This window comes from Microchirus variegatus (assembly GCF_963457635.1).
Source record: "Microchirus variegatus genome assembly, chromosome: 16".
Classification (NCBI taxonomy): Eukaryota; Metazoa; Chordata; class Actinopteri; order Pleuronectiformes; family Soleidae; genus Microchirus; species Microchirus variegatus.
The window spans coordinates 14,955,722-15,099,900 of record NC_139817.1 but is presented as its reverse complement, the minus strand read 5'-3'; the positions used below and the strand labels follow the sequence as shown (position 1 = coordinate 15,099,900).

The following is a 144,179-nucleotide window of genomic DNA, read 5'->3' as shown; positions in this document are numbered from 1 at the left end:
GGCTCTGTGGTGTACAAGAGAGTATGTGTGCATCACTCAGACTATCATTTGTTTATGCGTGACGTGTGTGTGTGTGTGTTTTTGGATTAAAGCTTCACGGGGCTGGGCGCCATTGGTGGACAAGGGTGTGTGTATGTGTGTGTGGATGTGTGTGTTTGTAAGATGTTGGCTCAGGCAGACACTCCTCTGTTGGCGCTGTGATGGACTAACAAAAGTCTGCTGGATTCCTGCAGGGTTTTGTATTCTGGCACAGTGTGTGTGTGTGTGTGTGTGTGTGTGTGTGCGTGTGCATATGTCAAGTGTGTGTGTGTTTGTACTCCTTAAAAATTTAGATTCTCATTTATCCAGGTCATCGTTATCTAAAACACATTGAGTCGGTACCAGTTGCTACCGACTCAATGTGTTCTGAATGCTTCTTAAACACATTCATCTGGCATAAATACTGACCTTGTCAGGACCAGGAGTCCTCATGGAGACCAAAACCCGGTCCTTAAGATGCAGAACCACAGAACTAGTGTAAGTTTAGGGCTTTGATTGATTTGATTTGTGTTTAGGTTTAGGGTTAGGCATTAACTGGTTATATTTAAGGGTAAGGGTTTAGGGTTAGGGTTAGTCTGGGTTAGGGTTAGGGTTAATTTTGGGATGAAGTCCCATCCCAAAACCCATCGTTATGAGGATACTTTGGCTTTAAAGGGCTTTTTCAGGGTTAGGTGTTGGTGTTAGGGTTGGGATAATAATTGGATTTAGGTTAATGGTTAGGTTTAGGCATTTAGTAGTGATGGTAAAGGTAAAGCTACGGAATGTGTTATGTCAATCAGTGTCCTCACTAAGAATACTGTGTGTGTGTGTGTGTGGCCAGCTAGATTTACCAGGACATGTGGTTCCAAAACAGGCAACAGTAGGAGGACAGCGATGGCTCCCGAGTTAAAGCATGCCTTGGTGGAGTCGTAGGATCAGCTTACCAACCTCAGATCTAATTATCTTAACCATTAAGACAAAGAGTCATTGGCGTCTCAAGATCATCCATCTGTCGACTTGTGTTTTTCCCCCTTTTTCTTTCAACTTAACTACCACCCTGTTTCCAAAAAAAAGTTAGCTTCAAGGAAAGTGACAGAAGCTGGAATAAAGCAGACAAAAACAGTGTGTGTGGGGGGGGAAAGATCCAAAACAACAACACGTGACTTTTTTTTTATTTAGAGAAAGTGAATTCCACGAGGAGGCGTCTTTCCAGCAGTTCAAAGCCAAAACAGTAAACAGAGGAGGGGTAACATTATGTGATTAAGTGTAGTTATTTCTCAGACACCTCTAAGTCTCAGCTTTGCGTGTTGGAGGACGGGCAGACTGAGTCACACACAATCACACACAGTAATAAACAGTTAGCCGAGAAACCCGTAGTCATGGTTTTTTGATTCACAAAAAAGTGCAGCTGTGTGTGTTTGTTTATTTTCTGTCAACAAAAACATGATCAGACCACACTGGGATTTTCAACAGCAGTGAGGGTTGAATTCCAATAAGTATGCACAATGGACTAGAGTTGCAACTAACGATTGTTTTCATTATCAATTAATCTGTCGATTATATTCACGATTAATCACTTGATGCTTAAAATGCTAAAAAATGTTGATCAAACCTGGAAGTGACGATGTTCTCGAACATCTTGTTTTGTCCACAAACCAAAATGATTCAGTTTGAATGATTTCTTTGTTATGTGGAGCAAAGAAACCAGAACATATTCACATTTAAGAAGCTAAAACTAAATCAGAAATCTTGTTTTAATCATGAAAAAAGCTTCAAACCGATTAATCGATTATCAAAATAGTTGATAATTAATAATCGATCCATCGATTAATTGTTTCAGCTCTACAATGGACCAAATTTGTTTGATCATAAACAGACTCCCCTATCTGATTATAGTATCTATTAATAATTTCTCAGTTGATTAATAGTGTAGTACTTAATGTGTTCATGTTGCCCAATGTCAACCATGTCCTTGTGTCTCCTCTGCAGGTCACCATGCCTCCCACAACTCCATACGCAGGCAAGTTCAGCACATGCGTGCCCTACAGCAACAACAACCATCCTCAGCCCCACAGTCCGTATCGCAGCGGCACCGCCCCCAAACCCTCCAAGGAGAACCATGTCTACAGCGGCGGCTACTCGGCCGCCGAAAACCCCTACGACATCCCGCAGCCCCACTGCTCGTACCGCAGCTCCTCCGTCTCCTCGGTGGCGACGAAGGAGCACCACCACCACCACTACAACAACAACAACACCACCAGCTGTTCGGAGAACCCCTACTCCTCCTCCTCGCCGCAGCCGCGCAGCCCTCAGCAGCACAGCAGCTCGTGTCCGGGCCGCGCGCACCGCCACACTTCCTCCACCACCACCACGGCCAGCAGCAGCAGCGGCGGCAGCAGCAGCGAGCAGTCCTGTCGGAACAACTCCGCCCCGGGCAAAACGCGGTTTTACGGACATGGCATCACGGCAAGCTATGGGGAGATGTGTTACCATGACAACAGTTTGGTTTCCGCGTCCCTTGAGGCTCTGATCCAGCACCTAGTTCCTACAGTGGACTACTACCCCGATGTAAGTTCATCAGAACACTGGGCAAACGTGTAAACAGGAAGTAGTTTGCTTAGTTTTAGTGCTGAAAAAAAAAATCAAATAATTGATTATTAATCGATAAATCGTCAACTATTTTGATAAACGATTAATTGGTTTGAAGCTTTTTTCATGATTAACATAACAAAGAAATCGTTAAAAACTGAATAATTTTGGTTTGTGGACAAAACAAGACATTCGAGAAAATCGTAATTTCCAGGTTTGACAAACACTGATCAACATTTTTTAACAGTTTCTGACATTTTATGGATTAATCGAAATGATAAAATAATCGACAGATTAATCGATTATGAAAATCATTGTTAGTTACAGCTCTGCGAGGAACTGGAAATGTTTAGGGAGCTTTTTCATCAGAGCTCATAGTCAAAAACAACCCAGACAGGAAGTGAATGCGGGTAACTGCGTCGTCGTCTCCATAGGCCTTTTGTTTTTGTCTGACCAAACCAAAGTTGGACAAAAAAAGTCCAGGGTGGCATTTCGAGGGTGGTTTTTTTCCCCTCTGGGCAAAAATAGCTTTTTTTAGGGCTTCCAAAATGCCAGATCCATGTGAGTAAATATCCAATTTGCCCTTAAATGCAGCCTGGAGTTTATAAACTAAGACAGTCAGAGTCAGCAGCAGCATTTTTTAAACTTGTCTGTTTTTGTGGCTATAAAACGTGCGGGTAACGTGGACGGCACACGTATCCGAAGCCAATTTAAAGTGTTTTTAAGTGAAAATGGAAAAGTGTAAATCACATTCCGTGGTCCTGAGTTGTTTTCTAACCGCTTCTTTGTGTCCTCATCTTTAGAGGTCGTATGTTTTCACCTTCCTGCTGAGCTCACGCCTCTTCCTGCACCCGTACGAGCTCATGACGAGGGTTTGTCACCTGTGTGTGGAGCAGCAGCGGTCCGGAGACGCCCTGCTGGATAAGGTGGGAGGATTACACAGACACACACGCACACATGCACTCACGCAGAGTTATAATTATTTTTCTCTCTCTCTCTTGCCCACACAAACTCACACCCACTGTATCTAAGTAACGGTGTCACTCTCTCACCCACAGAACAGAAGCACACGCACACGCAGGCTTCTGTTATTCTGTTGTGGGACAAAATATTTATGGACATTTGAATCAGCAAAGACAATCTGGACACAGGGACGGGAGTCAAAGTGACACCGGGGGAAATTAAAGTGAAAGGAGCACATTTAATAACGACAATAAAGCAAGCAAATGACAAAATTATCCCAGGATTTTGTCCTGAAAGACGCGCAGGGGTCAGCAGGTTTCAGGATTTCAGATTACATTCGTAAATTTCGTCAAATGATTTGACGTACGCTTCACTGACACTTGTAATGCTTTTTTTTAGATCCGTTTCCGCGAGGTGGCGCCCAAGCTGGTTCAGCTGCTGACCGAATGGACGGAGACGTTTCCGTATGACTTCAGGGACGAGAGGATGATGCGCTGCCTCAAGGACATGACGCACCACGTGGCCCGAGGCGACGAGGTGAGTGTCGGGACATCGTCCGCTGCAGCTACACTCACACGAAAAGTGTTTATACAAGAAAATCATGGGCTAATATATAGCTAAAGAGGCTTTTTCTCACAATATAGTGATAAAAAAACAACAAATTTTTGGCCCTTTGGTGACACCAGACGCTGGATTATTTTGGGGATTAACACAACACCCATGGCTTTGCTGCATTCAAATACCACTCAGAGTGGATTATATAATAACTGTGTTGAGATCTGCAGAGTAAATGACATTCTCATAAGTCTTAGTTGAAATAGATTAGCGATAAATAGCAAATGGTTTCAGATTTTTCTGATCACCAATCAACAAAATCTCCTTTTGTGAAACAATGCAATTAGCAAATTTGTGAAACCCTCCAACGTAGTCGTCTAGTTTTTGGTTGTTCTATGTTGTATACCATTTAAAAATATTAAAATAAAATTGCTATGTATACATGTATATTATATTGATCGCAACTAGATATAGAGTTCTGTTCTATATTACTGTACAGCAAAAGTACATGGTATTCATCTGATAATAATTGTAATAGGGAAGTAATATTATAGTATATCTATTGTAATCAACAAGTAATAGCTATTATAGATAGATATTAACATTAGGAAGATAAATATCAAATTTATAAAAAGCTAATAAGCACATTTGATGTTATTACACTGAGTGTAGCCTTTAGTAAATGCTAGTACCTAGATATAACTTTAAAAAATAACATGGTTTTAGTGTGAATTATAACAGATCTTATTACTACACAATTACATTTTCATTACGAAGCTGCAAATTGCATTAGAGAAAAATGACTTGACGCAGTATTACGCGCCACATTTTAAGTTTTGTTACGTTCGTTTCCAGTACTCGTGGCGAGCCATGCAGCAGATGACCCAACGCCTGATCAAGCGCCTGTCGGCGCTCGGCCAGTACGAGGAGGCCGTGTCGGCGCTGAACGCCGTGGCCGCCGAGCGTCCCGCCGCCCTGAAGAGCAAACAGGCGTCGGGCCAGCGGAGCGACATACTGAGCGTGTGCGACGACCCCTTCGTCCTCGCTCAGCAGCTCACGCACATCGAACTGGTGAGGAGTGAACAGAAGTTGGATTTAAAAGACACACTTTTATGTACATTAATACATTTCCTGGTCTTCTTAATCCTCTTTGTCTTATTTATGACTTTTTAATGTTTTTATCTCTCTCTTCTCTGCCTTCAGGACAGACTGAGTTTCATCGGCCCTGAAGAGTTCATCCAAACGTTTGCCATGAAGGATCCTCTAGAGAACCATAAGGTACTTATGTACTTAATTTACTCTCCCTCAGCTTCTTCTTCTTCTCACACTATTTCACTTTCTTCACAAGCCTGTCACAGTTTGACTTTTTATTGTTTTGGTTTTGTTTGCGTTTTCTCTGGCTGGTTAAAGGTAATTTCATTCTAGTTCTAATTTGAGTCTAATTTGAGTCAAAATCAGCAGCACACATATTTTTTTATGCGCAAAGACAGTGACGGAGTGAGGTCTGTTTAGGATTATGTGCAGCAAAGGAATAACACAGGCTCTCGTCTGTATTATTTTGATATAGTGTCTTCATATTCTCTCCTGCTTTGAGCGTCGCTGGAACTTAATTTACCACATAAAAGATCTCTCCGGCAGATAAACAAAAAAGTGAATTTCTTTCTGGTGTTTTCATTAAAACACAACAAAAAACAGTCATCTACGCACATCTTAGTGTATCTGAAGGGCACTTTCCCCTCCTGAGAACAGTTCTCTCTCAGCTGGTGCTTGTGACCGCCGCTTCATCTCCGTTCCACTGGTGGTTTTTTGCGCACCGGTTACATAAGCCCCACTTTGTATAGAAGAGCGGTTGAGTCAGCGTAAGGGGTTCTGGAGTGTTGAAGGGAGGTTTTGAAGTGGAGTGGGCTGCCGAGTTGTTGTGTAAGCGTATAAGCAGAGCTGTGAATCTCCGGGATTACATCACCACGGCCAAGTCAAGTTTATTTATGGTGTTTGTTGAGTTAAAAAGAGAGGAAAAACAAGAGCCTCGGGCAGAACAGGTTGACCACAGAGAAAGAAACATGTAAATGAGGTGAAAATAACAATGGACGCGTCACAGGCTCCGGCGTCCAGGTCCAAACGTTGTGTGGGTGTGTGACGCCTGTCAAAGATCCGCTCGCAGAGGAAATTACACAACAGCAGCTGCCTGTTAATCACATTGTTACTTTTAATAACGTTATTTATTATTACAGCGCTGTTAGGAAAATCACAATTCAGATATTCTCATCACTATTAAACGACAATGTGTCCAAAAAAACCACAGAATTAAGTGTGTGATTAACTGGCAAATGTTCTATTGATTTCCTCAGTGATGTTTTGTGTTGTCGTGCGTCAGGACATTTTCTTAGTACTGTGATAAAAACAGCATTTTCTGAGGACAGAGGAAAACTGTGAGATGTCGTTGAAAGCTCTGGGAAAAACCTGCAAAGTTGAATGTTTTCAAATCTCGACGTGTCAGCACTCTCTGTCGAAACCATAATCCCACATCATTGTGGTTTTTTTATGCTTGGTTCATTCTATGTGCGATGCACAACATTGATATGGCTATTTCATTTTATATATGTTTTATACTACATTAATTATATTATAATTGTCATTATTTAGACATTAACATTATCAATAGCACCATGTACACACAAATCATAGTATATAGTGTAATACTCATAGTATTTGTAATACTATGAGTATTACACTATCACTGTCACAGCTTTGTTGTAGTAATTGTTTACTTTACTACATATTTTACTGTTGTATGGAGCTTAACTATAAAACTAAAGATCAAAAACTTTATTTATATAGTTGTAGCTGTAGTACCACCATGGCCCACCGGGGGGCTATGACCTCTTAAGCAATGAGAGACTGAATCTTACAAGAACCCCAAATAGAAAGACAGATGAATAAAAAAAAAAAACTTAACTTACTTTTGTGTATTTACACGTTTGTTTTTGTTGTTTTTTTCAGGGTTTCTTCCGGAAGCGTAAAACCAGTAACCTGGAGGCTTACGTCAACTGGTTCAACAGACTCAGTTTCCTGGTGGCCACTGAGATCTGCATGGTACGTCACACATTTAAAGTTAACATGCAGAAATCAGATTTAGTTTTTTTTTTTGTTACATAACAACTTTGACTGACTTCCTGTCACGTTCTCTCGTTTTAGCCCGTGAAGAAGAAACACAGGGCGCGCATCATCGAGTTCTTCATCGACGTGGCTCAGGAGTGTTTCAACATCGGCAACTTCAACTCCCTCATGGCCATCATCAGTGAGTGCTCGACAAGAACACACATAATTAAAAGCAGACAAAACACACACACACACACTGTCTGAATGACAGGTAGTTTGTGGGTAATGTAGTACAGATGGAGTTATGTGCTCAAATTTTCCTCAAAAAGTGCAGATTATCACATAAAGCACATGGAGATTAATGTCACAAACCACTTCTACACAGATTGGTGTTTAATATAAGTCACTATGATTAAACTGTGGCTCATATATGTTAAATAACCAAAAATATAATATTAAAAATCATCAAAAAAGTGTTGCAAACTAATTTTTTTTTCATCTTTCTTTGTCTCTCAGCTGGGATGAACATGAGTCCAATCGCCAGACTGAAGAAAACCTGGAGTAAAGTCAACACGGACAAATTTGAAATCCTGGAGGTGAGAAAAGCAGCACTGGTACAAACCTATATTTGTTATTACAGGTATGTTTAGCTCGTGTTTACTCAACGTCTCCTCTCTATCTTTACCTGGTCTCATGATGCAGCATCAGATGGACCCGTCCAGCAACTTCAGCAACTACCGCACGGCTCTCCGCGGCGCCACCCAGAGGTCTGAGACGGCTCACAGCAGCCAGGAGAAGGTGAGCGAACGCCGAGGATTCTTCCTTGAAGTAAAACAAATGCATTTTAATGTAAAATGTGAATCTAAATCTATTTTATGTTCCCTTTTTCTCCAGATTGTGATTCCTTTCTTCAGCCTCCTGATTAAAGACATTTACTTCCTGAATGAAGGCTGTTCTAGCAGACTGGCAAACGGACACATCAACTTTGAGGTCAGTTCATTATTATGACGTGGTATTGTTGTTGTACAGTAAGGTTAACTCAGTCCCTGCTGAATGTGATGTGTTGTCGCCCCCTTGTGGCTAAAGATGCTATTACTTTTCCCTCTTAGTAAAATTTCCTTTTAGATGACATAAGATTTCCATGTCATACATTACAACTATGATGTTTTATTCTGGCGTCAATTGAAGTGTGTCGTATTTTGTGTTTTAACAGAAACTTTGGGAGCTGGCAAAGCAGGTGAGCGAGTTCCTGGTGTGGCGTCAGGTGGTTTGTCCGTTCGACAGAGACCGGCGGATCCTCCAGTACCTCGTCACCACGCCGGTCTACACTGAAGACGGTCAGTAGACAAGCTCCTCCTCTCCATTATTCAGTCTCCTCCCATTACACTACCGTTTGGGGTCACACTTTTATTCATCAAAAGAGTTGAAAAATGAATAGAAAATATAGTCAAGACATTGACAAGATTAGAAATAATGATTTTTATTCAAAATAATCATTTCGCTTTCTTCAAAGAACCAGCTAAAGTGTTTTCAAGGGTTTTCTAATCATCCAATAGCCTTCTAATGCAATTAGCAAACACAATGTACCATTAGAACACTGGAAATGGGCCTCTACACACTTATGTACATATTTCATTAAAAAACCAGACGTTTGCAGCTACAATAGTCGTTTACCACATTAACAATGTATAGAGTGCATTTCTGATTCATTTAATGTTATATTCATTAAAAAAAAGAGCTTTTCCTTAAAAAATAAGGACATTTCTAAGTGACCCCAAACGTTTGAATGGTAGTGTATGTACAAATACGTCTCGAAATGAGTCAAAAACTCACCAGACCTTGTCTTGTTTTTTGTCGCTGCAGAGCTGCACCTGGCCTCGTATGAGAGCGAAGGGCCAGAGAACAACATGGAGAAAGACAGTCGCAGGTCTCTCAGGTGGGTGTGGAAACAAAGTGAAATGAACCGCCACTGTTTTAACACAGATGAATCAATAAATGAACAGTATTATAGTACAGTATAGTAGTAACGCTGCCTGTTTTCGTTCTGTTTTTCAGATCTTCGCTTCTGCATCGCGAGAATCGGTCGTAAGAGGAAACACTATAGACTTGTAAACGAGTGTTTATGAAACTACAAAAATTCCTTCAAGCTACAACATTTTACATTCACACGACGTGCAGCTGGGCCGGCAGATTAACAGGAGACGATAATCTGGGCTTGTGCTTGATGAAAGAGAGCCTGGGAGCTTGTGTCTTATCACAACCAACGTTTGTGTGCATCCTCATGGCCTGAAAACATTTTTGAATTTGACGATTCCCATGAGGAGCTTCAGATCTCTGGTGTGGATTACAAACTGCGTGCTTCTTCTTCCTCCTCCTCCTCCTCATCTGCTCAATCTGAGGCACTTAACTCGACATTAGAAGACTCCAGAGGGCGCTCAGATGTGTATGGATTTTGTCCGACCTCCATCATGGCCGAAGGATGGAGGAGATGGAGCTCTTTTCCTTTTAACCCTCATTGGTTTAACTGAACAACGTTAGCACTGCTTTGTTTGTGTTTTTCCTGGCAGTCAGAAACCAGAGAGCGAGGCGAGGCGAGCTCCAACACTGACTCTGTATCATAAATAACAGGCCCACAGCTGCTTTAGACACGTCGTTGCTGCTTGGTCGTCAAATTATTTTTTTTGCTATTTCTCTTGCAACTCTACTCATCGATTACATCAGCCTCATATTCTCTCAGTTTTGGTTGTTAACGACACTCTTACTGGCGAATTTGTGACGCTACTTTTCGTGATGATCATGCAACAGAAATCAAATGCACTTGAGTGAGTGTGACGTGCGTGTGTGTGTTGTATCATAGGTTTTTATTGACTCCTATTTTAAGGCGTCGCTCTTTACAGTATTAAGTTGTATTTTGTATCAGAAGGCTTAAAAAGACAAAAAGTGTTTTCTTTTTCTTTTACGTGCTTTTTCCGATGTGTCACCGTGAGCTTGTTGCTGGTTGGCTGGCTCTGTGTTGGTAAGCTATTTTTCGTTAACGCACCAGTTGATGTATGAAGTGAAATGAAATGAAAAAGTGTTTGGGTTTTGATTTAAGACACACACTGATGTCATTTAAAATCTACGTATGAGTGGAAGTGATGCTACATTTCTATGTTTTTTAAGTGTTCATGTATTTTATATTTGTATTTCTCGCGTATGCTTTTATTTTCAATCGTTTTTTTTTTTATCGTGTATCATTTGTGTCGTCGCCGGTCAGGGTACTTGTACTGACGGTCTTTGTGAAAAAAAGAGAATTATATATTTTTCTTTCAAATAAACAAAATTACTGCACATGCTGGTGTGACTTGGTTTTTAAGTAAAAAAAAAAAGACATTTATTTACAATATACATTCCAACATTGATCTCTGTGTGTGTACACGTCAAGTCATCTGTGTCCAAAAACAGGCATAAAATGAAAAGTGTTGATCCTCGTGTAAGAACATCAGTGACTTTGAACTCGAGTGAAGTTAATGCAGCGGCCCTGAAAAAAAAAAAAAAAAAGAAATCACATTAGATGAAACAGCACATGTGCTGCATGTCATGTTTTCATTTATCAGAATGGAATTGGAATCCAATATCTGGCGACAAGTCAACATAATTTCTCATGAAAGAAAAACACAGCAAAAACAAGGACTGAAGGAACAGTTGTTTCTCTTTTTACGCCTGAATCAGGAATGCTTTGCACACAAGTGGACAAAACATGAAGCCAAATCTTCTACAATGGATCAGTCAATATTTAAAGAATTAAACAATCCTGTAAGAGTGGAGTCTGTTTGGTGACGCCCTATGCAAGCACAGACTGTGAATATTAACAATAGAGCTGATGCAATAATTGGCTGCGTAATAACAGATAATAAGAGACAGGAAACTGGGCTTTGTTATTTTGTTCTTATCTAATCGAGTCACTGGGAAGTCAAGAGAAGAGGGTGGAACCACTTTCTAATGAGCTCATAAAAATCAATTTCTTAATGGTGTTGATCTTCATTTGAAAGATGCAATACTGATTCAGAAAATCCACCTTTTATCAATCTTTTAGTTTATGCCATTTCCTGTATCATCTGCGCAAATCTCTCGAGACTATCAAGGTCACGTGAGACTTGAGTGCAATAGCCTTGCGTGACTATGAGTGTGAGGATTTAGAACCAAAAATACTAATAGGTTTTTAAGGTTTAAATTAAAATTGTCACCTTACGGCTGAACTGTACAGTTGCACTGTGAGGTAATTTTAAATTAAAAGCGCATTTGCAGCATTTGTTCTGTGGAAAATATATTTCATAATCAAGCAAAACGATGTATGGAAAAGTAAATCAATATCACAATCCAATCAGAGCCTTGTGAAGCAAATTTTAATAAATTCAAGAAATTAGAAGAGATTCCCAAGCGTTATTTCTTACCTTATCCTGATGTGTCGGCCTCATGATTGCCACTCTGTCGTACTGTCTTCTCAGCAAAGCCAACAACGCATCAAAACGCCCCTAAAGGTCAAACAATGTCAAATCATATTCTGTATTTTCTTTTACAATTCCCAGCATAACTTAATGTGAAGGGCTTTTAATTTGAAAAGCACTGACGAGGTCTCACCTTGATGGGAGTGTACCATTTGGACTGTGGTTGCGGGCTGTACACTGGAGGAGGTCTTGGTGGGGGTCGGGGTATAATGGGCTCCTCCACTTCCTCTGGCACAGTCACCACAGCGTTTTTGGCTTTCTCCAGCCGTGACCCCTCCTCTGTGGAGCCTTTCTGCCCCCAGCGAACCTAAAGTAAATACAAACGGCAGATACAGTATCAAATGTGTGTGTCAATTTACTTTTTATCTGTGTGTTTATTTTACCTCCATGCGTTTGATTCCTCCAGGTCCTCTGCCTCCGTAGTATGAAGCATCCACTGTGGGCCACCTGTGTTTGGGTGTGAGATCCTCCTCCAGCTCCTTAAAAACAACCACACAAATATGATTATAACTTTATTTTGATTTGCCACTGGAGGCTGAGAATATCAAAGCTTTTAAAAACCAAAACATATAAAAAAAAAAAATTAAAAATAAAATGTTCGCTCACAATGACAGGAGGTGGAGGAGGAGGCGGTCGAGATGGTGGTGGGTCTCTGATCACCTGTAAGAAATGAGGGACTGTTACTATAGAAACTCTGGCTACTTCCATAAAAAAAAAAAATAGTAGTAAATTGTGGTTCATTCTTCTGAATTACACACAAAGCGTGGACTCACCACTGTGCAGCAAAGAGGCCAGAACCACCAGAGCAACACGAGAGCCAGCAACAGCAACAGAGCCAAGAGCAACCAGAGAACCCAGGTCCCATTAGACTGTAGTCAACACACACAAGATAAATATAATATATAGTGGCTTATATGAAAACCACACCCAGAAGAATATACACTAATTAAAATGAAACACACTTTAAAATGTTTGACATTTTAACGTACAAAAAACCCAAAAAAATAATACTTTATACAATATTTGAACATATACAGTCCTCTATGAACGAAACTCACACATGTTGTGGCATGGATGGTGATGGGAGTGGAGATGAAAGATTGTCCGTTGTTCAGACTCACCAGCACCTCAACTGATCTGTGAATTATCACACAACACAATCACTTACAAAAAACCACAGCAACAAATGAAGAAACGATTGCTACACAAACGTCTGTATCGCAGCCTCGAAGACAAGTTTAAAGCTGTATGTACCTTTTAAATAAAAGCAAATACCTATTATATTCAAAACATCGTCAAATAACTTCACACTCTCCTGATTAAGACTAATCAGATTGATATATACAATATTTATAAAAAATAAATACATAAATGGTTTCCTTGCTGAAGCCAACCAAGGAACAATATACTGAACAGCCACTAGGTGGCGACTCGCCTGGTGGCAAAAAGAAACCTGTTTAAATTGAAGTCTTTGTGAAAATGGTTTTACTTCTCACTTCATTTTCAACATCTCTTAACATTTCCCAACATAAGTTAATGGTCTAAATGTGTCTAAATCTAAACTAGTGTGAGGTCCCCATTAATAGAGTAAAATGTCAATTTTGTGTCCATTTAGAAAAAAAAAAATAGAGTGTAATATACATATGGGTGGACACTAGTGTGATTGATAGCTGGTATCATAAAATAGGAGCCTCCAGTTGCTTCCAGTTGTACATTGCTGGTCAAATCTTGATTCTGGAGGTTTTGTGGTATATGTATGTGTGTGTGTGTGTGTGTGTGGCAGGTGTGCTGTGGGGGCGTGGCTAATCCCCTGCACACCTGAGATTCATTCAAAATCAACCACAGCTCCATATATACCCAGTGCTTCCAATCAGTTTTTCCAGCCAGTTTGTGTGTTGACCTCAGTGATGTTCTTGCTATACTTTTCTATTATTTTCTCTCATATTCTCTCGTTCAGTTTTAAAGGCTTATGTTAGAGGAATCAATGACTTAACTTCTCTCATTCTGCCAAAATCACTGAATCGTAGTAAAAGAAAGTCCATGCATTTCATATTTTTGTCCTGATTTCACCGTCTGCCTTTAAAAGTTTGTTGTTTGTTTGACTCCAACTATCAAGCTGAGATGTTATTTTAGTTTTGTCCCTGATCGGTGATCAAACAGTGAGTGGGTGAGACGAGCAGGGTGGCTGGAGACAGATAAGGAGACACACAGAGAGAGAACGGGTGCTGTTTGAAGTGGGTGAAGTTAAATCCGGGGTTGGCTCACTCTCTAAATGCCACAGAGATATTTTGGTCGGACTGGCTTCAGTTCATCCAACACTTTGAGCCGTTACCAGATTTTACTGCAAACTTTGCTCTTGTTTCTCTCTCGGTTTCACACACACCCACACATGAAAAACTTCTCCAGCTTCTTGTACACTCATGATGCGTTCCCCTTACCTTAACCTTAACCCTCACATTTAAACACCTAATCTAAACCCAATTCTAACCCTACCTCATGTTACATTATGTTATGTTTGAAACACTGTCCTCACAGCCTCCTACGGACAGGCACGCACGCACACACACACACACACACACATTCTTGTACTTGCTGCATACTGACGACTGGGTTGCTGACAAAGTGAGGCCCAGCATTTCCACTTTATAAATCAACACAATTACAAATATATATTGTTAGCAAAATTTTTGTCAAAACAGTTTTGGTCCAAAATTTTTACAAAAAGGTCATATATGTTGACCAAAATTTCAAAAAAAAATTGACCAAAAATTTTTGGTCCAAAATTTGACATAAAAGTCATACTACACTGTCGTCCAATTTTTTTTTTTTACAAAGCATGTTATGGCAACCTAAGGAAGTGCTTTCAATGAAAACAAGGTGAGGACCGGCCAAAATGTCCTCACGCCGTAAAAATGACCTCACTTTGTTCGTTAAAAACCCTCACTGGTCCTCCATATGCCGCAAATACAAGAACACACACACACACACACACACAGACATTCTTGTACTTGCTGCATACTGAGGACTGGGCTGCTGACAAAGTGAGGACCAGCATTTCCACTTAATAAATCAACACAATTACAAATATCTACTTCATGAATGACATCTATATAGAACTACTAATGTCTGCAGGGCAAAAAGGGCTGGAAAACTTTTTCGATTTTTTTTAATTTTTGGTCCAACATTTTACAAAAACATCATATTATGTCGACCAAAATAAAAAAGAATTTGACAAAAAAAATTTGGTCCAAAATTTGACAAAAAGGTCATACTATACTATGTCGTCCAAAATGTGATTTTTTTTTGACAAATTGAGTATAGCATGTTATAGCAACCTAAGGAAGTGATTTCAATGAAAAAAAAGTGAGGACCAGCCAAAATGTCCTCACTGGTTAAAAACCCTCACTGGTCCTCAGTATGCCGCAAGTACAAGAACACACACACACACACACACCCCTACACACACACACACACACACTACTATTCTTCTCAGGACACTGAAATGATTCATATGAACAGCCTCAATAAAGAGCTCTCCCTAATCTTTACCTGAACATTATTAAAAGCTTAGTCCGTAACTTATCCACATAATCAGAAATGAGTATGTGATCTCATTAGGACCAGGTTTTGGTCTCTATGAGGACTACTGGTCGTGAGAAGGTTAGTATTTACACAAAAAAAAAAGGTCCTAAAGAGGTGACAAATACACACAAACACTACAGTGTGTGGTGTTTTTATGTTGTAAAGTTTCAGGGAAAATAAAGCCTGTAGAGATAAAGGTGCAGTGTGTGTAATTAATTACCCTACCCATAAGTATGTTTGTACAAACGCATTAAAAATAAAAAATATTTGGTTTTCTTGTCTCGTGTCTCCATATTCTGTGATGGTGCAAACATATTCTTAATACCCTTAAATCTAGTAATAATTCATGTAAAACAAAATTGGTTTTGCTACATAACAAACAAAACAGACAAGAACTAGAACCGAAATGACAATAACAATAATCATGCAACACAACACATGAATGCGGTTTCTTTGCTCTGTGTTATGAAATTCTTGTGGTTCCGGGTTATTCACAGAGTTAAATCATAACAACCAGAGTGGTACGCTGTGATTATACGATCATTACATTACACGGTGCAATCACACACAGTATATGCGTTTGTGTGTTTGTCTCGACTTACTCTCCGACCTCCTGCAGAGTGGGAGCGGGACACAGCAGATACCCGTCTTTAACCACTGTCGGCCTCTGCTCTGCGGGGAAGAAGAAGAAATACACAAGAATGTTACAATACAATGTCAAATATGCAATTTATAGAATAGATACTGGGAAATAATTACCCCAAAATAAACACCCTGTATTATAAATGGTTTGTACGAACTAACAGATATATTTTGTGACATTTGTACGTCTGAGATTACAAAATGATGAATGAGGAGATACGTTGTGATGTTATATGTACACAATATGTTGAAATAATATACACGCATACATGAATACATACATGAATTTACAAGGGATTACAGTTAACAAAACAGTAATAATATCACTAATACTAAGTAAAGTAACTCTGAGTTAATGTGTGACTAGATTGAGATTAGTTTGAGCAGCAGGTCATATTAGAAGGAATATGCAGCAAATTATATGCAGTAAAAGTTGGGAGATATTCATTTATTACTTGGAAAAACAGCTACGTATTGTTCAAATACATTGGAGTTGGGTTCCAAAAGAACCTTAATGTCCATAATATTTTAATTGTATTTACAAATACAAATAATACAAATTTAACGTAACTCAATTGCCTTTGATATCAAGTAAATAACATTTGGTTGACATCAAATTCAAGGACATTCTAGGACCAATTTCCTCAAAATCAAGGTACGTCATTTGCTCTTTCTTGCTTAACTTTACTAGCTCATTGCTCTGCATGGAATCTCACGTCAGAGAGAGACCGTGGACAGTTCACAACAAACACCGCTAGTTACAACTTGCGTAGGCCTAGTCCACGTAGATTAAGTATGAAACAACGGATAGCTTCGCAACAAACAGGAAATAAAATCTGAAGCAACAGAGCAAAGCAAAAGAAAAAACTGAAAAAACCCTCGAGCACAAGACATCAAAACAAGAGAGTAAGATTAAGGAAGCAATGATAGAGTTTTGTCATGTATTATGTCCTCGCAGTGACTCTGTCTCTATTGATCCATTAATAGACTAGAGACAACATGTCCTCCTTCTTTCTGCTCCCTGTTTAATAATGTCTCCTCTGTTCTGTGGCTCGGAGTCGATAAAAAGCAGCCACTGTTTGTGCCTGGACGTCATGACTCTGACTTTCCACTGCAGCACAGAGGTCTGCACACTGTATCTGCGTTTCACATGATTACCAACCAGCATCGCAGTAGCAAGTGAGCACGTAGCACGCGTTACTGGTGAACTTTAAAACAAAACAACAGTTGCAGGTTTGAATGTAGTGTAGACATACTTTACAGTATATTTACTGACTCTGTGTGTGTTGGTTGACGGTGAGGAGACAGAGTATGTTGTCTGTCCTCCTGGATCCACTGAAGCTGCTGCCTTTCAGCACCACGTTGAACGACTCTGGACAAACACATCAATACATTAACATTATAGAACTGTACCTGCATTTTATACATATATTGGCTTATAGAAAAAAATATAAATCATTATTATTATTAACTTCTCTGTCCTCGATCTGCAGGTATTGGTGACTAGGGTTCGAAGTTCCTCTTTATCATTTAATATTGATAACTAAAAATACTAAAGTTTTGGTACCTAAGGAGTTAATCTCATCAACACCTGTGTTTGAGCAAGATATAAAGATAAATAAATGTATTGTAATATGTAGTGTATTTTCTTAAATGCATCATTCAGGAATTAGTATCAAAGTCAAGAAATTGATATTGATACCATATTGCATTCTTTTAATCATTACCAGGGCTGCAGGATCCAGATATGAGGCTATTATGACTTAATATTATCAGGATTAAACTGTTATCAAAATATGTGCTGCTGTTGCTATGAATTACTAATTAATAACAACATTACTATTTTTCTTTCACCACAACCAGCCTAGGCAGATGAGTCCTGCAGAGATGTTTAAAAAAAAAAAAAAAAATTGAATTTTCTGCAAACATAAACTCTGTCATGTACACGTCTTGACCTCAAACTTACCGTTCACACAAACACTCGATGGCTCGATGGTGAATACATCAGTGCAAGACTGCTTCAGGATCTGTGTGAACACACAGAGCTGGAGTTAAAGGTCTGTATTCACGCTGCACAAAGTCACACTCGTTGCATGACATGTGACCTCACCGAGTTGACGATGTCTTTGAGGGCATGAAATCCCGACAAAACCGGGAAGACTTGATCTGTGCTGTCTGCGATTTCAGCAAGCTAGGAGAAAAACATAAATGTGAAATTCAATCAACATTTGTAGTCTAGAATTATGAAGTAAAGACAGAAAACAGTTTCTTTCAATGACCAATCAGCATTCTCCAGATGACGTCACACAGGTGGATAAACTCTGCTCACTTTCAGCAATACTCTCACATGACAAGCAGCTAATTTGAGAAATTGTGAGCTCGTATCAAGGCCAGGCCAGGATTTCCTGGAATAATACCAACTACAGGTGTTTCCTCCCAGCTGCGGAGCATTTCGGCAGCTTTACACTACTGCCTTTGGTTTGTTAGCTAGCTGAGATTCTAGCAGCTTTTATCTCCTGCTAGCTAGCTGAGATGCTAGCTTACTTTGTCCCTGAAAATACATCTACCCAGAATACAAAAACACACAGAAAAGCTCTGCCTCTTTATTCATAAGTCATAAAGACGAGGAAATGAAGGACAGGGTCTCTGCAGGTTTCAACAAGTCAAATTTAAGACTTTTTAAAGACCAATTTCAAATCCATATTGGCAAAAAAGTACAAAAGACATGAAGGAAAATTTGAGCCATAAATCATTCGGCTTAGCTGTGGGCTTTCATTAAGTTTTCTCCGCTGCTATGCTAAGCTGTAACACAATGCGGCGCGCGCACAGCACACTAGCTAGTGGTGCTCGATAAATTCTCACCGGGCAGCACAGGTGGCATACTTTAGTTCCGTGTTGTAGTTATGTTATCGCAATCTCAAAAACAGAAACACTTCAACGCGAGACTGAAGTTAATGCATGCTTTGTATAAAAATAACGTTAATAGATTTTTAAGACCTTTCAAAATTGTATTTAAGACCTTATGAGATTTTAGGAGAATTTAAGACATTTTAAGGCCTTAAAGGGGAAATGAGTAGTTTATAGTGCCATCTAGAGGAGAGGCTGAAATTTACAACAAAGACCTGCTGCTCTGCTCACCCCCTCCCTTCCTTGAGCGCTACGGTATCCACAGCTGGTAAAATGTCGTCCTCGTCGTCTTTCTCCGTGTCAGCAGATGAGGTTCGTGAGGTGAGGGAGAGGGCGAGCTACCGCGGCCGTAGCAGACGAAGCGGAGAGAGAGGAGGCGGGACTTCCGCTACAAGTAAAGAGACGCTTGTTTTGTTCTCTCGCGTTTGTCCTTACAGGCTCCGGTAGAAACATGGCGTCTCGCTGCTAACAGTGGCTATGCAACCGTGGTCCGCGGTCATGTTATTTAACATGACTTTTTGAAACACTACGAAAATGAAACAAAATCTAGCGACTAGACAATGCAGGAGCACATAATATGTATAAAAAAGTGGATTTTGGGTTATTTAAACCCATAAATACTACATATTGTACCTTTAAATTCAAATTATTGGATTTAAGACTTTTTAAGACTTTTTAAGACCCTGCGGATACCCTGGAAGGACTACTGTTGTGAGGCTGCAATTACCACTAATAGAGACAGAGGACGATAGAGGGCAAGACTAGCTAAACCAGCTTTCTGTGTTTTTGTACAGTCTTTCATTAAACTACGACCAAAATGGTAAAACATTTGTTTCTGTACATGGTTGATAAACAGGAGGTTTGATACTGATGTGTGTATGTTAATATTCTATAAAAACACTGACCACGCGTTCTAGCTTCAGTCTGCTGGTTTTGGTTCAGTGCATTTAGGAAGCGAAAGCTTGTAGTTTGTAGGAGATGAAAGCTGTGAATACATGGAGCTGCAGCTTTCATCTCCTGCTTTAACGACAGCAGAACAGGAAGCTTGTCTGGCATTACTTAATTAGACAGTGATGTAATGACTTCCTCCTGACCACAGAGTGCACTTGGTCACTCAGTAAGCAGGCAGACCAGAAGATCACTTGCACCCGTGGACTCCTGTCGGCCCTCTGGTCCTGATTTATGCAGTAAAAGTGCTTATCTATATATAAATTCATTACATGATAATAATGTAATACAGGACAATATAAAACAAACAACACATGCAGGAATGATGGATTGAAAAAAAATATTTAAAAAATGATAATGATAATGTTAAAACGATAACAATTAGCTACAATGGGAGGAGAAAGAAGGAGTAACTCACATAGTAAATACATGCATATGCACCTAGCTTCAAATTTGCAATGAAAATCTGCCCTAGGAATATAAATCAAAATGCATCACACACCCCAAAACTAGAAATCTCCACCAACCGCCTGCTGTTCAGCATCATTCACTTGAACCACAAACAGACAAAGCCAAAGGCTACGGGGATGTGTTCATAAATCTGGGCCCAAAAACAACAGCCTGTTGAATTTATGACCGCATCACACACAAATACACAAACACACGCACACACACACAGAGAGAAAGACAAATAAAAAACCTCCCTGTGTTTCTACGGCCAACAGTATCAGTAACCGAGGCAAGTGTTTTCTCTCTCACAGAGCGGCACGACAGAAACCAGTGAGACAAAGTAAAGAGAGAAGAGACAGTATAAACATTAGATGTTTCTACCTGTTTGTGGTCAAAGTCCATGACCCCGACACAGTACACTCTGGCTCCAAAGCCTCTGGCTTTGTCCGCCTGGGAAACACGACACAGTCAGTGATGATGGGAAAATCAGAAAACCTTATTTGACATTCTTTAATCGTGTTTATCTGAAATAAAAATGTCCCTGCAGCAGATGGACTATTAACGTCTATTCTATTGTATTTCAACGGTGATGTCTGTTTGTTTCTTCCATGCAGCGACTGTTAAACGTCACTTAACATGATACAAAGATCAACACGTCCACCCGTGGAGCTTTTATTTGGTGTTTTGTAACTCGGTAAAATAACAGAGCACGCGGTTCGACAAGTATGTTTATGTGTCAGTGTGTGTTTTGCTTTCACGACCGCAAAATCTCAAGAGTTCAGCATTCATAAACCATTCTCAAAAGTAAAATAAACCCACTCAACCCTTTTCTTCACTTGTATTGTGTTTAAACTGAAAGTGTCTTTCTGTCAGGAGCCATAAATCAAGTCAAACGCTGGTATGCTGATGGGGAATGTCCTCTGAGGAGACAGTTACCTCCTGGACACTTAGCTCATAGGGGTAGACCTCCAGCTTTCCATCAGTCAGAATGATGATGATGGTAGATGAGGGTGCGGTTTGAGCATTCATCTGCTCCGACACCTGACGAGAGAAAGGCAGCACATATTTGGTGGAAGGTTTTCAGGTGTGTAGTTATTTTTATTGAGTCTTTATTTAACCCGGTTACTCGATCCAAAAACACTTAATATAACAAAACTGATATGGGCTCATAAAAAACCTGGACTTTAAAATCTTTAGCAGCGCTCTCAACTAGATCAGTGATTCCCAAAAAATGGGTCGGGGCCCAGAGATGTTTTTTTATGGGAATGAATGGAATGAAGCAGTAATTAGTCTACCAACAGATATAGCTGTTAATTATTTGCTACACTATGCACACATTTACCTCTTTGAGGATTTATATGGTGAAATTGCATCACAATAATGTGTCATCTTTAAAAAGAGGGTCCCCACAAAGAAAGACACTAAATTGTAAAGAACAAAAAAGTAAAACTTCCATATTTCCATTTCTAAAAAGAGAAGATAATAGAGTATGGTTTTGCAGAAAAACACATAGCAAAGTGGTGACCGATTCGCTTTAGAACAGAGAACACAGCGCTGAGTAAAAGAACCAGTGTTTGCAATGACTCTCAGTGTCCCGTGATAGATGACATCCAGCATGTGAAGATGATGAGCAGAGCAGAGGCATTCATTTACAACATATCTCCATGTTCAATAACAGATAAAAAGGTAGATTCCACAAGTTTTTGTTTACACTTAAAGAAAAAACAATGAATGTGCTCCTTAAAAGACAAAGAATCCCATCCATTATCTACCGCTTTATCCTCCACCGGAGGGTCGTGGGGGTGCTGTGCCTATCTCAGCTGACATAGGGCAATAGGCAGGGTACACCCTGGACAGTTCACTAGTCCATTGCAGGGCCACACATAGAGACAAACAACCATTCACTCTCACACCTACGGTCAATTTAGAGTGACCAATTCACCTCATCCCCAAATCTGTATGTTTTTGAACTGTCGGAGGAAGCCAGAGAACCCGAAGAAAACCCACTCACACACGGGGGGAACATGCAAACTGCATTGCTGCAAAGGCAAGAGCGCTAACCACTACACAAACCGTGGGCCCCAGACAAAGAATTCCAGATATGTAAATGTAGATGTTGATTAATTCTGTTTACCTTTTTATTAGTATATACATTTACATATTTAGAATTCTTCTGTTCATGCGTTGGATGACAATTTACAGGAGATCCTTGAAAGTAAACTGAATATTTGGTGTGGCTTTAACCTACCGCTTTCATGCCCTCGTGCATGTACGTTTCACCAGCAGGATTGATTTGGCTCAACTTCTTCAAACCCTCGTCTATTTTCGACCTTCACAAAACAAAGACAGAGCAGTGTAAATTTAAAAACAGAGGGATGAGACAGCAGTCTCTGTGGTAGAGGAGAAAGACGAGGTCCTCACCTGTCTCCTGTCAGAGGCAGAATTACAACTGCTCTGGCTGAAAACACAATGTAGGATACTCTCATCCTGGGACTGAAACACAAACACACAGAACAAAGGCATTAAATCTGTCTGAAGCACAAACTTTAAGAGAAAAAATAGGATTTTACTCCTCGAGGACAATTGTCAACATAATGCATGCTGTTTGGGAATGTTCCAGGGCTTCTGGAACTCTGGGGAAAGGCAATCATGTTCCTCACAGAGTGAACTGACTGACCTTAGCCACTTTATCAAGTACATTTCCAAATATCTGGTCAGCCAAGCACATGACAGCAACTCAGTGCATTTCAGTCATGCAGACTTTTGTATTTTGCTCCACTGAATCTCCAACGCTGTCAGGTTGACTTTCCTGCTTCTACTTCAGGCACGACTTTCTGTTGTGGTCGTCGTCACCACCTTCAACATCTGGCTAGATGTTTTGCTCCGTCATATTTAGCAACCCACTATTAAACCTAAAGATATCGCACACATACACCCTGAACATCATTACCAGGCGGAGGTTTTGGAGCAGTTGATGGTGGCTATGGATGATGTCTACTCCCCCCAAAATAGACATGCCCTACTTTTCTACTACTTTCTATACTACTACTTTTTGTATTGTAATTTAAAGACTTATACACAGACTCCAGGCTGTATAAAAACCACAACAATCCGCGAGAGAGGGTGGAGAAGAATAAAAAGCATTCCCATCCTTTAACTTCAAAGGCACCTGACAAACTTGTTGGTGAGCTGCTCTGCAAAGCCATAGATCTCGTGCCAGTGTCCCGACACACTGCCCGACCTGCAACACAAACACAGTGACCATTCAGGTGTTTGGATTTACGATTTTAACAACACGTCGATAAAAATCATTTCACTAATAAAGAGATGATAAAAATGTTTTATTGCACTGGGAAGTCACATTGAGATACATATCTTTTATTATTAAGTATGACACAGTCAGTTAACAGCACACATTTAGAAATTGTATCAAGAAATTACAGCAATTATTCTGCATTTAAAACCATTTAAAGGGATGAGGATGGTTCCAGGACCAGGAACTAAAAGTAGAAAATGCTTGATTTGTCAGTTTTTGTCAATCTTTTCATTAATTATGTGTATTTTCAACAACAAATTCTGTGTTTTTCATGTTAATTTATACATTTTTCACATTTAAATTGAATGTCCCGAATGTTATTATTACATTTTATATTGAATATTAAAGTAATAATGCAATGAATGTATATCAAAATCATATATAATCAGTGTTAAATCACTTTATACAGCTTGTTTTCTGTCATTTAAGTTGTATTTTATACTTTCACATATACAGCTCTCGATGTAGAAGCAACAGACAAAACAATATAATGTTTACTGAAATAATAAACATGCAAATCACGTATGACGGGTCAGAATTGTCACTATAGTCATTCAGAGTTATAGAAACTTAAATTCAGCTTGGTTTTTTTTCTATATGAGCAACATAAATACAGTGTTATATGACAACAACAGCCCTTATGCAAAAGCAACATGAACTATAATAAAGGCAGAACAGGTGTTGGCCAGTTTTCTAAGTTTATAAATAGAAAATGTGCTCAGTTATCTATTTTGTTTTTGTTGGACAGATAACAAACATCCCACTGAGCTTAGCCATGATATGAACTCTCTACGGTGTAGAGCGAAAGCATTAAAATAAACTTGTCAAACGTGCAGTGAAGCAGCAGAGGAGCGAGCATGGCCGGATAAACACATCCATACATGGAGATGAAAAAGTGAATCAAAGACTGTGGGGTTGCATGAATGTGTCCTCAAAACACCAGCTTCATCACATGCTCACCTGTCCAACACAAAGTAAACATCAAACGCTCCATCACAGGACGTGTCTTCATTCACGTCTGCTTCCACCAAGACACACAACAACAACAGCAGCAGCAGCAGGACTTTACAGCATCTCCATATCACATCCATAATAATCCATGTGTAATCATATCAGCAGGAGGTTTGCATTGCAAGAAAAGGTCCTCAAATCAGCCATGAGGCGTTTGTGTCCGCAGCAGCAGCAGCAGCTCACATGCTGATCCACTGGTGTGTTCTCTGTAGTCAGTGTGTGAGTGTGTGTGTGTGTGTGTGTGTGTGTGTGTGTGTGTGTGTGTGTGTGTGTGTTCACTGACAGCAGCAGGCTGATGAATGGTAATAATATAAACAGGGCAGGGCTCAGCTGCTTCGCAAACCACTGTCAACACAACTCTCATGACAACAGAACTCTGCTTCCTTCAGGATCCTTCAAATTAAAGCAAAGCCACACACAGAACTTCTACTGCATTCATTCTCCATATAAATTGGAAAATAACGTTTTGTTTTTACATTTGTATTTGCTTTAAATGTATTATTACTGTTACTACACTCCATGTTTACTTTTTATTAAATAACTTTTATTTTTGTATTTTCTATTTAAATTATACCAGCACGAAAAGCATGACAACAAATCTCGAATCTATTCATAAGAACACTGTGTATATTAATATTTTCTTGCATTTTTCAACTCGGTTGTATATCAGGGGCTGAGAGCTTTTATAAACATAGCTATGACTCTGTTATAATAATGCAAAGATACAGTGTTTTTGTGTACATTTAGGCTGCTTTTAAATAAACTGAAACAAAAAATAGGGGACGAGACACATATAGATACATGTAATACAATATTTATTGTATATATTACAATATGGATATTCATACATAAGTAAAAAGGTGGGTGCCAAGTAGTTATATAGTGTTATATGGCAAAATCTGGTTCTCATTTTTTACATTATATTCCCTCTATTGTACTGTGCTGTGTTCTTTTATTTTGAAGGACTAAAGATCTTCCATGTTGCTCCTGGCACTGAACTTGACATGGTTTTCAGCAGCTGACCAAAGGACAGAAATAGTAACTGACTTACCGGACAAAGAAATACAAAGAATGACATGCGACTTAATGAAACTGAATATGAATTAATGAAAGTCTATTCTGGTCATGGTTTAACTTTAAACAGGTGTAAGAGAGACAGAGCGATGCATCTCTTCCCCCAGTGCTTTTAATTATGTTGGTATATTTTCATATTCTTTTTAATTAAGTTAAAGGGAACTGCAAGTAAGAATTGTATCATATTAAGTCATAAGATTACTATGATATGTCATCAGGGATTAAGGAAACAGAATTATTTTTAGTGATGACAATGATATGGAAAGTTAATTTAAAGCCTGGACATTCTGTTAAATTCATGTTGTGGAAAAATGGGTGTGAGTGCAGCTGCTTAATCCAATCCAAGTCTGTCTCATTAATCATTCTCTCCATGTTCTGATTGCCTGATGCACTGTTTCTCTTCTCTGGACCAAACATGTTCCTGTTCCTGGAAATCTTTTGCAGATGTAAAGTCAGGCTTGAACAACACACTGACATAATGAGTTTTCAGTGTCAGAAGGATTTTCTGCTTCACTGTGATTGCGGTCCTGAACGTTTCCTCCCAAATGCAGGAATGAAACCCTCTCCTTTTGTCTTGGGAAGGACACCAATTATAAGCTGTAACTTGTTTTTGCACCATCACAATCTTAGGTGCCCATTATACATTGCATGTGAGCTGTATTTACACTGTATATTTAACATTAATTTCAGCAAGAATGTTAAGCACTCACTGCCCGTGGATGAAATCATGTCAGCATGAATAATAACATACCAAAGTCATTGTGTCTGTAAATGGCAGCCCTTCAGTTGACTCTCTCATGCGTCAGGTCAGGGATCCATGTCTGATTTTTCACAGATGGCTGTTAGGAGTCATGCCATCACTGTTGTATTTGAGGGTGTGGGGATGCTTTGTTCATTTCCCCTTCCAATCCAGTATTTCTAAAACAACTGCAGGGTGAAAAAAAAAGGGGGGGGGGGGGGGGAGTAAAAACTATTGATGTATGATGTTTATTAGAGTCTGTGCGACATTTCCCAACAGGAAAGTCAGAAAATCCCCAACTGCGCAGATTGAGTTCTCCAAGAACACCAGGGGGAAAAAAGGGAAATAAAAATTACATGACAGTAAATCCAAACACTGTAGACTGAAGTGAGTCTTCCACTCAAGTCAGCGGAAATTGAAGGAAACTATAGTTTAAGCTGCAGGTGGATTCCTTCTTTTTCAGGGGAAGATCTGGATCTGTTTCATCCAGGCTAAAGGGTGAAACAGCAGGAATGAGGGATTCTCCCTGTACTTCAGTTATGCTCTGCTTTGACTCCAGTGGAAAACAAAACAAAACACAGAGGTATGTTTGAACTCTGCGTGACCACAGTTATCTCATGTATTGAAATGAAATCAATCTTTGAGGGTGTGGGCTATGAAAAGCAGTCACTGTTTAAGTGTGTACTAAAGGAGATAGTTTTGCTGTAAAATTGAGGGGCTAGTTTTCTTTCTACAGAAGAGGCGTAAAGCTTCATGTAAATTAAACTAAATGAAACAGCCTCACTTCTGGAATTAAAGTCAGAATTCTGAGATTAAAGTCAGAATGATGTGATTTAAATTAACTAGCTGGCTAGCTTGCTGCACGCCCTCTATCATCATAGCTTTTGTAGTTTAGCAAATGTAGTTCAGCCTCAGATTTAAGTTAGAGATTTAAATTACAATTCTGAGAAAAAAGGTAAAACTTCTGAGATTTAAGTCATAATTATTATTATTATTATTTTATTTTTTTTAAATCCAAAAATAATTCCCGATGTGGCCCTTACCGTATTCTTTCAGCAGGCAGAGTGCGTTTCGCCACGTTTACCAGTAGATGACAGTGACGCACCGTTTCCCCTTGTAGCCAACAATAACAAAAAAAATAAGGTGCTGTGTGTCGTCAAACATACCGTCACAGACTGAGACGGCTCGTTTATTTTCTACTAAAATTATGTTGCTTTAAAAACGCCTCGTTAGCTTGCAGCTAACCGTCCGGTCATGGCTCAGTTGGCCGAACACGAACGTCGACCGTCGGACTGTTTTTCGTGGTGAGCTGAGCTTGTATCAGTTTAGCTGTCTGATGTTAGCAGCGGCGTCTGCTAGCTGGGGTTTAGCCTGCTGCTGCTAACTTAGCGTCACATTCACATAATACTTTGCTACCGTTTATAAAGCATGGTGAACATGTGTTTTGTTTGTCGTCTATTTCAGACTCCACACTCTTTTATTGTACAAGAGGAGCTGAGAACAAAATGCTGCTGAAGATGCCCCAGAAGCTGTTGAAGACAGCCCACTACATTGAGCTGGGCAACTACCAGCACTGGCCGGTGCTGATACCTCAAAGAATAAGGCTGTACACGTACGAACAAATCCCCCTCTTCCTCAAAGAAAACCCCTACATAACAGATGGATACAGGGCTCACCTGCCCTCCAAACTCTGCCTGAAGAGGTGAGAGGACTCGCATGTATATATTGTATTAACTTCTGGCATATGATGTTAATAGAGCTGCAACTAACGATTATTCGTAATCGATTAATCTTTCGATTATTTTCTCGATTAATCGTTTGGTCCATAAAATGTCAGAAAATGCTTAAAAAAAACACAAAAAAAACGTTGGAGCTGGAAATGATGATGTTCTCGAATGTCTTGTTTTCTCCACAAACCAAAATGATTCAGTTTTTATAATTTCTTTGTTATGTGGAGCAAAGAAACAAAGAAAATATTTACATTTAAGAAGCTAAAACACTCAGAAATCCTGTTTTAAATATTGAAAAAAGCTTCAAACAGATTAATCGATTATCAAAATAGTTGGCGATTTATTTAGTAATCGATTAATAATCGATTAATCGTTTCAGCTCTAGATGTTAATAACAAAGAGGAATCGCAGGGTACCTCACGATATGATACACAATTTGTATCGATATGTATAATATGACACTATGTCGTTATCACGATTCTGTGATAATCAATGTATTGCAAAACAATCATATAGCGATACATCACAAAATCTGTCTAACTGAATAAAACAAAACGTCCATGGAAACTTAAAAGTGCAGGATTCCTCTATTTATTCACAGCATAGAGAACAATGTGCATACAATCTATGCATTGAATATTCACTGTGAAATAGCTGTAAACATTTAAGAAGCATTACCACACACTAGGGCTGCAACTAACAACTATTTTCATGATCTGTTGATTGTTTTCTCAATTTTTTTTTTCTAAATTGTGTGATCGTTTGGTCCATAGAATGTTTTTAAATGTCTTGTTATGTCCACAAACCAAAGTGATTCAGTTTTAATGATTTCTTTGTGACACGGAGCACCGAAACCAGAAGATATTCACATTTAAGAAACAGAAAAATCAGAGTAATTGTTTCAGCCCCACCACACACGTTCAAATCAAAACATTATTTCTCTTTAACATATTCCAAGGATGGGAACTTGAAGATATGAACTTAAATTGCAGCTTTATTTATCGATATGCTTAAATTGTAAATGATTAATTGTTCAGCCCTGGTAACATGTTTGTTCCTTCTTGTCTGTGGCAGTATTTTTATTCTATCCAATGAGACGGTGAACATCTGGAGCCACCTGCTCGGCTTCCTCCTCTTCTTTGGTCTGGGCGTCAACGACCTCTCCTCCATACTGCCAGCGTCCGGAGCAAACAGAGAGGACTATGTCATCTATGCTATAGGGCTATTCTGCTTCCAGGTGAATGTTGTTTTACTGGATGTGTCGGTGCAGGTTTCTTGCTTATTTTTCCATCAGAACAAATATGTTGCTACCAGTATTTGCTGTCATAGTTTGTACATGAAGATACAGCAGTCAGTTTAAGCCTTCTATTGGAGTGCAGATATAAGAGCCTTGGTTGGCTTGAGTTTACCTGCGTCTTCATTCCTGACGATACAATGCAGTTGTTGAATATGAACTTTCAGAGATGGTGGGAATCAACAGGAAGTTAGAATGATAGTTTTTAATTTTTTTGGTTATAGGTTGACTAAAAACATCTTACCGACCTACCCAGGTGTGTAAGCTGTTTTACAGGTTGGGTGAAAATGTGTTGTTCCATAGAAGTGCTACAACAGCAGTGTAGTTCAGTGTCCCCACTCCCAGCTGATGAGATGTTTTGTTTTAGCTGTGGATTGTATGTATTGTATGTTGTGTAGCAGCTTATAATGGAGTATTTTAGAAAAACCTGTTGTGGCGTCCACAGAAGTGGATGTTGTGAGTGTCTAGATTGACCATACACATTATTATTCAAAGCTAATGTATTCTAGTCATAATCTACAGTAAATGCTGTTTGCTTTTTCCCCAGGTGTGCATGCTGTGTTCAGTTGGGTATCACCTGTTTTCCTGCCACCGATCAGAGAAGACATGCCGCCGCTGGCTGGCATTGGACTATGCCGGCATTTCTGTTGGCATCTTGGGCTGCTATGTCCCTGGAATCTTCTACGCGTTCTACTGTAATGCTGTACGTGTGACGACTCAACATAACACCTTGGACCACCGTGATATGACACCTGAAAAACGATCTCAAGTTTAAAAGCTTACGCTGTTGTCTTGCTGTGAGTAATCTTTATTTGTTTCTCTTATCTTGCAGTTTTGGCGACAGGTCTACCTGCTGACCGTTCTCTCGCTGATCCTGGCCGTCTTCTGCGCTCAGGTCCACCCGCGTTACCTCAGCAACGACTGGCGACGCATACGAATGGCAATCTTTTTCTCTGTAGCTGGCATCAGTGTGATTCCTGCATGCCACTGGGTCTGGCTCAACGGTGGATTCACCCCCGATGTTGTACAGGTGAGACAATTACAGTCACAAGCAAAGTTAGAGCATACAATTATGTGCTTGCTCATTTATACACCTCTTTGCATGTATTTAGATGATGATCCACAATTAATCATGTTACCTATTATTACTGTTATGTCAGTGTAGATTTTCCACATGTAAATCTAGTTTCTTTGCCGCACACACAGCTGTTCCTGCCTCGGGTGATAGTAATGTACCTGATTGCTGGGTCTGCCTTCCTGTTCTACGCCACCAAAATTCCTGAACGCTACTTTCCTGGTGAGTGTTCTGTCAAAACAACAGAGGGCCCGTGAGTTTGGGAACTGAACAAAAGGACCTGATTACATAAAACTTCAGGGGCTAAAGATAAAATGGCTTCATCTGTTTGGTGACTCATCCTGCTCTTGGGGAGTTTATTGATTTTGCATCCAATGACAAAGCTTCTGCCAGTTAACCAGCAGCACACAGGCACCTCCACAGCCCAGTGTACTGTTTGGATTTGTACTCCTGACATTTGTTCACATTTAAATGTGCCTCTGCTCCGGTTTCCTGTACAAATGATCAAAGGGGTCATTGTTTTAGAGAACATTTACAGACATATCAGAGGTCACAGAGATTAAATATCCGGATTTATAGTTTTATTTGGATTGTTAAAGTTGTCGGATGAGCTTACAAGGGAAACATGACAACAGTATAATAAGAAGGAAGACTGATGTGTATGTTTATTTTTCAGTAAGAAACATTTATTCAGTTATAACTGAGGCTGTCACTAAAAAAATGTTCATGTGTGCTTATGTTTTTACACATTTTTGATTCTAAAACAGCATGTAAGGTCTAAAAAGGAATTATTTCAACCGCAGGAAAGAATGTATATCATGTATTTTTAGAGTTTTGAAACAATTTATCTCCAAATATATTTAGAATATATTTAGAAATTTAAAGAAAAATGCAAAAACAAAAGACAGCACTATTATTTTTTTCCTCACTCTGATGTATCACAGGGTTTGAAAAAAAGGATAGGGCCCAGGATGGAGCCCTGAGCCACCCCACAGGTTAGAGGAAAAAACGGCCGAGGAAATTTCGAGGGAGCTTCTGTTTGATAAATAGGACCTAAAGGGCTGTTCCCCTAACGCCCACACACAACTCAAGGCGGGACAAAAGATTTTAATGCCATGTTACACATTAAATCTAAAAAATATACAAAGGTTTACAGTGTTTGTTTTCTCCCTCCTCTCCCAGGCCAGCTGAACTACGTGGGCGCCAGCCACCAGGTCTGGCACATACTGGTGGTTTTGATGTTTTACTGGTGGCACCAAACTGCCGTTCACATCATGCACTTCAGGCACACTCAGGCCTGCCCGGGCCGCACCAGCAGAAGCTAAGTCAAACTGTTCAAATAACGCTGTTGAATGATGAATAGATGAACAACAAATTAAAATAATAAGAATATTTCCAAACCTTCAAGCCAGCTCAAGTAGTTTTGGTTAGAAGTTACGACTTGAAAGGTTTGTCAACCACTAACTGCCAACTGCTCGCGACTATTCGCTGTGAATAGTCAGACAGCATTGAGTAGCTGTTTGCTTTCTCTGAGCCACTGTGGCCGGGCCAGCTGTTAATATTTTTAAATGATTCTTATGGCAGAAATCAATAAAAAGTGACTTTGTTTATACTCAGAAAAGGCCAATAGACTTGTCTAATTATTAGGGATGGGCATTTTATGCAAAATGCTGTTCAAATATTCATCAAATATTAGTTTGTGTTCCAGCCAAACCCATAAGACAGACTTTAAATTAAGATCCGACCTCATTTTGTCAAAGGTAAATTCTCCACTCTGAAGAAAACAAATAACAAAAATTAAAGGAGCTGCTTCAAGATGCAGTCAAGAAACATTGTAAATTCCATCCCTTCTGAAAACACACATGCAGTCCACAAACATTTTTCAGCTCTGATAAGATTAGATAATAAGACTTTATTGTCATTGCCACTTTTTGCAAAGGTACAATGAAATTGAAATATATTTAATATAATCACAAATACTCCTATAACCAAACAATAAGTGAATATTTATGCCCATCTCTACTACATATACTGGTCTGTTAGCTCATAGTCAGAAAACCTACTGTAAGGTTTATGACTTTAAGGAGAATGAACAAACAAGAATCCACCTGAATGTGCAGAAAATACAGCATGCAAGCACTGGTGTTGCATCATAACTGTTAGTTTAAAGCATGAATCAGGAATTTTTTTATCATATATACGAACAAACTAAGTTTTGAGGCTTTTATTGATGGTCAGTTTTTTTCATGGTTTGTTTTCATTGTGATTTTACTTTCACAGTATCAGAAATAATCAGGGCCTGTGTGATTTGGGGTGTTTATCATTCTTCTTTTGAACCATATTGTAAAGAAAATTTGAAGCAATCTTCCATAAGCATATTAGTAAATCCCTGATGTTAAGGGATTTCTGCCCTAAATAATGGAAAGCACATAACACATGTGTTTATTTATTTATTTATTTGTGTTTTAAAGCATTTGAACACATAATCAAAGATAATGTTTTTGGTATTAAGAAATTAAGATGCCTGAACAAATAAAAATCCAATCAGCTCAGAAGAGGACAATATTACTTGAAAACTAAGGGTTGTTTCCGAGTCGGACCGAGTGGTAATCTGGGTGAAAACTACATGAAAATGATAACCTACTTTATGCTTTTTTTAAATTAAGAGCAGTGTTACATGGTTTAGGAACGTCACCTGGTTCATTTTCTTTAGTAAACGTTGAGGCATTAATATTAATGTTTATTTCTGTATCAATGGATGTACTTCATTTGCCTTATATTGTCTTGATTATTTGAACTGTTCATGCACACTCAACTGTTACAATCCATTTTTGTTCTGACGTTGAACATAAACCAGAACAAAAATGATCAAAATCTGCTGTTTCAAAATAAGGTCAGTGTTTTTTTTTGTATTTTAATGAGTTATTAATTCAATATGACACCTGGAGAGCTGGAAAAAATATATTACAGGTGTTAAAGTGACTTTAATTTGCCCTTTTTTTTTTTTCTTCTGTGTGATTTTCTGACAAATGGCTTGAACTTTTTTCCATGAATGAACTGGACTTGTGATTGTTTTTATCCCATGTTTTTGCTTGTTTGTGTGTGTTTAGCACTGACTCACAAGATGTATACTATTTATTTCAGTGCCTCTGTGAAAATATATTTTTTAACATTTTAACCGAATAAAGAATGCTGGGAAATGATGCTGTCACTGAGTTTATATTGAATCTTTATCATTCATACCATTATTACACAAGTTCACACATTTGTTTTGATAGTGCTTCTGCAACTTTTTCCAAGAAAACTTTCACTTTTGATATCTGGTGAATGTCGTCTGTGATTGGACGGTCGTCTTGCGGAAATCCTGAGGTTCTACCATAATGACAAGTATATGGGCGCAAAGCTCTATTTCTCTGCTTTCTGGTAGTTTTTTTTTAATTTTTCTAGATATCAATCTAGAAGTTATGGTAATGCCAAATCCTGTCAGTGACGACAGGATGGAAACAGATGTGTTAAGCCACTTCAAAAAGTGCTTTTGCAAAAGATTTTTGTCATAGATATGTCTACATCTTTGGAGCTGCATGGAGGAGGAAACAGCAGCAGCTCTGATTGAACATGCAGGCGCATAGTCAGGCAGCTGTTCAGCAGAGCATCCCTTTTCCAATATCGCACGATCACGTTAACGTAATTAAAATAAGATTGTGACTTCCTGCTGTGTTTTTAGCCGTAGTGCTGCTGTACTCCAGCCCATAATCAGAGTTCGAAACAAGAGCTGGAGCCACAGCCTTTGTACAGTATTACTCAACTGTCGTTGTATCTGTTATTAATAAAGCTAAAGGGTCAGGGTTAATATTTACCCTCAATGGGGAGTTTTCTTATCAAGAAATATATTACATTTCTCCATTTCAGTATCTAATCCTTTGAGGGTCATGAACCAATCCCAGCTGATGAGTGAAAGGCGAGGTGTGCACACAGTCCAGACAAGTCGATAAAGGAAAACGGTAAGTTGCAAATGCTGGAACAAGGTTTTGATATTCCCTTTTCAAACTGAAGAAAGGATAAAGACATAGGTTTTAATTGAACCTACTTCTTTCCGTACAGTTTCATCTTTTATTAAGGCAAATCAGTCAAAGTCTTTGAGGACGGACGCACTTCTATTGTGTTCTATTGTGTAATTTACGTGCCTGTTAAACAGAAGGGGGGTCTCGTGGTGACTCGGCACTTTAGAGGTCACATGCTTGCATTGTCAGCAGCAGAAAATATGAAAAAACTGCCTCTATGGTTCGACCTAAGTGGAGAAGACCTGTTTTCACTTGCTTCACATTGTTTTTTATTATGCTTGAAAATGATGGCGTGTCTCTTCATCTCGCACTGTAATGGATATTTGTGTCTGACGGTAATGATGATGATGGAGAATCATCCCCAATCTTACAGGCAGATGTTTCTGGGTGGATTCTCAGCAGTTCTATAATTAAATAAGCTTAGCATAAAGGCTATAAACAGTGGGTAATGACCACTGTCCAGGCAACAATATCTGCCTTTAACGCCTGTTTGGTTCATTCATTATTTATTAAAACATAAAAATTTAATGTTACCAAGTTTCCCTACAGCAAGGTTTCATAAACTGAAATCAAAATAAATTCTACTGTTTAAAAAAGACAATATCTAACTGAAACTGAATTGTGTGATTATAAACCTCAATAAATTGGAGCGGAAATGTGCTTAGTTTTCATCTTTGTATATTAATTTTGTACATAATCCTTTTGAGTTGTGCAGATTTATTTCTTCTCTGTAGTATGTTATTATTTTCTTGTACATTGTTGGATGTATGGTTGTTCATCTGTCCTTATTCATATAAAATGGCATCTTTTGTTGGGTTTTTATGACACAATATTAATGTTCAACTTTTTGAATCTTGCACCTGACAAATACTCCATATGACAAAAAAAACTACAAACTAAAAACTAAACTAAATTTAAGCATTTACAACAAATAAGAACTAGCAAACCTGCTTTAAAAAACGAATTCAATTATAACCCTGCCCTGCAGCACTTGGACCATACATTACAGGTCACATGGAGATGACACAGCATTTTTTTTCCCCACACATAATGACCTAATCATTGACTCTCACGGTCAAGACAAACCACAAACCATCACCATGTTTACAGTTAATGAGTAAAAATAAAGGCCTTCAAAAATAATAGCTGCGTGAGTCTGACGGGCCTTGTGAAGAAAGACAAGCAGTCAGCATTTGGACACCTGATCATAGCACTGTATATATAATCTCACAGACTAATGGGTAGTTGTGTGGACATTGTGCTGATGTGTCAGCCATAAAAGCTGCTCAGGCTGCCATCACTAATCACCATTAACAGGAAACAGACAGCTGACTGATTAACGACATTGTCGTTGCGTTGATTTTGCTGAAAAGTGTCGACACTGAGGGAGAAGATTTTCTGGAAAATCAACAACTTCACATCCGGAAAAGACCGATTTTTCATCCCTTATAAAAAAGGTCACATGAAACTCACACAGGTCATAAAAGTTGCAGGCCTGTAAAACCTTTTTTTTGTTTTTTTGAGCCACTGGTTTTTTAACATTGATCAATGTGACTTTTTCCATATTAGACCACCACCCAATGTAGGGTTTATGTCTCTGCTGCCATAAATTAACAGCATTGCTAATGATCAAAATCACTTTTTATTATTCTGTAATGGTTATTTCACCAGTATGTAGAAGCTCTTCAACATGTAATTATATTTTTAATGTCAAAATATAAGTATTATTGTTTTACAAAAAAAACCAGGAAAAATAATAAATCACATGATTATTTCTTGATTAATATGTCAAATTGTAGTTATTTACTTGCATTCTGAATATAAAAATGTGTTTTATTGGCTGAATGTTATGCTTGATTGATTAAAAAGGCAAATTCAGTTTATTTGCCAAATAAAGAGTTTTTTTTAATGATTTTTAAAATATTTAATGTTTTTATGACAGGTGGTCTTATAAACTTTGTTAAGCACTGTATGTTTTCCTAAAAGTAAATTAACAGTCACAGACACAAGTGTTTTCTATTAAAAATCTGTTTAATTCACACATTTGAGCATTAAGGCAGTGTTTGAAGATGAATGTCAACACAAATTCGAAAATGAGTCATAAAAAAGCTACTATGATTGGAGTTAAACATGTGGAAATGCTGAAGTTAGTAATAAGTTATGCAATTATAAAATGATAATGTTCATAACAAACAAAAAAAATGATGATGCTACTTCACCAGCTAATAAAAAAAAAAACATTATCACAATCTTAAGTTAAAATATGAATGTAAAATTATTGTTCTAATCTAGATTTCCTCGCATCACACTAACAGAAGAACACAGAAAAATTATCTAACAAGGATAAAAGGCAGTGACACATTTTGACCAAATATGTGGCATCACCTGCTGCCATCAGCAGAAACAAAGCACCAACAATGAGTTGCTGGTGTCCAGCAGCTGAGGAGGAGCTCTCCCATGTCTTTAAATCCTTTGTTTTTATGTGAAACAATCATAAAATGTATCCATGTCAACCAGGTCAAGAGTACAACGATATCATAATGAACCATAGTTTGTAGTCAACTATCTCTCTCTCTCACACACACACACACGCACACACACACGCACACACACTTTTATGAGTCTCGTAAATCTTTTCTTTCAAGCATGTAAAAGTAATACTTCAGCATTTTAACTCAAGAGTTTTTGTTGCCTTATAAACCATATGAGGTCCGTGGGTATGGCTTCCAGTGTTTTGACGAAATGCACATTAAGTAATAACTAATAAGAAATCAAAAAATGACCACTAACATTCATCCAAAACACACTGGGATTAAGAATAACTGCCTGCGTGTGCCAAAGACAACACAGCTGCTGCTGTTCACTGCACCACGCAGCTCCAAATATCCTGGATATTGGAGTTTGAAGGAGTAACCCCAGGTTGAAAGACAAATATGCAACACATAATTCAACAAAGGATGGGGGAGGAGCCACAGTGTGTTGATAATGAACCTTTTAAAACAAACATATCACCTTTAATTTTTTTTTTTTTTTTTAAGTGTAACAAATATAAGACTGAGTCAACCCAGGAACACAGAAAACGTCAGTTGATACACGTTATACCTTTGGCAAATTTACTCTCATACAATTGATTAAAAAAAAATAAAAATAATTAAGCCTAACTAGGTCATCACTCCCACAAGGATATTTACTCCCATAGACTAAATTGGACCAATTTTATTTAGGATTGAACTCGGAGATTAAAAAGTGAATTCCATATGAAATTGGACTAAAACTGAAACTAAATAACACAAATATCTGAACATTAAACTGTTACATTTTTTATTAAACGTAAGAAAACGCCACAGTCTGTCTGTATCGTATGTCCGTCGGTCGGTCAGTCTGCTTCACCTGCTCTACTGCTCTGGAGACTGTTTGCGTACAGGACTGCAGTGTGAACGGTGTGAAACAGCAGGCTGCTCATGTCTTTGTCATTCTTCCCAAAGAATTGTCCCTTCCGCAGAGTATCAATGACTGACGCGTTACAGCTGGCAAGGAGCACGTTCACCCCGATCTCTTTATATTCCTTGACCAGGCCTGTGAATGCAGCCGAGCCTGCTGAGTCAATGAAAGGAATTGAGGAGCAGTCCAAGACTATGGCGTGGAACTCCAGCTCCCTTTGGACAAGTCCAATAACAACCTCCCCGTTGTTTTTATGACAGTTTGCATTGGCCTGTTGCAGGGACATCTCTTTGGCTTTCTTCTCCGCCTTCCTCCGCTTTGTCATCTCTAAGAAAGGCTCCACCCCAACAGTTTTGTAGAGACATTTGAGGAAAGTGTCCTTGTTTGCGTAGTACAGAGGAGAATGAAAGCGGAAGACCTGAACCCGAGGCGGCGGCGTCAGGTTCTTATACTCGTCCACATCCTCGTAAAGGTCAGAGTTGTTGGCCCGGCCCATCAGAGAGAACTGACAACATACAGCAAATTAGATTAGATAATGGGATTACCAAAGGCCAATTAATCTGACCTTAAATATTCAATATCAGCAACTGGACTTGCTTGACGTACCTTAGCGTTCTGGGTCTTAACGATGACGCACATCATGGAAAAGACAATTCCAACCAGGAGGCCCAGCTCTACACTGATCAGAGCAGTGGCCGACATTGAGACCAACCAAACAATTGCATCATTCCGACTGGCACGCCACCTGGCGGGGACGTCCCTGACCTTCCTCAGTGCCCCCCGAAGGCTGACAATGATAATGCAGGCAAGAACACATTTCTGGAGTGCGTAGAAAAAAGGCGCGAAGAAGAGCAGGATGAGAAGGACGACCAGAGCGCTGATCAGACTGGAGACCTGTCAGAGGTGCAGAGAAATTGAGAAAATGGAAGTGATTTTATAGTGAGCACATTCTATGATCTACTTTTAACTTTTCATGGACATTTTGTTTTCTTCAGTTCAACAGATATAATCTTATAACAAGGACTTACAAATTGATTTGACTGTTTTCTGAAGTTTCAAATCTCACCTGTGTCTGGCAGCCCGTCGAATCCTTCACCATTGTTTTTGCCAGTGCTGCACTGGTGGTGAAACAGTGGAAGAATGAGGGGATGATGTTACAGCACCCGATGGCCAGCATCTCCTGGTTGGGACGAACCGTGTAGCCGTGTTTCTTGGCAAACATCTCGGACAGTGACACCGTAAAGGCAAAACTAGGAGATAAAGTTACACATTTGTAACAACCAGATAAGAGAGAGCAAATGTGTTATTCAACTGGTTGTACATTACCTAATGACAGCAAGAGGAATAGCATCTAGAGCCACTCTCGACATCAACTCAACGCTGGGCACACTGGGGGGAATGAATCCTGTGGGGATGTGACCAGAGATACTGGACCCATAATTGGTGTTCAGGTTTCCAAAATGGCTGGCCAGTGTTGCGCCCGCCACTACTACCAGCTCAGTTGGTAGAGGGATCTTCAGACGATCCTTGTAGCGCTCCTGGATCTCTTTCCCTGCCACTGGGGTTCAACATTCAAGGACATACTACATTTTATATGAAAGAAGCAACTCATGGTCAGAACTTATGGAATGTTTCCACCCAGTGGAACGGTTTGGATCAGTACGGTACAACTTTTTGCGGGGTTTTCTTTAGGAATAGCACCAAAACAACTGGTCCCAACCGTTCCATTATTTGGGGTACCAGGGTAATGGTACAGTACGGGTGGAGCTAGAACTTGACAGTCAGCTGTTTGGGTGACAGAAACGCGTCACTTCCTTGCAAAGGTACTATTCTCAGACGAAACAACTGAGGGTTTCATACCATACTGTACCATGATGGAAACATGCCTTTAGATGGTAACTTATAATATGTAAAATCTTTACCTAATATGCAGATACAGATTGCACTTGTGATGAGGTCACAGAAGTTTGTCGTGTGGATGTTGGCAAAGATGTTAATCCAGGTCACTACCACTGTGCCGTAACCCTGGTGACGGGGAATCTTTAGACCTAGCAGATATTTAGCCTGCACAGTAAGAATGGTGAAAGAGGCTCCGGTGGCAAAGCCATCGAGCATGGAGTCCGAAAGGTAGACTGAGACGAAGCCTAGACGAAACACGGCCATCATGATCTGTTGAGGTGATGCATAAACCAGATTAGGAATCAGTGGTGCTTTAGTCATCAAAAACTGCATAATGTACCATTGCTTTACCTGGTAGATGCCAGCCATTAATGTAAGTGCAGTAGCTGTACCGATGGCGTAACACTCCTTCCCGCACTGCAGTCCCATCAGCTCCACAGTGTGTACGTTCCTTAGTGTTAGGTTTAGGCCCATTGAATCATTTAAGACATCAGGTCCGAATGCTTTGGAATCCTCACTGATGTCAAAACCGGCCAAGAAAACCTCCCTATACACCACCTGCAAGAGAGTGGTGAAATAATAAAATTCATAATGAAGGAGAAACTATCTCTTGTGGAAACGTCTACAGGGAAGAAACTGCCATCACGTGGGGTTTCGCAACACCATCCGGACCCGGACACAACTTTGAAAGTTTCGCCATTTACTTCGAGAGCTCTATAGCGATAATTTCGCATGATGACCAGCTAATTTGAGGACATATCGAGGCCAAGCCAGGATGTCCCAGAGTGATACCAACTACAGGTGTTGCTGGTAGCAGTTCTGATCCGTAAGGAGTTCCCAAAGCAAATGGTAAACCTTTCCAAGTTGTGTCTGGCTCCGGATGATGTTGCGGACCAACACATGATGTCGGTGTCTTCTCTGCAGAGACCTCCACAAGAGGTAGAGTGCATCTATACACTAACGTTCAAAAGTTGCGGGTCACTTAGAAACATCCTTACTTTTGAAGGAAAAGCTCGTTTTTTCAATGAATATAACATTAAATGAATCAGAAATACACTCTATACATTGTTAATGTGGTAAACGACTATTCTAGCTGCAAACGTCTGGAATATGTACATAGGTGTATAGAGGCTCATTTCCAGCAACAATCTCTCCGGTGTTCTAATGGTACATTGTGTTTGCTAATCACGTTAGAAGGCTATTGGATGATTAGAAAATCCTTGAAAACCCGTGTGCAATGATGAACAGTTCTTTGACGAAAGAGCAAAATTATTAATTGGAATAAAAGTCATTATTTCTAAAATTGTCAATGTCTTCACTATATTTTCTATTCATTTTGCAACTCTTTTGATGAATAAAAGTGTGACTTTTAATGGAAAACACAACACAAATTGTATCTGTGACCCCAACCATTTGACCGGTAGTGTATAATATTAGCCGTGGTTGATGGTGAAATCAAAAGGAATGCTCATTACTTCTGTCTTCTACGCCCAAAATGTGCCAACTTCCAGAATTTGTGGAACGCACAAAAAATGATCGTGAAAATTTGCGTTTGGCGTGAAGACAGCATTAGATGTCACTAAAACTTGATCCATTACCTGTCCAACCATGAGGCTCATGAGGCTAAAAATCCCCACAGAAACGTGCTTTGATGTCCCCATGAGGAAGTAGATGATGTTGGCATAGAAGGATGTGTATAAACCATAGATGGGCTCCACTCCCGCCAGCAGGCAGTAGGCGATGGCCTGCGGTACTAAGATGATACCCACAATCATCCCGGACATCACATCGCCCCAGACGTACTCTCTGAACCTGTATTTGGGGAGCCAGCGAACCACAGGGAAGAACCCGACCAGGGTGGATCGGACTTTGGGTGCAGAGCAGTTCACGCCCCCTTTCATCTTGGATTTTAGCACTGAGGCCGTGGACTGTCTCTGGCGGGCCTGCCGCTCCAGTAGAGGTGGCGGGTCCAGGGTGGTTTCTGTTTCCCCAGTGGCCTCCTCCATGGTTTGCAGGTGGGGAAGAGGTAGAGGAGGTCAACTCAATGTCAGCTGTGGTCCTGTAGAGGAATGTGGGGGGAAATAAAGAGGTCAAAGAAGGACAGACAAATGATCAGTGAGGACTTCAGCTAAGATAAGAGATTCTTTTTTTGTCTATTGATCATATTCGCTGTGGTCTTTTTTGAATCAGGAGCTGAAGTGAGTGTCTTTGTTTCGCAGCTCCCCCTTCTGCAACGGTGGATGCACTGCTCCTCATTTTCAAAACATTGTTTTAACAGTGTTTAAAAATAGCTTCTTCACGACTCCCCGCCGCAGTCCCTTTTATGACTTTGACCCGGAGTCAGACCCAGAATCAGAAGACACTGTCGCTCGTGAAACACCTCCACAACGGACGTTATTCTTCTTCTGCGGTTCAATGCACGCAACCGGATGTGCCTCGACTAGTGCCCAGAGCAGGACGATCTGCTCCTCCGGAGAACCGGTGTTTACGTAACTATAACGGGATTTTCAGAGATCTCGCTGAGCCCAAGATTACAATAAAACACAGCATTCTCAGCAATGGCTGAACTGTTTGTTTTGAAACTTCATGGCTTCATAAACAAGGTAATGACGCAGATACACACTAAAAAACAGCGTAAATTGGAAGTTCCGGTCTAGGTCCGCCTTAAACATATATTAATTGACGTTAATGGAATAACAGCAGGCCAGGTGAAATTAACACTCGGTTCAGTCAGCGGTCGACTGTCCTCGGCTGAACCTTCGGATTCATCAAGACACACGGGACGAAATGCTAATCTGCAGCGTTCAAGTAAAGTTAAATATTCAACCTTCTCCACACAGGACTGTAATTAAGTGACTTAAATATAATACATACAAGGTTATTAATCATTCATTCACGTCGCCGTGCAATAAACCAATAATCTGGCAGGCCATTAATAAACCATGTGCAGATGCACCTTTAGCGGATCACTAATACAATGGAAAGAAAGACAGAATGATAGATAGAAAAAGCATGTTTTACACAAAGTTTGAGTTTTATGTTTGGACTTATTTCGTTTTCTGTGAATTGAACTTTAGGTTCAACTGTATCTCAGTTGTTCGGCTGCACAATCGTCAAAAAACCTACGACAGACTATACATCATGAGATAAAAGCCTGTGATCAGTGTGTCTGAGGCTTATCTGAGATAACCACGTTAAACGACATGTCATCAGCGTCTGACATCACAACAACTCAGAGCTTCCTGCAACAATTACACATTTAAATTTCACCCAGTAGTTTTACTTTGAAGGCGAGATCTCTCGTTTTCTCTTTGCATTGTTTTTTTTTCTCCGTCTGCAGGATGCAATGAAGAAAAAACACGCTGACTTTCGTCTTTGTGCCTCAATTTCACTTTGTTGCCACTTTGTTGGACGACTAAACAATGTGAACCGGTACAACCTCTCACGCACGCACGTGCAGAACATTCAGTCCAAATATCCTCTTGGGAGAAACGCCCACATCCGGTGATTAAGCCGGTTAGTTTTTCAAATAACAGGCATCTGACGGACATTACATCAGAAAATAAAAGCGTTTGTCACCACACAGCTGAGCCTTTGCTGAGATAACCGTGTTAAAATGCACGTTATCAGCCTTGGTCATTGCTGCAGCTCTTGATTTACGCCTCCTGTGTCTAGACCCGGTCGACTACTGTGACAGGAGGACATTAAAGTTGATGTGTGTGGCTGTTCTTACACCAATGACAGATTCTACTTTCAACAAATACAGAGCCAGAGTCTGTGTGGATTAGGATTTTTATAGTTCCCACTTGACTTGTTGAACCAATGAAAGACACCGGAACAAATAATGAGCAGATGAAACGCGCACACACAATCAAACAACAAGCACTTGTTTCAACACTTGGACAAAACTAAACAAGGTTTTCTTTCACCGAGAGGTAAAAAAACCCCCAAAATGATGACCATGACAGGAGTCGCACTGAGGAAGCTTTTGGAACAAGAAAGTTTAACTTAATTTAAGGGGACAGCAGTGAAAAGAATTGATTAAAGCAGTTTCTGTAACCAAAGTGTCCCGCCTTTAATCCTGTCACGCTTTAGAAATCACCTTAGGGCTTCCCTCTGCTGGGGGGGAGAATTTATGACTTATATTATTCTAATCCAAACAAAAATAAAAAAGGTTTATGTGGTTTACATGCTGAGTTTGTAAGAAAAAAAAAATAATTGAAGTGACTGTTCCCAGGTCTAAAAAGAGGATTTATCATTTGGAAATGATGTCTTAAAGGACTGTTTTTTACTATTAAATGTCCACAACTGAATCTTTATAATCTGGCCTCACAGAGTGTTTTAAATGAACTTTGAATCACTTGGAGTGGCCTGAATCTCGCTGTAAACATTTTAACTGGATGACGCTGCCCTATTTTATTGCTGAATGCCCTGCATTTACAGTGCATAATTACATAATTGATCTTTTATTATTGTTTTGGAGGAATCTTCTAGGAATATAATGTTATTTCCCTGTAAATGATGCTGTTATTTTGTCTCTAACCACGTTTAATGTGTCTTCTAATCTCAATGAGGCCTTCCTGGTTAAATAGAGGCTCTAAAAATATTACACGTAAATATGGCTTTTGAAAAACAAGCATGCTTTATCTCGATGTTTTTACACGCTATACAACACCGTCGTCTACTCTGCACACTTGTGAAGAATATTCATAATAATTTCCATAATCCATAATCCAAAACCATCTTTAAACAGTCCAAATTACACGAACACAGTCAGTAACGTGTGATAATCTACTCACCTGCAGATTTCAGATGTGTCGTCTGACTTAATGTCTCCTCATTTACTGTAACTACTCTCTCTCTCTCTGTTATACGCTGTCAGTGTCTCTCGTCCTCTCTCTCTCTCTCTCTCTCTCTCTCTCTCTCTCTCTCTCTCTCTCTCTCTCTCTCTCTCTTCAGGTGTCAGATCATCTGAGTGTGAACTCTGCTGGACACATGAGTGAGATGTGAGATAAGAGCAGCCCTTTGCTTTGCTCTCACTCACTGTGTTTCTTATTGGGCCGATCACAAAAAGTGGGCGGGACTCTCTCGCTCTGTCTCTTGGACATTTTGCGTGTGTGAGTGTGTGTGTGTTCTTGTACTTGCGGCATACTGAGGACCAGTGAGGGTTTTTAACCAACAAAGTGGGGCCATTTTTACGGAGTGAGGACATTTTGGCCGGTCCTTACTTTGTTTTCATTGAAATCACTTCCTTAGGTTGTAAACATGCTATACTCTGTTTTTAACACAGGTCCTCAATTTAGTACAAAAACATGTTTTCCAGCCCTAGTGTTTCACACACTTTTTGCTCTGGGGCTCCACCTGCAAACATTTTATGGTACTGCACCCAGTAGTTCTTTATAGATGTCATTCATGAAGTAGATATTCCCAATTGTGTTGATTTTCAAGTGGAAATGTGTGTGTTTTCTGGCATATAAACACTGTCAGGACCAATAATAGTCCTCATGAGATCTAATGAGTCAGAACCTCATTTCTGAGGAACCAGACAAGTTTATGGGTGAGATTTAAAATAAATAAATAAATAAATGAATAAAAATGGTGGTTATGGTTAAGGTTAGGCATTAACTGGTTATGGTTAAGATAAGGGATAATGTGCTTGATGAAGCTGTTTAAACAAATGTGAGTCAATGCAGTGTCACAAACCTGTGTGTGTTCTTGTATTTGTAGCTTTGTGAGGATGGATTGAGGACATTTTTTGGCTGGTCCTCACATCTTAAAGGACTTGTGGGGGTTTAAGACCTGCTTTTAGGGTTAGGGTAAGAATTGGGTTTATGTTAGGGTTAGGGTTAGGCACTTAGTTGTGATGGTTAAGGTAAGGGTAAGGGACTTGGGAATGTATTATGTCTATAAGGTTCCTAATGAAGCACAAACATTCAGATTACAGTCAGATTATGGGGACAAAAATCAAGTCCCCATAATGTGATATTACTACATTTTAAGGGTATAGACATATTTTAAAGTTAGGTTAATGTTAGGGTCAGGGTTGAGATTAGGATTAGGCCAGTAGTAATTCTGGTTAAGGTTCCAGGAAATTAATGTAAATCAATGCAATGTCCTCTAAACTCATGAAAACCAGTGTGTTTGTGTGTTTGTGTGTGTGTGTGTGTGTGTGTGTGTGTGTGTCAACTTTGTGCTCGAGGTTAAAGTAGTCAATTTTTTACTGGCTCACAGTGTTTGCAGGACTGCAGGACTGTGATTGTGTTTGCAAAGTGAAAATGATCACAGACTTAAGGACAATTAAGGCCTTATACGCTTTAAATACGTCGTAGAGACTCACACAAGATAAGACATTCCTGCATTAGTATCGCTGTTATCTTTGTGAAATCGCCCACATGAGCCAGAGGTGACCGAAAGTGTGGTTTTCATTAAGTGGAAGTGGAAGTGAAAATTGTTATTTTTAGGTTTAGGTTGTTTTAATTAATGATGTTTACTGCATCATTTTAAATAAAGCAATAGATATCAACCAAATTCACAATATAATCTGTAAGTATTTCAAGTTCTGCTGTTCCCTGATGCAGTTTTTATGTATTTAAAGGTCCAGTGTTTAACTTTTATTTATTGACAAAAATTGTGTTTGATCAAGTGTGTCGTCGCTTCAGAATAAAAATAATTTCGACTTCTGTAGCGTGAGTGTTAGCCAGTGTTTTGCTTTTTGATAAGACAAGAATTTTAAAATGGTCACACTGTTAAAATAATCGCAAAATTAAATTTTTGTCAACATTGTTTTGTTTTAATCATCTCCTCATGCCACCTATGGTAAAATCGCCTTGGTTGACTAGTTGATCAGATCATGTGATTTTACCCCTTTAAGATAATGGCCTATGTCAAGTGCGTGACTGAAGCGGTGAAGTTTGTTGTGCTTCCTGAAAAACTTTTATCAAGCGATTATTTTAACAGGGTGACGAAATGCAAATGAAAAAGACTGAGATCCTATTATGTTATAGGCTACCAAACAGTAGTTCAGGAAGAATCGGAAGTCTCACCATTAAATGTTAGATAAGATAAACAATGACCGCACAAGAATGAAACAGATTCAGTATTTTCTTCAAATAACAATAAATATTTTTGAGAAAATGTAGTAAAAATAGTGACCACTTAAATGTAAAGAAAACAAATTCAGCTCCATTTGATAAATATCTGACACGAGTACAAAGTCTGATTATTTCAGACCCTGTTTGTTGAGAACGTGATGTTTTCTGGACACGAGTATGTGAATCTTTAACACGGATTATAAAAAAGTTAGTGAATCACTGCTGTCGACAAGACCAGAGTGCTATACTGTATTTATGCTGTACTATATTTATTTTTAAAAAAGTATTTATTTTAGACTTGCATCATAACTGCATCCAACTGTACTGTAGATGAAAACATGATTATTATTATTTTTTTAATTGTTGTTTACTCATCTCCATGAACCAAGGAAATTAAAGAACACATACTGTATGCTGCGATTCATCAGTCATCGTCCACTGTGGAACGTTTGTCATTTTTTTTTGCATCATATCATATTTTTATCCACAATGAACCACCATTTTGGGAACTCTGAGATGCTATTTTTGGAATTACAGTATTTTTTGTATTGTGCTTGACTTTCTATGTCTGAAAAACCCCAAACAAAGCGGCGAAGTCATCCTCAATTGAGCTACGATGAACATACAAGTACAAGTACTTCTGGGAATTTCAAATTAAGAGCGCCTTCAAAATAATAATATGTTACCCCTGTCTTCTCACCAGAGCTTCACTATCATGCTCATGAATTAAAAATTACATGAACATTCTGTAGCATTTAACTTGTTTTTTTTCAATATAATTTCAAGACTGAAGTAAAGTTACAATGTGCAGTATTCTAAAAGTGTGATTATGAGGAAGTGAAAACAAAAGTCTCTTTGGTTTTCGAGGGAAGACTTGTTGAAACCACATAGAGTTGATCTTTTTGTGGATTAATATTCGGACATGTTGTCTTCACAGAAGTATATTATACTGTATTATACTCTACAGTGTGTTAGAGTGAATGGGATTATTGTCAGTGCTGGTGTGTGTGGTCATTACAGTTAACTCCTTTATTCTGTAGTGTATAGAAGAGTGTGTGAGTGTGTGTTTTGTCTGCGTGCGTGTGTGTGTGTGTACACCAGAGGCTCACTTCCTGTTGACAAACTGATCACAAAAGGTTACAGTCTTTTCCCATCTGGCTGTTCACCTTTGTTCATCCCATGTGAGGGGGATTATTTACAGCACCCCTCCTTTTTAATCCACTGGCAGCATCCGTCCCTACGTGCCCTACGTGCATGTGTGTGTGTGTCTGCTTCATCATAACAGTTTGCTTTTCTGTTTCTAAAACGAGTGAAATGATGGATTACTCACGCAGAGAGGAGGTGGAGGAGGAGGAGGAGGAGCAGATGCAGGAAACATTGTCCTCAGCATCATCTTTATCACCATCATCATCAGCTGGTTGTTATCTGGTGCTTCTTCAGCCACTATCTTGACTCATCTCCACTCTGCTGCTGTCTGCTTCTTCCTGTTTCCTACTGCAAAGCATGATGGGAGCGACACAGCCGTCCTCTCACTCTGTCTGCTGATTGGAGCTGAGAAGAGCGCAGGAGAGGGGGGGGGGGGGCATGAATCAGACGGAGGGACAGAGGGAGGGTGGGGGCCAGTGGAGGCGGACGATGGTTGCCATGGTGACCATTCACTTGCTAATGTGTGTGTGCACTGATGGTCAATCAAAAACAACTCTGACATTGTTCTGATACTGGATCCCACACGCATGAATTGTCATTTGAAAACATTCTAGAGCACAGGTCTCAGACCATATTTAATATCAAGTTATAATATGTTATATGTGTGTTTTTGATGTTTATATATTAATATTGCATCATTCATTTAAAATACTTTTTGTCTAGTTTTTCCAGAATAGCTTTCAATATCTGGCAGTTATTTACAATTTACTGCATGTTCTATTTTGAAAAAAAAAAAAAAAAACTGTATTTGTACACGAGCACCAGATTTTGCATGTTAAATTTGAAATTTGAACAGTATTAAACGTATTTAAAATAACATTTGCATTTTTGCAACTCAATGTGCAAAAACAGGCCAAAAAAATGGAAACTTATGTACAGGCATTTTTTTCCCAAGTCTCTCTTCTCTCTGGTGAAATTACCGCAATAGCCACACGTTGGCTTTGACATGCAACTTCTCAGCTTTCAGAACCGGCTGTGATTGCGGTATCTGCGATACGCTACAAACACTTTTATGTTGAAATTGGTGTGAAATGTTGTCACAGTTGTCGTTATTTTGATATCATGATGGAGTTCTGTGACGTCATTTTAAAGGTGAAGTAAGTGGTTTATAGTGCCATCTAGAGGAGAGGCTGAAATTTACAACAACAAACTGCTCCTCTGCTCACCCCCCTCCCTTCCCTGAGCGCTACGGTATCCTCAGCCGGTCAAATGTTGTCCTCGTCGTCTTTCTCCACGGTGCAGGCGTACGGTCAGTTACTGGTGTTCCTTTATCCGCTGTAAAATACGTGTGGTCCTCCATTCTAAACGCGTAAAAAGATCCGCTCTCAGCCTCGTCTCGGCGCTCGTTTTGTTCTCTCGCGTTTGTCTACACAGGCTCCCGTAGAAACATGGCGTCGTGGCAATGCAGTAGCGGCCCACGACCATGTGATTTTACATGACTTTTTGAAACACTATGAAAATGAAACAAAAGCTATTATACAGCGACTAGACAATGCAGGAGCACATAATGGGCCAATTCCAATTCCTATCTTAACCCTCAGTCTTAACCCTCAAGCTCATCCCTTAATCTTAACTGGCCCTCAAAACCAAGTGTTGAGGGTTATTTTGTCACTTAGAAATGGGACACCCCTTAAATGCAGATACGTCTTCAGACTGTGGGGGGCAGAATAACGCGAAAGCTGCGTCCAGTCTGTCAACTCCAAAAAAGAAGAAGAAGAACACATTTACGTCACCATTATTTATTACGATCCGTTTGTCAGTCAAGTTATTAGGTTGTCAGTTAGTTATAAGATGATACTCATACAAATACCACAACCACGGACATATTCAGGTGACAGTTACCACACACCACGGCTTATTGAAAAGTAAACCATAGCAAACGATCGCTTGTCCGCACCGGCCGGCTATTGACAAAAGATCGTAAAATAAAAATAAAAGTTAGGCAACAATGACGTCAGTAATCCATAATATGGGCCTAGACTAAGATAATACAATGGTTTTCATAATTTTTATATCTCTATCAACAAAGAAAATACTTAATTTGTATCGCACTCGCTTCGCTGCTTTCGACGCCATCTTTCTTATGTGAAAACACGCAATGCATTCTGGGTAGCCCTTGCTCCCAAGGGTGGTCTCGGAAAATCTCAATATTGAGGGCGATACAGCCCTTAAACTTGCCCCTCAACTAAGCAAGGCATTGGAATTCACCCAATATGTATACAAAAGTGGATTTTGGGTAATATAAACCCATAAATACTACACAGTGTCCCTTTAAGCTAATTTTGCATGAAATATGGATTTGTACCGTATTTTTATGCGTGACGCTCCTCTTTCATCTGTCTAAAGTTTAACGCATTTAACTCCACTGCGTTCAAGATGTTTTTGAGAGGGGTAGTGAGGCTTTTTATGCTGCAAACAGACGGGGACAGACAGTATAACCTGACATGTCATGTCCTATAAGTTGTTTTTAGATTATGTTTCAACCACAAAACAAAAAAAACGTCTGATAGCTGCTGTGTTGTGAGACTTTGAAGTAAATCCACACTAATAATGAACATTTATTCAAGCGTTCAAATGCAGGTGAGAGATGAACTGGCCTTGCATTCGACATGATTTAGAGCCGTTTGTGTGATAGCCTGAACGAGGCTTTGAAACCCAAATGTTTGTCCTGATAACGACCTGAAAACGTTTGTCCGGGATTACACAGAATCTAGCAGAGACACTGTGTGAACGATGGCTCCATCTTCTACTCATTAACTCACTTAAAGCTGTCGTCTTGTGTGCGCGTAAATGTTTGAGGAAGATAAAGTTAAACACAGGTAAAAGTCACGCACGTTGCACAGGAAACACTGATCCTGTCAATATGTTGCTGACCTGTTTGTGTGACTGAGGTTAAGTATGAAGGTATAAAAAAGCTCAGTCAGTGAAGTAATAGAGAATGACTCATTTGAACTAAGATTTAATTTGGTGACGAGTGTGAGAAAGTCCATGGTGTTCTTGTAGAGTGATCATTATTAGTTATTAATATTTGCACATCTTCCTTCAGCTTAATCATTAAATTTGAGTTAAAAATTTACTTGTGTTTTTTTTTTTTTAAACCCTTAGAGTCAGCAGTGTTTTTTTTATCCTTCCTTCCTTCCTCATTTCCTTGCAAACTCAACCTTTATTGATTCCACAACTTGAACATTTTTGCTATTATTGTGCAGTTACTGAAGAGATAATCCATTAAGAAAGGCACAAAGACAAAAAAAAAAACACAAAACAAAATTTAACGGCATCTATCAAATCAACAGGGTCTTTTTTTAAATTATGGTAAATCCAGATTTAAGCACTAACTTACTAAGAATTAGTAATAATATGATAGTAATAATAGCAATAGTAATAGTATTAGTTAAGCATGATCTAAATATACATTTATTTTAATATAGATTCAGTATTTATATGGTATCTTTTTCTTTCTTTCTTTTTTTAAGAATTTAATGTTTAATTATTTAGTAATACCAAAATAGTGGCGTACTAGCATTTCATACACTGGCCTCATCAAACTGTCCATTAACCTAAATGTCCGGTGTGGTATAAATGTTACCATAAATATGTTTTTATAAGTGTATATTTTTGCTTTAAAATAATGGCTTTCATATAATATATAAATAAATGGAATAAGACGTATATTTGTACATGTACTTGTTTTACAAAGGCCTGTTTTTGAATATACAAACTAGTCTGTGAGCGTCGCCATGGTTACCCCCCTTTGAGTTTGGGAAAGGTGAGGGCTTTGTTATACTTATAATAATAGCCATTAGATGTCACTAATTCTTAACTGCATTTTTAAGACAGAAATTTAAACCATACATTATCAAAGTCAGGGTCACATGGTGGATTAGTGGATAGCTCTGTTGTCTTAGAGAAAAAGACACAGGTTTGTGACCCAGTCAAACCGTTGGGTTTTCTCCTGGTTCTCCAGTTTACGTCCATAGTCCGAAAAAACATGCAGAGGTTAATTAATTAAACACTGGAGTTTAGTCACCTATATAAAGTCTTTACCATGTAACAACACGTTAACTCATTCATTTCTCAATTTTGAAAAGAAAACAGGAGATCAGAGGTTGAACATAGAAAAACAAACATTTATTAATAGTAAACTGGTCTTCACTGAGGCAAAACAGAAGTGTAAATGTAATGTGCAAATAATTATGACTGAAAACAAAGCACTTCATCGCGCTCTCTGGACTTGAAATTCTCCATCTCGCCACCAGATGTCACTAGACTTTAATCAAAATGCCACTTTCTCACCTGTTTCACACACCTGTTCTGCGTTTCCTCATCAGCCTCAGTGAGTATTTAAACCCTCCATGATCACAGTTCACTCCTCATTTGATCTCTGTTGCCTGAATCTGTCTGTTGTTTGTTTTATGAATCAATTTTGAGAAGAAAGAAAAATTTTCTGAAGAACATTTAAAGGGAGGGGTTTATTTTGCACGTGTCCCAGTAAAATATGTTGTTTTACACCAGTAAAACCAGTTTGTCTTCCTAAGAAACTCTGCTTTTGTATAAAATGACTCACTGGTGTCCATGTGGACAATGTCTACTCTTGCCTCACTGTGACTTTAGTCTGGGGCTTCTCTGCCCTCTAGTGGTCAACATCACAAATGTTTTTTAAAGTCCAACATAAATTTTTTGTGCAAAGAAAAAGTAAAGTTTGGTCACAAATAAACATTTTTTTTTAATGATGCTGTATTTTCATCACAATCTTCACAGAAATAAAGTGGCACTCAGTGTTTTTTGTTTACAACGAGGTTGAGGAAATAATCCCAACATTGTTACCAAAGACAGTTGATGCAGGTAAAACGTGATTGTATGATGTAAAGTCGAACAGTTGAAGGTTTCTCCTCCATGTAACATTTTGTGGTCACTTTCTGGCATCCAGAAACCATCCTTTGATCCAAATATCCAGGTTTTTAGAGTAAGAACAGATGTGAACGCGTGTCATTACCACTGTAGCAGTGTGTTTTTGATACATGAACACTACAGGTAATCTATATAATCAATACTTCTTGTCCAAGAGTCAGATTATTCTGCACTTGGCTGTAAATGAGCTTTGAATTCCATCCACCGAGAGATGACGCCGAGTGGAAAAAGTAACCAGACTGTTGATGTTTCCACAGGCCGAGGATGTTAAATGTCCTCTCTGTCTCTGTAATGTCTTCTTCTTCACTGGTGTCCAACAGAATCCTGGGACTCTTGCTCGTTAGCCAGTATCATCTGCCCGTTGTCGCTGTAGCTCCGGTTTGGCAGGAAGGACAATCTGAAAGAGACAAAATACTTTAAATAATTTAAGCTTTCAAACTAAACAAATAATCAATATTTTCTTATACAGGAGCACAATATGGCAAAAGTTTGTGCATAATATTCAGTTTCTGACTGTTTTTACTGCCCTTTTATATAACAGCTGATTTGATTTTGTGTTGGCAAACTAGATATTTTTGAAGAAATACAAGTAAATATCTGGGAAACAGTGTGTGCGGACCCCCACTGGGGGGCGCCAAAGCTCCAGGGAGGGGAGTTGCAAAGCCCCTTTTGGGTGCTATAATGTATTATTATTATTACTTAAAGTATAGGAGACACTTAGACTAAAATAAATACAGACGCACATATTAAATCTCATTTGAAACAATAAATGTGTCAAGAAATTTGCACTGTTCATGAAGTTGTGTACAAAGTTAGAGTTACAGTAAATACAAATAGATAAATAAAATAAAGCTGAGGGAGAAGCCTCGAGAAGAGAATACCGAATTTTATTTAAAATTTAAAAACGGCTCCGTTTAAAAACGGTTTAAGATATAGTTTAACTTTTCCAGAAATGTAATATTATTTACAATATCTATGTGGTTGTTCAGTTTTTTTTTTTTTTTTTTTTGCGCAAATACAATAAATCAAATCACTTTATAAACCGTTGTTTTATGAATTGAACCTTATGCTGTATATATTTACATTAGGAGCAGGTCTTTTAATCATAAATGAAGGCTACTATAGGTTCTCTTGTAAATACATGAAAAGGAAGAGTGAGAGTTTGTTATGTTTGGAATGAATGTATGACAGTTAAACGAACAAATAAATAATACAACGCAGAGACAGATGTGCTTCAAATATAACGTCAGACTGTTTCCGAATGTCAAAAAATGTTCTTTACTCTGGAAGAAGGGAGTCATCTTTTGTACTCTATATGTTGGTGAGTCCCTGTGATTGGCTGCTTGTTATTAGATCCCTCTCACACACACACACATGCGCACACACACACTCACTCACTCACTCCCATGTGGTGGGATGTCCAGTGTGAGGAGTCAATGAGGGAAGGTAAACAGAAAATTTTGTCCTGTAGCTTCTTACTCCTCTGTTGTGTGTGTTTTCTGTAGAGCGAGTGTGTTTACTCTGCAAACAGGCTCTCCCTCCCCACGCCCTCGGTCGCTCTGTCTGTCTGTCTGTCTGTCTGTCTGTTGTACAGTAATGGAACGCCGTTCCCCACAAACATCCACCAGGATGCAAAGAGGAATCAATATTAGGCAACAGAGCTCCTGCAAGCTGACATCATTGAACTGTCGCAATCAAAACAGCGCCATTTTGGCATGAGGCCGTGCTGTTCCAATCCAAAGATTTATAGCACTTTGTCCATCGTTGAGTTCTAGCATGACTTGGCTCTACTTGGTTTGGTATCAGGCACATTCATTTCCATTAATATACTGTAGTACCTCCTCAATGTTCTCATTGACAAGCAAAGTAGTTAATTAAAAAGATTAGTTCAGTACTTCCTGCATGACCATAGCATTCCATAGGGTGGGTTAGCTAACCCTAAACCAGGGGTCACCAACGTGGTGCCCGGGGGCACCTGGTAGCCCGCAGGCAGCCAATACGGTGCCCGCGGGCTCACTTCACTTCACCTCACTTGCATGTATCCGTATGATCGCTCAGTAAAATATCTTTGATATTGTTTATACAAACTGATAATCGTTAGGAGTAAGCACTGGAATGAATGTGTATGCAGTTGAATGCATAATATTAATCGTTTAAATGGTAAACAAACAAAAAAATATTATATGGTAGCCCTCCATATTATTTTTTACCCTTAAGGTAGCTCTCTGTCTCAAAAAGGTTGGTGACCCCTGCCCTAAACCAATTCTTACCCTAAAACCAGGTCTTGACCCTGAAAAAGCACTTTAAAGTTGTGGGGACCAGACCAAAATGTATTTTCTTTTGGACCTCACAAAGATATAAACACACACACTCTCTTGTAAGTCTTAGTCAGGACAGTTATAGACAAAATGCTCACAACTCACCCTATAACCTATAACATAGACCCCCTGAAACCCCTTAAAAAGCCCCTTAAAAGTTGTGAGGACCAGATTAATGTCCTCGTTTTTTTTTTGGGTCCACACAAAGATATATATGCAAATACAGACACGCACACACATGCACACACGTTAGAAAGCCATATGTGCAATTCTGAGGATCTTCTGTCCTAGAAACCCAGTTTGAGTTCATAAAGGAGCCACGGGACACTGTCAGTGTCACTGTGTTGTTTGTGCCACTTTTTTTTCCTCAAATACTTTCTGTCCACGTGAACGCTGTGTTTCTGTTTAAGCTTTGACCCCTTTGTGTGTACTGCACATTTTTTTTCCATTTTCTAGGAAAGAAAACACACACACACACACACACACACACACACCTGAGAGTGTTTTTAGTTTTTCAGGGAAAATGTCAGTTTTAATGAGTGTCGACGTGGTTATAAAAGGTTATAAAACGACAACTCTGCGACATTTGTCGCTGCTTGTTTTTGGATTATATTTCATGTTGTTAATGCTCAGTCTGTCCACGGCTGCCAGTCAGTGTTCTGTCACGCTACCTCGCTGATTCAGTGTTGTTGATTCGGTTTAGTCTCTCCACGAGAGACGGGACATGAGGTTTTGATAGAGAGATATCTGCCTCTGAAATTAGGTCGACCTGAGCGAGAGCAGCTGATTTTGTTCTGCGTTTATCACCAGGAACTGCACACATTGCAGTAAAGAGGAGACGATGATTGTTTATATCAATATATGGGAAAATAAGTTAAAAAGTGAAAACTTCTCTGTCATAAAAAGGTCTCTGTAATATCTCATTAATCAAGTCAAGTGGCCTGTATAGTAAAATTATGGTTAGGACAAGACAAATTAAGTAAAGTCAAGATATAAGATAAGACGCCATAAGATATGATAAGATAAGAAATAATTAAGAAGAACAGAAAGTAAATTTCTAGTGAAAATTAAATACAAATACTGTATACATTAAGAGTTTATTTTTGGTTTTCTCTTTATTACGTCAAAATAATAACTAACCAAATCAGTATGATGGTAAATTATAGGTCAAAGGTGATATATGTCAATAAAAAGAGCTTATAAATTACAGTGGCATGGTTGAACATCCGCTTCCTGTGTTTTGGTCTTTGTTGTGTTGCTTTAAAACAGCTCAGGTGTTCGTTCTGAAATCATATACCTGGATTACATCTTCTTATAGTCCCGGTTCACATGGCTAATAAATTAGTTCACTGGCCCAGATTTTAACCAGATAGGTACCAGGATGAAGTCACACTTATAAATGCTATGTTCAGGTGTTTCTATTGAAGGTTGTTTTCCCATTTTTCCCATAAAATCTGTAGCAATAAACTTTTATATCGACACATCTGAACAACAACCTCATGAAACTGTCTTTCTCGCTCTCTGTGTAAATGTGTGCAAAGACTCGGGTAAAAATAGTAGAACTAGTTTAACATTCATCACTTTGTGATGTGTCCAGTCTGAAATTCCCCAAATACCACAGCCATGATGATGTAAAGTGCCCACTTTATAATCGTGACTTTCCCAGGAGAATTCAGCCAAACGTTCATGCAAACGAAATATATCGCAGTATATCAGTAATTAATCTTCCCAACTAATCAAAAGGATTTGCAGTTTAACTGTGACCCTGATGTTGTTGTTGTACAAAGTGTTTCACATGGAAAACACAAGGTTTTTATTCCTTCTTCACTGATTCGGGAGATAAGAGTGAAATTTGATTATTTAATGTCCCTGCAAAAGATATTAAGAGAAAATGAAAGGAACACAAACAGCTCTTTATCTCGTGTCAATCCCAGTTAAGATCATATTTACAGAGCAGATGCTAGTTTTCTCGTGAGTGACTTACTGGAGTTAAATTGGTAGCAGTGTTTTTATCGAGTGGAAATATTAAATGCCTCCTGGGATATTTGGTTTTTGCATTCTTAGAGTACAGGAATGCACCTAAGAGTTTTATCCTCGCTGTAAACCCGAATGTTCTTTGTTGTTGGCAAAGTTATATTAGATTTAAGTTGCTTTGGCATTTGCAAATATCTGTTTTTAGATCTGCTGAAACCTGCTTGAACCCCCGTGTGGCTCAAAATAGATGTATTCATCGAATCTGCAGGGTCAGGATTTCTTTAAGGAGGCCTTTAAGGGAGAAACAACCAAACATGTTATTGACATTTAGAGGCTGTTGAATGATGTGCAAAAGCATAAAGTTTTGTTTTGTTTTAAAATAAGCATATAATCAACAATCTTAAGCCATAGAAATTCTGAAATGTCTCCTGTTGTCAGTTCAGAAAAATGAAGAGAATCAAATCAAATTAACCTGAATTTCCTCGTTTTCTCACCCTCTTTTTGTGAATGTGGACGTTTTTAATGTACATTTGACTAAAATTCAGCCTCAGACATATAGATGCCAGATACGGTGACAAACCCTGAGATAAATATACAGCTTGACCCGTGCTTGGCTGCATGAGCAGCTACGAGCAGCTACCACTGAACGATCTTGGAGTTTGTGGATTCAGGAAAAATTTTATAAATAATTGAATAAAGAAGCATTGGGTCGGTGCTTTCCAATACATGGAGTTGGCCATCGCTGACAAATGGGAACAATTAGTGGCACAAAATGAGTTTAATGACACACAAAATAAAAATCTGCAGCGGTTCAGTTGCTGCATTTCACAGCTAAATAAAGCTAATAAAAAAAATCTTCCCACGAGACAAATTAGTAATGATACTGCATGATGTTTTTATCCTCCAGTCATTGTTCGTGCACAAAATGGTCCAAAAATCATTGAATTGTGCATGTGTACTGAGAGAGAAATCACTCTGCTTTCACTCTTTGTTCCACTGGGACTGTGAAAACACAAACAGTGAGACAGATCAGAGGAGACACTGGAGAGAGAACTCTGAAAACTCTATCTCTGGACAAAATGTTAAGTACTGTAGTCGCTGTGAAACCGATGTTATAAGATCTCATTTCACTTGTGGGAAAGTGCCAACACTCGCTTCCCTACGTTCTTTCTTTTTTTTCTTTCTGGGAATGTTTTGTTAAGGGAAGGACAAAAATAGCTTTTTCACTTTTTAAAGCTGCAGATGGGAGACTGAAACCAGGGCCTTTAAAAGGTCCACGCAGTGTGTCGTAATCAGTAGCTATGTTTACATTGACACAAGTAATCGGAATAAAAGCCTGATCGGATTAAAACAATGTCAGTGTTCACATAAACAGTCGATCCGATCATGACTTCCTGATTTGGTGTTATCACGTGTCAGATCCATGTAAACGTGACGTATTTACGCTTTGTTACCGCTGTATTTTCATTTCAAAAAAAGAATAAATCAGAGTTGTGGAAGAGGAGGAAAATACTGAAACGCGTTCACAAACACGACTGAAACACACTCACAAACGCGACTGAAACGCTCTCACATATACTACTGAAACACTCTCACAAACACTACTGAAGCCCTCTCACAAACAAGACTGAAACACTCTCACAAACAAGACTGAAACGCTCTCACAAACGCGACTGAAACGCTCTCACAAACGTGACTGAAACACTCTCACAAACGTGACTGAAACGCTCTCACATATACTACTGAAACACTCTCACAAACACTACTGAAGCCCTCTCACAAACAAGACTGAAACACTCTCACAAACGTGACTGAAACGCTCCCACAAACGTGACTGAAACGCTCTCACAAACGCTACTGAAACGCTCTCACAAACGTGACTGAAACGCTCCCACAGACAAGACTGAAACGCTCTCACAAACGCGACTGAAACGCTCTCACAGACGCTACTGAAACGCTATCACAAATGCTACTGAAACACTCTCACAAACGCTAGTGAAACGCTCTCATTAACATGACTGAAACGCTCTCACAAACGCTACTGAAATGCTATTATAAAACACTAGTGAAACACTCTCACAAACACGACTGAAACTCCCACACAAACGTTAATGAAATGCTCTCACATACTGTATACAACTGAAACGTTCTCACATACACAACTGAAACGCTCTCACAAACACTACTGAAAAGCTTTCACAAAGCTACTGAAATGCTTTCACTAACACTACTTAAACGCTCTCACAAACACGACTGAAATGCTCTCTCAAACGATACGCAAACGCTCTCACAAACACTACTGAAACGCTCTCACAAACACTACTGAAACGCTCTCACAAACACTACTGAAATAATCTCACAAACGCTACTGAAACCCTCTAACAAACACAACTGAAATGCTCACAAACACTAATTAAACGCTCACACTAACACTACTAAAATGCTCTCACAAACACTTCTGAAATGCTCTCACAAAAAACACTAGTGAAACACTCTCACAAACACTACTGAAATGGTCTCACATACACTACTGAAACGCTCTCACATACACTACTGAAACACTCACAAACACTACAGAAATGCTCTCAAAGACACAACTGAAAAGCTCACAAACACAAAAGGCTGCTTTAGAAACATGGTGATGCAAGATCAAGCAAGACCCTTGCCTTAAGTACAAAAGATTTATTCTAAGGCTAATAATACTATGTATATATACTATATATAATACTATATATAAATATACTATCACACTGTCTATAGTCGGGCCGGGGTTACTAACAGATAACAAATGATTGTGTCAGTCTGACTTAACTTTCAAATACATGTAAACATGTTTGTCCAACTGAAATTATGCTTAATCAAATTTCTTCAAAGTCACACTCAGATAATGTGACTGGGAGTTGAGATACTACAGCATGTGTCGGTCAAGTCGGACCCAAGCTAGCCAACGTGTGCTATGAGCATCATGTTTGCATGTCTAGCATGCTAACAACTAGCCAACAGCTAAACAACATCCAAAAATATTCAAACAAGCTGAAAAGGGGGCATTTCACCACTTAGGGTGGAGGAGGAGGTGGACACTCAATTCTATTAATCTTGAAAAAAGTGACTGCAGTTATCAGTAACATAGATAAACAATGAAGTTAAGAACAGAAACGTTACAAAAACATGTCAAAAATAACATCTATAATTAGGCAGGCAATATCAAAGCTGCTACTCAAAGTCAGAGTAATTACCGTTTATCGGATGAATGCACTACGTTTGCACGTGTCATCTGATCTATGACGTCAACACATCTGCTTCTTATGAATATGATTTAAGATCAGTTTGTTCTTTGTTCTGCTAAGATCATGACCATATACAGCATGTAGATCCAGTTAAAATGTCAAATGAATGGGAATTAATGTGTAAAGATAAGAAACACATCTTTCTTCTTCTTCTGTCAGCGTTAATCGGTCCTCAGCTGTTTCAGGACCAAAGTGCATCAGAAGTAAAGGATGTATTAATATCTAGGCCTAAGCATTAATTCCTGTATGATTGATTTATTGCGAGTTTGATCTCTGTGCAGCGAAGGCGATGCATGCAGTCGTCCCATAATGTTGCCTGTAGGGCCCCGAGATCTCTGAGATAAACAGGGTTTTTGTTTTTTGCCTCATTAAGTGTGACACTAGAGAATGAAATTAAATGAAAAGTCTACTTGGGAGGAGAATCTATTTAAGGATCCGTGCATGACAATTCAATTAAAAATGAGCTCAATAAATGTCTCATCTTCCTTGAGGGCATCAGACGACAACTGTGTCATTTATAACAAGTGTCTCGTATCGTGTATATTTGTAATCTACCCTGAATGTACTCCTCAGTGTTGGCCGTGGCCATGTTGGCAGGAAAAACTCCACCAAGCCGTCAAAGTTCACTGAGCAGTTAAAATCCAAGCGAGAGATCAAGCAACATATGGCAGAACTTGACATATTGAATATATCTGACACTTTAATGCTCCTGCTGCTTTGCTGAAGTACATTACATTTCCCCCATCTTACCTAGTAGAATGAACATGAACATGAATGAATATAAACCTAGTACATGTTGGGTTCTGTACCCGGTGAGAAAACATTTTTGGTATCCTTCCCTTGAGATACCCTTGAGTAAAATGGTACTGGAGGATTGGGCGACAAAAACGCTTAACCTCCTTGCGATTGGTGTAAATATCAAATTAAGTCAAGGCAATTAAACGCCAGCAGTCTATTCTCAATGCCGAACTGTAGCTCAGTTAAAAAGACTTAAAAAATCCTGAAAATCGACAACATTTAGTAAAGGAAATCCCAACCTGTTCAGTTGTATTTCAGTTCAGTGACAGTGTGTGTGTGTGTGTGTGTTCTTGTGCTTGTGGCATACTGAGGACCAGCGAGGGTTTTTAACCATCAAAGTGAGGACATTTTGGCCGGTCCTCGCTTTTGTTTTTCATTGAAACCACTTCCTTAGGTTGTAAACATGCTATACTGTTTTAAACAGAGGTCCTCAATTTCGTACAAAAACCTGTTTTCCAGCCCAGGTGTTTCACACGTTTTGCTCTGGGGCTCCACCTGCAGACATGTTATGGTACTGCACCCAGTAGTTCTTTATAGATGTCATTCATGAAGTAGATGTTTATAATTGTGTTGATCTAGAAAGTGGAAATGCTGGTCCTCACTTTGTCAGCACTTTTACCTGGTCCTCAGTATGCAGCAAGTACAAGAGTGTGTGTGTGTGTGTGTGTGTGTGCGTGCGTCCTCAGACCCACTCAGCCTTCCTCGCTGATTCACAAATCCAATTGCGATATCTGTTTACACCAGAATGTGATGGCGGCTGTTTTGATTGAATAAAAGTCAATTCCAATGAAGTCCTGAGCGACGTGCAGCCTAATCCAAAGTTACATCTATTGGACGGAGCTCGGAGGACTCTCTGACAATAATAAAGTACATCCCGACTATCTTCTCGACAATCAAACACGCTCTCACTCTAAAACACGGCTTCATTGGTCACAACCCTACAACATCTTAACTCACTTATTCACTTACTTACTATACTTAAGTACAGTAAATCTCATATACTTTCTCATCTCATAAGTATTGTTATAAAAAAAGTGACTTCCAACTTCTACCAAAGTCATTTTCTGGTAAAGATACTTGTACTTTTACTCAAGTATCCCTTTAAGGTACTTTTATAAGACTGTTGGCCACTTTATTAGACACACCATCCATCCATCTCCTACTGTATACCACTTTATCCTCCACATGAGACAATCCCAGCTGACATAGGTTGAAAGGTGTGGGTCATCACAGGGATACTATCTATATACAAAGCAAGTTACGTCTGTGTGTCTGTCTGTGACGGGGCATATCTCGCCAACCGATCCCAGAACGTCCTAAGACTTTGGATATTGGAGCAAAGCCCGATGGTGTGCATCCTTGACTTTAAAATTTTTTGGAGTAATTTTTATCACGCTGCACTTCTGCTGATTTATCACGCTACACCAGGCAGGCAGCGGCTCATCAGCAGCAGCTGCGCTGTCTGGAGCGGGGAGGTGGGAGTGAAGAGGCTGTCCTGACGGTGGGTGAGACATTTTCACACGGTTCAACACAGAACATGGTGTTATACTGAAAAGCCGAAGTCGGTGTCCATTCAAGCGAGCCCATATTTATTTAGCATTAGCATGCTATTGTTTGGCCGCTAACTTGGCAAACCTGTTTCCGAAGGTAGGTTAGCGAGGCTACGATTAGCATTAGCATAGTTAGCTGTTTTGTGACTGTCAGCCACGCTGGAATCTCTTCAATCTGTGCCTGATGAGATTGCACAATGTATTATTTTAGCCTTTAAGTTCCTTATCATGCATGACCATAACTGCAAAATCTTCTTCAGCTCCCACTATGGGAATACATTCCTACGGGCACGTAGGAATGTATTCCCACAAAATCCCTAATCCCACAAAATCTGCATGTTTTTGGACTGTGGGAGGAAACCTGGAGGAAAACCCACGCACATACACCCACTATTATTAGACTCTCATTTTCACACAAATAGCTAACCAGCCAATCACCATGGCAGCAACAGACTAGATTTAGACACAACATGGTCAAGACTACCTGCTAAAGTTCAGACCAGCTGTCCGAATGAGGAAGTGACTGTGAGCGTGAGAAGATTGAGAATTTCACAAACTGCTGATCTATTGGGATTTTTGTGCACAATCAGAGAAACTTACGGAGAAATCTTCTGGAAAAAGTTGATGTAAGAGGTTCGAGGAGAAAGACCAGACTAGATTGAAATGATGGAAAGGCAACAGTATAGCTCCAAATAACCGCTCACTACAACCAGTGTTTGAACAAACAACAAAAATCACCTTATAAGGTGAATACTACGTAAAGAAGTCACCACTGAGTGTATCAAATATTTCAAGTCGCTGAGATAGAATTTAAATGTATTTCTCATTTCTCAACATTCTATTGCTTATAACATGTGTCCTATATGTCACAATATGTCCAGATGGACAACACACAGTCTTCTCACCTCCCCACAGTTCCTGTGATTTTTCTAAAATGTGAGAGACAGGGAAATAAAAAAATAAAAAAATGGCAGACACACACACACACAGTCTGAGTGACACATGATGGAAAAATAACAAATCTAATACGTCAAATGTGTTGAGAGCCATTGTGAGTCAGACTGAGGATGATCACATGTTTCAAAATTCAGACAGTGTACGAATGTAATGTAAAAATAATAAATGAGGTTTTATTGTCGTAAATTGCAGAAATGATCTCCTTTTCTATAAAACATGAGGATATTTTTTTTTTTCTATTACTGTCGGACACAACATCATCGTCATTTTGTTATTTTTGTCAAGAGCATCGCCATGAAATCCGTCTGGAACCCATTTGATGACTAACAAGTTCAAGAAATCTATTTGCCATTTTCTTCCAAGAATGCCCGCTGTTTCTATGGAAACACAAAAGTAGGAAAACACTCAAGGTGTTTTAAACATGTTTTTTTGGGCACAAATGTTTCAAATGTCTGCTTCATCGGAGGGCTTACAGGAAAAATAAGAAAAATAAAAATGACTCTTTTATCCAGATGGATTTATTTTTATTTAACCAACAACATTTATTTAACCTCTCTTTTTTGTGGTTATACAACAAAAGAATGTCCTATAATCAACAAGTTGCAGCAAAGCAAACATGAATAAATAAATTAAATTAAACTTCTCTTGCACATGAAGCAACATCCTCTGTTCTTTGACCCTCGGCTCAGGTAAAAAAAACAAAACTCTAACTTCACACAATAAATGAGTAGATAAATAAAGTTGAGAACATCACTTACATGGTGGTGCTGATTCACTTTAATGAAGGACGTATGACACACGCTAATCAGATCAGATATCGCCTTGACATCGTGTCTGTTATCACCTCACATGTAGGTCACTGTCGTAATAATTTAATCGAGAGTTGATTTGTGATGCATTTGCTGTTGTTGTTGTTTGTGTTCACAAAGACCAAACAAAAGGCAAAATAATAAGAATAATAATCCACACCAAATATTTGCCGTATGTCTCGACATGAAATAAATCACTTCCTGCGTGCAGCACGGAAAACACTTCTTTGAAAGTTTTGCACGAGCATGTTACTTCAGTTATCTGCTTTCTAACACTTTGTTAGTGTTTGTGTAAATAACTCTTTCTCTAACTGTTTCTATTTTAGTTTCCTTTTTTTGAATGTAATCCTTTATTTAGCCAGGAAGGTCCCATTGAGATACAAGATCTCTTTTTTTCCAGGGAGTCCTGGTCGAGACAGAGCAGCACACATAATAGTACAAACAGTTACAGAGACGAGACCATTCCAGATATACAAATCACAACAGAATATGAAAGTTAAAAAGAAGTTATTAAAAGAGAGTATACAGAAGAAGTATACATGCCATACCAACAAGATCCTCAATCTGAACCCCTCAAAAAGGCTATAAAACAACATGTTCCTTTCATTACGGTCCATAAAATGCCTTTGAATGTGTTTAAAGAAGGCAGTCTATTATTTATCTGTCGCTCCTTATATGTGGACCACCGATCAGAGCAAATTCATACTATTGTGTAAACTTTAACTTGCATATAAACCTGATTATGATTATGATTCCCTCTCTGTAAACCAAGACCTTTGCCAGTTTTTAATTTTAAAGTGATAAATTACAGGTAGTATTTACTTTCTGCCAATTAAAAACAATAAAAAACAACAGTGAATACCTCCATTCACCACAATCGTGTAGAAAAGGCTGCAAATTTTCCTCTAATTAATCTCAAATGCTCGGGAAATCAGACTTTTAGCGCCACTGCCTTTTCCCTCACATGTCCTCATTTCTGGACATGGTTCCCTTTCTCTGAACTATACTACTTCCCCACCATTTATCTAAATATATATTTTACAATCTATAAAACACACACAAAGACACATGGGACACTTAAGTCGTATTTAATGTCTGGCATGCATTCAGGGAGAGGCTTGTGAAGATCTAAGTGAGAACACAACATCTGAACAGTTCCCTCAATAACAAACAAAAACCACAACATAACTGAATTAAATCTTCACTGCTCCTCTGCCGGAAATCTAATCTGCAGACGGAATTTAAAGTAAAATCCCATGATCAGAGCAATAAAAACAAATGTCCCTCATCCCCAAAATGGATTATTAGCTCTGTGCTCATGCCATGATTTAAACGGAGACCTTTCTTTTGTCCTTGGCTGTCCACACTGGGAAATACAAAGTATGTGATTCACCTGAAGTTAAACATTGACCAGAGTCCTTTGACAGCCACTGTAACTCAACTGTTCTGTTGTAAAGTTGTGAACACATACAGTATTCTGCAGTGACATTATAGAACGCAAATACTGCTGCTTTATGACCGCGGGGTTCACAGAGACTGGAAAAACTGACTGAAAGTAATATTAAAGTGATTCTCAATCCAAAAATGTAGAGGTTTAAGTGGGAGAAGACATGCTAATGTGTGTCCCACAGTCTGACCTAATGATATTTTATTATTATTTTATGCTGCGTCCAGTCTGTCAACTCCAAAAAAGAAGAAGAAGAACACATTTATGTCACGATTATTTATTTATTATTTTATTTCAGTCAAGTTATTTGGTTGTCAGTTAGTTATAAGATGACACTCATACAAATACCACAACCACGGACATATTCAGCTGACAGTTAGCGCACACCACGGCTTATTGAAAAGTAAACGATAGCAAACGATGGCTTGTCCGCACCGGTCGGCTATTGACAAAAGATCGTAAAATAAAAATAAATGTTACGCAACAATGACGTCAGTAATCCATAATATGGGCCTAAACTAAGATAATACAATGGTTTTCATCATTTTTATATCTCTATTAACAAAGAAAATACTTAATTTGTAGCGTAATCGTTTCGCTGCTTTTAGTGCCATCTTTGTTATGTCAAAACACGCAATGCCTTCTGGGTAGCCCTTGCTCCCAAGGGTGGTCTCGAAGAATCTCAATATTGAGGGCGATACAGCCCTTAAACTTGCCCCTCAACTTAATTTTTCTGATTATCGGGACAGCACTTTCACTAGAGGGAGCGCATATTTTTGAGATTGAGGATTAAGATTGAGGGTTAAGCAAGGAATTGTAATTCACCCTTACAGTCTAGAATGGAGTATCTCAGAATCGCTGTATCCCGTCCTCCAATCAAGCACCAAATATTAGAAAACTATCAGTAAGTATCTGTAATGACAATGCAGCGTCAATATGAGCAGCATTTTCTGAATCATTTGGACAGTTTTCAGGTGTTAAAACATAAAAAGATGTACATGAGAGGAACTCAGCAGAGATGTTGTGATATGTATAAGTCCTCAGAGGCCACATCAGTGGAGGCCTGGCAGGAGATCTGACCGATGCAAAACTTCAATAATAATAAAGTTTCAGTATCTCTCAGTCAGTCCCAGCCAACAGTCATCTGAGGTGAATTCCTGCAGGAGATTTTGGCCGAGGATCAACTCAATTCAGTGAAATCAAATAGAAGTGATGTTCTCATGACTAACTCCTGTTTGTGTCCTTATCAACTGCAGTGTGTCCCTCACTTAGCCAACTTCTGCAAACTCTTCATGATTATGGAGATATATCATTTGTCATGAATGCTTCTGCTCAATCTTATCTCCTGTTGGATGATAATTTAATTTACATATCTATCCACCTGCATGTTACATATCAGTAGTAGTAGTTATGTTCTCAGCACATCATCACTTTTAATGCTTGGCAAGAAGCCATTTTCCTACTCTACCTCCTCAACCTGGAACGTCCCTGTCTTGCTTGATTCCCTTAGTGGGTTTTAAGATTATTTTAGAGTCACTGGAGAGGGCATGTTTTGGGAACTGTTGTGTTGTACTGTTGTGTTGTCCTCTTGCTTTTATTTTGAAGGCTCCTAGGTCAAAACAAAGGCCGCCGTTACAAAGCGAACCACAACAGGTTTATTTTAACTGACAGCCTGCCACCGGTGATGGATGTGAGTGTTATCTGTGACAAATGTCTCTATTGCCTTTCTCAGAGCGACGCTTGGCCGCTCACCACAGTGTGAGTGTGACAAATATTCTTAAATGTGTATCCTCTCTATGTCTCTGCTATAGGCCCTATGACGAGCAGCAATGAGATCATTTCCGTAACAGCTGAAGACACAAACCATGTGGGATGTCATCACTATACGACCATATCTTCTTTATCTTAATTATTCATCACATTTGAAGTGTCAGGACATTATCATAAATGCTATTTATGTAGTGAATAATCTAGCTTGTGTGTAAAGGTGAGTAGGAATAGTGACCCCATTCCCACTATAGTCAACCTAAACCGGTTTAATCCCAGGTTTAAACTATTTTTGGACAAAATGTGCTTAAATAGACATTGAATCCCAGGATAAATTACTCTGTAATGCACATGGGTTTTTGTTAGCTTCTGCTCATTCCAGCATTAGTGAGAACTCAAGACCCTCTTACCTAAACTCTAACCTAATTTACGCTGCTCACTCTTCACCTAACTTCCTGTGCACTGGTCATTTTCCTGAGTGCATCAGGAAACTATGGTGGCCTTCACAGACCAAAAAGGACATCATTCTTCTTTGTTTATGAATTAAGTTTCCACTTGGATTTATGGCACAAGATGGTGGCCTAGTAGTCTTAATATTTAAAAACATGGGAGACCACAGACACAAGTAAGTTTGTAACTTCAATTTTAAATGTTTTTCATCTTGAGAAAGCACAGACTAGACAATCCAGTCAAAACGCAGGACCACACACTTGGCGCTTCCAGGTATTTGGGATCTCACAGAAACGTGCGTGATTTGACGTGACTTCAGAAATGCAATAATGAAGAAGAAGAAGAAGAAGAAGAAGTCATGGCTGAGAAGACGGAATCAACCTGGCTTGTACAAGTTACGGTTCTAAACAAAAGTATGCCACATCCATTTCCAGGTCAACTCGCAAGTTCTGCGAGGTTCTGCTCACGCTCCGATCACTGTTCCGTCGTAAAAATATCAAACATGTTTAATACCGAAGACTCTAATGGGTCCAATGACGTTAAAATCCTCTCACACTACACAATGATTTGGAAAGATAATCTGTTCAAATCAGCCTAAAATCAGAAGGGTCCATCCTCGAGTGTGGGGCTGAAAATTTTTCCTATTTTTAAGCAACTAACACTTACTCATACATATTTATGCATATTATACTCAACTTCAGCCAATAAACGCTCCTAAATGTCACATACTGGATGTTTAAAAAAGTGAGTCTAATCACCCGGGAGATCCCCACAGAGCCTCAAATCATATTTTAAGAAAAGCAAGTCTTTGTCCTTCACAGAAAATAGACAGCCTTAATTGAATTTCACGGAGCTGATTGGCCCAGGTGGAGCCATCCTACGGTTCAATTTGTCACCAAGGAAACGGCGTGTCAGCGACGGGAAGAGCGGAGCCACAGATGGACGGAGAGACTGGAAGAGAGATGAGTTTCATTTAGAGTCACAGATGAGTTACATCCAAAAACTGAGAAGAGACAGCAGCTGATGTCCTCCACACAAAGTGGAACGGGAAGCAGTCAGACAGTCTGGGTTTTGGATTTTCCATTAAGTTGTGTATAATTAAGACGTTTCCTTTTTTTTTGGCCTCTTGTAAAATAAAATATTCAAGCAATAAAAATCCCTTTTGAATGTAATGATTTGACTTGAGTAGCTGAAAGCAGGCTACACATGGAGATGTGAAGAAATGTGTTAATAGAAACAGGACAAATACCAGCATGTGTGTGTGTGTGTGTGTGTGTGTGTGTGTGTGTGTGTGTGTGTGTGTGTGTGTGTGTGTGAGGGAGAGATATTGAGAAAGAATCAACAACACCACAAATAGAAAAAAAACTGTGACTTCTCACTAAAAAAAAAGGGGAAGGAAGAGAAAAAGGATCAGCTGGAGAATTTCAAGTTTCAATCAAACGACAATGTGTCATACGTACATATCGTGTCGTGAATCACAGACTGGAGCGTTGACACTTTCTCAAGTCTGTCTGTCTAAAATCCAAGAGTCTGTGATCAACAAAAGCTCCGTGTTCTGGTTCTCATTCATTCATTCATTCACACACTCACTCACTCATTCACCTGCAAACCACCACAACCTGAGCAGGAGGAGCTGAGTCTGCCAGACTATGATGACTCTATCTGTCCGTCATGATGACGTGTTTTGCATCACAGTAGGGCAAATTTTGAAAATGGAAAACAGATTTTCTTACAACTCAGTGAAAATCTGAGGGAGGCGCATTTTCTAAAAAATACTACTGCTATTCTAGCAATACAAAGCCACATTCAAATCGGTGAAATATCCCTTTAATAGCATTATGACAATGAATGGAAATACTTGTGTGAGATGGCATAAAACCAAAAATTATGCAACTTGGTAGGATCTTTTTGTCACTTTCTGTTTAACATGTGCATCTTTCAAATTCCACATGCATCAGAGCATAAATCTTAAGTCCCAGTGGGAAAACAGGTGGAATGCTCCTTTTAATAAAACATTATTTCAATAATTTTATACTCGTGTTTGCCCTCATTGCTCATTTTCCTTCTTGCATGTAAATCCTGATGCACTGACAAAAATCTCCCTATAAGGACACAAACATTTTATCTTATCTTATCTGAGAAAGCATCACACAAAAACACTCAAGGAAAAACATGAAGATATTCATATGCAATTGTTCTTTGCGGCCAGATCGCTGAAACACAATCAACACAATCACACTTGATTGTCCGCGGATGATAACAGCGGCCGCGGCTCGGCTGTATGTGTGGAATTCAACAGGACTTAATGTCAGTGTGGAGCCGAAGGTGAAACTGGGACAGAACACACAGAAAATGATTAACTGCTACAGGAAGAGTTTGACATTTGAGTTTTAGCTTGTTATTTTTTCCCACAAGACACTTTCCCTTTGGCCTTTGCCCAAATGTTTCACCATGTACCACACCTCATTAGATTTTCTTGTTTCTTTATGGAGAAAAGTAGCACTCACTGGTCACTTTATTAGATACAGCTGTTCCCTTTCACGAAATGACCTCATATGGGTCAGCATCAACATACAACACGGACGGAGGGATATGGCTAGTTATCTATCTAGCATATGCTAGCCATCTACCATAGATGGATGGGGACCGTACCTATGTTCCCCGCTTTGTATGTGACCGGGGAACATAGGACCCTTTCTCTAACCCTAATCCTAACAATACCCTTTTTCAAAAAAAGGGTCCTATGTTCCCCTGTCACATACAAAGTGGACCTTTTCTGGGAAAAACGGGGAACATAGGACCCGGGGAACATAGGTACGACCCCGATGGATGGCTAGTTACCTATCTAGCATATGCTAGCCATCTACCATAGATGGATGGCTAGTTACCTGTCTAGCATAGATAGATGACGGCTGGTTAACTAGATAGATAGATGGCTAGTTAGCTATCTAGTGTAAGGTTTACAAGTTGTTTGTTTATATATTTGAGTTAAATTACAAAAAAGTTCTCTATTTACACATTTATATTCCTAATTATTATTTGCATATTTACATGTTCAAATACTGTAGTTACAGCAGCTTGTTTAACATTCTTAAATAATTAGCTGAATCTGCCTCTGTAGTTCTGACTCACATTTACCTGTCTAAGTCCATCTAGCTTCTCAGTGGTTGCTTCAGAGACATGTGATGCATAAGAGGGAAGTAAACAGGAAGTGCTGTTGTTGTGGAGCTGCTGAAGTGGAGAGAACTGTAAAGTGCTGCTTAAGAAAATATCCATCTCCATCTGGCTGTTTATTCATATCTAGAGTGACCCAACCACCACACATCAAACCCTCACGTTACACTAGCATAGAAAGATGCTAGTCATCTACCATAGATTGATGGCTAGTTACCTATCTAGCATAGATATATGGCTAGTTAGCTACATAGCATAGATAGATGGCTAGTTACCTATCTAGCATAGATAGATGCTACTTAGCCATCTACCATAGATGGACGGCTAGTTACCTATCTAGCATAGATAGATGGCAGCTGGTTAACTAGATAGATAGATGGCTAGTTAGCTATTTAGCATAGATAGATGCTAGCCATCTAACATAGATGGATGGCTAGTTACCTATCTAGCATAGACAGATAGCAGCTGGTTAACTAGATGGATAGATGGCTAGTTAGCTACATAGCATAGATAGATGCTAGCCATCTACCATAGATGGACGGCTAGTTACCTATCTAGCATAAACAGATGGCTAGTTATCTATCTAGCATAGATAGGTGCTACTTAGCCATCTACCATAGATGGACGGCTAGTTACCTATAGTTACCTATCTAGCATAGATAGATGGCAGCTGGTTAACTAGATAGATAGATGGCTAGTTAGCTATTTAGCATAGATAGATGCTAGCCATCTACCATAGATGGATGGCTAGTTAGCTATCTAGCATAGATAGATGGCAGCTGGTTAACTAGCTAGATATATAGATGGCTAGTTACCTATCTAGCATAGATAGATGCTAGCCATCTATTTATGCTAGAAAGGTATCTAGCCGTCCATCTATGGCAGATGGCTAGCATCTATCTATGCTATGAAGCTAACTAGCCATCTATCCATCTAGTTAACCAGCTGCTATCTATCTATGCTAGATAGGTAACTAGCCATCCATCTATGGTAGATGGCTAGCATCTATCTATGCTAAATAGCTAACTAGCCATCTATCTATCTAGTTAACCAGCCGTCTAAAATAAAGATAAATAGAAAATTAAAGCCGTCGTATAACTTTTTAATATCAACAAATGTCCAGTCATTGTCCAGTCGTTAAGGATGTAGCTCCTGTTCTGTGAAACGTGTGTGTGAAAGAGAATGGTTGGATTATTGGACCTAGAGTCATCCATAAAGCTCTGCAGGACAAAGTGGACAAGGCCAAGACACTAGCAGTGTTTTGGCAACATATTTTACACACTGGAGCTTTAAATAATTGTAAACGTTTAGTTTTCTCTCCAATCACATATTTTTTGACAGTGTTGCGAAACATTAGAAGATGGATTTTTGTTATTTGGCTCATCACCAAACAGCCTTGACCATTAGTTTGACCATTAGTCAAAAAAAAAAAAAAACACCTCTCCACTAAGTTGTCCAGCATCTTCTGGCTGAAGGGCACGAGGGACAGTGAGTCTGTATTTACTCAACAGTTTTAACCTATATCAGATGGTTGGGATGACTTTTCTACTAATCTGTACCAGTGGACACAACACATGGTCTTTGTTATGACTTTAATCACAAACAAGTGTCTACTATCCACTGCTCTCTCTCTGTCCCTCTATACGTCTCTGTCTCTTTCTGTGTGTGTGTGTGTGTGTGGGGGTGTGTGTGTGTGTGTGTGTGTGTGTGTTTGTTTGTTGTTCGAACCACTCAGGACAACAGCCTCAGGAGTGTCATTGTTATCAGTCAGCTGAGCAGAAAATCACAGTGAGTCCTATTTTTACAAATGAACAACCTGCTAACTTATATCTGTATTCATTATTATGCGCCCATTGCAGCTAATTATCTTTCTGTTATGTTATATTCAACAATAGGTCATCGATCAAGAGGATTAAGATTAAAACTATAAAACTGGGCAAAAACTGGAAAATCTGCACGCATCAGGTTTGATACAAACAGTTGTATCAGCCAATAAAACTTTTTCAAGGAGATTATTTTTAAAATCCCAAAGCTAATTGACCATATCTTCTACTCCATGTGATGGTGCGCTTAGTCATAGGTCATAAATAAAGAAATATAAATAATCAAATGTGAGTATTGTAGGGAATAAGACATTTAGTTCCAGGCATACAAAAACATACAAAGAAAAAATATTATTATTGTTATTACAATTTAATAAACAGTTTGGCCTTTTCTCCAGTCCAAGTTTAACAAACTGACTTATTTTTGGCATGTGCATGCACAAAGAAACATTCGCACAAGACAGAGGACACTTTTTTGTATCCTTAATAGAACCACACACTACTGAGAGAACACCCTCCTACACACACACACACACACACACACACACACACACCATCTGCCCACAGACATGGCCCGAATGCCTGGAGCTCCCTGACAAAACAATTTGACAGGATTCCTCCAGTAATTTTCAGTTTCCAGTATCCTGCCAGTGGTAATCTGATTGTCTGAATCTGCTTTGTGTCCAACAGATTTTCTCAGACAGGACATCAGATTGGAATTAACACCGTTGGTCTTTCTGTTTCCTACACACAGGGGCAGGAAGTCCAGAAATGCACACAGACTGTGACTTCAGAAACTTCAGACACCACCACACACACACACACTCACACAGACATAAACACAGCATCACGTGACAATGAGAAAAGTAATTGCTTTAATAAGAGATAATAAAACTATGTGAAAGTTTGTGTTTTTTATTGTTAATCTCACTCACATGCTTCAGCTTGTCCATAATTTGTATAATCAGTTGTGTGTATACTTAGGCAGAGGCACTTTGAGTGTGCGTGTGGTCCAGGTATTACTAATGTTGTTCACACTTAGGGGACTTGTCTTCCTTTTTAAGATGAAGACATGTTTAAAGGTTAGGCTGAGGTGAAGTTTGGGGTCAGGGTTAAGATTAGGCCAGTTAATTAATAAAGTAATTATGGCTAAGGGCAAGGTAAGTCTCCAGGAAATGAATGTAAGTCAACGCAATGTCCTCTGAAGTCATGGAAACTAGTGTGTGTGTGTGTGGGGGGGGGGGGGGGTATGTGTGTGTGTGTGTGTGTGTGTGTGCGACAGCCTTTGTTTCAGTCCGGAGGCGAAGTAGTTGTGTTAAAGTGAAACAGTGCAGACACAAGCATGTCACCTCCTCCATCATCCTCCGCACTCAGTGGAGCTGAGAGCACAAACACAACCATCAACTAAATTACCACTATTAACGTCAACAGAAACCCCATTGGAACAACAACAAAAAGGAAAAACACAAAAAGTGTTGGACTTCCATGTTTTAATGTATTATATATACAAATCTATATTAAAAAAAATAACCTGAAAGGAAAAGGTGTGTTCTGTTGGAAAATGTGTCAGTGTTTGACTGAGGGACCTTACACAAGACATAAATACAGAGTTAATTAAGTTATGAATCAGGAATAATGTCAGATGCTTATCTAACTATAACTCAGATTAACAGTCTGACATGCTAACGTTTGTACAATATAGGCTAACAGGGGTAGGTGATTAACTGACTTTTAACTGAAAAACATGTCTCTAACTTGGCTAAAAACGTCTGTACAATATATTTTTTTAAACTAAAGAATCTTGATAAAATACATTTGTGACTTTAGAATGACATCACCAGTTTCATTCTGGAGAGCAAATGATTTGCTAAAAAGTTATTTTATTTTTCTGTCCAGCTACAGCTGTTCCTTGTTGAAGGTTTTAAAAAAGTTCAAAAACAATGTAGATGTTTTAAAAAAACACTCCGCAGGTATGTCCAAATCTTGATTCCTATCTACTAAACATTCCTGACATCATATATTATACAGAATCTTTTAAATCTGCTAATTCTCAAGACTGTACGTTTTGTGTTGTTGTGATTTTCCTGGTCAAATGTTCCTGAGAACCACAGCTGCTTTGACAATGAATATTAATGTATCTTCAGATCTAATATCAGGGGAAGATGCATAATCTAAATCAAGGGTTCTCAAAGTTGTGATACCTGAGGGCCAATTTAGGAACCCAACATTGGACTGAGGGCCGCCAAAGGAAAAATAACAGAAATAAATCCCATTTGTAATAATATTAATGACCAGATTGCAGTTCTACAGTTTACACTTATTGGTCTGTATCCAGTAATGTCCAATAAACATTTAACAAGCTTAGTAGCTCCTGGATTAAAACTATCAACTGTAATTCATTGCGGGCCGCCAGAAATGTTTCTGCGGGCCGCCATTGGCTTGCGGGCCGCACTTTGAGAACCAATGATCTAAATGATACCTAATAACTTAATTAATACTGATTTACAACCAAGCACAAGGCTGGCTGAGAGCAAAGGAAATATTTTATTATAATTTTTTTAATATCTTTAAGGCCTAGTGTGGAAAAATCATTGGTCTAAAGGTCTAATACACTCACGTTTCCCTTTCCCTAGTGTGTCAGGGAACTACGGTGGCCTTCACGTACCAGAAAGCACGTCATTTTTCTTTGTAAGCATAGTCAATCCTGCTTCAAAAGCTACAAAAAACAATTATAGTTTCATTTTATTTTTTGCCATTAAACCCTCCTAAATATTATATATATTATAGCTCTTTGGGTCAATATTTTTGAATTGGTGGAATAAAAAAAAATGTAGTTTGTTGTAATTGTTGTGTCTCTTCTACTGTCCTATTCTATTGTACACTTCTACAGTGCATCAAAGGTCATCTAAATACGGAGGAAAAACAAATATCCCACTGGCACAGTGAGGTGGAGAGAGAGACGAATGAGCCTGGCTCTCCGTAGCTGAGAGAGCTTGATTCCCTCTTTGATGGATGTTTAGCAGCGAGGACAGCAGGACAACACACATCAACACACTCTCCCCCCAGAAGTGACGCCTGTCATCAGTCCAGAGAAAGGGCCGTGCCGTCACAGTGACAAACGATGTGATTACGGTTCTGCTGTTAGTAATAAATACGTTGTAGTCGAGTGCAGAGTGTGATATTGCACAGAACTGTTTCTACTGGCCAACCATGCAAAGTCAGAAGATTAATGTCACCAGTGAGTGTGCCAAAGTCGAAAAGGAACTTGGAACTATACGCTGGGGGGAAAACAACATCAACCTCCCTGGCTTCGACACAGTGAGTGAAATATGGCGCGTGTATTCACAGTTCCGTGGTGCAGCTGTAGCAAACACGTTGAACAGATCAAGGGACGTTATTTCATTTATAACTTCAGTTTCAAAAAACATTTTGCACTTTCCCAACAAAGCTTTTAAGAAGGAATTTTCTGTAACTGACTTATTGGGGGGAGGGTGGGGGGGAGTCAACAAAAATATTTTATTGGCTAAAAAGCTGTCCAAAAAAAAACCCTCCCACACCCGATATGTGGTGGAAGGAGTTGGGGATTGTGTCACAGCTACAGAAAATCTGGAATTCCGTTTTAATCGTAACTGAAAACGTACATTTGGAACTAGATGCGTGTTTTCTTATTTTCCCCCGTACACATAATGGCTGAAGAGACGTTGTGTAAATGTGGGTGTGTTTACCTCAGTGCCATAGACGTGCCGTTGACCGACGCGGCCGAACACGGTCTGTAGGTCTGTCTGTAGGAGCAGCTCCCCTGCCGCGCGTACCGCTCATCCCCACAGCAGAGGATCACCAGGAACGCCCTCCGGAACGCCCGGTTCAGGAACGCGTACAGGAAGGGGTTCAACCCCGAGTTAATGTACCCGAGCCACAGCCAGGCAGTCCACAGCTGCCACGGCACTGAGTAGTGAATGAAAGGGTCCACGATATTGGTGATGAAGAACGGCGCCCAACATAGGCAGAAACAGCCCATTATCACCGCCAGCGTCTTTGCCGCCTTAGTCTCGACGCGCATGCGACTGTGCGCCATGGGGGCCTGCTCTAAGGCAGGGGAACCCGGTGCTGTCCTGTGACGGCAGTGTTCTGACGGATCTGAGGACGTGGACGACCTCACGGTGACGACTTGGGTCGACCCGGTGACGGGAGCAGAGCCGGCACGTTGCAGCGTCTCTATCTGCCGCGCGTGGGTCATGGCGGTGACGTAAATGCGCTGGTAGGCCAGGACCATGAGGGCCAGCGGGACGTAGAAGGCCACAGCAGAGCAGATCAGGGCGTAAGGCTGGTTCACCAGGAACACGCAGCTTGTGTCGTTGGAGCCTCCCGTTAACGCTCGCCTCTCCTCGATCTGGACGGGAGAAGAAAAGCAAAAGTAGATCAAACCATAGACTGCTGGTTCGTAAGAGACCCTCTCTTTTTCCAACACATCATGGAAACAACAGTGGTCTTTGCACACCAGATTGGATACCCATAATATTGTTTGGGTATTTCTAAGCAGGAAAAGTACACCATGGCTGGATTATCTATGGTGGGTTGCTGCAGAAACAAGGCAGCTTCCATAAAATAGACCCGTGCCTAAAATACATATAAAAGGTAAATGTGCACTTGGAAAAAAAACCCGACTTATATTCAATTTCTGCTAATAAACTCTTGGCAATTACTGCTAAAAGATCATTTTTAAATGGATTATACTAACAAAACAAAAATTTGCTTTGGAGAGGCACTTCAGAATCAGAGTCACCTGAATATCCTGCAGATGACATTAATTATATTTGAGAGAAACATTGAGAAAAAATGTTTCTCATCCACTTGTGAAGTAGTCGGTGTTTGAACTTCTCATGTGATCTTGTGGCTTGCAGTTTTCTCCGCATACTCATATTTCCTCCCACAAGCAGAGGTTAATTTCTATCTAAATGTCACCAGGAGTGAGTTCAGACCAAGCAGTCACACTGGAACCTAATGTTGAATACATGTCACGATTTCCCAATAATCAGTTCTTTTGGCTTTGTGACAGTCAGCGAGTGAAAAGAAGTTTTAATTCTCTATCTTTTCCTCCTCAGAACAATAGTAGGAGATTTTTCCTTAATGATTACAGCGGTTACTGAAGAAGACACAACCATCGATCATAACATAACATATAGACCAAATTATGAAAACCTGGCCTAAACATTCTGGCAAACGCAATTCCAATTCCTTTGTAATATTTCTGTGACACATCGCATCAAGCCAGCTTAAAAAGACTGTGTTGTTTAGATGCAAGCGGGCGAAATGCCGAGCGAAAAAAAAGGGAGACGTGTATTCCATTAAGTGAGGCTGAATGAATTCATCTCTCCCTAACTGCCCCTGGAATTCCTGCCGCTCTGAAATTACCTCACGCCAAAACCCATCCAAAGCAGGAGAAAATGCTTGTTGAAGTGGTGACTTTGCTCGCGGCCATAGAGCCTCCGTGGGGACGGGGACTCGTGTTGTGATCGCTGCATGTCATTGTCCCTGGGATTGGAAGCGTTATTTGAAACAGGGAATATTCGGGTTTGGAAAGGTTTCAGCATGCGTTCCCACAGAAAGAACGTCTCTCTCTTCAGGCATTTCAGGGAGGAACAGTGGGATATTTGTTACAATATACTCAAAATTTCCTTCATGCATGGTCGTAATGTGTTTCTTTGTATAATAACCTGCTATTTTGAAGCTTCTTACTGTTTCATTGCTGCATTAATAGCTCAAATCAACCATTAGGATGATCCAGTTGATGAAATAAATTATATTAAGTGCTTCGTTTAAAAAAATTAATAAATAAAAAAAAGTATCACTGCAGACATAATACAAACAGCCAGAAGATGAATATCTCAGCCAAAAATAGAGGAGACAAATAAGAAATAAACGTGTTCTCCCTGGGTCTTCCTTCCCACTGTTGAAAAACCCATGTGCAATGTCACTTGACCTATGAGGCTAAGCCAATTAAACACAATCTCACTGGTGGAAAACCTGTTTAAACATGGCATTAAATAGTTTTTTGTTTTTTTTTAATCATTTTACCAGTGGGAAGAATATAAGAAACTTACAATGTCCTCAATGCCGATGGCGTTCCAGCTTTGCATGATGGGTAAGAAGGAGATGAATGTTGGGATGAGCCAGCAGCTGCTGAGCATTAGTGCTACTCTCACCGGAGTCATTTTGTGTCTGTAAACCAGCGGCTGGCAGCAGATAGCGTAATACCTGGAAAATAAACACACACACACACACACACACACACACACACACACACACACACACACACACACACACACACACACACACACACACACACACACACACACACACACACACACACACACACACGGCAGTGTACAATCTTAGAAGCAATATTCCAAGAAACTGTACACATCAAAATTGGTTTAAAGCTAATTTTAGTCTTTAAATGACATCAGATAACAATAATAATAGTTATTATCGCCCTTGGTCTCCTGCAGTTCTTTTTTATGACTTTTCTTAGGAAGCTTGAGCTCAACATGAGAACATTTACCCAGAATCTTGTACTGCTGAGATACAAAAGAAAGGCTAAATTTCACTTCCGAAAGAAACCAAAAATGTATCCAACCCCCTTTAAAGACATTTAATATGTACCTTTTTACCTTTTATTTCATATCCCTGTCGAGAAAAAACACACGCAAACCTGTCAAGTGCAATGCAGCAGAGGTGCAGGATGGACGCTGTCGTCAACAGGACGTCGAGCGATGTTCGGATGAGGCAGAAAATGGCTCCGTACCTCCACTGGCCGGTGGTCAACTCGATCGCGGCAAAGGGCATCACGACCACGGCAACCAGCAGGTCAGCGAAAGCCAGCGACACGATGAAGTAGTTGGTCTTCTTCTTCCTGAAAATAGACCACTAAAGTCTCACTGTCACTGGCTTGTAATAGGCAAAATTTTGCCTCAACAATTCAATCTCTGGAGATGAACTTATGTCCCTGCTCACACTGGGAAAAGTGTGTAACTGCAACATGGTAATAGTAGGTTAATCATTCTATAATGGCAACTTATTTGTCATGCATTTTCCAACGGTAAAAACACAATGATACCACGTTTGGTAAAGAGAATCACTATAGGCACTACATGAAAATACTACTATCATTGTCACTCTTGACCAGCCGTTGTCATGGAAAGAGCATATTGAGCTGGTGCAAAAAGACAAAACAAAGGATCTATTTCCTCCGCCGCCTTAGGTCTTTTGGGGGCAAGTAAACAAAGTTCTTTTCTTGTTTTGTCTTATACCTCTGTGGTAAAGAGTGTTCTCCAGTTATGTAATACCACATTGTATAAGATTGTAGGTCAACCAGTGGATTATGAATCATTCCTACCACCAATGACATGTTGAGAATGTTGACCATGCATACAGACAGACCATTACATAAGTTCAAAAAACATTTCATTTCCTCTAAGTTGATATTGACTGTCTGTCTGGTTGTGAACAGATTCTGGGTTCTTTTTGGCAGAAGGTCATGTCGTAAAATTTTAATGTCTGTCAGTTCAGGAATGGTGCATTACTTGGCAGGTGATAGGTGTTACTCCACACTTCAATACAATAGGTTACATAAGGCATTCAGGATGAATAATATATAATAAATAGACTATTATTATCTAAAGTATGTTTAGATTTATGTTATATAGCATTTACTTCAGATGTTTTGTAAGTGCAGGCCCAAGATGTCATGCTGCAAAATAATGCACCAAAAATCAGATCTGCCAGTTCTGCACATACTAGTTTTAATGTTTCTGAAAGAACGGTCCGCTATTATTGACAGTGATGGTTTAAACAACAACAACAATAATCCTACGGACTCACCGTAGCTGTCTGTCCTTGCAGAGCGCCACCATGACCAGCAGGTTACCAAACACTGTCATGATAATAATGATGGAGAGGAAGATGGTGAGCACAATCGTCTCCAGTGAGCTCAGGAACTCCTCCTCCACCTCCTGCTCCTGCTGCTGCAGATGTTGTTGTTGTTGTTGTTGTTGTCCTGTCTTTATGATGTCATCCAACAAACTGCCAGAAAAGAAGAAGGAAACAAATACAAAAATATTTGGTCACGTAGCAGTTTTAAACTCCTTATATACATGTATTAGTAACACATTTGCATGTGAAAAGGCAACAAAAGCCAACCAAAATCATTTTTAAGGACAATATATATACTTATGTACACTTATACAAACATACTTAAGGGTGATATATTCATGAATCCTCCTCGATTTCACTCATAGGAACAAAAACTCACTGTTGTGGTGATGCTGTTGCCATCACTATTCATCTGTACTGGAGTAAGCATAGGAGAGTCCTCATCACCCCATGCTCTGGCCCTGAATACAAACACATTTAACATTTAAAGTGTAAAAACATCGATATTTGTGCCTCAACGGATGTGATGGAACACATGAGCGTGAAAGTGTGGGATATTTATAGGGCAAAATGGGCTGAAATAGGCAGCGGCTGATTCTGTCAGATTTCATCTGCATGTTAGTTTGTCTTCATAATGCAGTAATAGCCACGGTTCCCACACCTTGGTTGACATCAAATTCAAGGACTTGTCAAGGACTTTCCAGGACCAATTTCCTCTGCACCTGGATGGATGATTGTCCTTGGGATCTTGGTCAAAGTCAGACTTCGTAATTTTCTTTCGTGGAATTTTCATTTCTCAGGCATCGCGTCATTTGCTCTCTCTTGCTTAACCTTACTCGCTAATTGTTCTGTGTGGAATCTCACGTCAACAGCGGAGAGACAGTGGACAATGTCCAAAATGCTGCTAGTAATTATGACGTTTGCTCTGCTTAGCCCTAGTCTACATACATACAGTAATGCAGGGCATGAAACAATAGGTAGTGTCGTAGCAATGGATGGAGGCATTTTCTTATTTCTTGTTGTAAATGTAAGCACTTTCAATGACCAATGTCTGTTTAGGGCAGTTTTCAAAAACTTTCAAGGGCCTTGATATTTCAAGGACCCATGGGAACCAGTACCAGTAGTAAAATTCCCTTTTCTTTGAAAGGACAATCAGATTCCAGTTCTTGTAATTCCACCTCTGGTAAAGAATGATTCAGCAGTTTCTCTCTCTCTCTCTGTTGAAGGTCAGTCTCCTTGACCTCACAGCCCATATTTAACCTCGTAAAATAAGGTAAACATATTTATTTTTTACCAACGACAGCCCGAGGTAACGTTAGGACAAATTGTCTACAATAAGCAGAATTGATTTAATTTTGTGTTTTTAAATCCAAATATCATGAGTATTTGAGGCTGATTCCATCACGTACTTGTACATGTACTTTTTGTACATGTCTATTTATCTATCATAGTTTTTATTCTGTGTTTTAATCGCATACATTTGTGTTTGTATGTGATGTGAGAAATTTGGTGTTTAATCTCACTGGGATTTACCTGGTTGAATGAAAGTTAATAAGTAAATAATGTACAAGAAAAAAATAGATGTAATGATGGAATAATGAAGGAAAAAGCATTGACGAGCCTTGACAACGGGAATGGTATTAATCATGTCTTTTTTTGTGGGTTCACCAAACTTCAAAAATTCCAGGTAAACATGCAAATTTCAGTGTGAAAGAGACTTTTGCAAATCTGTATGTCTGCCCCATGAAAGGCTAAGGATGGATGGATGAATGAATGGATGGATGATGATGGTGCGGATGGGAGATCGGAGATTTAAAATGCCAACATTCACTGATTAGTAATAAACAACAACAAAAAAGCACAGATAAGACCGATAGAAACATCTTTTGTTTGGCGGACAGAACATTTATAGGGTGAAATTCTACAGCTAAGAACATAGTAGGTTTAAGAAATTCACTACACCACAATGATATGTGCATATATTTTCATTCTATATATATAACCCATTGTGGGAGGAAGTGACAGAAGCATGACTTGTGATCTGGGTCACCCTCAGACCGAGTGTCTGCATCAGAGGAGCAGCAGAAAGCCTTTCACCTGCACAGCCACTGTCAGCGCCTTATCAGCTTTAAGCAGCTCTTACGACATACAGTGTACGCGCTGCATCTCTGGCTCTTTATTACGGTTCGCCTCGTCTTATCGCAACTCCAGGGTCAATACAATAAATGTGAGGGCTCCTGTCGACAACACTTAACTTCCTGCTGCACGCAGGTCACCATTTACTGTGTGAGTGTATCAGCCACTCCAGGTATAAGGCGATGATGTAAGTTCACTGTAAACAACATCATTCACAAGACTGGTTATAGTCTGTCTTGTATAAAGTACCTTAAAGGTATAGTATCTTACCAGAAAATGACTTTGGAAGAAGATTACTTTTTTTTATAATATTACTTCAGTAAAAGTCTTAAAGCATATGACATTTACTGCACTTAAGGATCAAAAGTAATTTTTCCTGATATAGAATGGACTTCAGTTTTAAAAGTAAAATATTGAAAAATTCAGGAGTTAGGATTGAGCCGTGGTAGGGAAAGTTGTCTTTCAACTTGAAGGTTGTGGGTTAAATTTTTGGTTCTCCTAGTCTATATGTGTTCTTTAGCAAGGCACTTAACCCCATGTTGAAGCGTGCGAATGGGTATGATTTTATTTGGCAATGAGTAACAAAGATAGTTAGAGGAAATGTAGTGGAGTAAATATTGAGTTGCTAGAATATAAACAAAAGTAAAGTACAGATACGTGATTTTTTTTAAGAACAGTAAGGAAGTATTTGTACACTAACACTGGTTACTGGCACAGAATTGTTTGATTTATTACACCTCAGAATAGAGACAGATTTGTCTAGAAGTCCTGGAGAGACAGCTGTTCCACTTCTGATGTTATTTCATCCGTATATATACATCTCACTATAGTTGTGACAAGTGAGCCAAGAACTGAACTCAAAACAGAGCAAGGGTTCAGGGTGTTTTCTTTCAACATCTTCACTTTTGATGGAAAGAGGAGGGAAAACACGAGCCTGATAGATTACGCCAAAGCCCTTATTGTACTTGGCTCAAGTGCAGCCTACATACCAGCAGTATAGGACCAGTAAGACTTAATGCTCTGCTCTGCTCCAAACACATGTGGACCAGAGACGACAGGACCCCTGTGCATATATATGCTCCCCTAACAACACCCACACAGATGCTTTTTCTGTCTTTAAATCTCATTCGCTGCTGTCGGACATGCACTGAAGTCTGGAGATCATTTGCGAGAGTGCAAAGGTCCAGAGAAGTTGTTCCTGTCACTCTCTGCACATCCTCCTTCTGTTGACCTATGGATCGTGTACATAGATTTCACATGAGAACCATGAGAACCATGGCTGTCACTTTGTATCTTTATATTAAAATGTGCAAGGAAGTTCAAGTTTGAGGAAGTTCAAACTTGAAGCTTCGGGGTTTCGGGCCCTGGTTGGAACAAGGGCCTTTCTGCAAGGAGTTTGCATGTTCTCCCCATGTGTGTGTGGGTTTTCTCTAGATTCTCTGGCTTCCTGCTACAGTCCAAAAACATGCATATTTGGGGATTAAGTGAATTGGACACTCTAAATTGACCGTAAGGGTGAGAGTCTGTTGAGTTTGTCTCTATGTATGGCCCTGCGATGGACTGGGAACTGTCCAGCGTGCCCTATGTCAGCTGAGATAGGCACAGCACCCCCCGTGACCCTCTTGTGGAGGATAAAGCAGTAGATAATGGATGGATGGATGGATTAATATGATGATTATTTACTTGTTTGACCCACAAATGTCAGAAAAATTTTCCAGGGTTTACCAATCCTGGAAATTTACAGCATTTGGTGCCCATCAAATCAATGCATTATTATCCACCATTTTGCAGCGTCCTCTGCCCAGTGTCAATCCCAGAGTTTCTGACAACAACAAACATGGCGACAAATCAACGACACAGGAGATACCAGTTACCAGCCACATGCTCCAAATCAGAGTCAATTCCGATGCCGATTACAGGTCAGATTTGATGGGTCACATTCACAACTACCTGCAAGTGTCCTGTATCTGACTTTTTTCACAGGAAATTGAAGCCATTGTAGCAAATGTATGGGTGAAATGTAGAAGAAATCTTGTGTCACATCATTAAAAACAAATTGCAAATGAGTCACTCACATCCAAACGTAGCCATATTGTCTTATCAACTCTTAAAATATATCAAACTGTTCCACTAAAGCTGAAATATATTTCTTGTGTATGGTATTTTCATATAAGCTATTAGCTGCATTTGCTCTGTTTGTTTCTGGTAATATAATTATTTCTAGTGTGTCCTGAGGCCTTCAAGGACCTCTGACCCCTCTGTACATCTAAACGGTCTGTTGAGTTAAAACACACAGTGACACAGTACGATTAAATGTCAACAAGTCCTGGCAGGAATAATTCAGTACAAACAATTAAAACGATTCTGACTTTTTAAGTAGCGCACTGAAAAATGACTGATTACCGCTTCTTCAGTGGCCCATAAAGGAATCTGTAATCAGCATTATCATTTCCCCCTCTGTGGCACATGCACACACATCATTGTCACCGAAACCACCCTCCCACTCATTGTTCCCTTGGTTTCTTCACACGTCAGACTGTCTCAGGAATGAGAAGATATTAGCTCCATGTGAATTTCGACAAAGGAGAGAAGGGGAAAAGAAAAGAGGAGAGGAGGAAAAATAGAGTGAGAAAGACGAGGAGCCATATTTGTGACGGGCTGACGTGGGGGGGGGGGGGGGGGGAGTTCTGTGAAGTGAATCCAGAGAGGCGTGTGTGTGTGCTCACGGTGTCCATGTCACATCTAACTGACACGGAGGGAGAGAATATATTACATTTATATCAGCTCTTAAATAACTGTACAGCCTACATCTGTTGTTTTACTGTGCTATACTTTATTAATCATCCTTCAGTCAGGAACATCTTTAACAATGATAGATAGATTTAGCATAGATAGATAGATGCTAGTTAGTTATTTAGCATAGATAGATAGATAGATAGATAGATAGATAGATAGATAGATAGATAGATAGATAGATAGATAGATAGATAGATAGATAGATAGATAGATGCTAGTTAGCTATAAATGCTAGTTAGCTATTTAGCATAGATAGATAGATGCTAGTTAGCTATTTAGCATAGATAGATAGATAGATAGATAGATAGATAGATAGATAGATAGATAGATAGATAGATAGATAGATAGATAGATGCTAGTTAGCTATAAATGCTAGTTAGCTATTTAGCATAGATAGATAGATGCTAGTTAGCTATTTAGCATAGATAGATAGATAGATAGATAGATAGATAGATAGATAGATAGATAGATAGATGCTAGTTAGCTATTTAGCATAGATAGATAGATAGATAGATAGATAGATAGATAGATAGATAGATAGATAGATAGATAGATAGATAGATAGATAGATAGATAGATAGATAGATAGATAGATGCTAGTTAGCTATAAATGCTAGTTAGCTATTTAGCATAGATAGATAGATGCTAGTTAGCTATTTAGCATAGATAGATAGATAGATAGATAGATAGATAGATAGATAGATAGATAGATAGATAGATAGATAGATAGATAGATAGATAGTTAATTATTTTAACAAAATGATGTTCACAAAAATATATATTATTATTATTATTATTAAATAACATCAATAAATATGTATTCCGACTATAAGGACACAAGCAACTGTGTTATTGACAAATATTGCAATCACGATTGCAACTGCAGCCTATAATTAGTACACCACTTTAATTCAATTAGACACTATTGTGTGTGTGTGATCACTGCAACATTGTCAACACAACAAACGGAACAACTGAAATGCTCTTTAACTCTCCGCTCACTCGTTTTCTTGTCAGGTGGGAAGAACATTCAGCCTACTTCTCACATAATCTCACACCTCGGATTGTCAGAGGGCTGAACCATGTGTATGTGTATGTGCATGTGTGTGTGTGTGTGTGTATACATGTGCTTAAATGCATTTCTGTTTATGTGCATGTGGAGGAGGCGTCGCTGAATCTGTTTCCAAGGAGACAGAGAGGTATCATGTTTGGCAATCAATTATCATGTAATGTGAAATGTTGAAGTGAAGGAGTCTGGCTCTAATAAAAGAAATATTTCTTCAAACACAGATGTGTTTCCATTCTATAAATCCCATGTAAAGATCAAATCTTAATTAAAATGTTTATATCACCCATAACTCAATCACCCATCCGTCCCAGAACTACGTCTACTTGGGAGTGTTAAAAGCAGCAGAGCCGGGCAGTCACAACAACACAATAAGCACTCCACTTCCAGTTCTTTGAGCGGTTCTACTTTCAAGCCATTGTGTGCTTGTATAAATTGGTTTCTCTGCTTCTTCTACAACAAATCTGTTGCTTAGTGCTGGCACAAAAGAGAAACAGGCCCTTGACTTTTCTCTCAGGGCAGTCAGTGTTTTTGGAGAGTATCATTACACATTTGCCGAATGTTCATGGATGGTATGACGGACTCTGTGGTGAAGCTGTAGGTGTTGTTTTTGTTTTTTGTTAACTCATCTGTTAAGAGCTGCAAACAACAGGAAGTTGAAAACTATTGTTAGACTCCACAGCCTCAGTCAGCCATGTGAGTTTGTGCTATGGATCATATATGAAAAAAAATGGTTTTAGCCCTCAAGTTTAAAAAAGACGTCCCTTTGAATGGAAGTCTATGGGGAAATATATACTTCCTGAGTAGATAATAGCCCAGTCATTAGTTCTGGGTCTTCTTCAGTAGAATATGATGTGAATTTTATAAATGATGTTCCTATTTAGAGCAAATTAAATGATGACGTAAGTCACATGTGAATGGACACAAGTGTAGTTAAATTGTTGCTGCTCTATACACACAAATGCTCCCCATCCGAAAAAGAATGCAGCGATTTTGGGTTTCTCAGATTGTTTTGTCCACAAACCAGAATGGTTCAGTTTTAATGATTTCTTTGTTATGTGGAGCAAAGAAACCAGAAAATATTCACATTTAAGAAGCTGAAAATTGTTAACTTGTTATAATTATAAAAAAACAAACAAAAAAACCCCACTTAACTAAATAAACTGTTTCCGCCCTACACCGCACCTTTAATTTTATCTTTATAAGACCATCCACGAGGTTAAGCCCAGTGTTAATGTTCAGTGACATCAGAAAAACAATCAGTAGAAATGGTGAAAAAAAATATGTACTTTAGCAAATATGAAAGTTCAGAGAATCTTCACCACATTTGACTGCAAACTGGTGAAAACATGAATCTGCGGAAAAAGGAGTCCCCTGTCAATTTCACTACACAATGACCTGCCGTAAGCCAGAAATACCATCCTGTTTCACACACGCACACACACACAGAGAGAGAGAGTGAGCCAGGGAGTTTTGATTATTCAGTATTATATTAAACGCCAACAACAGGAAACTGAGCTATTGGAGAAGTGACAAACATGTAAAGTTTGCTTGTGAGCGAATTGCTTCGCCACACCACTCGACACCGTGAAATAGCCGCTCGCCCGTCAGAAGCAGACAGTGCTGTCTCTGGTTGGATTAATGGAAAACGCCTCTGCTGTCGAGGCATGTAACACTCTCTCCACTCTCAAATGAAACCAGTTCAGAATAAAATTCTGCAATCTGTGGCTGAAAAGAGTATTTAGAGTAAACAGATCGTCCCTTTGTGTTCATATTTGTTGCTCAGCAACAGCGATGTTAAATATAAACAACTCACGGCAACAATGCCCTTTTAAAGGAAAAGAAAAATGTCAAGGTGCACTAATGTTGAGCTGCTGTACAGACTTTTATCAGAGACGTGTCATCCTAATTTAAAATCCTTTTTTCAGAATATACAAAATCACAGAAACAGTAAAATGTATTAAAATACAAAACAACTTCAGCTCTAACTGTCTTGTTGAGCTCCATTATGTGCAAAAATGACTATTAATTTGTTGGATTTGTGTACCCTACCAACCTATATAACAAGCAGCTGAATAACCCGGCAACATCTGAGAGACATTAAGAAAATAAAGAGGGATATCGGTGAATATATACACAGCTGAACTAGAGATTCGCCTCTGCTACGTTTATTTACTATGATTAAAACATTAGTGCTCAACTTTTTAATATACACAATATTCAAATTTGTTCACACATATCCCACACTACTGTGTGATACTGGGTTTCCATCGAATTTACAAGCGCTGCAAACAGGAAGTACTATGTTTTTACGTCAACACGGATGGAGGAGACGGCAACATCGCACTAGTAAAGCGAGACATGCTGCAAATAAGGTTTGACTGTCAACACAAAGAAACACACTGCAAAAAGGTCCACAAGTTAATTCTACTGCTCAAAAAACCCTAATAAAACCTCTAATAAGATCTCTATCAGGTCTGATACACACTGACACACACTATAGATTCACATACTTTTAATGATCATTCAAGAATGTGAAAATGGTGAAATAATTATACTTAATTTTTATAAGTAAACAATAACTTAATTGTATGAATTGTTGTTTTTTAATTACCCCACAATTAACATTTTGTATTTATATCAGGGTCTGTTTCAGCTCTATTTTGGTCTATTGGTCCACAAACTTTTGACTTTTTATTCCCAATGAAGGCGACATGTTGTACAAAACACTTAAATATTCAGCTGCAACATGCACATTTTCCCAATAAATGATGCTAAATTTAACCTTTAATATCCAAAAGCCTCATTTTCTCTCATCATGATGTAAAAAGGTGCAGGGAGTGTGGATGAAGAGGGTTATGGTTTGTGAGCGAGTAATTGAGTGCGCCGGCCTCGTCACTGCGCCCATTCGACTGTAAATGGACGTTGACTGAGGAGTGAAGTGAACACACAAACGCGTGCGTGGACACACGCTGACACACAGAGTTATGTGTGAACAAACGGTGGAAATAAAGTGTCCAAACAGAGCGATCATCACCACTGTGCCTCACTATGGATTTAATCTTCTGCTGCCTCATATTTAAGAGAAATATAAACCTTTTAAAACCATACATATAAGGGGGAATTCTTTTTAAACTCCTGCACCAAAGTCCATAGAAAACAACATGTGTTTCTAGCTGACAGTTAAAGCAGCTTTTTCTCTTCTAGTGCTGCCTTATTTGGTCAAGTTTGTGCCACTTAGGTAAATCTGAATGAAGGATTTTAAACATCAAAGTCTCAAGATAACATATTACTGTATTTGAACTTACAGAAAGAGACAGCAGTGGATTAACAACTCCCGTGAGTCGTAATGCGCTGTAAAGTTTTCTCTATGGACTTCTTCTCTGCACTCTTAGAAATAAGGGTTCCAAAAGTGTTCTTCTACAAGGGCTGAGGTCCTACCTGGTTTTTCAAGGGTTCTTGGTAACACTAATGGTTCCAGTAAGAACCATTTTGATCCAGAGAACCCTTTAAAACCACTTTCCTGAATAAAGGGTTTTTAAAATGGTTCTCGGTAACACTAGAGTTCCAGGTAGAACCTTTACCTGGAGCCAAAAGCCGAAGAACCTTGTACGGTTCTACTTAGCACTTTTATTTCTAAGAGTGAACTGCTAAATAACTGAGATATCACAGACTCCTTTGAATGAAAATCATCATCATCAAATACCAGTACCTCACACAGCCACACTTTAAAAAAACAGTACTATCACCATTGTATAATGTTAACTTTTGATTTTGACTTTTTGTGGCTTTGTTTTCCAAGATACATTCATTTAAAACTCTAGACATTTATCATTGAAAGGTTTTGCCCCATCGAAGACAACAAACATTTCACAAAATGGTCAAATTCAACTCACAACAACGTGTCCTGCCTTTTACTAAGTAACTCGACATCTAGAAATAAATAGTCAACAGTGATTCAGGAACGTCCGCCGTGAGCCTGGAACTTAATTCTGGCTCCTTTTAGGAGACAAACATACCATCAGCTAAATTTATGTTGTGGGATATCCCACCACTGCATGCGACAACAGCTGATTACTATGTTTCCAAAGAACTGAGCCTTGTTATCTTGGCTTTTATAGATCACTGAGCCCGGCTTTAACAGGGACTGGTCAGGAAGTCGATGAATGCCAGAAAAGCATACCATGACTTCATGAGTTCATTTTCAGCCAATCTACGGTTGTAGCTACAACTTTTAAATGAACCATTTTACTTGTTTTTATACACAAAAATAGTATGTCTACCTCCACTACACCAGGTGGCGATAGTCCCCTTTCCAACTTGTTAGTAGTAACTGGTTTCCTGACCAATCACAGACAACAGATTGAGCTGAGGTTGTCGATTTAATTGAGTTATTTGTGTGTGCTTTTTATTTGCAGATTAATTTGCAACATAAGTCTGTTTTTTCCTGACTGTTTCTTCTTCTTGTCCTCCTGTGCACCAGCTTCTTCTGCTGTTTCCAGGTACATGCAGCAGTCATTTTTGACTTTGAGTCGTGTCAGTTCAACTTTGAGGGATTCGATTTAAAAACAAACACAAATAACTCCTGATTTTTAAATTTTCTTCTGTTATTTCCGGATACGTGCAGCAGTAATTCGACTTTTATTAACTTTGAGAGATTTGATTTAGTACAATTCCAAGTCTAAAAGATCCGACTAGCTCAACAAAGTCGTTTTTTTCTCACCTCGTAAACGCACTGATTGTTGAATTTACCACTTTGCCCTGAAGGTAACTCATCTCTTTTTTCAAACTATAAACAAAATATGCTGCTCTGGGTGAGGTGACACTAATAATGAAAAATGTCTGGCGAGCCATGGGATTCACACTAATGAGTTGGCGTTGGTACAGACGGCCTAAAATTAGCCTGAAGGCGGTGGCTCTTTCTCTCTCTCTCCTGAATGTCTGCAGGGAGTGGCAAATAAGGACAGGACGATAACCTTTTTCTCTCGGTGCAGACAAAGACTAAAAGGCTGATCCCCCTCTTCAAAAATCCCTTCCTTTGCTGTGAATAAAATAGTTCTGCCTACTTTGGCCAGTGGCAGGTTATTTGAGTTCTATCTGTGTGATTTATTTACAGATGCTCATACCCTGGGAAGTGGCCAGTGTTGGATTCAATACCCTCCACGGGGGTTTCAATGTCTGCACGGAGGCAGGATTGTTTTCTTCCGTCTAAAATAATCTATCTGTAAAGCAAGTTGCGTCTGTCCGTCTGTGTGTCTGTGACGGGCATATATTGCTGACCGTTAGTCAGATTGCCCTAAGACTTTGGATATGGGTTGAGCATGGCCTGATGGTGTGCATCCTTGATTTTCACGTTTTATGGAGAAATTAATTTTTTTTGCTGATTTATCATGCTGCACTTTCGTTGATTTATCACGCTACACCAGGCAGGCAGGCAGCGGCTCACCAGCAGCAGCTGCGCTGTCTGGAGCAGGGAGGTGGGATTGAAGAGGCTGACATTTTCACACGGTTCACCGCCAAACATGGTCTTATACTGAAACGACAAAGTCAGTGTCCATTCACCAATACGCGAGCACATATTTATTTAGTATTAGCATGCTACTTTTTTGCAGCTAACTTGACGAACCTGTGTCCAAAGGTAAGCTAGCGAGGCTACGATTAGCATTAGCGTAGCTAGCTGTTTTGTGACTGTCAGCCACGCTGGAATCTCTTTACAAGGCGTATTTAATTTGCAGTGTGCACATACTTCCTACAGGCACTGCACTAGTAAATTAAAATTACATTTTTCTTATAATATATATTTTTTCTTAAATTAGTTAGTTTAATTTGTTTTAAGAGCAGGTTTGCATATACAAGTGCAATATACATATATAATATCCCATGTTCAACCTTTATTTATACTGTATATATCAAGTCCATACTGTATATATTCTGGAAATAGTCTATATATATTCTATTTTAACTTTTTATTATTGTTAATATCTTTATATTGCACTTTCTTGGAAACTGTCTTTGCTGCTGTGACATGTAAATGTAAAGTTTTTTTATATCATTATTATTTTTCCTTGAAAAAAATCTCGTTCTCTCACTTATTTTTGTGGCCACATTATCCTGGGGATAACTACGTCTGGAAGTGGTTCGGTGATTGTGTGTCGAAATTGGACGTGGGAGTGGCCAATAAGTGCGCCGCCCATGCAGGACAATTATCGTACATACGCGAAAATCCAATATGTTTACAAAATGTGTAGAAGGTTGGGTTGAAGAAAAAAATGGCATTATGACCTTGATACAAACCTATGGAGCCCCTAAAGGGACAAAAAAAGAAACGTTTTTGCGTGCTCACGAGATATTTTCGCGTGCTCACGAGATAATTTTGCGTGCTCACGAGATACTTTCGCGTGCTCACCAGATACTGTTAGAGGCTAAGCTAAGATAACCAACTATGTGTGTGTGTGACGTCAGTGAGTGAAACAGGAAGTGTGTGTGTGCCGTGTTGTTATTTATTTGGGGACCCGCAGCGCAGCAAGAGACTGTCATGCTTCTTACTGTTGCTTGGTTATGTTCTCCCCTTTACGAGAGAGTGTCATTGTACCCAGAGAGGCTGTGCATCACCCTGCATTACTGAAATTAAGTGCTGTGTTCGCAGCAACACAGACAGAGTCCCGCCAGTTGTTGTGTTGTTGCCGAACGAGCTAACCCAAGCTGAGGAGTTAGCGGTCCTTTTACTGCAGTTCGGGGAACTGCCGGATTGGCGTTGTTAACAATAATTTCTCGTGCTCATCAGAAAGTAATTGCATGCGGGCATTATGTCTCTCCACTCCTGGAGAGTGTTTTTGATCTGGCCAACTGTTGTGAAGGGCTTTTTCTTCACCAGGGAAATAATTCTTCTGTCGTCCACCACAGTGGTTTTCCATGGTCTTCCAGGTCTTTTGGTGTTGCTGAGCTCACTGGTGCATTCTTTCTTTTTAAGAATGTTCCAAACAGTTGATTTGGCCACACCTAATGTTTTTGCTCTTTCTCTGATGGGTTTGTTTTGATTTTTCAGCGTAATGATGGCGTGCTTCACTGACAGTGACAGCTCCTTGGATCTCATATTGAGAGTTAACAGCAACAGATTCCAAATGCAAATGTCACTCCTGGAATCAACTCCAGAACTTTTACCTGCTTAATTGAAAATGACATAATGAGGGAACAGCCCACATCTGTCCATGAAATAGCTTTTCAGTCAATTGTCCCATTACTTTTGGTCCCCTAAAAAGTGGGAGGCACATATAGAAAGTATTGTAAGTCCTACACCGTTCACTTGATTTGGATGTCAATACCCTCAAATTAAACCTGAAAGTGTGCCGTTAGAGCCCATCTTGTTCCTTTCATTTCAAATCCATTGTAGTGGAGCCAAAATTGAAAAGAGAATTGTGTCGATGTCCCAATATTTATGGACCTGACTGTACATATTTAAGATGTAGCTAGAAAATACACATTTTGCCCTATTTATTCCCAGGAAAACGCTTGATAAAAATGGGTTTCCTTTGTTTTTTGGTTTTTTTCAAAATGCAGAATTAGCCTAATGCTGTGTGTTTAAATGTGAATGTTGGACATGCACAAATATGTTGGCACGCCGTCCCTGGCTTTGGACTGTGACTTTTCTGAGAACAGAAGCCGAGTCGAAGGGACAAAATTAAGCAGATTTACTGCCATAGAGGGGACGGTTTGAAACAATCGCCAAGGGAATTGCATTTGGATGACACCATGTCTTCCGATTTGTCTTGAAAATGTTGCATCGTCTGAGAATATATAATAATACTCAGTGCTTTAGTAAACAGCTGCTGGCAAAACTGTGGGTCATCCCTGTTGCTATTTCATTATGTGTTCCTATTTTCGGTGAATGTAAAGGGTTAGGGTTAGGGTTACGGGTTAGGGTTAGGGGTAACCCAAAATCCAGTGTCTGCTTTTCATTTGTTCGGCATCTACACTGTCCAGACAATTTATTAGATACACATGATACATGGCAGCAACTCTGAGCATCAGAATTTGGGGGGGGCGGGGGGGGGGGGGGGGCGGTTATTTTTGATTTAAGTGACTTTGAATGTGACATGGTTGTTGGTGCCAGAAGGGCTAATCTGAGGATTTAAGAAACTGGGATTGTCACGGATTAGCATCTCTAGAGTTTTAGAGAAAGTGGTTTGGAAAAAGTGTGAGCGACAGCTTCTCTGAGCAAAGATTACCTGTTGAGGTCAGAGGAGAACAACCAGACTGGTTCAAAATGACACACCAATAACTCCAGTAATCAAAGTATGCACACGCCAGATGCCACTCTTGCCACTTTATTAGGTACAGACTTATCAAAGTCTGCCTTACGGACTTAGTTCTGGTCTCAGAGACTCTCATAAAATAACCGTCAGATGTGCAATTACTATTATTCCAGTATATGTCCAGTATAGTACAGAGCAGGGGTGTCAGTCATACAGCCTGCAAGCCAGAATCGGCCCACCAGAGGATCCAATCTGGGCTGCAGGATGAAGATTTTGTGAAATACTATGATTTTCAGTCTCAGAATCATCCACTGTGTAATGCTATGTAAGTGTAACGCACAGGTGTAAATGGTAAATTAAGCATAGTATTTTTCAAATTACACTTATTTTTCACAGGAAAAGTCTGGTTGTTCATAATATGCTTTGTAAAAAAGCCTTGTTGTTTATAGGTTATTATAACTTGAGAGCTCTATGTGAGCCCTGAACTACACATTATATTATTTTTTTGCACTTTTCATTGTGCATGGAGCATGTAAAAAAAAGCAATGCATCCAATACAGTGCATAGCAGGCTGTATAAGTTAAGAAAATTATATAAAAATTCACATTTAATGCTTTCAGCACGCTATTCTATCCTGTTGCTGTCTTTTTAACTAGATTAAATTCCATGCTTGACACATGTTTAAAACAAGTAGCATAAGGTGCAGTAGATTCACATTTACACATAATGTGTGTGCACCTTATCAATAAACAGCTGGAGTGAGTCATGCGTTCCAGTATCTAACATGGGCTCACTCATTGAGAAGTGGCCCAATTTTCCCTCTTCTGACACCTCTGACCTCCACCTGCAGACGGCCTGAAGCACAAGAGATCGTCCCCTGTGATTATGTCTTTATGTTTGTGTGTCCCTTGTTGTCACTGCATGTTCACCTGTGAGTGGACTGCAGATGCAGGAACCGGAGGAGCGTTCAAAAAATAATGTTTACATCAAACAAGAGAAAACGAAATGGCCGCAGAGCGCATGTATGATCTCACTCACCAACTCACAGTCTGGCTGTTGAGTGTTTCTAAAACAGCTGATCTACACACACACACACACACAGCAGAGAGAGATCAGTGGACAGACGGAGACATCGCGTTGATGAGAGCGGGTCATAGGAGAGAAGACAGACGGTGTGTTTTTTTGGAGCGGCACATTCCGAGATCACGTCAGGTTCAACTCGTGTCAGACAATAACAGAAACCTGAGGACGCTGTTCTGTGGGACGCGTCAGATTAAAAACACAGCCTGCTCTGATTAATCAAAATTTCCATTTATCTTATTTAGATATATAACATATATGCTCATTTTCTCACAGTATCTTATTCTACATTTGTTTTAGCATGAGGTCACACGTGTTTGCAGAGTCAGCCTGGGCAATGATTCAACAACTATATATATATCTTAATGAGATTTTCTTCAACTGCAAAATAAGACATCATCATTATGTCGTGATATACTGTTATACTGAGACATTAACCAAACATACATTTAGATATAATACGCGTGATGGACGTATGCACCGCAGGGCTGCAACTATCCATTATTTTCATATCAGAGTCATTAAACCTGGAAATTATAATGTTCACAGATGTCTTGTTTTGTCCTCAAACGAACCTTATTGAGTTTTTATGATTTATTTGTTATTATGGAGCAAAGAAAGTAGAAAATATTCACATTTCAGAATCTTCACAGATCAGACATTGCAGCCCTGTTTTGAAGGTTTTATGTGAATTATCTTTCATATATTCACATTCATTTCAAAGTGAAAACTAATTAGAAAACATTTTATTGCGGTGTTTTTCGTGACTTAGAGGTAGTGTAAGCTGTGACATTCAGAGATGGTCCTCTGCAATCCTCATCTCAACATAATAGAAGCCATTTTTCTGCCCACAACACTGCTGCTCACTGTTATTTTCCCTCTTTTGCACCAACATGCAAACATGCCTTGGTCAAAGTCACATAAATCAACTTTCTCCCTCATTCTGATGATTCATTTGAACTCCAGCAGGTCCTCTTGACCATGTCTACGTGCCTAAATGCACCTAGTTGCTGCTATGAACAGGTGTACCAAATAAAGTAGCAGCGATACAATAATAGCAGACCTTTCTTTTGATGTGTCCTGACAGTGATGGGAGATACTGATGTGAAACGAAGCTCCCACTAATCTTTCCGTGGACGCTCTCAACAGACCAAAACAAAGACATAATAGGAATAATGATGTGCTGTAGAGGCCAAGTAGGGAATTTTGGCACAACTTCGTCTACTTCCAAGATGCATGGAGAAGGTAAAAGGTCAGATGTACCGTTCTTGTGGCCTTGTCTGACCCTGACCCAGTGAACTAGACATAACTCGCTTCATAACTTCAATTATTTTCAAGTTTATCCAGCCACACTTGCTGAACCTGAATTAAGTCCAACCTAAGTTTTTAAATGCACGCATCCTGCAGCCAGGTTTCTCTCAATGTCCACTTAATATCACACAAAATCTTATCTTTACAACGACCTTCTTCAATTTTCTGCATCATTTTCTGCAATTGTCCAACAGTAGATTACTCTCAAGTCTCAATTGCATCTGAAATTGTTGTTTCACAGTAGATTGTTCATTTAAACTGTAGTAAGAGTGGTTATAAAAACCTAAAGTTTGTTAAATGTGATGCCTGCATGCTGAAACATGGAAAAAAATAACCTGCTGCTATATCCGTATCAACCAAAAAATTGATTATTGGGTAAAACACAGTGCTCTTGCAAACAGTTAATCTGAATAAAACATATTTATCACATGCAAAATGTACGTTTTTAACCAAATTACAGATCAATATTCTACAAAAAAATATATATATATATATTTAATTGTTTTTTTTTTGTTTCCCTCTGTGTTTTTCCATCCCTTGTCAAACTTTTTTTATTTATAAAACAAAAACAAATCCAACCTGTGCACCTGCATGTGCCGGGCTCCTCGCCTCCTCCTCCGCTCTACAAACACCGGAGCGTCTGTGTGTCGCTCATAATCCAGATTAAGTGAGAGGACACACAAAAATTAAACAACCCGGTTTGAATGAGCGCAGACAAGAGAGAGAGAGAGAGAGAGAGACAAGACAGAGTCCGTGCGTGTGCTGCCATTGAGAGAGAGAGAGAGAGAGAGAGAGAGAGAGAGAGAGAGAGAGAGAGAGAGAGAGAGAGAGAGAGCTCAGTGCTGCCATCCTGTGGCGGATGAGCTGCATAACAGAGGGCCCCCAAGTCTTATTTTACACTGTTGGTGTAAAATGCAGTCTTGTATAAAGCACCTTAAAGATTTGAGTCACTTTATATAATATTACTTAAGTACGAGTCTTAAAGTAAAAGACATCTACTGTATTTAAGTATCAAAAAGTAATTTTCTGACATTAAAAGTACTTTAGAAGTAAAAGCACTATATTAATACAGACCATTACCAACTGTTCTTCTTCTGATTGTATTCTTTGGTAAACTAAAAAACAACAACAAGACTTTTAAAAGGAATTAAATTGAATAAATTCATATGTAGAAACAGCAGACAAGTGCACCATCTACTGTATCAGTAACAAACAGCTAAACACATTATGGAGGCCATAAACAAATACAATTTACATTCAGCCAAATGTAAATTTGTACACAAATTCACCAAAGTCGTCCAGTTCCTAAATATCACGCCGACAGTTGTATGAAATTCCTATTCAAATGTCAGGCAAACCATGCCCAAAGTAAATAACAACACCCATACACATGATACATATGAACACTGAATAATGTAATACACACACACACACACACACACACACACACACACACACACACACACACACACACACACACACATAAACACATTTAAACATATTATTGATTAATATGTCATTTACAGTGGCGAAAAAAATGAGAACAGTTTGGGAAACTTCATTTTTACCAACGTGTAAAAACGCAGTGAAGTATCACGAACACGTCACTCCAAATTCCCGATAGCACCTGAACGCATCATCATTTCACCAGAGGGTACTTCAGGTGACGCCGGAGAAAACTGCAAACAACACGGAGAGCAACAGCATTTAACCTCGATTTCTGTCACTAAAACAACCTAAATTGCGAATAATTGAAAGGCAGTGGTTACTTTGAGACTGGACTCGATTTATGTCACGTTTAAATCATTGTGTCATTGTCCGTGTTCAACTTTAAACCGGGTTAAACCGCATCGTGCACTCTCATCGTGACCCCGAATGTCCAAACTACCAGGAAACGCAGGTGTGTCGTTGCTCGGCGACAAGTCCCTTGACTTTTACCGGGACCCGGTGAGCTTCTACCGGCAGAAGATGGACAAACACGGGGGCAGAGTGTTCCTGAGTCGCCTACTGAACAGACCCACCGCCTTCATCTGCTCAGTGGAGGGAATGAGAGAGCTGCTCTGTGGTGAGGATACATTAACCTGTTACTGACGCTACAGGTGTCCCAATGTCTACTGTACATCTCTAAGTTTACTTTAAAAGCTAGTTTGTGTCATTCATATATGGACAAATTGGTGCAAATGAAAGTTTCTTTGTGTCATCTGCCTCAGGATTATTCAGCCTTTAGGCAGAGGGAACAAAAGGAGAATTATCCCTATATGGAATAAAACTCATTCTGGGATTAGTGTGAGCTTGTCATGTGAGAGAGTCGTGGCGGTGGGTTATCCCCCATTGAAAGAGGATAATAACAACCATATTATTAATTAAGTACAACCCTACGGTGGCCGACAGGGGCAAACGCACTGCAAACCCCCAAAGGCCAGCAAATAACAAAACGCCAGCTAATAACAAAACACCAGCTAATAACAAAACACCAGCAAGTAAGAAAACACCAGCAAGTAACACAACGGAAGTGCTCCGGGTCTGTGGGGGCGCTGTCGTGCAGGTCTTTGACCAACCTGTTGACTCGCAGTGTTCCAAGTAAACTTTTTTTTTATAAACTTTATTTAAACTTTTCCAGTACACATATACACATATAAAAATACCTCAAAGGGAATATAAAATTGCATCTCGTAGATCTATTTATCAAAACTAAAATAAAATAAATACAATCAACAAGGCTTTGTTGAGAATAAATACAACGGTGAAAACAAATCAATCACAACAAGGCAATGAAGGCAAGGTTACAATCGAGGTATCCTTTCTAAATGACGAGATGCAATTTTATATTCCCTTTGAGGTATTTTGTATATGTGTATATGTGTACTGGAAAAGTTTAAATAAAGTTTATTAAAAAAAAAGTTTACTTGGAACACTGCGAGTCAACAGGTTGGTCGAAGACCTGCACGACAGCGCCCCCACAGACCCGGAGCACTTCCGTTGTGTTACTTGCTGGTGTTTTGTTATTTGCTGGCGTTTTGTTATTTGCTGGCGTTTTGTTACTTGCTGGCCTTTTCTTATTTGCAGGTGTTTTGGGGTTTGCCCCTGTTGGCCACCGTACAACCCACATGAAATATATATCTGCATGTTAGCCCTTTAAGGCCTCAGGCTATTTTGTAGGTCTGTGCACACTCATAATGAAATGAGTATATCGCTGCAACCACAAAATGTATGAAACTACTTGTTGCACTTTGATATCCCTATAGTGTTCAATAAAGCAGTTTATGGCATTGTTTCAAAGTTCCTAATCATAATTCGATGTTTTTCCAGTCTAAAATTTAACACCAGATGGCTCGACTGAGCTGTGTCTCTCTGTTGGCATGTATCTCCTTACAGCCAATAGAAGGACGCTATTGTCTCGAAATTTTGATTGACATCTTTGCTCACAAATGGCTAACCAATAAGAAGAAGCAGAACGCACGGATGTGACACGACTGGCTGCTGCCAGTAATGCTTCCACTAGAGTCGTTACGGAATGTTTTGAGTGTATAACAGAAAGTCCGTCTGACTGCCTGTGTTTTGTGTAGACTGAAAAAAATATATATATTTTCACAGATAAACATCAAAGGTGAGATTAATTTTACAGTTGTCGTTCTGCGAACCAATTTCTATTGTCTTTATTATTTGGCTTTTATCTCCATAATGCTTTGTCGTAGCGGAGTCTCAGCTTTCATTTAAGCCGTTTTATTAAGTGTGTTTTGGCCGAAGTGTCTGATCGTCAGATCCAGAAATGTGGCTAGTGTGTTACGCACTGGTTCCTTGCGAAGTTTCATATGTAATACGTAATTTAGTTGTTATTTGAGCTGTGTTTGTCACATTAAAATATGATTCTGCTGTTTAATTGCCCAGCGTGAATATATTCTCAAGTTTCACTTTTCACACAAACTTGGTTATGAATTCTTTACGAAGAATCTCTCAGGGTCGCCCAATTGGGAATCGGTTTTAAGGGCCCACTGCATATCTGTAGTCTGTAGCCTCATATGGCCCTCCAATGGATATCAACACATATGCTTTTATTTTGAAATACTGTGACATATCATTACAAATATTGACATTGCTATATCGTGATGGAAAAATCATGATATCATTTTAAGCTTGTATTGCCCACCTCTACTCTTTCACTTGACCGGCCCCCTACTGACCAGACTAGATGCTCAGTGGTCATTTGATTTTGAGATCCCTGGTTTAGGGTTGTTGACTGCCCTCACTTAGGATTCTGTAAGAAAAGGGAGTTTTCTTGTATTTGTTATGTTGTGTTTTGGTGGATGTAATTGAGTCATGTGTTGTGTTTCAGAGAAGTCCAACTTGTTTCTGAAGGATCCCACTGACCTGATGACCAACATGTATGGTGACACTATTGTCACCACTAATGGTAAAATAAACCCACACACACAAAGACAGCATCTGAAGTGGTTCTTATATGCTCAAATATCAGTATTTCTGCCTTACCTTTCATTTGATTAGTGGGTAACAGAAGCAGTCAGGAAGTTGTTGATTCAAAACATAAATGAAATTCAAAACCTGAATGTCAGTTTGAATAGAAGATGAAGTTTAAACAAATATTACTCTGAGACAAGCAGATCAGGAAAAATGTGTCAGTTTGTAAACTGGTGGCTATTTCATAGTATTTTCAACCAAAGGAAATCGACTAGATTGGATCAAGGTACAAGCCCTGACATTTGGGCGGCACCCATGTTTACAGTTTACAAACAGAAGTTCACAGAAATCACAGGCAACCAGGCTCATATTGGACAATATGTGTTGTGCTTAATCCTTAATTCTCCTCTAAATGGGAACATCATTTACAAAAAATATTTACATTACATTCTATTGAAGAATACCTGAAACTAACAATTGAGGCCATTAACTACAAATCAAATGGGAAGTCAAAGCTCATTTCCCTGTACACTTGTACTTACTCATACTTACTTCCTGATTGACTTCACACAGGAAACTGGTAGACTTAATTTATTACCCACTTTTTGTTGGGTTGAGGGCCAAGAAGGCTTAAACAATGCAGAGTGTGTGGCTCACAGACTTGTTATTAATGTAATTAATAGTAATTTATGTGCATATACACCATAGACTGCACTGCTGTGTTGCAGGTGAAGAGGCTTGTCTGCTGCGATTGTCCCTCACCAGCCTGTTTACAGGAAGGTGTTTGGAATCACAACGTGATTTTATCAGCAGGTGGGGAAAGTCATGTGTGAAGTCAGGCGCCTCTGACAGTGTTGTGTAGTCATGCTTGTGGTTGTTTGTGTTCATGTTTTTTTTAATAGAATGTTGGAATAACAAGAAATGTGAAAAAAGTGTTTGTTTTGTTTTTTTGGTCCTTTTTTCTTACAGTGTGTCTGTGCGTTGTCTGAAGGACCTCTCTCTCAGGTAACACCTAAATTAAAGCTCCAATGAAAGTATTGACATTTATATGTAATTTGTTATACATTTAGGTTCATATTTGCCATCTGCCACAGTCCCCACATTTTCTTTTTGCAGTATATTATCATGTTAGGAAAGTTAAATTAATGTGTGTAAATACATTTTTGTGACTGTTTTGTGTAGTGGGCAGCCAGAGTGTGTCTACACTGTCTTCAAGCGCCTGGGGACAGAGTTGGTTTTGGGCCTGTTTCTGAATGTACGAGCGGAGGAGCAGCCTGAACTGTTCCAGAAAATCATGCAGCTGTGCATTCAGCATTGGCATGGTACGGACACAGAGATGTGCTTTAAACACACAACACACAAAAACCACAACTTGTTGCATAACCGGTTGTTGAATTTATCTCAAATGGCAGCACAGCTGTTGTAAGATGGTTGCTCACTCTCAAAACCTCTTCCTCACAAACTTGTTAAAATGGCTTGTTCTTGTTTTGCAATTCAACATTGCACAAAAGTCCACTGAATTGTTTGTTTTCCATATTTGTGTGTTTTTTCTGCCCCGTGCAGGCCTGATCTCTGCCCCAGTGAACATGAAGGTTCCTCTGTGGTCATCGGGTTTCTCCACCGCTCTGGACGCCAGAGACAAACTGATGGACATCATCAAAGACAAACTGGAGAATGACAAAGAGGGGTGAGACTGCATTTTTGTGTTTCACATACACAGCTGTTACAGGAAAATACACTATTAAAGTACAGTTATACTATTTGATAGTTAAAGGTCCAGTGTTTAAGAGTAAGTGACATCTAATGGTTAAATTACAGCATGCCCATCCCTCCCTTTCCCAAGTGAATAGAGAACTATGGTGGCCTTTATATACCAGAAAGGATGTAAACACTCTTTCACAACTTTCTCCACTCTTATATTTCCATATTGCATATTTCCTAAATATATATTTGTAGTTCTCAGGCACATTGTTTCTGAGTGAATACAATATCATTATCCACTTAAAACAGCAGATTTCCCTCTTTAGTTTCGTCGGCTCTCTTGGCTCTTTGCCGCTGCCTGACTCCAGCGCTGCCTCACAGCATCTCCTGCTCTTCATCTCAGCTCTGATCCCTAAAGCTGTGGCGTCGCTGCTCACCTCCTTCACTCTGGCACTCGGTGGAAACAAACAGGTACACACACAAACTCACACGCAACACAAATAGTAACATAAACTCAAGCTTTTGAAGCTCAGTAAATTTACCCAATATTTTTTTTTTTTTCAGGAGGAGACATGTCGGCGAGCGAGAGAAGACCCTGATTACCTGCACAGAGTGCTGCTGGAGGTGCAGAGACTCTGGCCTCCTTTCATTGGAGGGCGCAGAATAGCTGATCAGGTAGGACCAGGATCAGGTAGTTTTCATGTATTTGGTGTTTTGAAATCGAGTGTAATTTTGTGGAACTCGTCATCATCACAGTAGCTTAAAACATAGAAAAAACACTTTAAAAACAACAACAGCTGAAACTGTGATGAAGTGCTCTACATCAGAGATAAACACAAACAATAAATATGGTGGTGGGTGGTAATTATGAGAACAGCATAAAAAAAGTTTTTGGTTTTGTTGTGGTTGTGCGTTGCCTTCCTCTCCTCTAGGTGGCAACACATGAGTATAGATGAAAGTCTCTTCCCCTGTCAGGTCCTCTCTCCTCAGTGAACATTACTCAGTGCAGTACTGAGACCTACAGACGGGTGGACAGGATCATTTTTCAGTGCAATATACCAGTGGTGCAATACATACCAGTTTGGTCAATGTTATATGGTGATTTTGAATTGTATTTTGCATCATTGTTCAGCTTGTTTTTAGTAGTTTACCTGTTGAGTGCCCAAAAACAGGTTTAAACGCCCTTTTTCCACCCAAATATTTATATTTCTATCTCACATGCACATGATTTGGCTTCATCAGTTAAACAATTACTGGTTTGTTGTTCTTTTACTCTCCATCCTGACATGAAAGCAGGATCGTACTTTAAATTAAAATATTGCTTTGTGGCTGGCTGCTTGCTTGTTTTCCAATCCCCCCCCACATGGGCTATTGTTGATCGCTGTGACCTCATCAAACAAGCTTATGCAACCGCCCAATCAGAGGCATTGATCTGTCTCCATGATTGACTGGCTTTTCCCCCGCCGGAAGGAAGGCACGAAGGCAGGAAGGAAGGCAGGAAGGCAGGAAGGCAGGAGGGAAGGAAAGGAGGTGGTGGCTGGGGCCGGTGGTTGAGGGGTGATGTGCACCGGTGATGCCAAAAAGCCAAATCATTTGCCACACAAAAGGAAACACATTTTATTTATATAACATTTAGAGAACACAAAGAAGAACACACAAAGAAGAATTGCAAAGCCATAAAAAATCTGGATTTTTGTTGGATCAGGTTTGAGTTAATCAGATGTGATGTTTCTATGTGTACGTAGGTGTGTGCAAAAAAAGGAGAAGCATTATCAGTATGCACAACCAGGTGGAAAAAGTAGACGCTCGATCAGGTGGAACCAAGACATGCAGTAGCTTAACAACCTGAATGTGTCTAAGAGCACCTCATAGAGAGCGAGAGAGAGAGAGAGAGAGAGAGAGAATGAATGAGCTTGCATCTCTCGGGGAGAACGAAAGAAAGAATGAGATTTGTATACGATTTTCCACTCCAGTAGAGAGAGAGGCGGAGAGAAATGAGAGAAGCAGTGCAGAGAGAAGAGAAACGGTGAAACATGTTCCTCCAGAAGCCCATTATTGCAGCTACTAATGGAAGAAGTGAAAAGGTGAATTAAAAGGGCACCCATTGAGTAAGTGGATTTTTGCCCCCAAGGTGGCTCGGCTCAGGAAGTTTCATTTAAAATCGAGTCATAGTTTTCATTCAAGCAAAAAATCAGGAGTCTCCCATTTATATTTGGGTCAAAAAGCCATTAGCTATATAACACGTTAAAATCAATGTATGATTGCACTTGTTTTCCAGCGTTGGTGCCCTTGATCTGCAAAAGCAAAGTAGTTATTTTTCATGCGTTTTAATGTAAAGCAGGTTTAATTATTTACTTTTTTTTACAAGTGCTGTAAATATGTGTATGTGTTGTGTCAAATGGAATTTTGTCAGAATAAGTCATACTCTCCCACATTTGATGAATACACAGTTATTTTAAAGGTGTAGTTTGTAACTTTAAAATGTAAACAAAGGTCTGTTACATTCAGTTATTGTCAAATGGGTTAACACAATGCTGAATAATCATAAGTACATCTTTCTTTGTTGACATTATAGCATTATACAGCGTCATTATGGCTGAAAACACCAAGAGGGACCCACAAAAGATTCAGAAGTGGATTCTACCATTATAAAATAAGCCTGGACATGCAGTAGGACAATTATTTATCGTGACAGTGTGATATTGAAAATGCCATAAATTGCTTCCCTGAACTGTGTGCGGGTGTGCATGCACGCGAGAGAGTAGGAGAAAAGGAGAGGAAATAAGTTAAGACAACATAGGGTCTTAAAAGACAGCAGAGTGTGTTGGTTATTACTCTGAAATCAACAAGGGGCAATAGAGGTTCCACACTGGAGCTGTAACTTGTGAGAGCGGGCAATAATGTTTAATGATTGTTGGGTCATAAAACAACATTCTCAACTCGAACTAAATAAACAACTATGAACCCTTTTAATTTTGAAAATGTGATTGTGTGAAATTAAACGTTCCATGTTTTTATTACTAACCATTATTAATTAAATGTGGAGAAAATGTTCTATATTGTGATTTGTCTCATTATCTGGACTGTAGCCATATCACAAAGGCCTATTTTGACACACAATAGAATTTCACAGTCTTTTCTTTTCATTAATTGTTGCTTCAAAATCCTAAAACATTTAACTGTGAGAAATCATTGAATGTCCTGTCAGAAAATGAATAGATCATTTTGAAAATGACATAATCACAACATACATTATCTCAAAGCACTGTACTTGGTGAGGCAGAAACCTTTACAACATTATAGAGAGATAATAGAAAGAAGAGGAAGACAACCATTCACACAATGAGCAAACACTAGGCATCAGTGGAGAGATAAAAAGGCAGCAGCAGAGATTGTTGATTTAAAAATAATAATAATCATAATATTATGTGATCTAAATATGAATTCCTCTTCTCTCTGTTTGTGCATAGGACTCCACCCTCGCTGGTTTTCATGTCCCCAAAGGTAACGGCGTCGTTTACATCAGTCACGGTGTCCACCGTGACCCGGAGGTGTTTGAGGAGCCGGACGATTTCCAGCCGGAGAGATGGAGCGGCAGGTGAGGAGGAGTTTGAATTTGAGTCTTCTCTGTTTTATGAGTTTTTATTTGGACAAAATGGACTTTTAATATGCTTTTCTACTTGAAGTACCAGAGTTGTAGTAGATAGTAGGAAAAAAGACATATAAAAATATGTACACACAAGTTTCACAGACGACAAACAACACAACGACATTGAGCTCTTTACGACGGGGGACTCGGTAATCTACTCTGTCTGGGGGTCTAGACTGTGAAGCTTTATTTATGATTTTGTGTCGGGGGGAGAAATCGTCCTGTACATACATACGCCTACGTCGTTACTGTAGCAACCGATGCACGATAGACGAGCGGCGCCAGAGTGCTCAAAACTGACCTGATTACTCTCACAGACGGCGAGGATTTGAGGACCAAATAAATAAATGAGATTCAGAATAAGAGTAGAGTAGAGAAAAAAAAATACCTTCACAATCCCTGGAGGTAAATTAGGTTTTGCTACAGCTACTCTGTCTTTAAAAAGATAATTATAAGAATTGTATATAAAGAAATATTCACATCAGTCTGAATAAAAAATAATCCAACTTTGATTTAACCGCAAAGAGACGGTTAAGGACAAACATCTTCATGTCAGCATCCTTCACTCGCTTCCTTTCCTCCCCATCTGGTGCCTCCTTCACTAAATCTCTCATTCAATCATCTGTTTATTTTTTTTTCCTATTCATCCTCTTCATTCTTTCATTCTCATTCATGTTCGTTCATTCAGGTGCAGACAGTGCAGGCGGCACATTTGTGAATGTATGTATTTAAGTAGCTGTTGCCATGGAAACCAAGTCACCTGACACAATCCTTCACCAATTTTCTCTGCATGTGTGTGTGTGGCTGATGGGGGGAGAGTGATGCCCTGTGGAGTGGGCTGGGACACAGAGAGTCAGAGAAGATCCTATCGCGCTTTTCCGTGTTTTCCTCCCGTTGTGGCGCTGTGATTAAAAACAGGAAATGCCCTTTTTTAATTTGGGGTTTCCCTTTTTCCAAACGCATCCATCAAACCCCCTTATTTTTTGATGGAATCTTTTCTATTTAATTCATTTTCACTGGTTTAAATCATTATAGCGGTGAATATAATATGCTAAAGGAGGGGATTACTCTCTTTCTCCTGCTCTTCTCCGAACACTGTGTCTAAAAATAGCTTCTTTAGGAATAAAAAAATGTATTATTTTTTACAGACAAAGCCTCACCACCCCAGTGTGCGTTGTCTCTGGTCAGATTTTTGCTTCTTTGTGTTATTCATTTATTCTCCCTACAGAATATCTTATCACAAGTGATTCACATTCGCCGTTTATAAAAAGAAAAGGAAAAAAAAGGAATAGATATCATTAGATTTACTTGTATAGATTGCAGTATTGATTTTGTAATGGATGTGTTAAAAGTCACTCAGGTTTATGTAGAAGATCACTGGGCTGCAAAAAAGAGAGAGAAGTCTATGAATGAATAGACAGGTAGCTGCTGCCATGGTAACTGGCCACCTCACACCCCATTTTACCAATGGGGATTCCCTCCTCTCTCTCTGTGTGTGTGTGTGTGCACTGCAGGATGGGCTGGGGTTGGGAGGAAAATGAGTCAGAGGAAGATTGTCTTTCTTGCATAAAAAATATGATGCAGAGATGTGTCATAAAATATTCAGAAAGGTTTTTGAAATGTGATGTATCGTACGTTTGTTATTACTGATAATGAAAGATAACATCATCTAGTGATTTGTAGACGACGATCCTTGTCCTCTGCTAATCTGATCTAGTGTGTAGAACCATTCAAGGCATAGCTACCATCTTTTCCAATGTTTTAAAATCCTAGTCGTCTGGTAATTATATTTATATAGTAAGCGAAACTGACAATTTAAAAAAAAAAAAAATTGATCCTGTAGTCAAAAATATTAGAGCTGGAGGGAACCATTTACTTTTGAAGTCCAAATTGCACCCTTTAATTTTACAGTTTGAGTATTTTTTTAATAATTAAAAGATTTTTGGGTTCTTAAAAGTGAATATTTTCTGATTTGTGGAAAATTTTACTGACTAAAACAATCACTTGATAATAAGAGAATAATCGACAGATTAATCCATTATTAAGAAAAAAATAATCATTAGTCACAGCCCTAAATGCAGGATAACACAGGCTAAATTTCCAGTATTTTTACATTAGATCCACAATTTTACCTCAGGAGTGAAAATCTAAAATCCTTATCATCGTAATTGTCAATATCCGCTGATTTAAAAGTGTTTGACGTGTTTTCCAGGATTACCTTTTTGGCTGTTATTGTTCAACACTCTGTGCCCACAAAAGTCCATTTCATGAAAATAAAACACATTATTTTTTTTTGATTCGTTGAGGGACAAACCGGTAACTGTTAAAGGAACATGGTCCAATTTTCTCAAGTGTTGCAGTTGCACAGTGTGTGTGTGTGTGTGGGGGGGGGTGTGTGTGTGTGTGTGTGTGTGTGTGTGTGTGTGTGTGTGTGTGTTCACCAGTTGTTTCTCTTAACTACTGCTCAAGCTGCTGAATTTGCCTCAGGTTGATTTAATTATCTGTGTGTGTGTGTGTGTGTTCTCGTCATGTTTCCATCCTTCCCTTTATCTTCTCTTTCCTCCTCCCTGCTTCTTCTTCTTCCTCTGCGTCTCCATCTGTCCGTCTTCCTGGAGACTACTTTTCCTGTCAGCCTTGATAGTTGCCCGGCTCCTCTGTTTGCCACCTGGCTGTTTAATTTAACGACTGCAGTCCTCTTCCATAACAAGCCCACCTTCAGTAACTACCCTTTAACGACATCGTTTATGTGTGTGTGTGTGTGCGATACATTGTGTACAGTGTCTCTCTCTATATATACAATAATATATCAGCTGCCGTTGTGTGTTTGTCATGTATGTGTGTGTGTTTTTCCACTTAAAAGCAAATAACAAAGCCAGCAAGTTAACATCCTGTTAGCCAAACACCGCACAGACTCTGGCTTTAGATAAGTGAATCAGAAATGGATAAAAACCAGAGCTGTTGCTGCTTTTAGTGAAATATAAAAACAGGAAGTGATCCTCTCTTGTGTATGTTTATATTCAGTGTGTTTACCTGTTTGAATGAACCAGCTGATCGCATGAAATACACATATATGTATGTTATGTTCTAATCATCATACCAAAGTACAAAGCAAGGACTGTAAAGTCATGGTTGTGATGTGTTTGGTGTCAAAATTGACTGATCTGACCTCAACCCCCATCAAGCACTTTTGGGATGAACTCGTCTGACATCGGTGTGTGACATCATCGATGTGCTAAAAAATTAACAAAGCACAAATTCCCATAGAAACACTTCACAATCTTGAGGAAAGTCTTCCAAGAAGAGTAGAAGCTAAAGTACAGTATATGTATTTGAATACATCATTACAGTCCCTATACTTTTGTCCATATAGTGTATGTCAATTCCTGCACTGATTATGCGAGGCTGGTTCATTCAATCTGAACAGGGGACTACAACATAAAACAAAGAGAAAGTCAGATTTAATTCATACAGATGGATTCATTAATGAATAATACAAATATCTGTGAAGAAAGACGAGTATTTGAACGCAAACTGAGCAATATTTACTTATATTTAATATCAAGTAATACTGTCAGATCATTGTTAAATAACCCGCTTTGATGAAGAATTGATCTCTGATCCCTGTATAGAACAGAGTGTGTAGCATCCTACCAATATAAGCAAATAACCATTCAGTCTCACATGTTTCTGTTAGTTGATCTGTTGTTTGACACTTGCCACTATTTTCTTTTAGCTATTTTTCAAGTGTACTCAAGTAGAAAAGGAGAACGTCTATAGCTACATATATTAAGATTTAGGCTCATCCATTAGGCTCTTATTGGTCAGGGAATCCACTTCTATTTATCACGACACCAGACCAGGTTTAAATTCTCAGCCAAAAACACCAAACATAAGCATTTTACCACTTATGTTGTCTGCTTTTTGACTAATAAAACTAGAAAAATCCATAGTAGTAGTCATGTCTATTTTCTGCTACTCATATGATTACAACACACTCTAAAGCTTGAATTTGACCATGGATGTTATAGATGATTTTAAAGTATTTTCTTCTGTTGTCAAAGAGGGAAAAAAAAAACATGTCTCATTTCTCTAACATCCCGTCTGTACAGTGAAAGCACTTCACACGACTCACTCGTTACACGTTGTCGAGGAAGGAAACACTTATGCTGTAAAATGTTTTTTTTTTTTTCTCCCGCCTGATTCATTTCCTATCGCACTCAGCATATTCGATGTTATAATGTCATGCTGAAATGCTTGGTAAGACTTACAAGACTGCATTATGTACTACCAGTCTCACCGTCTCAGGATGGGGCCTAAGAGTACATTAAAGCGTTAGACAGATGCTGCAGAGAACACTAATATTCTCCTTTCTCGCTTTGTGTCTTTAAATCTCTCTCACACACACACACACACACACACACACACACACACACACACACACACACACACACACACACACACACACACACACACACACACACACACACACACACACACACACACACACACACACAGACACACAGACACACACCGGACCCAGACTGTACATGCGCGTGGCTAATGCTTCCTGTGTCTTTAATCAGAGCTCAGGTTTCAGGAAGACAGGATGCATTAGTGGTGAGAGAAAGCGAGAGACTGCATCAGCAGGCTGTTGAAAAACCTGCTGGCGTGGAACCAACATCCTTTCATTTATTTATTCATAAATGTATTTTTGAAAAGCAGTTACACTGGAAGATTTCAGACATGTCACTCCTTTCCCCGGTGTTGTTGTTGTTGTTGTGCACCTTCCGGGTCATTTAAGACTACGTTGAGGTCAGAGGTCAAACGGGGTCCTATTTTTAACCCTTTAACTGAAAACCTTTGAACTGGGTTTTGTCTGTTTCATGCTCCATGCTCACACTGGTTCTTTAAAAGTGATAAAATAGAAGTCTGTTATGGTCTTTCAGACATGACTGTACATACTTGCATACACTGGCCACTTTATTAGGTACACATGACACCTAAAAAAAGTCTTCTGCATACTGTTGTAGTTTCCTTTCCATCTAGTCTAGACATCCTGTTGCATCAACACAGCATTTTCATCCAGAGAAATACCACTTATTGGCTGTTAATTCTTTTTGGACTGTCCTCTCTAAACCCTAGAGATGGTTATTCCTGATTCTGAGCAGCACTAAGCATGCCATTTCTAAGTCACTTAAACCACCTTTCTTCCACATTTCCATGCTCAGTTAAAACTTCTTGACCATGTCTGAATACATTGAGTTGCTGCCATGAGATTGGCTACTTGCATATTTGCATTTATTAGTCATTGAGCAGGTGCACCTAATGAAGTGGCCTGTGATGTCACATATGTGAATGCCCTGATTGTTTGGCACTTTTGTTAAATTCACCAAACGGAGATATGAAAACGTTAAAAAAAAGTGAGTTTTATGGTTATATCTCATGGTCATCTGTGACAAAACCATGCAACTGTGTTTTTGCCTCTGCAGGAATGCAGGCCAGGAGCATCTACTGTGTTCGTTCGGCAGTGGGCCCAGGAGCTGCATTGGGTCTAAACTTGCTGACGTCTTCCTCAAGGTGACTCTTCACACAAACATAGAGTAAATGCACACTGAGGTTATTTCTCTATCCGTGACGTTCTGTTGCAGTCAGTACATTTTCTTTATAGGCAGAGAAACAGACACCATGTTCTGAGCTGCCTCGGCTCTGATTGTATTTTTAATTTGAGCTGCTGAGATTTAGAAAGCAAGTGGAGAACCTGCTGCAGTATTTGATGAGAGAGAAACCAGTAGAGAGAGGTGAACCATCCCCCAACCATTCAGTAAATAGAGCAGTGCTCATGGGAATGATGAAAGGCTTTTTTGTGTGTGTGTGTGGCGCAGTGTGAGAACAGAGTCCAGATACAGATTGTTGTGTTTAAACCACCTACCCTTCCCCACGGTGACGTTCACCATAGCCACCATCGCACATCTCGTGAGATACATAGAAAAAAACAGACATACACGCATGCATGCACAGCCTATTTAAGGCATGAGAAGATGAGAGAGGTGTGGCAACACGAAGGAGAGATGTATTTCCCATGTAGGGGGTGTTTTCTCTGGAAACAGGTGTGTGTGAGTCATGACACTGGGGGAGTGCAGGTGTGGAACAAGCCTGAAAATAACAGCTGCATCCACAGCTGGGGGATCCCCAAGGTGGTACCTGGAAGTCTCTAAGATAGAGTTGAAAGGATTCCCTCTGATTTTCATTAATCACAGTCTTAACTTGTGCAGACTAAAAAGAAAAATATTAAATAATAATGATATTTAATTGAAATCTTATACACCAGTGATTCTCAAAGGCTGGGTTCAGATCCACAGATGGGTATTGTTTTGTGTGTGTGTTTGTGTCCCCTAAACAATTCCCATTTACAAGATTTACATTTTTTTAAATAACATGCATGTAATTAAGTTGCGGTCCCCATAAAGAAATAGTTTGACACCATATATGGCATTTGTGTTGCATAACATCTTGTTTTTCAATCATATGTTGGATTAGAGCAGCCACACTGCCCACATGAGACTCGCCTCTTGATAATAGATCCTGCCTTTTTTCCTGCTTGAGCTAATGAGTAACAATGTATCCTTAGTCACAGTTTTTATAAATATCTGTTGAAAATGGTACAAATGCAACACATTCTGGTTGTTTTAGTCCTTCATTTTTTCACTGTGAAGTATTGGCAGGGCTATTTATGCACTGGTTCGCTCTGTAGAGTCTTGCCATGTGGTTGAGTACTTAGGAATAAAAATAAAATATATTATTATGGTAATTTGGCTCCACAGCCGACGCTGTACGCTATCAGTGATGCACATGACGCAGCAGATCACTGACACAGCTGTCACTTACTATGCCTTCTAAAACCTGTGCCTCTGCACAACATGTTTGGAAACTTGTATGTATGTATGTGTATATATTAGTGCTGTGCAATAGGTTAACGCATGACACGTTTCCATGACGACTGACCGGAAAAAGATGCGCATGACGAGTCTAGGCACCGTTTACCACTTAGCTGGGTAAGCTGCATTATCTCCTTTTAGCGCCATTAGCGCGCCTACAGTCGAACTGGAACCGGTCTGTTTATTAAACGGAAAAAGCAACGCTACAAATAACCAGCGTACCTGTGTACTGCATATGTGTCCCTCTGTTTTTAAAGTTTAGCGTTACTTTACAGACTAATTTTAACAATCCGGAGTCACGTAAACATGACGTCACACGTGTCTTTTTCCTTTCAGTCGCCATGGAAACGCGTTGTGCGTTAACATTGACACCGTTAAAGGCAGTTGATGCTGTTGAACACCGTTGACGTTTGACAGCACTATATATATATATATATATATATAAGTGAGTTTTAGTGTCATGTCATAGTTTTAAACTTGCCACCCCACCAATTTTGTTAATGAAATGTTCCTTGGCCCTGGCCTGATGCTGCTTAGGTTATGAAAGTAACCTAGTTAGGCAGGTATGCTAATGTTACATCAAAGAGGAGGCACTGTTTAACTAAAGAGGCTTGTGTCGTGCCTCGTTACAGTTGTTAAACTTTGTTTAAATGCATCCTCTGACTCCTTTCAGACCTGGAAATAGCATCTGACCTGAGTGGTCCATTAACGGTAGAGGTCTGATCACACCCGAATACCGTGTCTTCAGATCTGATTACAAAAACCACATTGGAAAGGTGGTGTGAGGACACATGTGGCCACATTCCTGAGCATGCGTGAATGCAGTCAGTCCTTAGGATAGAAACCACTTCCTTAGTCTGACCTGCAGCAGTTTCACTGTGAACTTAAAAAGGCGGTTTAAAATGCGTGACTGAGGGTGCAATAGAAACTATATACAAACACTCAGAATCATGAAGACATTTTAAAATGTTAAAGGAAATACACAAGCGAATAGCAAAGGAATAAAAGAATATTAAAAATAAATGAGCACCAGAATATTTCTTATTTACCTTTTGTACACAGTTAATAACACCATAAAAGAATTGAAACCATGTGGTAAACCTGCACTTATCTCAGTTAATATGCAAAGCAGCACATTAACACAGAGCAGACTCATTAACAACATCAAACAGACATGACATCAGCGTGTATTTGACTACAGTGCGAGTGAAGCCATATCCAATCACATGTGGACACATACAGGAGGTAAATACAGGACTTATTTAAATGCCAGGTGTGACAGGCTGTACTTAGTGCTGCTGGGACCAGATCTTTCAGAGCAGGTGTAAACACCACGTCTGAATGTTGTGTATCTAACCGATTTTCACCATGAAGCCTGTTTTTCCACAAACACTTCATGCACAAATGTAGTTCTGTTTTATTTTGAGACGACAGTCTACATAGTCATCCGTTGAGTCAGAGGTTGTGGTTGATCACTAAGACAGCACAGTCTGCCCATCACAGTGTTTAGAGCCAAAACAGCAAGACATGCATATATACACACATAATAGGGAAGGATCTGCATGCTATCCAGAAAGCAACAGAGAGGGATGACTCAGTCCTACACACACACACACACACAGATTTGTGCAGCTGTCTTTTTAATGACTTGCACTAACTTGTTTTCATTTGTACAGCCTAACCTTAACTATAACCAGTAAATGCCTAACGTTAACCGACCAAAAACTCAAATCTTAGTTCTTAACCTAACCAGTCCCTCAAAAATGAGTTTCTACCACTTTATGACCAGGTTTTTGGTTTCTGTAGCTGTGTTTCCATCACCGTATGGTTCAGTTTGGTACATTACAGTACAATTTGGAATGGTATGTTCCTGGATCAGGCTTGTGTTTTGACTGAAAACAGTAACTTTACTCAGTTGGTGGGGTGTTGGCTGTCCTCGATGGCCGTTCAGCGTGATGTTGTCCCGATGCGAGGACAACAAACATTAGCAATGAATAATGACAGCGACCAACGTCACCGAACAGCGACACCAAACGTTGACACCGAACAACGACTCTTTACATAACAAGCTTCCTCTACAGAATACATGGTTTATCCATTTGTGCTGCTATAAAAAAAAAACAATAAAAAACATGCAAGAAGACTTAATGGAAGATCCCAGCAAAAGACTTGTTTTAAAACTATGAAACAAAAGCATTTATATAAGTGTATGATTACATTTGTAGATACACATCTATACTGGACCTTTAAAGCTGCAGCAGGGATGATTGGTAGAAAACTAGGTATGGGAGAAATTGTTGTTTTTTTATGTATGTTTTGGGGTTATGACTCTCGTCTTTGAGCTTGAGCGAAGACAAACACACATGCGTCATATGTAGTCTGTGAACCAGGGTGAACGCTCTGTAGATACATAACTGTAATGTCACATTCTTTTTTTTTTTTTGTCTGACTCCGTTTACGTCAGACAATTTTATTATATAACCAAACAAAATTGGCCTGCAAAAAAAACACAGTGGAGCAGCCAATAGAATGCTATTCTTCTCTCTATAAACTGGCCAAGAAGAATTGTAGGAGTCCGAGTTCTCTCTCAGATTGTGTGGTAATACTATATGCTGAAAGGTTGTAATGGAACTATTCATCAACAATGCTAAGAATATGTTGCCTGCCAGGGCTTAAAGTAATCATATTTTGATTTTTTAAAAATACAAATACTAAATTAGATGCTGTAAAAGTGCTTCAAACGTGCTAAATTTGCTTCTAATTCCATTTAATTTCATATTCCAGCAGATTAACTCTGTTATTTGTTGCTTACCAATGCAGCATGTGACAAATTACACATGGTAGCATTAAAGAAGACTGTATTTTGCAAAACCGAATGTAAATTGTTGTTGTAAAAATGTATAAATGAATCGGCCAATAGAATAAAACTATTTAATTCACATTCACAGACACAGACACAGCGCTGAGTAAATGAAATCAGAAGTCAACCCCTAAGAATTCGGCAGTAAACGTTTGAGCAGCATGTATGCTCATGCACACGCACACACACACACTATCCATCACACTGTTAAGGTTCATTTCCCACTAATGATGTGCACACTGAACCTCATCCTTCACTGTAACCTGCTCTGCTGTGGCTGAAAAACCAGGCCAGTTGTTCTTTAAAGTGTGTTTGATTGGCTCTCTGTAAGCTGACCACACAGACACACACACACTCACACATAAATCCACGTTGCTATCCTTTAAAGGACACTGCAGACAGCCTAAATGAAGCTTTGTCCCTAAAATTAACCACAACCAAATGTCAACCCTAAACTTAACCAGTTTCTCAGAAATATGGTTCTGCCTCATTCAGACCAGGTTTTGGTCTCCATGAGGACTACTGGTCCTGACAAGGTCAGTGTTTATGCTAAAAACGTACACACACACACACACACTCACTGTGTGGAGGGTGTGACCAGAGTAAAAAGTAGACTGCAGGGCTCAGGGTCAGAGATGTGACTCATCGCCTCCTCGCTTCATCATTCCCCCATTCTCCATCCTCCCCACCCCCACCATCATCACCACCACCACCACCATCATCATCATCATCATCATCATCGTCATTGCTCCATTCCCTCCCTCCCCCTCCTTCATCTCCGTCCAGCTCCTCCCCCTCTATCAGGAAAATAATCTTCATTCATAAAGTGCAGGGTTGGGGGGGTGGGGCAAGTAACTGGCTGGTTACTGAGAGATGATAAACGGTGGATTATCAGTCAATGGTGGGCGCCGTCTGAGCTCTGGATGCACCTACTTATCTCGTATTAAATAGAATAAATTATGATTTTGATGCAAATATACAGCAGCTACCGCCAAACTCAATAATAACATGGCTCGGTTTAGATTCTGATCAACACTCAAGAAGTGTTTCTGCTTTGCTAGAGTGCATTGCAAAATGACCCATAAATTGTCCATAATAATCAATAATACAAATTAATATAACAATTAATGGTAATTTGATGCTAAATTGCATTACAAGAATTGAAAACCTGTGTGTATTTTAACATTATTTAAAGTGTAGGACTGAAAAAACCCAGCACCCTTTTGGAAATCATTGACAAACAGTCAGTGAACATGTATATAAAGAGCCATTACTGTGTACAACTGTGTACAAAGAACCCAATGTTCCGTTTCTGCTTGAAGGTGTCGCACAGCTTTTTTTGCTTTTTGCTATTTTCAAATCTGGTAAAACGGCAAACAGAAATGTAGCTGTGCAAGTTGGAGACCTATTCTTCAGCGTTGGCGGATGCTCTCACTCTGCCAAGTGCCTGCTAGTTTTCACATTTTTGTTTTTGCTGTAAAATTAGGAAATCATCCACACCCCCGCAAAACTGCTCTTAACTCTGTCAAGTAAAGTTAATTCTCTCTGTGTGCATGTGCGTGTGTGTGTGTGTGTGTCACTGCCAGGACGTATGCATGTACCTGTTAAAGCACTACCACTGGTGTTTGGACCCTCCATCACAGGACCTTGAGTACAAATGGCTGCCTGTGTCTCGGCCCGCCGACCCCCCCACCGTGTCTTTCACGCGACTGGATCAGACCAGATCTGACGAGAGTGACACCAGATAGGGATGCGCTGTGTATATATATATATATATTTTTGTTAGTGATTATACCTGCAGAAATATATGTGTGTATATATATATGTGTGTATGTGTATATGTATATATATATATATATATATATATATACACACACATATTTATATATGTATATATGTATACATATACATATTTATATATATATATTTATATATATATACATACATGTGTATATATAATTAAAATTACAGCATATATGAATGTAAAAATAAACCAAAAACAATAATTCTGCTTCTGCTATAACACAATCATGGTCGAGTGTGAGACAAAAGTAAATGACTCATTCTTCCATTGTTAAACATGACACTGCAAGACAAGTGCCATTTTTCTAATGAGTCATATATTCCGGCTTAACAAAGATTAGGAAGTGTTTGGCTCATTAAACGTGAATGCGGTTAACTTGTCTTATACATCAGCTGAATTGATATACATCATTTTCCTTTTGTGAGAACAAAATGATATACCTCCAAACTTGCTGCAGTGTTTATAAGCTAAAAATTGCTTCTTCTTTTTTTTCTTTGCACCACACAAATAAATCAAGGAGAACACACACACACACACACAGAGGTAAGCCCTCAGATTCCATCACGGACTGCAAACCTGTCTCCCCCTCTCCTCCCCATCCGCCACCTAGCAACCACCACTGCTTAGCAACAGTTCGTCATACCGACACTGTTTTGCCTCCCTTTAGTATGCAAGTCTGTGCCTCGCTGACACACACACACACACACACACACACACACACACACACTAACCTGGTTATTTTTAAATGCATTCAGTCAGTTGGCAGTGATACACACCATCTGAATCGCATGTAAATGATGCCAGGAGGCATTTTAGAGCTCACGCCTACATTTTAAATAATTTTGGTAACTTGAATAATTATTTAGCTCATGAATCACCACTGAACATGTACGCTAAATAACCATGTTTTAAAATGCTTATTTATTGATGCAATTGTGTAGTCAGTATTCTGTTGTGTAGGTTTTGTTAATCATTCATAGAAAAACAGTGTAGAAACCTTTGTGATGTTTCTGAGAGATTGTGCACCGTTGTTGTATCAGCCTGTTTGTGTGTCGTGTTTTCAGTAAAAACTGCTCAAAAAAAAACTAGGATTTTTTTTTTAGTGTTTTATTAAAGCATCTGCAGTTATTTTATCTCATGAAATCTAAAGCTGAAATATTCTGAATGTTCCTGATTCCTTTTCCTCTCAAGGTCTAAGCCTTCACCGTATTCACTTTGCAAAGAATTCTGGAGATAGGACACAAGGTTTTCCTTGAACAATTTGAAGAATCACCACATCATGAAAGGTATGTAAAAGCGGGGGGCATACATATTTGTTTTTTATCTTTTCCTTTTGAAATGCCCAACAAAAAAATCCTAAATATGACATTGTCTGACCAAGACAAATCCCCGTTTGGTGTCGAACGGTTGCAATGAAACTGAAAGTCTGAGCCAAAGTGGTTGGAATCCACCGCCACTGCTAGTGTGATAAATCGTGTTATTAAGTGTTAGCTCCTAAAATAACAGAAATTAGTTTTCTCATCACATTGAAGCTTTAAGGTCCAGTGTGTAACATTTTGGAGGTTTAATTGCATGTACTATCATTCATTTATTTAATATCATTGTTTCTTTTGTCCAAAATAAGAGCTCGCCACCCACTGGTCTATAAAGTGTTGTGCTACAGAGAGTCGGGTTTAAATCTTTAAGAGTTTGCCCAAGGTCATTCTGTAGACACGCATATGAATAAAGGACGTCGTCTGCCGCCGTCTGTTCCGAGGCCAACCATGAAATAAGAATACATTGTGTAGCTTTACCACTTACAAAAATAACTCGGTTTGAATGGATTTAGATGGAAAGAATTGCCAGTAAACATTTTCCTGAGCAGTTAATAGTCTCAATTGCTCAACCACAACAAAGTCCTCATATTTTGTTAGCTATACCTGGATATAAACCAGATTCTGATGTGGGCCAAATTGAAATTCTGCTCGGCTTCAAAATGGAAGTTCAGATTCTTATGGTGATCTCACAACTCATTGCAAATGGGCTCGTACACATAGGCTCCACATAGGGTCCACATGGACCTCTGCATATACACAGATACAGAAAATATGGCCCACCTCCGAATAGTCACCAGTTAAGCACAAATACATACTGCATACACGCAAAATGGCAAAAAGAAATATGTATAGGGTATGGCTAAATCCTGTTATAGGTATAAAATGTGAGCTTTGCCTTAACGGCTGTGTGCAGTCCACATAATCACTCACATAGGCATGTGTCTCAGAGACGCTTTTGTCCTGCAGAGAGCTGCTCAACAAACCTACTGTTCTCTCTTCTGCACACACACACACACACACACACACACACACAGCTATAGTCCCTAAACACACTGAACCACGCTGCAGGCATGCATATTTCTCTCTCTCTTTCTCTCTCCCACACACACTCGCAGACAAAAATCACACAGAATCTGGTGGAAAATGGGGTTCTTGTGAACTGAGTGGTATGACTCACTTCTCTCCCCTCACTTGTCCATTAGCTGATGCTCCTGCTCGCAAACACTTTTCGACAGGCGAACACAACTTGCACTGAAACATCCTTTCATCAATCATACACCTCTGGTACACACTTATAGATTCAGCATCTGAAGACCTGTACTCACACTTCATGTTTTTTATCTCATATAAAACAAAATATGTATTACTTTCTAAAGCATATTGAAAGTTTTAGGCATTAAACAATGGATGATAATTATTGACTAGTATTCTTTTGGCTTAATGGTTGAAATTTGATTAATATTGATCATTACTGAAGGATGCACACGTTTGATCTCTTACTGGGTCTTCGAAGTAGGAAACTGTTCCTCAAAAACGACATAAGGCAAAGACCAGCAGCTGTTTAAATATTTAAATATTGTCCAACCGCTGAAAACAACATACTGGTTATCTGTTTGTGCACACGTTACCGTTTAAACACTGATTTCATTCAGCAATGTTGCAGGAATTCATCCCGAGACCTTTAAACCACCTGACGGACGGATCAGCAATTTCATGCGGCGCATGTGTTGCATTCCACACTAAAAAACAATTATGTGCTTCTCCTTCACATCATTTTAAAACATAGAAATCACCTGACTGTGTGCCATTTGAAACAATGCCTCATTGACTTCACTCTTGTGAATGTGCATCTGTTCATCATTTTATTTCGCTCGTCTGTGGTTGGGTCACATTGGCAGCAGGATGAACGGGGTATCACACATTTACTCGGTACGCCTGAAGTCACGCGACACATTTAAATGTGTTGAGCTAGACACACAGCATTCCATTGGTTGGTCAATAGATAGTCGTTATTTCTGGGCGTTTACGGGAGTATATTGAAAAAAATGCTGATGAGAGAGGATTTAAGGCCATTTGTATTTATAATGTTAGTGCTTTGTAGTGTTGTGGGCAACACTGGGTTATCATGTCGAACTATTTGCCAAAGCTGGGGACACACAGCAAGATTTTTGTTGCCCAATTTTACCCACGATTCACAGTTGGGCCGATTCCACATTAAGCCCAATTTATACTCCTGCTTAAAGTGCTCTGCGTAGGTTATGCAGAGCCCTTCTGCGTTGCCACAGAGCCTGTCGTAGAGTCTCTGCGTCGTCTCCGACTGCACAAAACATTTTCTAAGTGTCCATCACTCCGTCAAGGGACAACGGAGACGGCAAGAGCTGCGATTGGTCCTCAGGACAGGCCGAGCGAAGCTGCTCTGTGCCGGCTCACAGTGCGCACCGAGCGTCCACAGAGGCGGAGCTATTCATCAACTATGAATACGTCATATCTTAATACACACAGCACAAGTTTAGACTCTAAATGGCCAATTTCTCACCCCAAATTATCTTAAAACTGCGTTCCGTGACACAGAAAAGTGAGAAACGGCCACTGTTTCAACAACAACAGTCTTTCTCTCTCTTTCTCTCTCGGACGCCATTGCTCACTGTAGCCAAAAGCACAACAACCTTGCGCAGCGACCCCTACTGATCGGGTGGGAAATTGCAGCGCGTATCCGTCCACGACGCAGAAGTATGAAGGCTCGAGGGGTCTCCGTGGTTTCGCAGTCGGATAACGCATCACGCAGTCGGAGAAGTATAATGTGGCCTTTAGTCAGCACTAGTTGGGGTCAGTCAGCATGGCTAGTTGGCATAGAAATCTGTTGGTGCAGGGGTTTTAAACTCATTTTCACTGAAGGCCACATCAGCATAATGGTTACCTTCAAAGGGCCAGTTACTGTCATACAGAATAAATGTAACCAAATATAATAACTACTCCGTAACATATTGCTAAAAAACTTTCTCTATTTCTGACTTATTCAAGTTACAAATTGTCCGCGATGGACAAACAGTTTTATGAGTCTGTATCTGGTCAGAGCAGACCTGCTCACACACCTTCAGCATGCACTGCTTCAAAACACACTCTCGGAAAAAGACTTTGAAGCACGGGTGATTTCTTCAGCGACAATAAAGCTAGCTTTCACTGACACATTGTTTTTGGTTGTGGCTTTGTGAACACATTCTCCTGCGATCACAGTCTTAATCTATATTTCACTCGTTGCATGGTGCATATTCAATGACACACTGCGATCTAGTGGCAGGATGCCGTCACTTTGCGGGTAACGCAATCGCCATGCATTGTGCGAAATGTAGTTTATGGTCAACGCACACCTTAAAGCAGCATAGACCTATTTTAACACAGATTTTTAAGACCAATTAATCACTCGCGGGCCACATAAAATGACGTGACGGGCCACATCTGGCCCCCGGGCCTTGAGTTTGAAACGTGTGTTAGTGTATGAGAGTTAAAGACCAAAACTCAAGCCATTTTTGACCTCTCTCCTTATGTTATCTTTATAAAATGAAGATAACATCATGTAACAAGTTTTGTTTTTATTTATGTCGACCAATTTGTGTCCTTCAATTATTTGTGGAAAATTGATAAAATAAAAAGTGAACCACTTTGAAATAAATAAAACAGTATTCTGTAGTTCACACCTGAGGAAACCTGCTGGCTTAGATGTACTCATGACTTCATTTCAGTGTTAGGGATGACTTTCCACATTAGAAACACACATTTGTCAGGCTTGATGAGGTTTATAAATATCACACTTGACGCAGACATGGGATATGACGCTTATTTTTAGTTGATGAAACATTAAAACACTTAATTCTCTAAATATTCACCTCAAAAGACTGTTTTTTGACAGCTGCAGGGAGCCACTGCACGTTGTCAACAGTCGATGAAAAAGAGTAGGTGAGACACAGGAAATTTGTGCCAGAAGACGACAGGAAGTAGCAGTAATATCAAAACTGTTGTCCATGATCCCTTATCAGGTGCAGCCGTTCAATGTGTGATCCCCCTGTCTCTCAGTAGGTTAGTGTGTACATTCAGCCTACACATCCTGTGGTGGAAGCTGAAGTGCACACTCCCTCTTGGTGGAAACACAGCTTTAGTCATGGACTTCCAAAGACCTCCAGCATGTCCACCAGATTATGTCTTTAAATTGGAGGTTGTAACCACGGACTATATGTGTGGTCATTTTCCATTCGGGGCTCATGAGACGCATCATGTCAGTCACACTGACACACACACACACACACACTATGTCTATCAGGAGGTAGGACAATGCATCCAGATGGTAGAACAAAGCCTGGGGTTAGTTTTAATGACCAGAGCTAATTACCACATGACTGTCCACTCTCAGTGGACTGTTAGGCCTTCAACAGGGATATACAACAGGAAGTAAGGACAGGAAACCCACAGCCACACATGCTGGGACACAGAGACACTAGTCACTGTAAACAAGAGTTGGTACATTTGTATTTTGTGTAGTCCTTTTCAAAACAAAGGTAGTAAAATAAAAATAAAAAAAACAACTTTAATTTAAACTTTGTCTTGAACTAACCTGACCTCCAGAGAGTCTGTTATCGGAGGTCAAACAGAAGCCATGCTGTGACGACCACACTGGCCTAATATGGATCTACTAGTTCTGCACATTGTTTTTAATTAAATAAATGCATTATTTTATGGAGCCGTGCTTTTGCCGATTTTGTGTCTTTCATGGATTTGGAAGTAAGCAAAGGTTTAGGCAAAAACATTTGCAACGAAAACTTGAATTTGCAAAGAAAACTTGAATTTGCAAAGACGACCTCTTAATTTGCCAAGAAAACCTTCACATTTGCATAGACAACTTGAATTTGCAAAGAAAACCTTTGAAATTGCCAAGAAAACCTTTGAATTTGCAAATAAAACTTTTGAATTTGCAACTATAATTTGTGGCAAAAAGTCAAAAAAAGTGATCATAGTTTTGTTGTTTTTGTTTTGTTTTGTTTGTTTTGTAGCTTTCAAATCCAAATGCTTGCAACATTTTTAGGTAGAGATTTGAGTAAAGTGTGCAAGACCATCATATTATCATAAAATTAGGGGAAAGAAACAGGATACAGCAACAATTATCTATGTTAATGATAGGTTCTTGGCTAAACTAAACATATATGAGAATCTATACGTATTGCAGTCCCAGGTGTCTTTGTGACATTGTGACACACTCGTTGATTTCTCAGTGATCATACATTTATGATAAGCTGTGCAGTCATAGGTGCTTTTATGAGCTCAGCAAAACACAGTATCTGCACCACACTGTGTGTGACTGAATAAGAATTTCACTTTTGGTGCAGTGGTTTTGTTTAGCATGTGCTGCCTCTCTTATGAATAAATCAGCTGGTTTATCCCGAGTCTAATTATGTGGATGTAAGCAAGTGTTCAAGTATCTGGCAGCACGGAATTCCTGCAACAAAACCTCCGAAACGCCTACAGAAACACACTCGCATGAACACACAGAGGCAGTCGGCGTCGTGCACCCTCGCACTCCTCGTTGTTGCTTACTACAGTGTTTGTCTGTGCTCAGACAGGCAGGAAGGAAAAAAGCCATTAGTCACCGAGGTGCCATCAAGCGCTGTTTAATTGTCTCATTTATCTTCCCTCTGCTGCCGAAAAGTGCACGCCACTGCTCAGATTCAGCGGTGAGCTCTCTGCAGCTGAGCGCACCGTCAAATCTAAGTATGTAGTTATTTGTTGCACTGAGCAGGGCCTGTTGGCGTCTGATGTAAAAGGGTGTGTGACTGAAGCGAAGAGGTAGTCACTTGTGTTCTGTTGCAACACCTGTTGACTTTCAGTTTGCGGTTGAGTCATTCTGTGACTTGATAGGGAAGCTGCAGTGGACGTGGCTCTAAATCTTTAAAGTCATGTTCCAGAGCTTAAAGTTGTTTTTCTTATTTTATTCAACGGATTTATCAGTGCTTGTTTTATTTATTGTAAAAGAGTACATATTAATATAACTTTTGCAGTTGTATAGTCAGAGTGGGTAAAGTTTTAAGGTGTATTTCAATTCCGATCAGATTAGAAACCTGCATAAATCTTCACATTTGGTAATACCATAACTTTATTTTCTTTTAGATCTGTGTTTTAGCAAACCTGGGAATAATGATGTTCTCAAATGTCCACCACACAAATGATTACATGGAGCAAAATAACAGAAAATATTCACATTTAGGAAGCTGTGAGCTTGTTTTAAATATTAAATTCCCTCAAACAAAATAATTTATCACTGGGATCCATTTATAACTGGAAAACCACTGCAATGCTCAAAAGAGCTGTTTATCTTTATGTAAAAGAGTTGTGCTTGTTAAATTTTTATCAAATCTGGATATTTTCTCATTTATTGTGATTTTCCAGCTTCTTAAACTTAAATACTTTCTGGTTTCTTTGCATCATGTAACAAATAAATCATTAAATCATTGAATCACACTCACTGGGAAGTCACAATGCGCTAAATTCCTGGAATTTGTCCCTAAAAAAACTGTGAGCGTGCTGGCGAGAGCAACAGTATCCGAAAAGCTGAAGTCCGCGAAAAGTTCTATTCTTGGCTCCACAGTGCAGCACAGAGTTCTACACAAACTTCCAGCATCAGAGGATTTATCTGTCCAGTGGATACCTGTTATATATGACGGCAATGTGGCTGCTAGAGCCTGCAAATGATCACTTTTCCAAATGCTAACTGCTGTTAGCTCCCAGTAGCCTCATTTCCTGTCCCTTAAGTTTTGTTTGACTTTTAACTTTTTTTTCTTTTTTTTCTTGAAGATACTACTAAACAGGGCACTCTGAACAGGGCTGTTTTGGCAGAGTGATTGAACTGCTGTGGTGCTTCATCCTATTTTGACCAAAGCATGTCACAGACATGTTCATCAGGACACCAGGGAACTAGTTTAACTTGGAGAAATAGGATATTATATGAGACCTTTAAAAATGAATACTTTTCGTTAGTGGACAAAACAAGACAGTCGAGAACATTGTCATTCCTAGGGTTTGCTTAACACAGATCAACATTTTTCAAGTTTTTCTGACATTTTATGAGCCAAACAAGTACTTGACTAAATTTAGACACTTGTGTGTGAATCTTTGTGCTCCTTTATTTCTGTAGAAGTAACTATACGATTACTAGAAATGACTGTTTATGCCATTGTTAGTTTCCTACTGAAGACAACAACAGTAAATATATGTAGGTAAACAGCTGTCACAGTTAAAGTTAAGTAAAACAAGTGAGTCTTCAATGTCTTCTTCTTCAATCATCCGTCTGACACAATAAGTCACTCACTCTATACGCACATTTCAGGACAAGCTGTCAACCTTTGTTTCCGCCATAGTAACTAATGGCTGAGATAACATGGGAATCAGATGAGTGGCCGTGATGCTGTTGAGTAAAAGCGTCTCCTCTCCAAACTCCTTCATCCCTCTCGCTCTGACTTTTTAAACACTCTCAACCACTTTTCCTCTGTCCCTTATACAGTATCACTCCCCTCAATCTCTTTCCCCCGCTCTCTTCTCTCTCTCTCGTGGACGGCGGTCGTTAATTTCAGCCTCACGGACGGAACAACACTTGACCTGTTTTCAGCTGCCGGGCAGAGCCATCTCGGCTCCGTCTCCAGTGACGTTTGGGAGGAAGAGTTGAAACAGTTGGAGGAGGAGGAGGAGGGGGGAGGAAGATGAGAGGGAGGGAGGACGGATGGTTGGATGGATGGAAGGAATGAGAGGAGGGGAGAGGTCATAAGAGAGGAAAGAAGGTGTGTTTGTTTGTGTGAAGGGAGGAGAGAGGAAATGCTCAGTGGGAAACATGATGTAAAGGCTGACATTTAACAACTGTCAGGAACAGCTGTTCAGCAGAGCTGCTCCTCACTTTCTTTAAACTTGACTTGTTTTGATGCCAAATTATTTTTTAACAAATCAAACAAAATCCAAAATTGACTCAGACTTTGTGTAGCACGGACATTAAGTTAATGATTGAGCTTCATTTGCCAATATCCTGATAAGAAAGTAAGGAAAAGGAATAATTGAAATGCCATTCTCTACTCATTTATACACATTTCACCCCTCACTTCCTGATATACTGCACTTGACAGTTTTATTGGTTTATAACAGTATTTCTACATATGTAACTTTTGAAAATCAATGTGAAAATTGTTCTATATTTTTGCAATCTTCTTCTTTTTTTTTACTTCGACTTTGCGTCTCCGTTGCTACTATACAAAGGACTCGCGGTGAATCGGACCAGCATTTTCCTAGAATGAACTCAGAATTCTGCTGGCTCCTTCTATGCACCATGGACATAATAAGACACATTCACTCCAGACACTGATGTATTATGGACAGTCATGAAAGAAACATGTTGTTTTACATATAGGGCCAATTCCAATTCCTATCTTAACCCTCAATCTTAACCCTCAAGCTCAACATATAGGGCCAATTCCAATTAATCTTAACTGGCCCTCAAAACCAAGTGTTGGGGGTTATTTTGTCACTTAGAAAAATTACAGATTTTATTTCTGTCCCATTTCTGTCATGGTTTTGAATTAATAATCTAAAGTGTCACTCAAATATAAGGATAAAAAAGTGCTTTCTTATCTGTTTAATACAGAACACGTGGTTATTTAACTGGACTTTGGCAGCATAAGTCTGGAGCAGCTGGAAAAAATATATTTTATAAAAAACAAACATGTATTCATCAAGCGTTTTATTGTGTTTTATAAATCCCCTTTTAATTTGACGTATTAATATTTCACCACACTTTATGACGTGCACATACTGCATGTCATTAACTCGAATTTTTAGGACGAGGCTGCAGCTGTGAGGTTCACGACTCCACTCAACCCTGCAGTAAAAACAGTAAAAAAAAAAAACTAAACAAACATTTTATTGACTCTCTGTCCTATACATCCACAGAGCGAGAGTGAAAAAGCCGTCAAACCAGGCTGCCGTCCAGTCACACTGCATTCTTACACTTAAATCGGTGCCGTTTACATGGTGTTACAGAGCTCAGTGGGAAGTATGTTTATCCTCTGCTGTGAGGAAAGCGTGGCTTTCCGAACACACTTGAGACATACAGACAACACAATAGCAGCGTTTGTTTCCTTTTCTTCAGCTTTAGCCTTGTTCGCATAGTTTGAATTAAGAGGTCAGGTCACTTCTCTATGACCACAGACAGACCGTAGACTGTGACTACTCAAGGTTAGGCTTTTTTTTTCTACAGCTTTTAATACAGAGTTGTCATATTTATATGATATTTATTGACCTACTATGACGAAAATAAAGCAAATAAGAGTGAGTATGATTGAGGGGCGGTGAGACAAAGAGATGTGGGATATGTATATGTATATATATATGTGTGTGTGTATATGTGTATATATATATATGTATATGTGTATACATACATATATATGTATATATATTTACTGTATAAATTGCCACTTTTTCTATTTGATAATGATATTTATAGGATTTGGACAGATTGCTGAAAGTCTTATAGACAGAAATTGTTCTACAATGATTTTTTTGTTTCCACTTTCTGGGGTTAAGAGTGTTATCTCCGCTCTTTGAATCAACCGTGCTGTTCGGGTTTTTGCAGAACTCGTCCCAGTGGGGAGTGTGGGAGGAGATATTTGTCTTTGCACAATTAGAGACGGCAACGACAGTTAGAACATTGGGAAACATTGAGCAAATCTCTCTCAGTCCTGACACTTCACTCACCAAAGAGAACAAAAAAACACTAATTCTACTGTAGTGAGTGAAGAATGGTGTTGGTGTTTGGCTGATTTGACTGAGTAGGAGTTTGGACCTTTCTCAAGTGTTTTATCCTCCTTCTGGGCCTGAGATTGTTTCAGGGTCTGGAGAAATAATGAGCAAAATAAGGCCCAGTGTTTAAGAATTAGTGACGTATAGTGGTAAAACAGCAGATCGTAACAAATGGAGGACTCACCCTTGACTTTTCTGACCTCGTGGGGGAGCTATGGTGGCCTTCACATACAAGAAAGTATGTTCTTCTTCTTCGTTGGCATCGTAATAGTTTATGTTTTAACATTTGTACAGAGATGGCAGCACAAAATGAGAGCCTAAAATACAAAGTAAGGTCTACAAAAACTAAACAATTTCTATTTAAAAGTGATAATACACTCATACAAATATGTATATTGAATTTATGCCAGTAAACCCAACCTAAATGTGACCCACCAGACCTTTAAAAAGACTGACCACTATAGTATCTTCTGAATAATGATAAAGAAAGTGAACTTCAAGTGCAGTCATGTGACTTTAAGTGTTTCTTGGAATCCACATTATTCACTGCCATTTTTAATGTGTGATATTGTCAGATATAGAGCTTCATTCATGGGACACATTTTGAAGGAGGAGGCGGTATTTCCCCTGCAGCGGGGAAGAGGCCTGGCCCCATTAGTTGGAAACGTTTGATATGGATAACGCAGCACTGCCCCGCTTAAAAAAATAAAATTATTCAGACTATCTTTGGTTCCGAGAATGCGGTTTGTCCTTTAAATTCATATCATATCCTGCATCTAATAGCTCAACCCCTTTTAAATACGGTCTAAAATGGCTCTTTACCAAATGGGGGGGTTATTCATAAATGGGGACTGTGGCTTCCAGCGTCAACAGATAATGGCAATACAAAAAATAGTCAAGTCAATGTGGATAATGCAGTGCACTTTAAAAAAAAAAAAGGTCCAGCACATCCACCACATTTAGAATATAATGATGTTCTGTGGTCTTTTTTGGAAGTGATTATAGCAAAAATAGAGAATTGGATAAACCCTGAATGAGACTGTGATGAGAAGACAATGTGACATTGCTGGCAGAGAAGCAGTTTTGACCTTTATTTAGAGAGCAGAGGTGACGGTATTTGGGGCACACTGGGTTATTTCTGTCTGGACTGCAGATGGCCTACAAGGACTCTTTACCTTTTTTTTTAGATAATTCTGCAATAATCTGATCAAAACTAAATCCTTTTTTAATGTATTTGTGAGTCACATTGGTCAAAAACAGTTTTAATTCACCTCACCAGAATGCACAGACAATGGCTCGGTTTGTCATGTGACTACAAGGTCACAACATCTCGGTGAACTAGGCTGTTTACGTCAGCTTCTGATCTGTGGAGGAATGCGTCAAGCATTTTATTGTCTCAAAGCCAAGGCGAAATATTGAAAGTTAAATGGTACAAGTATGTTAAAGCAGGAGCTCTCAAAGTTTTGATACCTGAGGGCCAATTTAGGAACCCAACATTGGACTGAGGACCACCAAAGGAAAAAAAACAGAGAGAAATCCCATTTGTAATAATTTTAAAGTAGACCTAGACCGGAAGTTCCAATTAACGTTGTTGTTTAGTGTGTATCTGCGCCATTACCCTGAAGGTTCTAAACAAACAGTTCAGCCATTGCTGAGAACGCTGTGTTTTATTGTAATCTCGGGCTCAGCGAAATCTCTGAAAAAATCCGGCCCGGTTACCTAAACAGCGGTTCTCCGGAACAGCAGATCATCCTGGTCCGGGCACTAGTCCGGGCACATCCGGTTGCGCTCATTGAACCCCAGAAAAAGAATAACGTCCGTTGTGGAGGTGTTTCACGAGCGACAGTGTCTTCTGACTCTGGGTCTGACTCTGGTTTAAAGTCATAAAGGGACTGCGGCGGGGAGTCGTGAAGAAACTATTTTTAAACACTGTTAAAACAATGTTTTGATAATGAGTAGCAGTGCATTCACCGTTCCAGAGGGGGCAGCTGCGCTTCTGAGAGCGGGTGTGCTGAATATGTCACTTCCGGGTATTGGCCAATCACAAGACAGTTGGGAAGGCTCTACACTGGCTGGCCAATCACAACACAGTCTGTCTTCTGGGTGTGAGATTTATGTCTGAAATCTCGCGGCTGGGCAACACCGTCAGAAAAGAGGATTTCTATCGGCTCGTTTACAGCAACTAGGAGGTTTTTGACCATAAAAACAAGTCAATGTATGTAAGTAGACCTCCATAACTAACATATATGTGCAACAGGACCACTGTATGTGAGCTTTAATGACTAGATTGCAGTTCTACAGTTTACATTTATTGGTCTGTATCCAGTAATGTCCAATACACATTTAACAAGCTTAGTAGCTCCTGGATTAAAACTATCAACTGTAATTAATTGCGGGCTGACAGAAATGGGCCGCACTTTGAGAACCAATGTGTTGAAGCATTAAAGGTCAGAGGAATTTGTTTGTTGCTCAACAATGACGTCATTATTTTCTTGCAGCTGACACGTTGTCATCTTGTGTATTGTTCCTGTGAGTTGGAGGCATTGCAGGAAGAGTTTATCGCCTGATTCTGTGATTCAGCTGCAAAGACTTATCACACCTCGAGCTCTGTGTCTGTAGCGAGCACGGAGGAGGAAGAGGGGGTGAGGAGAGGGGGAAATGTTTTGTTCGTGTAACACGAGCCACGTTGCCTGTCAAACAGTTGACCAGTTGACTCTCTCTCTCTCTCACACACACACACACACACAACGAGGAAATTCAATCACTTAGACGTGACCATGTTACATTAACAAGGACCCTCCACTTCCTGTTGCCCCCCTCACACACACACACAGACACACACCCCTCACCCAGTCACAGTTCAGCTGCCCCTCATGTTGTTTTTCAACAGGAAATAAGAGACACGGGACAGAGTGAGACCTCCTCCTTGTGTGCTATAAGCATGTTGTGTGATGAGTATGTGTGTGTGTGTGTGTGTGTGTGTGTGTGTGTGTGTGTGTGTGTGTGTGTGTGTGTGTGTGTGTGTGTGTGTGTGTGTGTGTCTAAACCTGTTGTCACCGATCATATTTGCCCTTCCGTTGCCTTAGTAACCAGGATCCTGGATCTGTCACAGTTTCTCAAACAAAAAAAAACATGACAGATTGATGACATCAACGTGTGTGTGTGTGTGTGTCATGTTAGAGTCACCTCTTCCACTGTGTGTGTGTGTGAGTGCATGCGTGTGTGTGTGTGATGATTGCAATAGAAAAATATAAAGTAATCAACTGAGTGTGTGTTTCTGTGGAAAAGGATTCCAGTCTGTTTTCTATCTTTAATCTCTCACACACACACTATTTGACCTACAGATTATCCTCCTGGCTGTTGGTGTTCATGTGTTCATAGTCATTCATTCACACTGAGAGGAGCTTAGATACTACACTGAATGTCTTCTCTCGGGTATACTATCATAAGAATACTAATACATGTCATACTTATATTTACATTTCATGTTTGCTCTGATGAAGCAGAGCATTTTAATTTGAGGCCTGGATGCATGAGCAGCGTATCTGTCTTGCAGAAGATCTTGCATTCATTGTAGGTACATCTGTTGTTTGTCAGCTAAATAAACAGTTTCAATGTCTATATGTCACAAACACACAACACTTCCTGTTCACCCTTTCCAAAGAAGACACAAAACAGCAGCAGCTCGTGCAACTAACACTGGAGCTGGATGAGTAAACTCATTATTCTCTTGCAGTAAATGTAATTGGTCGTGCTGGTATTTAAAACCCTCAGAAAATCCAGATGCATTCCAGTGGATTTAGTAAATTTGTGCACATTTTTGGTCAAATGAATGACACACTCGTATAAAAGAGGAGTATTTTGGAAACACTGTACGGCCTTGTTTAGACTGCGGCCCAAATTGTAATTTTAAGCATGGCCAAAATGTATCTAGCTTGACTTTTGGGCAGTCTGAACAGCTCTATCAAAGTGGATTCAAAGCACATACGGATGTGGTTTCAAATGTGATTCTGATCGTGTTTTTAAAGGTGTCTTTTAATCGCTTATTTTTCAAAGCGTCTTCCCCCAGAATTCCACTGAATGCGTGTCCCTCGCGTAACTTCTCTGCGCCATCGGAAGTGAAACTCGTCGACTTAAGTTAGTGTGTCAGCTTCCACCGACTCAGTTTTCCTCGTGTATCTGCATCCTCATTGTTCTGTCACTCCTATTTTTGCCAGATGACGGTTCATGCAAGGTTTCAATTCAGCGGAATAGTTTGTTTTTTTTCAGAAAAAAAGCCTCTGTGTTGACACCATATAATTATTTGGCTATAGAAATCCATGTGTAACTTGACTAGACCATGTCAACATGGACACACACAATTTATACCAACAGTACCAACAACAAATCTGATTTGGGCTGCAGTCTAAACAAGGACACTCAGTTTGCCATGTTAATGAAGAGAAGGGGCTAACAAGCTTGATAACCAAGTGATCTGCATGCTAATGGAGGGTGAAGAGCTCAGAACGGAGGAAAAACAAAGTGCAGGCAATTGTGCGTTACCATATGTCAGCTGGCTGAGTTTGCGTTTATTTGTCAGCTGCTCGTTCCTTCCTTCCTTCCAGAGTCACATTTTCCACAGAGACATGTAGATCACTCATGGTGTGTGCCAGTGTGAACAGTAAATGATGCAAACTGCTGCTGAGCAATGTTTTAATGTCAACACGTCATCCAAGTATGATGACTGCGTACCATCACCGGTCTCCGTCATGCCCTCAGCACCAGTCTGTGGACATTACATTACCCAGACTGCACTGCATTCAGACTCATGCCAAAGCCGCGTGACGGAGAGCACAATACTTTGAAAACCTTAGCTTTCCTCCAGGCTATGATTATGAATTATTTCCTGTTCTCATTAACTCAAAAACAATATTTGTAAAAGTGTGAATGTTTGAATGTTGTCCCTGGGTTATAGATACAACATGAATAGCTTTTGACGATGAGCTCACATTTTCATCCCGTGCTGCTTTGACTATTCAAATAACACATAGCAAGATTTGAATGAGAAACGGGGTGTTTTTTATGAGTGTTTGACTGAATGAAATAAGTGTCTCATTGAGATAAGAGTTGGTAACCTATCTCGTATAGGCGTATTGCCAGGTAAAAACAGGTTCTGCCTTGCAATGTTTAACCAGCTTTGAAGACTGGAAACACTTGTCTGGATATGTACAAAATAACGCTTTTCAACTTACCCATCACAACATTAGCATCTGTATTTTCAAAAATGACTGAGAGACATTTAAGTAAAATGTTCTGTGGATAGTTAGTTATTGTAAAACATTGTTTATTGTCAAATTCCATTTCCCAATGTTTTCTTTGCATTCCTGTATGCTAGCTGGCAGTTTCTGTTGCTGACTTCTGTTGCTGCTTTATCAGTGTTCTCATGACTTTTTCGACATTTATAGTCCAACATTGTTTCATTTGTATTCGGAAAAGTTTGCCCAACTGACCATTTTGTCCTCTGTCATGACATTCTTAGCATTACAGTAATGTTACAATCATGCTAGCTGCTGTTGCTAGCTATAGCAATGTTGTTCTTGTGATCTTAAAGGCCCATTTATACGCCATTTTTGTCCCTTTTTACACCTGTCCGGCCCAAACGTCATCTCCATCACTACCCTACATACCGCCGTGCGTCTTTTGCGTTAGAATGGACATTTACGCAATACTTCTGAGTACCATGTTGCAGGCATCAACAACCATAGCGACCATTTGAGAGGTTGTTTTATTGTGCTTGATCTGAAATAGACTGGAACTCCAGCGGGTTTCGTGGCAGTGGAATGTATGACCACTAAATGTAAGTTGTCATATCAATGGGGAATATTATCAGTATGTCTGCCGAGACTTTTAGCAAGTTGCTTCGCTGTATAGCCGCTCAAATCAAACCACAGTGTGCCAGTGAATGAAGCCGAGTGCCTGGTTTCACTGCAGTGGTTTCACTGCAACTGTAGGTTGGCTCTTTGTTGTTTTCCTGATTTGACTACTGGCTCTTTACTGCCCCCACAATTTCCCATGGTATTGCTCCATATCGTCCGCCATCGTAAGCTCCCATTCTTGACGGACGAAATGAATGCAAAGTATGGACGAAAGGCTCTGTGTCTGTACAAAACTCAAACTTTTCTAAATAAAAGAAGAATATATAAGATGATATTCTCCAAAGGCTGAGGAGTCGGATGTCGAGGCTTATCGGTGAGTTATTTACACTTGACTGAGCAGGAAGGAAGCAGCGTAACGACCAAATAAAGAGCTCGCAGTTCTCGTTCACAATGATGAGTGGAAGTAAACAGACAATAAGGCATGTGGGGTGGGTGTGTGTGTGTGTGTGTGTGTGCTGGCAGTTTACGTGCAGCTTCAGGATCATTAGGTTTGCATTTGAGAGCTAAACAGGAATGGTTTCAGTGCAGTGCCCCTGTGTATATGGGTGTGTGTGTTGAAAGTTGACCTATTGAAATGGGGGATAAGCAGCTGTTGACTGGCAGTTTTTATTAATTATTAACCCAGACACACTCAACAAACAGCCCTGGACAAACAATGGCATGTGTCTCTCAAACTGCATTTTAAAGTCGGCAGAAATCAAAGCTTCTATCAGTCATTTTGAGAATCGTATTAAAAAAATAACAAATATGGACGCGTTAGTGATTTAAAAAATGATTAAATTATCATTTTCAACGACGATGAATGTTTAATTCAAGAAAAAAAGAAGAAACAGACTAATCCCAGTGTCATCTTTTCATTGTGAAATGCACAAAATATACAACATGAGAAATCATGGATCTGTTCTCTGCCGAGTCATAATCTTCCTCCACATTTTCGTCTGACGCTGTTTCTGGCCTTCAACGTAGCAGCACTCAGTTCAACCACTGGATTATGGGATTAGAGATAGGGGCAGATTTAGAGTGTGTCACACACTCTCATTCATATTCTGCATGCGTTGTTTTTTGTATGGCATTTTGGATACGGATTGTTGTTTTAAAGGAGTAGATTTTGGAAACATGAGGAGATCAAAATCAGAGTGTGAAGCTGGAGCCAGAAGAAGCCTTACATTTGCATAGTAACATTTATATATCTATATATATATATATATATACGTATATATATGTGTGTCTTTGTTTATGACACAAATACCGATAACACAAATGGTTCATATTTTCAACTCGACGATTTGTGCTGATTTCTCCGTGGAAGACATTTGTGGCATTCATTCATTCATAGCACTTTATTGTGTCTGACACTGACACTTGATAGTACAACCTTGAATTCCTGGCAATACCACCTCTTAATACGGTATTTGTGCTGATGCATTTACCAAGTACCTTTAATCGGCTATTTAACAACAACAACAAAAAACTGCATGGAAATCATTCACCGCCGTCTCTCGCTCTCATTTTCATTTCTTTCTCTGATAATTAAATCAAGTGATTTTGACCGGTCCTTACACCGAGTATCATATCAGTTGAGCTTTTATACCAGCGTTTTTGCTCGAGGACACTTGAGTATGTGTGAAAAGATGCTCTCTGCTGCTGCTGCTGCTGCTGTTGCTGCTGCTGCTGCTGCTGCTGCTGGTGTCGGTGTCGCCTTCAGTTTGTCTTTGTACTTATTGTCTGCCTTTATAATAGCATGTTACCTCTATATCCACTTTATTTACATTAATATCGCCATTTGTGTCCCTGCTCAGTGTATACAAACAGTTGGGGGACGGTGTAAAATAAGTGCACTGCTGGTGTCTTATAGTGCACAGTGCCTGTAAATAAACACATTTAAAAAGAAATTTGCATGCACAGACCTCACCTCCCGATTTCTCTTATACGCTGCTTCACTACTGTATTGATGGATGACGGCATTCAGGCGAGAGTGGTGTGAGGGGATGAATGGATGGAATGGGGGGGGGGAGGGGGTTGAGAGAGCAGAGGGAGGGAAGTATGACATCAGCACAGAGTCTCTACCCGGGCCAATCCGGGAAGAGAGCACCTCCACCCCTACCCCCTTGCCTGCTGTCTCCGCCTTCCCACACCGCTCACACCCACTCCCTTGTTGCTACGGCAGCATCATCATCCTCATCATCATCATCATCATCCCGCCTGTACGAGGCATTGTTTGGGGCTGGTAGTAAAAAAGTAGGCTTTTTTTCCTTTCTTACATGATCATACAACCACACCCATGTCATCTCTTTTTTTATCTGCACTGTCTTTGTCTTGTCAAATAGACATTTTCCCTCCAAACTGTCTATATACTAGTCTATTTTGTACGTGTTTACTGTATTATTACATCATTTTCACTCTAAACTGTCTATATACTCGTCCAATTTTTCGTGCCATGTCTTTGCACACGTTCCCCCTGATACCGATCGTCTGCGTACATATGTGACTTCAAGAAAAGCTGTCAAATCATACTTTGTTTTACATGCAGCTACATCTTCATGAAAGATAAATCAGCCGTATAACAGAAGCTCCACATGTGAACAAAGGCCTGCACATGTGTCGCCTCCTCATGTGCTCATACAGTACACGACGGCTTTCACACATTCATAAAACATGAGTGTCTGACACTACAATATGATATATTTTATAAAAAAGATCAGTGTTTATATCCTGTCTGTTTATGTGAGGTTCTCTTTCATCTCCAGCTCCCGTCTGTCTGACTGTGTCTGGGTGTTGCATTTCGTTTCTCTATCTCTCTCTGCTCGTAACCATGGAAATGAGATCAACATGCAAATACCTGAGCACGCTCGCTACGGGCTGCGTGATCAGGAGATGCAAATTACATTTCGGCTTGTAGCTTTTACACCCCCCCCACACACACACACAATCATACTCATACAGTGGCACAGACGGATGCCGACTCAGACGTATACACGCCCACCTGCAGGTCACAAAAAAAAGTCCCAAAAAATGTCTGCACTTACTTTATTTTAACTGCTAAAATATATTGACCTTAAAGGTATATTTGTTGATTTGTGGCCACTAGACGGCTGAGATAAACTTCAGTCTCCAATATTTGTTCTTTTTAGCTCTCCTTTTATAGATAATATAGTGTAGATAGTTTTTTGCAGTTTCTAGACTGAGGCACAAACATGACATGCATAATTAAAAACAGAATTACTATAGATCTTTTCATTTAGCTGTGAATGATGTTTATTTCCTATTTAATTTACTCACAGGATGACTTTTGTTTACAAGTCCACTGGTAATGATTCTTATGCATCATTAGTGTTCATATGCAAATTAAAATAAGGGGGAGGAAATAATTTCCATTGGAATTGGAAAATGACCCTAAACTCTTTAAATATAGGGAAAAAAACATTAGGGCTGCATTTATTATTCGATTAATCAATTAAATTAATACTCAACTAGTTTTTATAATTGAATATTTAGTTTTAGAGTTAAGATAGCATACATTTTAGCTTCGTTTATGTGAATATCAACTGAAAAATGTAAATATTTTTGTATACAAATATATATGTATACACATATACATATATATGTGATATTTCATAGCAGCAGTGATCACCTCCTCCCTCATTGATGTGTGTGTGTGTGTTTTTGTGAATGAACTAGAGGAGGAAATGGGACGGGAAACCAGACTCTCTCTGATTGGCTGCCATCGGTTGACGTCACCTCCGCTGTGACGCGGTATCACCCATTCATAAAAAAAGGGGAAGAGGAAGAAAAAAGAAGAAGTGAGAAACAATCCTGAGGAGAAATACTCAGAGAGAGAGAGAGAGAGAGAGAGAGGTGACCGGACTGTGCGTCAGAATGAGCAGTGCGGTTACTCTGCGCTCGGTGTTGCGCGGATAGAGAGGAATCCAGCACAGGAACCGTGCGTCTGTTTTCCTTCCATCATTCGGGTTTGGAGAGCAGGTGAACCCTCACACAGACAGACACAGAGACGCAAACAGAGCGATGGAGGACCTGAGTGAGATCGAGTGCACGGTGCTCAAGCGGCTCCTGAAGGACGACAGCGGCAAGTGTCTGCTGCTCGACTGCCGCTCCTTCCTCGCGTACAGCGCCGGACACATCCGCGCCGCAGTCAACGCCCGCTGCAACACCATCGTGCGCCGCAGGGCGAAGGGCTCCGTGCTGAGCCTGGACCAGATCCTGGCCGGGGACGAGGAGGCGCGCAGCCGCCTGCGCTCCGGGATGTTCTCCGCCGTGGTGCTGTACGACGAGAGGACGCCGGACGCGGACTCGGTGAAGCCGGACAGCACGCTGACCGTGGTGCTCAACGCGCTGTGCGGGGACTCCTCCGGTACACGCATCTATCTACTGAAAGGTAAACATTCATCCATTCAGCCTTTATTCATTCCCCCACAGCCCGTCACTTACTGAAATATACTGTGGTATTACATGTTTCTATTTACTCTTTTATTCCAGACCATATAAGGAAGATTAGAAATGATAAAAATCATTAAATAAGTGGAAAAAAAAAACATAAACTGCAATAAAAAACGTTTATTTTTCTTCTTAGATTCAGCCTCCTCTAGGAATAATCTGTCTACTAAACAAATGTTGTCATTTGTACTTATTTATTTTATTCAGTATCCTCTTAAATTAGTCTAAATGATTATATATGATCATAGAGTAGTAGTTCTATAATCGGTCTTGATAAATATTTATTCACATTATACATAAATAGATAAAAGCTGTCAATAAAATAACATAAATGGTAGATAGTCAAAAATGCTAAAATTCTGAACGTTTTTTTAAATTAAAAAAAAAGAAATTTCTGTTGTTAAAACTAATAATGTATTCATAATTGTAGGCTTTAAAGGACAAAAAGGAGCTAATAATGGCAAAATTGTTAATAAATGCTCCTAATTTCACCATTGTGTCTAAGAATATGCCGACCTATGTAGGTCAGGGCTTGTTTTATTTTTGGACCACAATCTATATTATATTTCACGCCCTCCTTTAATTCAGTAAATACTGTGTGTTTTTTTGTTTGTTTGTTTGTGTTTTTTAACAGATGCGCATTATAGTTTATTATCCAGAGATTGGAATTTCCTGCTCTGTTTTTGTTCATTTTGTAAATTATTTTTACAGTTTTACAGTCTTAAAGTAAACACACACACACACACACACACAGAGAAATACCAAAGGCCATGAGATGAGTGAATGAGGTAATGCTGATGTGTGGATGGAACCACTTCTAACCAGAGGGACTTACAGGAGGACGGACACACACGCACACCCACACACACACACACACACACACACACACACACACACACACACACACACACACACACACACACACACACACACACACACACACACACTCACGGTCATTTCAGAGACACTGTCTCCGTTTCAGGGTACAAAAAATAAATAATAAAACCTCTGAAATCAGCACTGCTATTTTTAGACTGCAGGAAATCTGACAAACCAAAGCTGCTGCAAGCTTTGCCTCACTGTTTTTATTTATTTATTTATTTTATTTATTTTTGTGCATCCTAATGACGCAGGCGCCCAGATACAGTATAATAATTCATGTGCGAAGCTTATGAAGATGACGTTTTTCCTCCTCTGTTAATCTGGTTCCAAATCCTCCGCCGTTGACACAAGGCGGAGAGAAAGACGTCAGGAAGTCGTTTTGATCGACTTTGTGTCAAATTCATTGAACGTGTGCGAGAAAATCCCTGTTATTGTGGGGGACACCATGCTTTATTTTGTCCTCGACTTATGCTATTATGCTTTTCTTGGAGCATTTGTAAGTTATTATGCATAATTCATAGGACTGCAACGATTAATTGTTGTTCCCTCTTAAATGTGAGCATTTTCTGTTTTTTTTTTGTTATGCTCCATAAAACAAAAACACTGAATAAGACATTTGAGAACATCGTCATTTCTGACATTTTATGATGGATTCACTAAGGAACATATTTAAAAGACTATTTGCTTAGTTGCAGCCCATCACAAGTGCTTTTCCTCATCCTGTTTAATCACGATGCCTCTGTTTGTTTGTTCTTTTTCTTTTTCTCCTCCCTCAGGCGGATACGACCGTTTTTTCTCAGAATATCCAGAGTTTTGTTTGAAGACCAAACCGTTACCGTCGCTCGTCAGCCAATCCAGCATCGACTCTACCTGCTCGTCATGTGGGACGCCGCACCACGACCAGGTACAAGACCACAAGCGAAATGAGAGTTTATAACGATTTGCCACAGAAAAACAACCAAAAACCTGCCTTTGTGACTATTATTTATCCTTGTACGTATAATTAAATGATCACAAGTTATAAAATGATTAGAATTATTTGATTGTTTAAGCTCGTCTCAGTCCAGGTTACTGGGTTTCCTGAGTGCAAACACTGCAGGGCTGTTTGCTTTGAGCAACGGAACTCGACTGTTGACTTTGATGTGTTCAAAAGCCTCTTCAGTCTCGAGGTCACGCTGCGGAAAAAACAACAGGCACTCACATTAAAAAAAGAAGAAAAAATTAAAATGAAGCAAATATCTCATGGCAGTTCATCTTTGCTCAGCAGCCATTTTGTAGCAGGAGCCTCGCAGCTGTTAACAAGAGCTGTGTTCAGTTCATGTTTGTGTGACAGTGAAGCTCCGAAAACTGTGATTTCCCTGCTGTGACCAGTTAAAATTCACATCTTTGTGACCTGGATATTGTTGTGCTGCTGCTGCTGCTTGAGTGTGATTTCATGCAATGTTTCAAGTCACGTTAGGTTTTGGGTTTAAATTCCGTCTAGGAAGCATGAGGACAGAGACAATTGAGCCCTTTGTGTGTTCGTGTGTGTGTGTCCTTTAAGGGAATGGGATGTTTCCGGGCCATGCTGTCAGGTCGGAGCTATATCTAGGAATACTCTTATGCTTCCGGATGTAATGGACTGGCTAAAAATTAGTTAAATGTATTGCCCCCCCTTAATCCCCTCCCGTCCCCTCCCCCCTCTTCACAATACATCTTTTAGCAGCATCGATCGTTTCCTGACGCTGTGTCAGTAGCGAGGTCGTCTGCGGGAGTGACATAAACAGAAACAGCCCCTCCCCCTCCCCCGTCAATAGGTCTCACTGCCGGTTATAGACCTGTCAACATCCTGACCTCTCACATCCAAACAGTGCTTTTACTCTTACGTCACAATATGTGTTGACGTGTGGATTTAAATGAACAAATATTGGCCGTAAAAGTGTATTAAAAACATGTTTAAAAAATGTATCTGCTGTTAATGGGGTGAAATCCAGCAGTTTATTTAAGAAACAACATCATATGGGTTTAGATATTTAAATGCTATAAATCCAGGTATCACCTGTTCTGAAGCATTGAGACATCACTTGCAGTCAGACTCTTATTGGACAATGCCACTTGTGGTGCTGTTATTTATTGTCTATTTTAGTTAAAATGAGAAAATAATTTCCAATTCAAAATTGACATCAAGTAAGAAGTAGAAGCTCATTTTGCATATACTTCCATTCAAATGAGTCCTTTTGGCAATCAGTGGAGTCACCCCCTAGTGGTTATTCAGTATATTCTTATTTCCTGGTAGGTTTCAAGAGGAAAACAAAAAGACTAAATCAATTTTTTTTAATAAGGTCTATAGGCTGTTTTGACTAATACTGACACAAAACTAGAAATTACAATTGTTCTTATTATCAATTGTGGAAAAGGGTTTCACAAACACCTTAA

At 39.5% G+C, this 144,179-nt stretch overlaps 7 protein-coding genes across 8 annotated transcripts in view; 4 read left to right on the top strand and 3 right to left on the bottom strand.

Annotated features, from left to right (window-relative positions):
* Positions 1–2,013: 2,013 nt before the first annotated feature.
* LOC310938048 (ras-GEF domain-containing family member 1B-B-like) lies at positions 2,014–9,409 on the top strand (the record flags this gene model as incomplete). Its single annotated transcript, XM_083902446.1, has 13 exons — positions 2,014–2,586; positions 3,411–3,533; positions 3,970–4,107; positions 4,981–5,196; positions 5,329–5,403; positions 7,126–7,218; positions 7,321–7,423; positions 7,741–7,820; positions 7,927–8,022; positions 8,119–8,214; positions 8,438–8,561; positions 9,088–9,160; positions 9,280–9,409. The coding sequence occupies 13 exons, from the start codon at positions 2,014–2,016 to the stop codon at positions 9,311–9,313; spliced, it is 1,824 nt and encodes a 607-aa protein (XP_083758572.1). The 3' UTR covers positions 9,314–9,409.
* A 1,149-nt stretch (positions 9,410–10,558) lies between these two features.
* On the bottom strand, positions 10,559–24,807 carry LOC310938050 (anthrax toxin receptor 2-like). Of its 2 annotated transcripts, XM_083902448.1 has the most exons (17): positions 24,517–24,807; positions 23,410–23,481; positions 22,662–22,733; positions 22,489–22,570; positions 21,177–21,281; positions 20,622–20,690; positions 18,046–18,126; positions 17,902–17,962; positions 17,212–17,307; positions 15,896–15,965; positions 12,770–12,848; positions 12,485–12,580; positions 12,318–12,371; positions 12,095–12,190; positions 11,845–12,018; positions 11,658–11,738; positions 10,562–10,744 (listed from the first exon to the last, which is right to left on the bottom strand). In XM_083902448.1, the coding sequence occupies exons 1-17, from the start codon at positions 24,645–24,647 to the stop codon at positions 10,706–10,708; spliced, it is 1,458 nt and encodes a 485-aa protein (XP_083758574.1). In that variant the 5' UTR covers positions 24,648–24,807; the 3' UTR covers positions 10,562–10,705. The 2 variants fall into 2 exon arrangements, with proteins under 2 accessions (XP_083758575.1, XP_083758574.1); XM_083902449.1 differs by lacking the exons at positions 20,622–20,690; positions 21,177–21,281 and having other exon boundaries at positions 10,559–10,744.
* Positions 24,808–27,543: 2,736 nt separating this feature from the next.
* Positions 27,544–33,556, top strand: LOC310938051 (progestin and adipoQ receptor family member 3-like). Its single transcript, XM_083902450.1, has 7 exons — positions 27,544–27,684; positions 27,845–28,082; positions 29,185–29,347; positions 29,952–30,107; positions 30,237–30,434; positions 30,611–30,701; positions 31,662–33,556. The coding sequence occupies exons 2-7, from the start codon at positions 27,886–27,888 to the stop codon at positions 31,802–31,804; spliced, it is 948 nt and encodes a 315-aa protein (XP_083758576.1). The 5' UTR covers positions 27,544–27,684; positions 27,845–27,885; the 3' UTR covers positions 31,805–33,556.
* A 4,360-nt stretch (positions 33,557–37,916) lies between these two features.
* Positions 37,917–41,886, bottom strand: slc26a1 (solute carrier family 26 member 1; the record flags this gene model as incomplete). The annotated part of the gene is made up of 7 exons (XM_083902353.1): positions 37,917–38,486; positions 38,588–38,875; positions 39,048–39,231; positions 39,308–39,539; positions 39,904–40,150; positions 40,232–40,438; positions 41,479–41,886. The coding sequence occupies 7 exons, from the start codon at positions 41,884–41,886 to the stop codon at positions 37,917–37,919; spliced, it is 2,136 nt and encodes a 711-aa protein (XP_083758479.1).
* Positions 41,887–53,388: 11,502 nt separating this feature from the next.
* Positions 53,389–81,773, bottom strand: LOC310938596 (5-hydroxytryptamine receptor 4; the record flags this gene model as incomplete). The annotated part of the gene is made up of 6 exons (XM_083903121.1): positions 53,389–53,482; positions 77,165–77,829; positions 79,541–79,694; positions 80,152–80,352; positions 81,321–81,521; positions 81,751–81,773. 6 exons carry the CDS (start codon positions 81,771–81,773, stop codon positions 53,389–53,391), a joined length of 1,338 nt encoding a protein of 445 aa, XP_083759247.1.
* An 18,114-nt stretch (positions 81,774–99,887) lies between these two features.
* LOC310937962 (putative cytochrome P450 120) lies at positions 99,888–119,321 on the top strand (the record flags this gene model as incomplete). Its single annotated transcript, XM_083902352.1, has 11 exons — positions 99,888–100,077; positions 102,346–102,423; positions 103,157–103,241; positions 103,398–103,433; positions 103,611–103,750; positions 103,992–104,115; positions 104,456–104,600; positions 104,694–104,804; positions 107,600–107,727; positions 113,268–113,355; positions 119,160–119,321. 11 exons carry the CDS (start codon positions 99,888–99,890, stop codon positions 119,319–119,321), a joined length of 1,287 nt encoding a protein of 428 aa, XP_083758478.1.
* A 21,132-nt stretch (positions 119,322–140,453) lies between these two features.
* The window catches only part of dusp4 (dual specificity phosphatase 4), a gene marked incomplete at both ends in the record, with an annotated part of 7,452 nt that continues 3,726 nt past the window's right edge, over positions 140,454–144,179 (top strand). Inside the window, 2 exons of the mRNA XM_083902461.1 lie at positions 140,454–140,823; positions 142,541–142,668. Of these exons, the coding sequence (XP_083758587.1) occupies positions 140,454–140,823; positions 142,541–142,668 (498 nt within the window). The remainder of the gene's footprint in view (positions 140,824–142,540; positions 142,669–144,179) is intronic.

Bases quoted from the DNA above. Each gene is read 5' to 3' on its own strand.
- LOC310938051 (XM_083902450.1), top strand. From the start codon at position 27,886: ATGCTGCTGAAGATGCCCCAGAAGCTGTTGAAGACAGCCCACTACATT. The intron at 29,348-29,951 runs GTGAATGTTGTT...CTTTTTCCCCAG, and splicing joins TAGGGCTATTCTGCTTCCAG to GTGTGCATGCTGTGTTCAGT. The intron at 30,702-31,661 runs GTGAGTGTTCTG...CTCCTCTCCCAG, and splicing joins TCCTGAACGCTACTTTCCTG to GCCAGCTGAACTACGTGGGC.
- LOC310938050 (XM_083902448.1), bottom strand. From the start codon at position 24,647: ATGGATGTGATATGGAGATGCTGTAAAGTCCTGCTGCTGCTGCTGTTG. The intron at 12,849-15,895 runs GTAAGTCGAGAC...GATAATTCACAG, and splicing joins ACTCTGCAGGAGGTCGGAGA to ATCAGTTGAGGTGCTGGTGA. The intron at 10,745-11,657 runs GTAAGAAATAAC...TTTTTTTTTCAG, and splicing joins GGCCGACACATCAGGATAAG to GGCCGCTGCATTAACTTCAC.